We start from the raw sequence: 144,179 nt of genomic DNA on the forward strand, positions 1-144,179 counted from the left end.
ATACTTTACCAAGGTATAAATGTTATACATTTTAGGTTTTATACATTTTAACCTGATGTACATTTGTTTTTACATTGACTTAAAATATACTGTAATAAAAATTGAACAAAAAAAATACAAAAACTGGCAATATTATTATATAAAATGTGATACCAGTACAAAAGTCACTTCAGAGGAAAAAAATGAAGTCTGATTTCTAATCTTGAATTGCATGAATCTGGAGAGTTGCACAAACACGTGTGTGTGATGATCACTGTGGGTTTGTGTTGATTCTGTTGAAGGTGATGTCTGTCTGTAGCAGCTCTTTATTCACCATCAGCGATCAGAGAAGCTCAGACTAACATCTAAAACCTGAAACTAAAACAAGCAAACGTGTGTCACATTACTGCATTATCCACTTTAGAACAACTAAAACAAGCTCTCTGCATTATTAGTCAGATTTATAAACTAACCCTGTGACGTACGATTTTTAAAGCTCTTTTTAAACGTTCAGATTTTGATTTTGCATCCAAACAACCATAAATGATGACCCTTGACCCTTATCCATAATTTTGTTCTCTTTCTGTCAAAGTTTTATGACATTTAAAGTACTTACAATTATTCATAATTTTTCTATTAAAATGGAAATTCTCTCAAAAGATTTAATTTAATAATTTCAGACAAAAAAAACAATGGCTATATTTATATGTGTACCAATAATAATAATATCATGGAGTTCATTCATGTGAACAACACAGGTTATATCAGTCTATGTGTGAGCACATTCTCACTTTGTTCAGAGTGGTCATAATGTGATTAATGTGTTTGCATGTCTGCTTATTATCTGTTTTGCATATGCTGCATATTTTACTACGATTATACGAGCTTAACATCAATTTAATTTAAGTATTGTTTACATGAGGTAAAGTTTAATCACATCATGAGGGTGTATGGAAACACAGTCAATGATAAAAGCAAACCTAAAAAGGTCATTTATAACACATTTATTTCATACTAAGTATAGTTCAAATCTATTAACATTTTCTGACATATCGCTTGAGGCTTACTGTTATAAAAATTATAATTAAACTTTATTTGGAGTACTACTTGTGCACAATGTGCATTTCTTAATATTAAGCCTATATTGTGTTTTTAGCGTCACTATTTATGAGGATTGTATGATGTTTGTATAATATCAGTCTTTAAAAGCAAGATATTTAAAGCGTACCTAAAGTATACAATAGTTCCACTTTAACACAATCAGATATACTTCAGTGTATCTTTAGTTGGACTTCAGCACTATTTCCGGTCAATTAAAGTGCATCATGTTTAAAATTAGTTGTTCCAATTTAGCAAACTGTAAGTAAGTATACTTGTTTAGTATCCTAAAAGTACAATTGCAGGGTACTTTTATTAAGCGAATAAATATGTAAATGTATTTGTTGTATACTTAGCATGAAATAAATGTATTTCAAATACAAGTTTATTTATTTTTCACTAGGGAAATACTGTATTATTTTAAAATAAAAAAGAAACATCAAGAAACACTTAATTGTTACTATAAACTAGGGATGCACCGATACCACTTTTTCCAGTACTCGCCCGATACTGATACTTTAATTTTTGGTACTTACCGATACCGATATTTTTATTGTATTTTTAAATTTTTTAAATATTGGGTAAAGAAAACAAATGAGTATGTAAAATGTTAGTTGATTAACTTCATTTATCAAATACTGTCAAACCAAAATTTATTCAGACACCTTCAACATTTCTCACATTTTATTCGCTATAGTTTAGAAAACGCTAATAAAATATTACAAGAACTCCAAGTTAAACTGTGTCAGAACAAATTTAGCTTGATAATACCTTTCTATCAATCAATCAAAATTATTCAGACAGCTGTTGGTATGACAATATTTACACAACTATCAATACTTTGTCGGGCCACCCTTAGCCTTAATGGCAGCCTGTAGTCTCCTGGGCATGCTGTCAACCAGCTTCATGAAAGCCTGAATTTACATTTTTTCCATTACTTGGTCTGAATAATTTTTGGTCTCACTTTTGTATCAATTTTACTGGTAGTCCACTGTATGAAGAATTTTTGGGTATAATTTGTCACAGTTTACTTTTATTTTGCTATCCTCAGTTACTTAAATTAACTATAGTGTCCTGCACGCACTAGTAAAAAAAAAAAAATTATATCTGGTCTCTGAATAATTTTTGGTTTGACTGTATATCCTTCGGTTATTTTTCACACTTAATTATGTCCATTAAAATATCATTTACAATTTTTTGTTACTTTCACTGTTAATTTTTTATTTATTTATTTGCTCTATGGTACATCATCTTAAATAGCATTAGAGCTGCTCCATTGCAGCGGCTCAGTGCTGTAACCACGCTTTTTGCTGTAATTATGCAGGGAACCACTCGTTATAAATCAATCATTTTCAGATATAGAATTTATTTAATTTTTTTCATCTGAAACATTTAGATTTCAAAGCCATATAATTGCAGAAACACGCATGAAGCAAGGAAAACACGCACAGCGCGCGCACTTATGTGTACCGGAGCAGATGAAAGGGACAAGTACAGAACAGCCTAGCGCATTTCACACAAGCTGATAGTTTCACTTGTGTTTCACTCGTGTTCAATGCTTAAGGTTAAAAATAAATGATGTTTAAAGCGAATGAATGCCCCTATATGTTGTCATATATTTACGATTTAGTTTTAATTCAAATGATGCGTGCTGAGCGAACATCAATAAAGATCACACCACAGAAGTGCGCGCGCGCTCTCTCTATCTCTCTCTCCCTACTGTTAAGTAACTTGTGCATTGTTTTACTTACTCGTTTTTGACATTTCCGACCGAAGTACAAACTTTCCAGTGATATCTGTGAGAAAGGGATATTCACTCGACAAGCTCGCGCATCTGCGCCACCGCGCGCTGGATCCACTCAGCGTGTTTTGCTTATCAGCTTGCTCACATCAGCTATACAGGCATTAATACTGAATGTTTAACATTATATTCCTTGCATGTACATTTTTAGACATCCTTAATCTCTAATAACTACATTCTGCTGTCTGTTTTTCTGTTGTTGGTGTTTCTTTGTCTGAATATGGCACTGATCACATGCGTGGTATCGGCGTTTAGTATCGGGGCATTTTAACGAATACGAGTACATGAGCTCAGTATCGACCCGATACCAGTATCGGTATCGGTGCATCCCTACTATAAACAGAATCAAACTCTCATTAAACATGTCAGTCACAATTACCAAGAAAGTCACCTAAGAAGAAGAAACTATATTAAGTTTTATTTTAAAAATTCAAAAACTTTTAATCATCACTACTCACTCAAGATTCTTCAGTTTATAACGTGGATCATCCTTCAGATCAGAGAGCAGATTCACTCCTGAAGCTCCTAGTTTATTTCCAGTCAGATCCAGATATCTCAGGTGTGAGGGGTTTGATCTCAGAGCTGAAGCCAGAGCAGCACAACCTTCATCTGTGACGCCACAATATCTCAACCTGTAGAGAACAATAACACTCTTCAGTCTCTCAGTTCAGGATCTATAGCTCAGATAAGCAGCAACTTAAAGCCTTGGCAACTCTCATGTATTTTTTTATGTTAAAGACAAAAAATAAATTAAATTAAAGATACTATGAATGCTAAAATAATTAATCATGTATTATATAAATAACAAACTATAAAAGTATAATATATAGTACAGTTGATCATTTAACTGGTCGTGCTGTCGAGATAACCGCGCTATTGACGAGCATAACCTTTTCTTTTCACAAGATTAGGCCCTTCTTGTTTTATACTTCGTGCATATGAACTGAATATTAATAAAGATAACAATGATAACAATGTGTGCCATGCTGATTTGTACAGAGGCTCAGTATATTTGCACTTAACAATAGGGATGGGCGGATCGATCCTAAAGTATCGATACTTTCGATACTGATGTTGTATCGAAAGGAACGATCCTCACATAAAAATATTGATTCTAAAGTGCATTTTTTTAACCACTAATTTTATTAAGAAATTCTGTGCATAAATACGCTTTTAAGTGTTAGTCTAATTGTGTTAGAGTGATTTCTCCTGCTCGATCGGAACAAATGCTGAAAGACAAAACCAGTCAATCACAGACAGCGTTTGCTGCTGTTTGTGATTGCACAAACTAGCCTATTTAAAATAAATATTAACCATAAACCAAGTTTGGGGTTAGTAAGATTTTGCAATATTTTTTAAATAAATCTCATGCTCACCAAGGTTGCACTATTTGAACAAAAAATACAGTAAAAAGAGCAATATTGTGAAATATAACCTTTAAAATGACTATTTTCTATTTAATATATGTTAATGTAATTTATTTGTGTGATGCGCAGCTGAATTTTCAGCATCATTACTCCAGTGTTCAGTGTCACATGATCTTCAGAAATAATTATATAATTTGCTGCTCAAGAAACGTTTCTGATTATTGCTGCTTCATATTTGTGTGGAAACCGTGATGCATTTTTCAGAATTCATTTTATACATAGTAACAATGATATGTAATATAATGATGTGACAATGGTTTTATAAAGATCTACTTATGCTTCTGACGCTTTTGAGAAACGCAGCTCTATTTGAACAAACACTGTGACTGAGCCATGCGTCAGCAGCAAACGCTGTCTCTGATTGACTGGTTTTGTCTTTCAGCATTTGTTCCGATCGAGCAGGAGAAATCACTCTAACACAATTAGACTAACACTTAAAAGCTTATTTATGCACAGAATTTCTTAATAAAATTAGTGGTTAAAAAAATGCACTTTAGAATCAATATTTTTATGTGAGGATCGTTCCTTTCGATACAACATCAGTATCGAAAGTATCGATACTTTAGGATCGATCCGCCCATCACTAGTGAAAACAGGTTATCATGTCCAAGGAAAGCGAAATCTGTCTTAGCATCGACGCTCTGCTGGTCAGCTGAGCCTTTAAAAGTGGCGCTCAAAGTTATAATGGTTTCAGCAGCTTGTTTCATTACATCTCTCTTTGAATGAATCAGTGTTTTTGAACGTGTAGTTGAATGAATGGTTTAACTCTTTGACGCGCGAGATCACATCGTTCAGTGCGTCATGTCATCAACTTATATGTATACAATTTATCAATTCATATTAATGTTCATATTCATTCATATTAAAGATGTAATCTTGTTTAATATGCTAATAGTTTACAAACAACAAGCTAATGAAGGTTTCCAGAGTTAGACAGTATCAGGCAGTTGAGTTTTTATCAGGGTTGGAGCTAAATTCTGCAGGACAATGGCCCTCCAGTGCTGGATTTGAGGAAACATGCCTACATCCCAATGTGCACACTGTCCACCCTCTCTGCCCTAAATAGTAGGCCTATTAAAAATGACTAATATCACATATAATTTAGCATGGACAGTGTGCACACTGGGACGCAGGCATGTTCTTTGCAATCGTCATTGAAACTGTAAACTTTATTTTTGTCCATCTGTGTTTTCAATGCATTCATTTGTTGGATCTTTTGCACAGACGAGCCACCGGTGCACACTACTGTATGTCCATCTCTCCCTCTATGAACGCACACAATAAGAAGAAACAATCGAAAATGCTTTGAAACCTCATACGTCTGCATCACTCGCTGTGAAGCGGGATCGATAAGCGGAGGAGGATTACTCCTGGTCTTAAAGCTTTCCTTGAGAGGCTACGTTCACAATTCATACATTACTATGGAAAAATAATAATTCAGAAATATGAAGTCAGGACTAGTCTGTATGGGCTGAATAAAGCAAACCAGTATCTTACCAGTGAAGTTTTGATTGATGATGATTGTAATGGAGGTAAAGACGATTACAGTCAGTGACATACATGAATCATAACTTATATTATTAGACATGCGCGAGTCTGTTATTATTAGTGTGCAAATAAACAAACCTGACTCTCTGATAGCTTTATGAGCACATTTCAGTATGATCGCATGTCTGATAAGTGTTTTATAATGGATACTCGCTGAAGAAGCGTGTTTTTATAGAAGTTTGTTATGTACAGCGGTGTATTGGCATCAACATTCACTCTGACAGAGGAACTGTTCACTCAGTCGTGTTGGGCTGCCTTCAGATCACCACAACAAATTCAGGTTTTTATTGATTTTTTTAAAATATTTTTTTTTATTTGTGTTTTGCTCTGTTTAATAATTCTGAATACAGATCCCTGTATATTTTTATAACTTTAAGGTAACTGGGATAGTAGTCTCTTGGCGTCTCCGTGTGGTCCTGCTTGGTCCTGCAGCTAGTTATTTATAGAAAATGGTCTAAACAAATGTAACATTTATTGATTTTTCTCACAGGTTTTGCTGTTGCACTGTATACATAAATTTTGAATTATTATGAAAATTAAAAACAAAATGTTTTAATTTTTCTTGAAAAAAGCTTGCAGAGAATATAGTGAGAATCATCCTCAAACTTGAATTTGGTAAAACAATTAAAATGTTTCATATCTTAATCCTTTTCTTTTTGTTATACGGGGATAAATCATATCGGGATGTATGCTTAAAATTTTTGGATGTGGCGCCCCACCTAGAAAATGTGCCACCAGCCGCCACTGCAACAGAGTATAACCGTTCAATAATAGTTCATCAACATCTGAACAACATTTGAAGAATATAACCTTAATTATTAAATACAAAAATATAATATTTATTTCTGGTTAATTCACTGACCATATGTACACATTTATTATAGAAATACTACATAAAGGATCGGAAATTCATGGATTTTTCTTTTCTCTTGCAATGTTCATAGGTTAATTAATATTGCTATACAAATACTTGTTTTGTTTATTTAAAAAGGTTTTGTTTTACTCGGTAATAGACAAATACTTATGCATTAAAAGTTTTTTTTTACAGCTTATATGTACTATAATATTATGCAGTATATATAAAATATTTTCATTCATAATTTACAAAACAAAACACTTGAAATGAAAGTTAGTCTCATAAACTTTTAAAAATAGTGAAGTGAATGTACATGAAGCCATAGAGCCTACAGTATTCTCTGAGACACTTAAATACTTCCATATTTATTCTTTTAGGAAATGTACATTTTTGCATTGTTATGTTAGAGGTTCTTTCCACATCTTTGCAGTCAATGTTGCCTTTAAGTCGAACTGTTCGCTCAAATTATAAAAAGTGTGATGTACACGAGAAAAGGGGTCTAGCAATGTTAATGTTCTGCTGGCACCTCCATGACATTTTTGTTGCACGCACCAAGCTAATTTGCAGATGTATAAACCAAGTTTTAGAAGGATTTAAGATTTAAAGACTGACAGTGAACATCACCACTGAAGAACTGTGCTACACTTAGGGGTGTGCGATATTGAAAAAAAAAAAGATATCTCGATATTTTTGAGGATTTTTTCGATAACGATAATCAGACGATATTTTGCCGAGTGTGTTATTGTGCTGATATCTGACTACCGTGGACAGCTGCAGTTTGTGATATTCTTCATATTCTGTGTGGTCAGTTCACATCAGTGATAGAAATTAATCTTTTTATATAAATTTAAATTGATTTTTACCTTTTTATGGCCAATTTTACCCTTAAAAAAGCCTTTTTTTCTAAAAGTGTGCATCTTTTGAGTCAAATTGTTACATTTAATCAGTCAATTAGAATAATGAGACTTCTAGTCTGTTACCAAACAAATGAAACCAGTATCAACCAAATGAATCTTTGCAGAAGTTGCATCTGAATGGCATTTAGATGTGTTTACACACAGTTTAATGCAGCTCAGAGGGACATGGAGTGCTTTAACCTGTAGTTACAAACACATAATGCTTTGATATTTGAAACATCAAACAATGAATACTGATATTTGAAATTATTTTAAAATGAAAAGATACTTTGATGTGAAATTAAAACCGCCAGCAGGTGGCAGTAAGTCCCTGTTAACAAGTGAGTCATTACCACTGAACCGAATCATTTAAAGGTTGATTTATTCAGGAACAAAACACCATCATGATGCTCAGAGATGCAAAGCAGTGCTGGAGCTGTTTGGAATTATTTTATTAGACTGAATCATGCAGTGAAAGAACACACTGTAAATACACACACGTTGTAGTCTAGACTTCATCACGTAATGTAAGCATGCGCTCCGTAGGTGGTTTGTTTGGATTTGGCTAAATACTCGATAATGTCAAATTACATATCGTTAAAATAACAATTACGATATTATCACAGACAATATATATCGCACACCCCTAGCTACACTCCTACCTTAAATTAACCAATAAATTATTTTGCCAACAAAACTTTGGTCAAACAAAAGAAATGTAATATACTGGCGAGATACTCAATGACTGCTCAGCCAAACACAGCTAAATCTAGCAGTTCAGACCTGCTTCTACGTGTGGTTTGAGGGATTCGTTTCAATATCATAGAAAATATCAGAACTGTTTAATTCTTTTGTAAATACCCCGAATCATAAACACATCTGTATGATAAAGCAGCTGTTTTAGATCATTCACTCACCCTATAATCTCACCCTATAATATAGTAAGTATTTTAAAATTGTGTCAAAACTTTGGAAAGAATGTAATGGAAAGAATGTAAGGCCACCAGAGGACGCTTGCCACCAGAGAACGCTTCCGGCACACACCCAGACTGAGATCACACACACACACACACACACACACAGGGCCTTGCCCTTTTCGTTTTTTTTCTCCGTGATCCCGTTTGCCACTGAACCTGCTTTAACGACGACAGTGGGGCTTTGACAGCCTTAGTCAAACGGGTTGGCGTGTTTGGTCGGGTTGTTAGTTAGTGCGCTATATTGAACCGTTTGCCACTGAACCTGCTTTAACGACGACAGTGGGGCTTTGATTGCCTTATTCAAACGGCTTTTCTATAACGTGTGAATATATCCACTATAGCGTTCTATAACAAATCCGATCAGAGCGCCTGTTTATCACTAGTTTTATTCTGATTCTCGAGTCTGCTATTAGCTTATAGCCCGTTAGCATCGGCAGCGTGGCAGCCGCTAATCGCGCTTACATTGCAAATCCTCTATTCACACACATTACTATCGTTTCACTGTTACTTGCTTAAATGGCGGATTTGTGTCTACCTCTGAGTGCAGGTGAGGACACGTTCGAGCTGCATTCGGTGCAGCTGGAGCTGGAGGCCGTGGAGAAACAGATCCGCGACCTGCTGTTGAAAAAGGCCCAGCTGAAGGAACGAAGAGCTGCGCTGGAAACATCCCGGGCTGACGCTCACAAGTCCGGGGTAAGTATACAGCACGCTGCTAACACTCCCACCACCTCTACTCCGTGTGTTTCTCTGCACAGACCCTGTGCACCCAGGACTCGATCTTCCCAGATGTCCTTCACTCCGGCGCCGGGGACACCACGGACCCTGGGTGCTGCAGCAGCGGAGGACGCGAGCCAGGCCTCGGGTGACGACTTCCCCCCCCCCTGTCTTCGAGATCTCCACAAGGAACAAATTCGCCCCCCTCCGTGAGACAGAACGCGACGTTGTGATAGTTGGAGACTCCATTGTCCGGCACGTCCGTGCTACGCTAGCTGAAGGTAAAGTACACGCTTCTAACATCCCCACCACATCTACTCCGTGTGTTTCTTTGCACAGACCCTGTGCACCCAGAACGCGATCTTCCCAGATGTCCTTCATCTCCACCCGGAACCGCTTCGCCCCCCTCCGCGAGACAGAACGTGATGCTGTGGTCGTGGGAAGCTCCATCGTCCGGCACGTCCGTGCTACATCAGCTGAAGGTAAAGTGCACACTCACTGTTTCCCCGGTGCACGTGTTCTCGATGTTTCTGCGCAGATACCTGCGATCCTGAAGGGCAACGAGAACATCGGTGCTGTCGTGCTGCATGCGGGGGCCAACGACATCAAGCTGCGGCAGACGGAGACACTGAAGAGGGACTACAGGAGCCTGATCGAGACGGTACGCAGCACATCGCCCGCGGCGACGGTCATCGTGTCAGGACCGCTTCCCACGTATCGACAAGGAAACGAAAGGTTCAGTAGACTTTTTGCTTTAAACGAATGGTTATCGTCATGGTGTAAAGAACAGAAACTGCTCTTTGTTAATAATTGGAATCTTTTCTGGGAGCGTCCTAGGCTTTTCCGTGCTGGTGGCCTGCACCCCAGCAGAGTCGGAGCGGAACTCCTGTCGGACAACATCTCCAGGACGCTACGCTCCATCTGACTAGTAAGCCAATTCTCAAATAACTGCTATGACGACTTTTGTTCTACCCACTTAAAAAATAGAAGTAATTGCGTTGTCCAATCTATACAGACTGTGTCTGTTCCCTGAATAGCGAGATCAAAATATAAATTCAATGCAGGATCTAGAAAAAATCTGAAATAAATGAACAAAAACAATTTTTAAAACTTGGGCTCTTAAACATTAGATCACTCGCACCCAAAGCAGTTATTGTAAATGAAATGATCACAGATAATCATTTTGATGTACTCTGCCTGACTGAAACCTGGCTTAAACCAAATGAATATTTTGGTCTAAATGAGTCTACTCCACCAAGCTACTGTTATAAACATAAGCCCCGTCAGACTGGTCGTGGCGGCGGTGTTGCAACAATATATAGTGATATTCTCAATGTTACTCAGAAAACAGGATACAGGAGGTTTAACTCATTCGAAATACTTCTGCTTAATGTTACACTGTTAGATATGCAAAATAAATCTCTCCTATCTCTTGCTCTGGCTACTGTGTATAGACCGCCAGGGCCATATACAGATTTCCTAAAAGAATTTGCAGATTTCCTCTCAGATCTACTAGTTAATGTTGATAAACTGCTAATTGTCGGAGATTTTAACATTCACGTTGATAATACAAATGATGCGTTAGGACTTGCGTTTACTGACCTAATAAACTCTTTTGGAGTCAAGCAAAACGTCACCGGGCCCACTCATCGTTTTAATCATACGCTAGATTTAATTATATCGCATGGACTTGATCTTACGGATATAGATATCGTACCTCAAAGTGACGATGTTACTGATCATTTCCTTGTATCGTGCATGCTGCCTATTACTGATATTAGTTATATGGCTCCGCGTTATCGTCTGGGCAGAACTATTGTTCCAGCCACCAAAGACAGATTCACAAATAACCTGCCTGATTTATCTCAACTGCTCTGTGTACCCATAAATACGCATGAACTAGACGAAATGACTAGCAACATGGGCACTATCTTCTCTAATACATTAGAAGCTGTTGCCCCCCTCAAATTGAAAAAGGTTAGAGAAAAACGTACTGCGCCATGGTACAACAGTTATACCCATTCTCTCAAGAAGGAAACTCGTATTCTTGAGCGCAAATGGAGAAAAACTAAATTAGAAGTTTTTAGAATTGCGTGGAAAAACAGTATGTCCAGCTATAGACAGGCTCTAAAAGCTGCCAGGGCAGAGCATATCCGCAAACTCATAGATAATAACCAAAACAATCCAAGGTTCTTATTTAGCACAGTGGCTAGATTAACAAATAAACAGACGCCACCCGATCTAAATATTCCCTCACAGTTTAATAGTAATGACTTTATGAATTTCTTTACTGATAAAATAGATAACATCAGAAATACAATAACAAATGTAGATTCTACTGCGTCTAGTATTTCAGCTTCATTCATCGCACCCAAAGAAAAACTGCCGTGCTTTACAACTATAAGACAGGAAGAGCTAAATAAACTTATCAGTGCATCTAAACCAACAACGTGTTTATTAGATCCTGTACCTACTAAATTACTGAAAGAGTTGTTACCCGTAGCAGAAAAACCGCTTCTCAATATTATTAACTCATCGTTATATTTAGGTCACGTCCCAAAACCATTCAAGGTAGCGGTTATTAAGCCTCTTATTAAGAAACCACAACTAGATTCTAATGAACTGGCAAATTACAGACCCATTTCAAATCTTCCGTTTATGTCCAAAATTTTAGAAAAAGTTGTGTCTACTCAATTATGCTCCTTTTTGCAAAAAAATGATCTCTATGAAGAATTTCCATCAGGTTTCAGGCCCAATCATAGTACAGAAACTGCACTTGTTAAAATTATGAATGACTTACTACTTGCTTCAGATCAAGGCTGCACCTCATTGCTAGTATTACTTGATCTTAGTGCTGCGTTTGACACTATAGACCATAATATACTCATAGATCGATTACAAAAATATATTGGTATTCAAGGACAGGCTTTAAGATGGTTTAGATCCTACCTGTCCGATCGCTACCACTTTGTTCATTTAAATGGGGAGTCATCTCAATTATCACCAGTAAAGTATGGAGTACCACAAGGATCTGTCCTAGGTCCTCTGCTATTTTCAATTTACATGTTGCCCCTTGGAAATATTATTAGAAAACACGGGATAAGTTTTCATTGCTATGCTGATGATACTCAATTATATATCTCAACAAGACCAGATGAAACTTCTCAACTATCTAAGCTAATAGATTGTGTAAAAAGTGTAAAAGATTGGATGACCAATAATTTCCTAAATTCAGATAAGACAGAGATATTACTTATTGGACCAAAAAACAGTACACAGAATCTCGTGGATTATAATTTGCAACTAGACGGATGTACTGTTACGTCCTCTAAAGTCAAAAATCTGGGTGTTATTTTAGACAGCAACTTGTCCTTTGAAAATCATATTTCCCATGTTACAAAAACAGCATTCTTCCATCTTAGAAACATTGCCAAGCTTCGAAGCATGCTACCTGTTTCTGATGCAGAAAAGCTAGTTCATGCATTCATGACCTCTAGACTGGACTATTGTAATGCACTGCTAGCTGGTTGTCCTGCATCTTCAATAAACAAGCTACAGATAGTCCAAAATGCAGCGGCTAGAGTTCTTACCAGATCAAGAAAATATGATCATATTACTCCAATTTTACAGTCTCTGCATTGGCTACCTATTCAGTTCCGTATCATTTACAAATTATTATTACTTGCCTATAAGGCCCTAAATGGTTTAGCACCTGCGTATCTAACTTGTCTTCTACCACGCTATAATCCAACCCGCTCTCTAAGGTCGCAAAACTCTGGACTTTTGGTAGTACCTAGGATAGCAAAGTCCACTAAAGGAGGTAGAGCTTTTTCACATTTGGCTCCCAAACTCTGGAATAGCCTTCCTGATAACGTTCGGGGTTCAGACACACTCTCTCTGTTTAAATCTAGATTAAAGACACATCTCTTTAGCCAAGCATACACATAATGCATTTTATAATCTTGTACTGCAGTTATATCTGATCAGACGTACATTATTATTATTCTTTAGCTCGGGTTGAACAATTTATTTTTGCTTAGATGGAACAGCAGCTACGCTAATCATGTCTCTGCTTGTCTCTACGTTCCTGCCACGGGATTAATATCCCGTGGTAGCCAGGAATTACAGAACTTCAGTCTGGATCTAACCATTACATGATCTGAGATGACCGAACACCTGAGATGGAGGATCAGCGCCGGGAGATGACGTATGTGTCCCTGATCGTAGGCAGAGGCCAAACACCTGGATGAACGCCAGAGACAGATCCCCATTGAGGACCCCGCCACTTAGACAGCCATCGGAAAAGACCACTGGAACCAGCTGAGCCCATTCAATCTGACTTGCTGCAGTTTGGAACTGAACTGCTGGTTTGTTTGGCCAGAGGAGAATTGGCCCCCCGATTGAGCCTGGTTTCTCCCAAGGTTTTTTTTCTCCATTCTGTCACCGATGGAGTTTTGGTTCCTTGCCGCTGTCGCCTCTGGCTTGCTTAGTTGGGGACGCTTCATTTCCAGCGATATCGCCGGCCTTATTGCAAAGACACTATTCAAACTTATTGACACTTTATTTTCCTTTTTTTTTTATATTGTGCAGTGCTTTGACACAATTTGCATTGTAAAAAGCGCTATATAAGTAAAGGTGACTTGACTTGACTTGACTTAATGAAGATAAAAACAGCATCCTTTTCAATTAACTGCCAGGACACTTTCTTTATGAAACAGTTTTGGTTTTCATTTTGTTCAAACTCAACAAAGAACAACATTTAGGAGGATGCTGAAAGATTTATATCATCTTACCAGAGTTCCTCCAGTTTACAGTGAGGATCCTTCAGTAGATCAGAGAGCAGATTCACTCCTGAAGCTCCTAGTTTATTTCCAGTCAGATTCAGATATCTCAGGTGTGAGGGGTTTGATCTCAGAGCTGAAGCCAGAGCAGCACAACCTTCATCTGTGACGCCACAATCACTCAACCTGTAGAGAACAATAACACTCTTCAGTCTCTCAGTTCAGGATCTACAGCTCAGATAAGCAGCAACTTAAAGCCTTGGCAACTCTCATGTATTTTTTTATGTTAAAGACAAAAAATAAATTAAAATAAAGATACTATGAATGCTAAAATAATTAATCATGTATTATATAAATAACAAACTATAAAAGTATAATATATAGTACAGTTGATCATTTAACTGGTCGTGCTGTCGAGATAACCGCGCTATTGACGAGCATAACCTTTTCTTTTCACAAGATTAGGCCCTTCTTGTTTTATACTTCGTGCATATGAACTGAATATTAGTAAAGATAACAATGATAACAATGTGTACCATGCTGATTTGTACAGAGGCTCAGTATATTTGCACTTAACAAGCCTGAACAGACAGGAATGCGAGAGAGATCGACTGATCGCGTGTGATTAACTGTGTCTGTCCTTCAGGCCGAGTCAGGTATATTTGTGAAAACAGGTTATCATGTCCAAGGAAAGCGAAATCTGTCTTTGCATCGACGCTCTGCTGGTCAGCTGAGCCTTTAAAAGTGGCGCTCAAAGTTATAATGGTTTCAGCAGCTTGTTTCATTACATCTCTCTTTGAATAAATCAGTGTTTTTGAACGTGTAGTTGAATGAATGGTTTAACTCTGACGCGCGAGATCACATCGTTCAGTGCGTCACGTCATCAACTGATGAATTCAAATCTGCTTTCGTTGTAGCACAGACGAGCCACCGGTGCACACTACTGTATGTCCATCTCTCCCTCTATGAACGCACACAATAAGAAGAAACAATCGAAAATGCTTTGAAACCTCATACGTCTGCATCACTCGCTGTGAAGCGGGATCGATAAGCGGAGGAGGATTACTCCTGGTCTTAAAGCTTTCATTGAGAGGCTAAGTTCACAATTCATACATTACTTTGGAAAAATAATAATTCAGAAATATGAAGTCAGGACTAGTCTGTATGGGCTGAATAAAGCAAACCAGTATCTTACCAGTGAAGTTTTGATTGATGATGATTGTAATGGAGGTAAAGACGATTACAGTCAGTGACATACATGAATCATAACTTTATATTATTAGAAATGCGCGAGTCTGTTATTATTAGTGTGCAAATAAACAAACCTGACTCTCTGATAGCTTTATGAGCACATTTCAGTATGATCGCATGTCTGGTAAGTGTTTTATAATGGATACTCGCTGAAGAAGCGTGTTTTTATAGAAGTTTGCTATGTACAGCGGTGTATTGGCATCAACATTCACTCTGACAGAGGAACTGTTCACTCAGTCATGTTGAGCTGCCTTCAGATCACCACAACAAATTCAGGTTTTTATTGATTTTTTTAAATATTTTTTTTTTATTTGTGTTTTGCTCTGTTTAATAATTCTGAATACAGATCCCTGTATATTTTTATAACTTTAAGGTAACTGGGATAGTAGTCTCTTGGCGTCTCCGTGTGGTCCTGCTTGGTCCTGCAGCTAGTTATTTATAGAAAATGGTCTAAACAAATGTAACATTTATTGATTTTTCTCACAGATTTTGCTGTTGCACTGTATACATAAATTTTGAATTATTATGAAAATGAAAAACAAAATGTTTTAATTTTTCTTGAAAAAAGCTTGCAGAAAATATACTTTTGTGAGAATCATCCTCAATCTCGAATTTGGTAAAAACAATTTTCTTTATTTAAAATGTTTCATGTCTTAATCCTTTTCTTTTTGTTATACGGGGATAAATCATACCGAGATGTATGCTTAACATTTTTGGATGTGGCGCCCCACCTAGAAAATTTGCCACCAGCCGCCAATGCAACAGAGTATAACCGTTCAATAATATTTCATCAACATCTGGACAACATTTGAATAATATAACCTTAATTATTAAATACAAAAATATAATATTTATTTCTGGTTAATTCACTGGCCATCTGTACACATTTATTATAGAAATACTACATAAAGGATCGGAAATTCATGGATTTTTATTTTCTCTTGCAATGTTCATAGGTTAATTAATATTGCTATACAAATACTTGTTTTGTTTTGTTTATTTAAAAAGGTTTTGTTTTACTCGGTAATAGACAAATACTTATGCATTAAAAGTTTTTTTTCACAGCTTATATGTACTATAATATTATGCAGTATATATAAAATATTTTCATTCATAATTTACAAAACAAAACACTTGAAATGAAAGTTAGTCTCATAAACTTTTAAAAATAGTGAAGTGAATGTACATGAAGCCATAGAGCCTACAGTATTCTCTGAGACACTTAAATACTTCCATATTTATTCTTTTAGGAAATGTACATTTTTGCATTGTTATGTTAGAGGTTCTTTCCACATCTTTGCAGTCAATGTTGCCTTTAAGTCGAACTGTTCGCTCAAATTATAAAAAGTGTGATGTACACGAGAAAAGGGGTCTAGCAATGTTAATGTTCTGCTGGCACCTCCATGACATTTTTGTTGCACGCACCAAGCTAATTTGCAGATGTATAAACCAAGTTTTAGAAGGATTTAAGATTTAAAGACTGACAGTGAACATCACCACTGAAGAACTGTGCTACACTTAGGGGTGTGCGATATTGAAAAAAAAAAGATATCTCGATATTTTTGAGGATTTTTTCGATAACGATAATCAGACGATATTTTGCCGAGTGTGTTATTGTGCTGATATCTGACTACCGTGGACAGCTGCAGTTTGTGATATTCTTCATATTCTGTGTGGTCAGTTCACATCAGTGATAGAAATTTATCTTTTTATATAAATTTAAATTGATTTTTACCTTTTTATGGCCAATTTTACCCTTAAAAAAGCCTTTTTTTCTAAAAGTGTGCATCTTTTGAGTCAAATTGTTACATTTAATCAGTCAATTAGAATAATGAGACTTCTAGTCTGTTACCAAACAAATGAAACCAGTATCAACCAAATGAATCTTTGCAGAAGTTGCATCTGAATGGCATTTAGATGTGTTTACACACTGTTTAATGCAGCTCAGAGGGACATGGAGTGCTTTAACCTGTAGTTACAAACACATAATGCTTTGATATTTGAAACATCAAACATTGAATACTGATATTTGAAATTATTTTAAAATGAAAAGATACTTTGATGTGAAATTAAAACCGCCAGCAGGTGGCAGCGAGTCACTGTTAATAAGTGAGTCATTACCACTGAACCGAATCATTTAAAGGTTGATTTATTCAGGAACAAAACACATCATGATGCTCAGAGACACAAAACAGTGCTGGAGCTGTTTGGAATTATTTTTTTGTTGGCAAAATGGAGAAAAAACAGGCAATATGGTGTCTAAAACACAAGTCTCTTAATATTAAATATTAAATAAATTTCACATTTGTAATCATGATTACTTTTGCAGAAAAATCGTCACTCTTCGTGTGATATTAACTAGGCTATATGAAATGATATATATACACATTGTCTGCTCCATATCTTGAATTTTGTGATGATTCTTAGTGCATTTTATTAGACTGAATCATGCGGTGAAAGAACACACTGTAAATACACACACGCTGTAGTCTAGACTTCATCACGTAATGTAAGCATGCGCTCTGTAGGTGGTTTGTTTGGATTTTGCAAAATACTCTGTAATATCAAATTACATATCGTTAAAATAACAATTACGATATTATCACAGACGATATATATCGCACACCCCTAGCTACACTCCTACCTTAAATTAACCGATAAATTATTTTGCCAACAAAATTTTGGTCAAACAAAAGAAATGTAATACACTGGCGAGATACTCAATGACTGCTCAGCCAAACACAGCTAAATCTAGCAATTCAGACCTGCTTCTACGTGTGGTTTGAGGGATTCGTTTCAATATCATAGAAAATATCAGAACTGTTTAATTCTTTTGTAAATACCCCGAATCATAAACACATCTGTATGATAAAGCAGCTGTTTTAGATCATTCACTCACCCTATAATCTCACCCTATAATTTAGTAAGTATTTTAAAATTGTGTCAAAACTTTGGAAAGAATGTAATGAAGATAAAAACAGCATCCTTTTCAATTAACTGCCAGGACACTTTCTTTATGAAACAGTTTTTGTTTTCATTTTGTTCAAACTCAACAAAGAGCAACATTTAGGAGGATGCTGAATGATTTATATCATCTTACCAGAGTTTCTCCAGTTTACAGTGAGGATCCTTCAGTAGATCAGAGAGCAGATTCACTCCTGAAGCTCCTAGTTTATTTCCAGACAGATTCAGTTCTCTCAGGTGTGAGGGGTTTGATCTCAGAGCTGAAGCCAGAGCAGCACAACCTTCCTCTGTGACGCCACAATAACTCAACCTGTAGAGAACAATAACACTCTTCAGTCTCTCAGTTCAGGATCTATAGCTCAGATAAGCAGCAACTTAAAGCCTTGGCAACTCTCATGTATTTTTTATGTTAAAGACAAAAAATAAATTAAAATAAAGATACTATGAATGCTAAAATACTTAATCATGTATTATATAAATAACAAACTATAAAAGTATAATATATAGAGTTGATCATTTAACTGGTCGTGCTGTCGAGATAACCGCGCTATTGACGAGCATAACCTTTTCTTTTCACAAGATTAGGCCCTTCTTGTTTTATACTTCGTGCATATGAACTGAATATTAGTAAAGATAACAATGATAACAATGTGTACTGTAAGAATTACAGAAAATCAGACACTTTGAACTCCTGGGATGGACAACACACACACAGTGCATTAACATACAGACATCTGTCTCCACATCCCACTGAGGGAAAATGCAGGAAAATGCCTCTCTCGCATCTGCATAAGTTCCTTTCATCCCCTTCCTTCCCCTCACCCATCCTTCCCTTCACTCAGCTCACTCAGAATGGTCAATGGTAGAATGTAAAATTCTACATTAATGCAAGTGATATTTACAGTCATGTTTGGTATCATTTGAATTGTCTCAGGGCGACTGGTACAATGGTCTCATTCTTATAAGAAGTAAACTAAAAGGTAATACAGATCCTAAGAGTTTTTGGTAGAGATACAAATTAAACTTATTTTTCAGATGCAGTAGGTTTATTTAACAAGTATACATTTATTTAACATCTTTTGTTGGTCAAAATTGATGACACAGATAATTAGGAATGCTGTCCATTTAAGATGGAGGGTATGCACGACACACATTCTGTTTTCACCCACCTGTTTACGCTCACTTAAACCATAACCGACTGTATTTACGTGAGATACTCTGACTCTACACGATAGACATGTGGACTGCTGTGTGTGTATTTGAGCACCGAGCATTGAGAACTGAAGAAGTGGAGCGTGCGAGAGAGAGAGCACTTCTATCAGCGCGATTCTGCCTATCCTGCCTTCACTACCTTTAAGTTAATCGACAACTAATTGTAACTCCGGGAAAAAGGGGACGTCTGGTCACCCTATCCCTAACCCTTCGGGTGCTGAGGTCATTGTTTCAGATCGCTAACTGTGCGTTCACACCGCCGCCGGAGAGAGCGTCAAAGTGGCCGGAAGTCATTCATTTTCAATGTGAGCCGGCGGCGAGCTCCGGCGAGAGCGTCGAGGAGAGTTGAAATCAGGTCAACTTTATGGTAATGAGCTATGACGCGGTTGGGCAGCAACCAATCGGAATGTAGAAGTTCTCCGCTTGAGAGGATTCCAGAGAACGCAGCCTTGTAAACTTTGGTTCCGACCACATTAGTTCCCAAGCAAAATGGAAGAGAGATTAATTATTGCTGTGGCGGGTTTCCCGATAATATTTGACGTGTCCCTGTTTGTGTACAGGGACATAAATAAAAAAAATTATAGGGGACATTTTCCCGCTACAACGTTTGTTTTTCAGCGGGAATGCAATTAATTTGCTCAAAACAACACCGATTTGACCAATTGCGTTCAGGCTACACTTCAATCTGGACAGTTTTTAATGTAGGCTGCACACAAATTAATGTTAATTAAAGACCAAGGCTAGTTAATGTCTCCTATAATGTTGAAATTAGACTAGCACTTAACCATGAGCACAAATCCACACCACACAAATGGCTTTTAATTGGTTTATTTCTTTAGCAAACATGTAACAACAAAGTTCTTTCCATCGATCAATTTCTCACTTTCACATTTAAAATATTTCATGAGGTTAACTTATACCCTGCTTGTGGTCAGTCTGCACAAAATCAACCTGCTTGTTTCCTTTGCGGCTCCTTTAAATGCGGCTAAACGACAACATCCCGGACTCCTTTGCGGCTAAATGACAACATCCCGGACTCAGCCATTCAATTGCACGGGCTAACCAGCTTCCGAGCGGACAGAGATTCATCACTGTCTGGTAAGACACGCGGAGGTGGCTTGTGTGTGTATATCAACAAAGACTGGTGTAACAATGCTGCGGTATTATCAAAACACTGTTCATCGCTGGTGGAGTTTATGGTTGTGAAGTGTTGACCATTCTATCTGCCGCGGGAGTTCACGGTCATTGCTATCGTTGCGGTTTACATCCCCCCGTGTGCAAACGCTAAGGACGCGCTTCGTGAACTGTATAGCGCCATCAGTGAACAACAAACAAAAAACCCCGACGGCTTTTTCATCATAGCCGGTGACTTCAACCACGCAAACTTAAAGACAGTTTTGCCAAAGTTCTACCAACATGTGAACTTTGCAACAAGGGGAAACAACACACTGGACTTTGTTTACACAACAGTTAAGAACTCTTACAAGGCTGAACCCCGCCCCCACCTCGGGTACTCCGACCACATCACTGTTATGCTAATCCCAGCATATAGACCACTTCTCAAACTCACCAAACCGGTTGAAAAGCAGATCACAGTATGGCCTGACAATGCCACCTCAGCACTGCAGGACTGCTTCCAGGACACAGACTGGAACATGTTTAAAGAGGCAGCCACCTACAACAACCACACAGACCTGAATGAGTACACTGAAACTGTGACTGCTTACATCAAAAAGTGCACTGATGATGTGACAGTCACCAAGACCATCACCACACGTGCAAACCAGAAGCCATGGATGACAGCAGAGGTTCGTGGGCTGCTAAAGACCAGAGATGAAGCATTCAGATCAGGAGATAAAGCAGCCCTCAAAACAGCAAGAGCCAATCTGTCCTGTGGCATCAAAAAAGCAAAACGGTCATATGTCCAAAAAATCAACAACCACTTCACAGACAGCAGAGACACACGGAGCCTGTGGCAAGCCATTCAGACCATCCCTGACTACAAGCCCCCACCACAGGCCTGTGATGAGGACACATCCCTCCCCGATGCACTCAACCACTTTTATTCACGGTTTGAAATGCAGAATGACACACCTGCACAAAAACTGCCCACACCTCCCAACGACCGGGCGCTCTGTCTGTCTCCAGCCGACGTAAGGAAGACCCTATCTAGGATTAACCCACGCAAGGCTGCGGGTCCTGACAACATACCTGGCCGTGTTCTGAGAGACTGTGCTGCACAGCTGACAGATGTCCTAACAGATATCTTCAACACCTCGCTGAGTCAGGCAGTCGTCCCCACGTGTTTCAAATCCACAACAATCATACCGGTACCAAAGAAATCACCTGTGTCCTGTCTCAATGACTACCGTCCCATAGCACTGACTCCAATCATGATGAAGTGCTTTGAGAGGCTAGTCATGCATAACATCAAAACCAGCCTCCCCAACACACTCGACCCGCTCCAGTTTGCATACCGTCCAAACCGCTCTACGGACGATGCAATTTCCTCCACCCTCCACCTGGCTCTTACCCACCTAGAAAATAAAGACTCCTATGTTAGAATGCTGTTCATTGACTTCAGCTCGGCATTCAACACAATAATCCCACAACAGCTCATAAATAAGCTAAACCTGCTGGGCCTTAACAATTCCCTTTGTAACTGGATCCTGGACTTTCTAACTGGAAGACCTCAGTCAGTCCGTGTCGGCAACAACACCTCGAGCACTACAACACTGAGCACAGGTGCCCCACAAGGCTGTGTGCTCAGCCCACTGCTCTTCACACTGCTGACCCACGACTGCACTAGTTCAGCTCCAACCACATCATCAAGTTTGCTGATGACACAACAGTGGTAGGTCTCATCAGCAACAACGATGAAACGCACTACAGAGAGGAAGTGGCACAGCTGGCTGAATGGTGTGGCACAAACAATCTGTCCCTCAATGTGGAGAAGACAAAGGAGGTTGTGATGGACTTCAGGAGAAACTCCGTTGACCACCCCCCACTGACCATCGACAGCTCGACTGTGGAGAGAGTCAGCAGCACTAAATTCCTGGGGATGCACATCACAGAGGATCTCACCTGGACCACCAACACCATGTCACTCTCCAAACAGGCACAACACCTACACTTTCTCCGCCGGCTGAAAAGAGCAAGTCTCCCTCCACCCATCCTCACCACATTCCACAGAGGCACCATTGAGAGTGTGCTGACCAGCTGCATCACTGTCTGGTACGGGAACTGCAGTGCTGCTGACCGCAAGACCCTCCAGCGGACAGTGAACACAGCTGCAAAGATCATCGGTGCCCCTCTCCCCTCCATCCTGGACATCTTCCTTACACGATGCTCCAGCAAAACCAACAGCATCGTGAAGGACTCCACCCATCCCTCCCACAGTCTCTTCCAGCTCCTACCATCAGGAAGACGGTACCGGAGCATCAGAGCCCGCTCCGCCAGACTGCTCAACAGCTTTTTCCCCCAGGCTGTGAGAGCCCTGAACTCAAACCACCCCGCCCCCCTCTGAAACCCCATGCAAACCCCTACCTCCTGAACATGGACCACCCCCCACCCCAAACCTTACCACACCAAAGAAAAACTGTATGGAACTTAAATTTTTTTATTTATTTTATTCTTATTTTTCTTTACACTATGGACACTCTCCTCTATGTGCACTATGGACACTTTACACTATGGACACTTACACTTTACACTATGTGCACTATGGACACTTACACTTTACACTATGTGCACTATGGACACTTACACACACTGCTGCGTGTGCACAATCTCACAAAAGACTCAGCAATATATGTATGTTTACATGCTCATGCACTACAAATCATCCTGCACTGTTCCCCAACCAGCTGCTGACTCAAATGTCTCTCTTTGCACATGTACAGTATTTGTGAAGCATTCGTATAGTTTGTATTTTTTATCTTCTATTTTTTTAGTTTGTATAGGGTAATATTTATGTGAAGCATTCGTATAGTTGTATTTTTTATCCTTTATTCTTTTAGTTTGTATAGGGTAAATACTTATATATAGTATACTTATAGTTAAATCTGTTAGTAGTGTTGTATAGGTTTATAGTGTTTTTTACTTCATTGTTGTATGTCTGTATTTATGTAGCACCGTGGTCCTGCGAGACACGACATTTCGTTCCACTGTATGTCCCCACATGTAGCGGAATGACAATAAAGCTCAACTTGAACTTGAACTTGAAATACAAGACGAGCATACGATCTACGTCAGAGCATCAGCGCGTCCACGGCTGTCAGGGCGGCCAGGGCGAATTTTGACGCTCTCGCCGGCGGAGGTGTGAACGCACAGTAATTCGTATTTTGGTAGCCTATCCGTCCACTGCGGCTGCCATACTGAGACTAGATATGCAAACGCACCTTATCCAATGACAGAGAAGCACATTTTGAAAGACAAGACAGTTAACTTAGCCTATAGGATGTATTTTGAATGTCCAGTAGTCCTCAAATATCATTTTAGTCCCGTCTCGTCTTGTTAACAAAGACGCGGCATAAAATTGGACATAGTTTTTATCATCAGATATTAGTTTTAGCTCGTCAACGTCTCGTCTTAGTCACAGAAAAAAGGTTCCTTGACGAATATATTTCGTTGTCGTCTTCGTCAACGAAATTAACACTGGTTTAAACTACCAAATACATTTACTTGCACATATTTCAGAATCGGAATATCAGATATTTCATAATATAGTGAGCATGTTTGTGAATATTTTGAATAAAAAAGGAAAAACTAAATAAAAGCAAACCAAGACATTTCATTTTAGCAAAGTTGAATGTTTACAGTTTACACTTAACTCTTGTGCAAACCTCTTAATAATGAAAATAAAATAATTCTTTACAATTCAACAAAAACGTCTCGGTTACTGATGTAACCCTCGTTCCCTGAAGGAGGTAACGGGAGACGTAACGTCGACGTGACGACGTAATTGGGATCACTTCAGAGAGCCCTATCCACTTCGAGTATCTACAGAACAAGCCAATGAACGCTGGCGTGCGTGAACACGGCACGCGCTCCCGCCCCGCGGGTATAAACCAGAAGCGGGCGCACGCACACATTGTTTTTCGCTGAGGAGCCGAGATTGTGACGGCCATGCAGCGATGGTCAGCAACAGTGGCGACGGGATGTTACGTCTCCCGTTCCCTCCTTCAGGGAACGAGGGTTACATCAGTAACCAAGACGTTCCCTTTCAGTCGCTCACGTTCGACGTAACGTCGACGTGACGACGTAATTGGGATCCCATGGAAAACGCCACAGTTGCTGCCACATCCAGCGCCCTACGCAAGACTCTCAGCCCCCCAACTGCTGGGGCGGAAGACCTGCGTAGAGGGAGCTCAACTGCTGTTCCATTACCCCCACACAGTGAACTTTAATAACACTGGGAAAGCGTACCTTTCCAGGGAAAAGAACGCTGCGGAGCCACATCCTGCCCGAAGGGAGGTAACGTGGAGAATACACATATGGACTGGCCGAGGGGGCAGTGCAACATATGGAATGTCACTGGGGTGGCTCCACCCGAAGGGGGGGGAGACACACCGGACAGTGACGGCAGAGCAGACTCTGCCAAGGGAAGACACGGGCTCACCGCAGGGAGCTGGTCGTGGAGGAATACTCATATGGGATCGCCGCAGGGAACGCACATATGGAACTCGGCCTAGCCCAAGTTACACAAGCATACGAGCACTAGGCCTGGCGCCGGACGTTCCGCAACGTCCGACTGCCGAAGGGGTGCGGAGGAACTCACAGGGTTCGCCAAGTGGGGAACTCGACTGGAGTAAAAAGCGCACGTATCCGTTCCTAGGAAGGGAGTGGCGCAGCAAGCCGACACTAAGCGGGAGCTTCGGTGTTACCGGCTAGAAGAAGCGAGCACACAGGAAGAAACCGGCTCAACACGTAAGCTATAAAACTTAGCGAACGTGTTAGGTGTCGTCCAGCCCGCAGCTCTACAGATGTCTGTCAGAGAGGCGCCGTGTGCCAGCGCCCAGGAAGAAGCGACACCCCTAGTGGAGTGGGCTTTCAACCCAGGTGGGCAGGGCACGCCTTGGACTCCGTAAGCCAAGGCGATGGCATCCACTATCCAGTGGGCCCTCCTCTGCTTGGAGACAGCCTTCCCTTTCTGCTGGCCTCCGTAACAGACGGAGAGCTGATCTGAGGTCCTGAGGCTTTGCGTTCTGTCCACGTACAGACGCAGAGCGTGAACGGGACAGAGAAAAGCCAGGGCTGGGTCTGCCTCCTCCGAAGGCAGCGCTTGCAGGTTCACTACCTGGTCCCGGAAGGGAGTGGTAGGAACCTTGGGCACGTATCCGGGCCGGGGTCTCAGGATGACGTGAGAGTTACCCGGGCCGAATTCTAGGCACGATTCGTCGACCGAAAATGCATGCAGGTCCCCTACCCTCTTGATAGAGGCCAATGCAACCAGGAGTACTGTCTTACAGGACAGAATTTTTAACTCAGCTGACTGCAGAGGCTCAAAGGGTGGTCTCTGAAGTGCCGAAAGGACCAGAGACAAATCCCAAGAGGGTATAGAGAGTGGGCGAGGAGGATTCAGTCTCCTCGCTCCCCTCAGGAACCTGACGATCAGGTCATGTTTCCCAAGAGACTTACCATCAACCGCATCGTGATGTGCAGCAATGGCGGCAACATACACTTTAAGGGTGGAGGGAGACAGCCTTCGCTCCAGCCCATCTTGCAGGAAGGAAAGCACGGCTCTGATGGAGCAAGATCGGGGGTTCTCCTCGTGAGAGGAGCACCAGTCAACGAACAGGTTCCACTTCAACGCATAGAGGCGCCTCGTAGAGGGGGCTCTAGCGGAAGTGATGGTGTCAACTACCGCAGGGGGTAGGTCACCTAGAACCTCCGCGTCCCGTCCAGGGACCAGACATGGAGTTTCCAGAGGTCTGGGCGCGGGTGCCACAGGGTGCCCCGTCTCTGAGAGAGCAGGTCTTCTCTCAGAGGAATGGGCCAGGGAGGGGCTGTCGCGAGGAGCACTAGTTCCGGGAACCAGGTCCGGTTGGGCCAATACGGCGCAACTAGCAAGACCTGCTCCTCGTCCTCCCTGACTTTGCACAAGGCCTGTGCAAGAAGGCTCACTGGGGGGAACGCATTCTTGCGTAGGCCCCGGGGCCAGCTGTGTGCCAGAGCATCCGTGCCGAGGGTCCCCTCGGTCAGAGAATAGAACAACTGGCAATGAGACGTGTCCGGGGAGGCAAAGCTGTGCGGTCCCGAAGCGCCTGAACATCAGCTGGACCACCTGGGAATGGAGTCGCCATTCTCCCGGTAGCACCTGCTGCCGTGAGAGCTCGTCGGCTGCACGGTTGAGCAGGCCCGGAATAAAAACGGCACGAAGCGACCTCAGATGCTTCTGACTCCAGAGGAGGAGATGGCGGGCGAGTTGTGACATGCGGCGGGAGCGTAGACCACCTTGGCGGTTGATGTACGCAACGGTCGCAGTGCTGTCCGAACGGACTAGTACGTGCTTGCCTAGTAGCAGCGGTTTGAAGCGGCTCAGCGCAAGACGTACTGCTAACAACTCGAGGCAGTTGATGTGCCAATGCAGTTGAGGTCCCGTCCACAGACCTGAAGCTGCATGCCCGTCGAACGTGGCCCCCCAGCCGGTGGCAGAGGCATCCATGGAGACCACAGAGTGCCTGGACACTTGTTCCAGGGGAACACCTACCCGCAGGAATGAAGGGTCCGACCACAAGCTGAGAGTTTGGCGACAGTGCGGAGTCACTTGAACCCGGCACGAGCCGCTCTGCCACGCCCATCTCGGGACTCGATCGTGGAGCCAGTGTTGGAGCGGCCTCTTATGAAGCAATCCGAGCGGCGTAACCGCGGCTACAGATGCCATATGCCCCAGGAGCCTCTGAAAGAGTTTCAGCGGTGCCGCTGTTCTACGTCTGAGCATGCTCACGCAGCTCAACACTGACTGGACACGGGGCTCGGTGAGGCGCGCTGTCATGTTGACCGAGTCCAACTCCATACCGAGGAAAGAGATCCTCTGCCCGGGGGTGAGTTTGCTCTTTTCCCAGTTGACCCGAAGCCCTAGGTGGCTGAGGTGGCTGAGCACCATGTCCCTGTGTTCGCACAACCGCTCTCTCGACTGGGCTAGAATAAGCCAGTCGTCGAGGTAGTTGAGAACGCGAACACCCCGCTCGCACAAGGGAGCAATGGCCGCCTCCGCGACTTTCGTGAAGATGCGGGGCGACAGGGCAAGCCCGAAGGGTAAGACCTTGTACTGATATGCCCGTCCCTCGAACGCAAAACGAAGAAACGGTCTGTGTCGAGGGAGAATCGAGACATGAAAGTACGCGTCCTTCAGGTCGATCGCTGCAAACCAATCCTGGGGACGGATGCATTTGAAAATGCGTTTCTGCGTAAGCATCTTGAACGGTAGCCTGTGAAGGGACCGGTTCAGGACGCGCAGGTCCAAGATTGGCCGTAACCCACCACCTTTCTTGGGTACAATGAAGTACGGGCTGTAGAAGCCGGTCTTCATATCGGCTGGAGGGACCGGCTCGATCGCGTCCTTCGCCAGTAGGACTGCGATCTCTGCCCTGAGCACAGGGGCACTGTCTGCCAGAACACGGGTGAACAGAATGCCCCTGAAAGCAGGGGGGCGCCGGGCGAACTGAATCGCATAGCCGAGTCTGATGGTACAGATGAACCAGCGAGACGGGCTGGGAAGCGCTACCCACGCTCCCAGGGACCGAGCAAGCGGGACCAAGGGCACCCCAGACGTACCCGGGGTGGGGCAGCGTGGCGGAATGCAGGGACCCGACTCGGACGGCACAGCGGCCCGAAGTGGGGTCTGAGTGTGTGGTGCAGCACATACCTGCTTCCGTCGAAGGGCAGAGAGAGTGTGCGGAGGCGTCAGTGCGTCCAGGACACGGCCACTGCTGCCCGCTGGCGATGAAAGAGGGGCTCGGGAGTGACAAGGCATGGTGGCGTCGTCGACTGCCAAGCACGCCCTCTTGGGGCCCAGAGGTTTCAGAAATTGCTCTTTCTTTGAGAATGTGGCGGAACAAAAGGAAAAGGAAACGAAAGATTCTCCACCCGGCCCTCCACCGGGGGAAGGAGTGGCGCCTTCGCCATCTCCTGAAGAGCAACTTGATCCACCTCTGGGCCGCCCGTCTCAGGGACGTTTGCACCGTCGCTTGCCCCCTGGTTTGGCAGCGGCCTGGACGGGCGGGGTCGGCTTCCTACGGCTTGCTCCGCGCTGAGGCCTGGATGGTTGCTGCTGCTGGGGCTTAGCGGGAGCGGAGGACTCCGCAGAAGGCCGACCTCGGCGACGAGTAGACGGAGGATCTGCGGGGCAGGATGTGCCGGATGGCCTCCGTCTGCTTCTGTGCGGCCGAGAACTGCTGGGTAAAGCTCTCGACCGCGTCGCCGAACAACCCAACCTGGGAAAGAGGGGCATCCAGGAACCGATATTTATCGGCGTCCCTCATATCCGCCAGGTTGAGCCAAAGGTGGCGCTCCTGGACCACCAAGGTGGACATCGCCTGACCGACTGAACGTGCAGTTTCCTTCGTCGCCCGGAGGGCGAGGTCGGTTGCCACACGGAGCTCCCGAAGGAGCTCTGGGTCAGAACCACCCTCGTTCATGTCCATGAGCGCCTGGGCCTGGTGGACCTGCAAGAGCGCCATGGCATGGAGGGCGGAAGCAGCCTGTCCACAGGCCTTGTAAGCCCTCGCCGTTAGACCGGACGAGAACCTACAGGCCCTGGACGGGAGGCGCGGATTACCCCGCCAAGAGGAAGCGGACGCCGGACACAGTTGCATCGCGACGGCCCGCTCCACCGGAGGGATATCCACGTACCCCTCAGCTGCCCCGCCGTCGAGGGTGGCAAGGGGGGAGGAGCCACTAGAACGGCTTCGGGCACTATACGGTGCCTTCCACGTCCTAGAAAGCTCCTTATGCACCTCCGGAAAGAAAGGTACCGGGGCGGTGCACTGAGAACCAGCACAGCCCGCCCCGAGAAACCAATCGTCCAACCGAGAAGGTTCGGGACGTGGTGGAGGGTTCCACACAAGCCCAACCTTCTCGGCGGCCCGGGAAAGCATAGCCGCCCATTCTGGATCCGGCTCGGACGCCACACGCCCCGAGGGGGGTAACGCAGCCGAGTCATCATCTCCAGAGGACTGAAGCTCCTCCTCCGATGCTGCGATCGACATCTGGTCGTCAGGAGGAGCCCCAAAGGAAACGGCCGGTCGTTCCGGAGAAGGACCAAGACGCTCGCTAAGGGACTCCAATGGCAGCAGCGCTTGTGAGGCATGAGGGGCCCGCGGAGGTTGACTCGACGGGGAAGCCCTCACGGTAATCCTCAGATCACCCTGGTCATGCACCGAAGTAGGTCTATACTGCGGGGCAGAATAAACACTAGCGAATGACGCGTTCACGCACGCCAACGTTCATTGGCTTGTTCTGTAGATACTCGAAGTGGATAGGGCTCTCTGAAGTGATCCCAATTACGTCGTCACGTCGACGTTACGTTGAAGGTGAGCGACTGAAAGGGAACCAAAAATATGCAACTTATATGTGTACAATTTATTAATTCATATTAATGTTCATATTCATTCATATTAAAGTTCAAATCTTGTTTAATATGCCAATAGTTTACAAACAACAAGCTAATGAAGGTTTCCAGAGTTAGACAGTATCAGGCAGTTGAGTTTTTATCAGGGTTGGAGCTAAATTCTGCAGGACAATGGCCCTCCAGTGCTGGATTTGAGGAAACATGCCTACATCCCAATGTGCACACTATCCACCCTCTCTGCCCTAAATAGTAGGCCTGTTAAAAATGACTAATATCACATAGAATTTAGCATGGACAGTGTGCACACTGGGACGCAGGCATGTTCTTTGCAATCGTCATTGAAACTGTAAACTTTATTTTTGTCCATCTGTGTTTTCAATGCATTCATTTGTTGGATCTTTTTCACAGACGAGCCACCGGTGCACACTACTGTATGTCCATCTCTCCCTCTATGAACGCACACAATAAGAAGAAACAATCGAAAATGCTTTGAAACCTCATACGTCTGCATCACTCGCTGTGAAGCGGGATCGATAAGCGGAGGAGGATTACTCCTGGTCTTAAAGCTTTCCTTGAGAGGCTAAGTTCACAATTCATACATTACTTTGGAAAAATAATAATTCAGAAATATGAAGTCAGGACTAGTCTGTATGGGCTGAATAAAGCAAACCAGTATCTTACCAGTGAAGTTTTGATTGATGATGATTGTAATGGAGGTAAAGACGATTACAGTCAGTGACATACATGAATCATAACTTAGATTATTAGACATGCGCGAGTCTGTTATTATTAGTGTGCAAATAAACAAACCTGACTCTCTGATAGCTTTATGAGCACATTTCAGTATGATTGCATGTCTGATAAGTGTTTTATAATGGATACTCGCTGAAGAAGCGTGTTTTTATAGAAGTTTGCTATGTACAGCGGTGTATTGGCATCAACATTCACTCTGACAGAGGAACTGTTCACTCAGTCATGTTGAGCTGCCTTCAGATCACCACAACAAAGTCAGGTTTTTATTGATTTTTTTAAATATTTTTTTTTATTTGTGTTTTGCTCTGTTTAATAATTCTGAATACAGATCCCTGTATATTTTTATAACTTTAAGGTAACTGGGATAGTAGTCTCTTGGCGTCTCCGTGTGGTCCTGCTTGGTACTGCAGCTAGTTATTTATAGAAAATGGTCTAAACAAATGTAACATTTATTGATTTTTCTCACAGATGTTGCTGTTGCACTGTATATATAAATTTTGAATTATTATGAAAATGAAAAACAAAATGTTTTAATTTTTCTTGAAAAAAGCTTGCAGAAAATATAGTTTTGTGAGAATTATCCTCAATCTTGAATTTGGTAAAAACAATTTTCTTTATTTAAAATGTTTCATGTCTTAATACTTTTCTTTTTGTTATACTGGGATAAATCATATCAAGATGTATGCTTAACATTTTTGGATGTGGCGCCCCACCTAGAAAATTTGCCACCAGCCGCCACTGCAACAGAGTATAACCGTTCAATAATATTTCATCAACATCTTAACAACATTTGAAGAATATAACCTTAATTATTAAATACAAAAATATAATATTTATTTCTGGTTAATTCACTGACCATCTGTACACATTTATTATAGAAATACTACATAAAGGATCTGAAATTCATGGATTTTTATTTTCTCTTGCAATGTTCATAGGTTAATTAATATTGCTATATAAATACTTGTTTTGTTTTTGTTTTATTTAAAAAGGTTTCGTTTTACTCGGTAATAGACAAATACTTGTGCATTAAAAGTTTTTTCACAGCTTATATGTACTATAATATTATGCAGTATATATAAAATATTTTCATAATTTACAAAACAAAACAAAGCACTTGAAATGAAAGTTAGTTTCATATACTTTTAAAAATAGTGAAGTGAATGTATATGAAGCCATAGAGCCTACAATATTCTCGAGACACTTAAATACTTCCATATTTATTCTTTTAGGAAATGTACATTTTTGCATTGTTATGTTAGAGGTTCTTTCCACATCTTTGCAGTCAATGTTGCCTTTAAGTCGAACTGTTCGCTCAAATTATAAAAAGTGTGATGTACACGAGAAAAGGGGTCTAGCAATGTTAATGTTCTGCTGGCACCTCCATGACATTTTTGTTGCACGCACCAAGCTAATTTGCATGTATAAACCAAGCTTTAGAAGAATTTAAGATTTAAAGACTGACAGTGAACATCACCACTGAAGAACTGTGCTACACTTAGGGGTGTGCGATATTGAAAAAAAAAAGATATCTCGATATTTTTGAGGATTTTTTCGATAACGATAATCAGACAATATTTTTCCGAGTGTGTTATTGTGCTGATATCTGACTACCGTGGACAGCTGCAGTTTGTGATATTCTTCATATTCTGTGTGGTCAGTTCACATCAGTGATAGAAAGTAATCTTCAAACACATAATGCTTTGATATTTGAAACATCAAACATTGAATACTGATATTTGAAATTATTTTAAAATGAAAAGATACTTTGATGTGAAATTAAAACCGCCAGCAGGTGGCAGTAAGTCACTGTTAATAAGTGAGTCATTACCACTGAACCGAATCATTTAAAGGTTGATTTATTCAGGAACAAAACACCATCATGATGCTCAGAGACACAAAAAATTACAATATTATTGCTGACGATATATATCGCACACCCCTAGCTACACTCCTACCTTAAATTAACCAATAAATTATTTTGCCAACAAAACTTTGGTCAAACTTGTTTATTTTATGTAATGGAGAAATGTAATACACTGGCGAGATACTCAATGACTGCTCAGCCAAACACAGCTAAATCTAGCAGATCAGACCTGCTTCTACGTGTGGTTTGAGGGGTTCGTTTCAATATCATAGAAAATATCAGAACTGTGCAACAAAGAGCAACATTTAGGAGGATGCTGAAAGATTTATATCATCTTACCAGAGTTCCTCCAGTTTACAGTGAGGATCCTTCAGTAGATCAGAGAGCAGATTCACTCCTGAAGCTCCTAGTTTATTTCCAGACAGATTCAGATATCTCAGGTGTGAGGGGTTTGATCTCAGAGCTGAAGCCAGAGCAGCACAACCTTCATCTGTGACGCCACAATTCATCAACCTGTAGAGAACAATAACACTCTTCAGTCTCTCAGTTCAGTTCAACTTAAAGCCTTGGCAACTCTCATGTATTTTTTATGTTAAAGACAAAAAATTAATTAAAATAAAGATACTATGAATGCTAAAATAATTAATCATGTATTATATAAACAACAAACTATAAAAGTATAATATATAGAGTTGATCATTTAACTGGTCGTGCTGTCGAGATAACCGCGCTATTGACGAGCATAACCTTTTCTTTTCACAAGATTAGGCCCTTCTTGTTTTATACTTCGTGCATATGAACTGAATATTAGTAAAGATAACAATGATAACAATGTGTACTGTAAGAATTACAGAACCTCAGACACTTTGAACTCCTGGGATGGACAACACACACACAGTGCATTAACATACAGACGTCTGTCTCCACATCCCACTGAGGGAAAATGCAGGAAAATGCCTCTCTCGCATCTGCATAAGTTCCTTTCATCCCCTTCCTTCCCCTCACCCATCCTTCCCTTCACTCAGCTCACTCAGAATGGTCAATGGTAGAATGTAAAATTCTACATTAATGCAAGTGATATTTACAGTAACCTTTTCTTTTCGCAAGATTAGGCCCTTCTTGTTTTATACTTCATGCATATGAACTGAATATTAGTAAAGATAACAAAGATAACAATGTGTACCATGCTGATTTGTACAGAGGCTCAGTATATTTGCACTTAACAAGCCTGAACAGACAGGAATGATTCAAGATTCAAGATTTTTATTCGTCACATACACAATTATACAGAGTATAACCAGCAGTGAAATGTAGGTCAGGTCCGCTCCAAGGACAGTGCAATTATATAGTATACAAATATTAAGAAAAATAAAAGTAGAAAAAAATAAAAGAATAAAATAAAATAAAAGACAAAAAAATATAAATATAAATGTGCAGGTCAGTATGTTGTTGACATAAATAGTAATATAACAGGAATGTGCAAAAGAATGTGCAAAAAAAGTTGTACAGGGTATTTAAATAGCAGCAATATGAGGTAGAAAAAATTATGAATAGCTTATTGATATATTGATATTTACATGGAGTCAAGTGATATTATGACACAGAGTTAGAGTTTAGGAGCCTGATGGCCTGGGGGAAGAAGCTCCTCCTAAGTCTCTCAGTTTTTGCCATCAGGCTACGGAAGCGCTTACCAGATGGAAGCAAAGTGAATAGATGGTTACCAGGGTGATTTGAGTCCTTGATGATTTTGACAGCTCTATTTTTGCAGCGTTTGAGGTAGATGTCCTGCAGAGAGGGGAGAGCAGACCCTGAGATGCGCTCAGCTAAGCGCACAACTCTCTGTAGTGCTTTGCAGTCCTGATTGGAGCTGTTTCCGTACCACACTGAGATGCACTGAGTCAATACACTTTCTATGGTCCCTGAATAGAAAGTTTTCAGGATTGCTGTGAGACCCTGAATTTCCTCAGCTGTCAAAGATGGAATGAGAGAGAGATCGACTGATCGCGTGTGATTAACTGTGTCTGTCCTTCAGGCTGAGTCAGGTATATTTGTGAAAACAGGTTATCATGTCCAAGGAAAGCGAAATCTGTCTTAGCATCGACGCTCTGCTGGTCAGCTGAGCCTTTAAAAGTGGCGCTCAAAGTTATAATGGTTTCAGCAGCTTGTTTCATTACATCTCTCTTTGAATAAATCAGTGTTTTTGAACGTGTAGTTGAATGAATGGTTTAACTCTGACGCGCGAGATCACATCGTTCAGTGCGTCACGTCATCAACTGATGAATTCAAATCTGCTTTCGCGCGCTGGCTGACGGGAGACAGATCGCACGCGCTGAGCGCTTCTTATATGATCACAAATATTCAATGTTTTCAACCATATAATGCTTATTTCAGGTTTCAGACATTTAAATACACTTAAGTACAATCAAAACCATACATTTAAGGTGCTGATGTCTATGGAAGCAACAATAATGATCCTTACAAATATAATCTGACGACATGTTTTATTGATATCATATACAGATTGTGTAGATAACTTTAAAGTTTACTCTGCTCTTCTCCCAGTTTACTGGAGTCTTACTGTAATGTGTTTTGGGAGGAGAGGATGAATTTACATGTTAATCCAACAGATCAGATTCAGCGCCCATCACCCGGTACAGATCAACTAACACGGTCATTATAAAAGTGTTTAAATTACCAAATACATTTACTTGCACACATTTCAGAATCGGAATATCAGATATTTCATAATATAGTGAGCATGTTGGTGAATATTTTGAATAAAAAAGGAAAAACTAAATAAAAGCGATCCATGTGTCATACAGGCTATTGTGATTGCAGTGTGTCACAAGCATGATGCATCGCCATGGAAACAATAAACATTCTAAAATAATGGTCGCCTGAAAAAAACTCACCCTGGGGCTCAGCTAGAATATTTTAAATGCACGTGTGAAAGGGTTAAAGACTCACTCAAAGACAGTCTCTTACCGCCACCTTGTGGAGCAACAATAAACTGCACCAATTGACAGCCCGTCTACACGCAGGTGAAATATCAACAGAAAAAGTATCTTGTCAGTCAGATTCGAGGATCGTTATTATGTCATTCTCTTCTGTTTGCTTCACTTCCTGTTTCAACGTGATTTAGTTTTGGTTTCATTGGTTTCTGAATATGACTTCATTACATTGTAACATACACACAGATTATGGGCATATATATATATATATATATATATATATGCGGTCTTTGCGGGGTCCTGGGCTAACACAGCTTTGTGGCCCCCCCAACCCCCCCTTCTATTACACACCAATCAAAATCAAAAATGTGATCAAACACTGTAGGCTATAAAGACGCGCACGATATACTCGTGAAATAAAAACACACAATGCGCATGTCATAATCCTATAGGAGGCAAAAAAAATATGTACATAATATTATCGAGTAATAATCTTACAAGTCAGCGACAGCCCAGCAGAAACAATTAAATAACACTCACCACTAAAAGAGCTTCTTTCTGCTCTTCTTATAATGCGCTAGAAGTTATAGACATTTTAAAAATGTATAATTTTGTTTCTCTATTTAACAAGATTTACTTACAATAGTGAAAGACATCTTCCCTGAGGTATTTGTATTTATTACGCATCGACAAACACAACAGCAGTTGACCATGCTGTACAAATAAAATAAAACCCAGTAAAAAGAAAAACATCAGTAAACTCAAAAGTTAATTTAACATACAGTGGTGTGAAAAAGTGTTGGCCCCTTCCTGATTTTTTATTTTATTGCATGTCACACTTTAATGTTTCAGATCAATCACATTTAAATATTAATCAAAGATAACACAAGTAAACACAACATGCAGTTTTTAAATGAAGGATTTTTTTTATGAAGGGAAAACAAAATCCAAACCCACATGGGGTCACATCCAAGAGGTCACAAAAGACCCCACAACAACATCTAAAGAACTGCAGGCCTCACTTGCCTCAGTTAAGGTCAGTGTTCATGACTCCACCATAAGAAACAGACTGGGCAAAAATGGCCTGCATGGCAAGAGTTCCAAGACGAAAACCACTGCTGAGAAAAAAGAACATAAAGGCTCGTCTCAGTTTTGCCAGAAAACATCTTGATGATCCCCAAGACTTTTGGGAAAATACTCTGTGGACCGACGAGACAAAAGTTGAACATTTTGGAAGGTGTGTGTCCCATTACATCTGGCGTAAAAGTAACACAGCATTTTAGAAAAAGAACATCATACCAACAGTAAAATATGGTGGTAGTAGCGTGATGGTCTGGGGCTGTTTTGCTGCTTCAGGACCTGGAAGACTTGCTGTGATAAATGGAACCATGAATTCAGCTGTCTACCAAAAAATCCTGAAGGACAATGTCCGGCCATCTGTTCGTGACCTCAAGCTGAAGAGATCTTGGGTTCTGCAGCAGGACAATGATCCAAAACACACCAGTAAATCCACCTCTGAATGGCTGAAGAAAAACAAAATGAAGACTTTGGAGTGGTCTAGTCAAAGTCCTGACCTGAATCCTATTGAGATGCTGTGGCATGACCTTAAAAATGTGGTTCATGCTGGAAATCCCTCCAATGTGGCTGAATTACAACAATTCTGCCAAGATGAGTGGGCCAAAACTCCTCCACAGCGCTGTAACAGACTCATTGCAAGTTACCACAAACGCTTGATTGCAGTTGTTGCTGCTAAGGGTGGCCCAACCAGTTATTAGGTTTAGGGGGCAAGCACTTTTTCACACAGGGCCACGTGGGTTTGGATTTTGTTTTCCCTTCATAATAAAAACTTCATTCAAAAACTGCATGTTGTGTTTACTTGTGTTATCTTTGATTAATATTTAAATTTGTTTGATGATCTGAAACATTAAAGTGTGACAAACATCACATGATCATTGGCTGTTTCGTAGTAGGTGACATCACTACGCTACGCGTCGACGCTGACGTTCTACCAATCCGCTGACGCTCTGCCGGATTTAAAAGGCCCAATCACAAGGAGAATGGAGATCCTCGCCAGATCTCAGCCAACTCGCGTGTGTTGAGCCGTTTCTTTAGAAGCCATCCTGAGCGTGTTATCGTTAATGTCTGTGAGATGCCTAGTTGTAGCTGGTGTGTGGTGAGCGCACTGGCGCCGTTGTACTGTGGCTGCCGTCGCATCATCCAAGTGGATGCTGCACACTGGTGGTGGTCGAGGAGAGACCCCCCACATGATTGTAAAGCGCTTTGGGTGTACAGCAATACACAATAAGGCGCTATATAAATGCATCATTCATTCATTCATTCATAGTTATGTGATTTGAGAAACACTTGTAACAGATGAGGACTGAGACAGAGGAACGGTGTGAGTTATATTTATTGAATTCTGGATGGGGTTGAGTCGTGATGAACTTGTGTAATACTTCTTTGCAGAACACGCCACACACACGGAGAGGAGTGGAGAGAGAGCACACACACCGCCGACTGGGAGCTGAGCCTCGGGAACTCTGGAGCAGACGAGGGACCAGATCCTGAGGGTACAGAGAACAGGTAATTCAAGTAGCAGGTAAGTAAACTTCACAGCTATACACACAAGAGCTTGGAGTAGCTGAGGTAGTCATCCTTCGTCAAACGAGACCAGACATTGAGTGTTTGGCGGTGTGTGTCGTTATGGGGAGCAGTAACGAGGAGCGTGATGAGGAGCAGGTGAGTGTAATCAACACAGGTGACAGTGATTGCTGTGACAATGTGGTGGCAGAACCTGGCAGATCTGTAACATTAGCTCCCCATCCCGGAAGGTGCGTCCCGCACCGTAATAACTACATAGGGGATGGAACCTCCTGAAGGCCGATGCAGGGCAAGACACGGGGGAAGCCTCCAGGCTGGATCCAGGGACTCGGGAAGTCGTGGCAGATCAGGAGGTTCGGGAAGCCATGGCGGAACTGGAGACTCGGGAGGCCATGGCGGGACTGGAGACTCGGGAGGCCATGGCGGGACTGGAGACTCGGGAGGCCATGGCGGGTCAGGGCGCTTGGACGGCCATGGCGGGTCAGGGCGCTTGGACGGCCATGGCGGGTCAGGGAGCTTGGACGGCCCTGGCGGATCAGGGATCTTGGACGGCCATGGCGGATCGGGGTCCTTGGATGGCCATGGTGGATCGGGGTCCTTGGATGGCCATGGCGGATCAGAGATCTTGGATGGCCATGGCGGATCAGAGATCTTGGATGGCCATGGTGGATCAGAGATCTTGGATGGCCATGGCGGATCAGAGATCTTGGATGGCCATGGCGGATCGGGGTCCTTGGATGGCCCTGGCGGATCAGAGATCTTGGATGGCCATGGTGGATCAGGGTCCTTGGATGGCCATGGTGGATCAGAGATCTTGGATGGCCATGGTGGATCAGAGATCTTGGATGGCCATGATGGATCGGGGTCCTTTGTGGCCTTGGCATTTGGCCTGGCCACACAGGCCGAGACTATATGGCCCCCCCCCCAAAATTTCTTTGGGATTGTTCCCCTCTGGGGCCCACACTGGAGGAGCAGGCTCATGGGAAAGCTCAGGAGGATAGGGCTCTTGGGGGCGCTCAGGCGGCGCGGCCTCTGTGGGGTGCTCTGGCGGAGCGGGCTCTGTGGGGCGCTCTGGCAGCAAGGAGCTGGACGGACCCAGCGGAGATGCAGGAGGGCACGTGCGAGGGGCCGGCTCTTGGGGGCACTCAGGCAGCGCGGACACTTGGGGGCGCTCGGGCAGCACGGACACTTGGGGATCAGGAACGGCACTCCTGGCCGGGGTCTGAGAACTGGATTCTCGGGGTTCGGGATTGGCACTCCTGGCCGTGGTTCAGGAACTGGATTCTCGGGGTTCGGGATCGGCACTCCTGGCCGTGGTTCGAGAACTGGATTCTCGGGGTTCGGGATCGGTACTCCTGGCCGTGGTTCGAGAACTGGATTCCCGGGATTCAGGATCGGCACTCCTGGCCGTGGCTTGAGAACTGGATTCTCGGGATTCAGGATCGGCACTCCTGGCCGTAGTCTGGGAACTGGATTCGGGATCGGCACTCCTGGCCGTGGATTCTCGGAATTCAGGATCGGCACTCCTGGCCGTAGTCTGGGAACTGGATTCGGGATCGGCACTCCTGGCCGTGACTGGAGAACTGGATTCTCGGGGTTTGGGATCGGCACTCCTGACCGTAGTCTGGGAACTGGATTCGGGATCGGCACTCCTGGCCGTGACTGGAGGCTGGGAACTGGATTCTCGGGGTTCGGGATCGGCACTCCTGGCCGTAGTCTGGGAACTGGATTCGGGATCGGCACTCCTGGCTGTGACTGGAGAACTGGATTCTCGGGGTTCGGGATTGGCACTCCTGACCGTAGTCTGGGAACTGGATTCGGGATCGGCACTCCTGGCCGTGACTGGAGACTGGGAACTGGATTCTCGGGGTTCGGGATCGGCACTCCTGGCCGTAGTCTGGGAACTGGATTCGGGATCGGCACTCCTGGCCATGGATTCTCGGGATTCAGGATCGGCAGTCCTGGCCATGGTCTGGGAACTGGATTCGGGGTCGGCACTCCTGGCCGTGGTCGGAGAACTGGATTCTCGGGATTCGAGATCGGCACTCCTGGCCGTGACCGGAGAACTGGATTCTCGGGGTTCGGGATCGGCACTCCTAGCCGTAGTCTGGGAACTGGATTCGGGATCGGCACTCCTGGCCGTGGTGAGAGAACTGGATTCGGGATTGACACTCCTGGCCGTGGTCTGAGAACTGGATTCTCGGAAATCGGGGTCGGCACTCTTGGCCGCGGTCTGGGAACTGGATTCAGGATCGGCACTCCTGGCCGTGGCTCGAGAACTGGATTCTCGGGATTCGGGAAGCGCGGTTTTCATGTCGCGGGCGGCAGAACCTTCTTTGCCGCGGGCGGTGGTTGGACTGCAGGAACCTTCTCCACAGTAAAAGATGACCCGGCGAGGTGTAGTGCATAATCCAGGTATTGTTGCAGGGAGCCTGGGGTATTGGCAGGTAGCGCTCGGTGAAACAGGTAGTTATCTAGACCACCCCAAAAGACGGTCTTAAATGTCCCATCCGTCCACGATATGTACTGCGAGAGCCAGAGGAAATCCTCTACATAATCCTCTATGGGGCGGCCGTCCTGAGACAACTGAAGCAGTTCATCCTCGGGAGATTGGTAGCTGCAGTCCATATTTCGGTGTAGGTCTGGTCTTCTTTAACAGATGAGGACTGAGACAGAGGAACGGTGTGAGTTATATTTATTGAATTCTGGATGGGGTTGAGTCGTGATGAACTTGTGTAATACTTCTTTGCAGAAGACGCCACACACACGGAGAGGAGTGGAGAGAGAGCACACACGCCGCCGACTGGGAGCTGAGCCTCGGGAACTCTGGAGCAGACGAGGGACCATATCCTGAGGGTACAGAGAGCAGGTAATTCAAGTAGCAGGTAAGTAAACTTCGCAGCTATACACACAAGAGCTTGGAGTAGCTGAGGTAGTCCTCCTTCGTCAAACGAGACCAGACATTGAGTGTTTGGCGGTGTGTGTCTTTAAGGGGAGCAGTAACGAGGAGCGTGATGAGGAGCAGGTGAGTGTAATCAACACAGGTGAGAGTGATTGCTGTGACAATGTGGTGGCAGAACCTGGCAGATCTGTAACAACACTCCTTCGGGTTTGTTCATTTTGATGCTGCATTTGGTTGTGTGTGTGACCAATCTCTGTCAGACCGAACGTGTTAATGCAGTATTAACTCGTCTAGAGCACTTAGACCTACTTTTTGGGTTTGTTTACTGGTTATGGACCATTACATCTAAAACCAACGGTAGACAGAATATTTCTGTTAGTTAGTTGAAGAGTGATTGTCACTATTGTGTTTTTGTTTTTAGTTAGAGTAGTTTATTTGCGGCGGCGAATCCGCTGAAGATTTCGGGTTTCTTTCTACCTTTTTTTCTTTGATAGTTAGTTTTAGAGGTTTTGGGTAAATTAGCTTTGGCAGTTATGTTTTGATTATTTCCTTGATTTGGCAACACTCTACATTTTTATTTTTGCTTGTTTGTTATTTTTCTCTTTATAATGTTTCTTTGTCCTGGTAACTCTTCACCCATAATTAAACGTTTTGAACGTTGAGTCTGGTATTCCTGGTTGTTTTTGCTACCCGCACATATGACAACAGTATCCCACGTAAATGTTGCGCAATCATCCCGTTTACATCTTTAAACACGTAACATTTGGTGGTGGCAGCGGTGGGATATTCCTTTAATGGGATATCTTATTTTCTTGGGATGAGTTTTGTGAGTGCTGTTGCTTGTGTGCGGGTGGAGCAGCCATGAAAGAGGTATTGTTTGTATGAAAAGGGAGTGCATGTTCCGGAATGAAGATCATATGAGGTTACTTTAGAGCTAGTGTTTGTGGTGGTAAGTCTAATTGGAATGGCTGATTTTGATCTGGTTAGTTTTACGAGGGCACCAACTGTTGAACAACTAGATAAGTGTAGGAAGTATGATTTATTGAGCATTGCTGATCATTTCCACATTAGAGTTTCTAAACAACAGCTTAAGCGGGAAATTAAAGATGTTGTAGTGCAGGAGTTGATGAAATTAGGTGTGTTGAATCTGGCTGATAGATCGGAGGAGGATCCTCTGAGCGCTGAAGTTTGCTATTCGGGTGAGGAGGATGCGAAGGAAAATGGTAAGGTGGAGGGCACTGAAGACAAGGCAGTCTTGCCGCCATTCAAACCTTTTTCTCCGGCTCTGACTGGGTCGGGAGATCAGTAGCATCTCCGAGTACGTTTGGCAAGGGTCCAACGGGAAGAGCGCGAGAGGGCAGAGGATCGTAGAGCTCAGTTAGATCTGCAACTTCAAGTCCGCCGCTTGGAAATAGAGGCGGACACACAAATTAAGTTGCGTGAGCTGGAGCTTAGACTAGCCAGAGACACACCGATTCCCAGTATGTTTCCTGTACCACATGCTCAACCTGGACAGTCGGCTACTGTTGCGACAGGTGCGAGAGCAAGTACATTTGACGTGAGTAAACATATTTCTCTTGTTCCACAATTTAGAGAGACTGAGGTTGACTCATACTTTAATGTATTTGAACGAGTTACTTCTATGCTTAACTGGTCTAGGGATGTGTGGCCGTTGCTGCTGCAATGTAAGTTGACGGGAAAAGCTCAGGAAGTATGCGCTGCACTATCTTTGGAAGATAGTTTAGATTATGACGTTATTAAAACGGCAATTGTGAGGGCTTATGAGCTCGTACCGGAGGCATACAGGCAGCGATTTAGGAATCTCAAGAAAGGTTCAAATCAGACGTTCGTTGAGTTCGCTAGAGAAAAGAGTTTGCTGTTTGACCGCTTCTTTGCGCATCAAATAAAGTATCAGATTTTCATGCTCTCCGTGAGTTGGTTTTGTTAGAGGAATTCCAAAGTTGTATTCCTGATCGTATTGTTGTCTATCTAAACGAGCAGAAGGTGACATCATTGTCACAGGCGTCTGTTTGTGCTGATGAGTTTGCGCTGACACACAAGAGTGTTTTTACTCTTGCTCGGACTGAAAAGGTTTTGTCTGTTCCTGTTGTCTCGAAAGATCAGTGGCGTTCGAAAAATGTTCCAAAAGCTAAGGAAGGTAGAGAATGTTTTTACTGTCGTAAACCAGGACACCTTATTGCTGACTGTCTGGCTTTAAAGCTTAAAGAGCAGGGTATCAGTATTAAAAGTGTCGCGTTTGTGAAGACTGTTGATCGCACAGGCTATGAGAATTGTGATGTCTTAGATTGTAGTTATCAACCTTTCCTGATTGAAGGATTTGTGTCTGTTAGCGAACAATCTCTGGATCCGGTCAGAGTTACTATGTTACGTGATACAGGAGCAATGCAGTCGTTTATAGTAGCTGATATATTACCGTTCTCTGAACGTACTTTTTGTGGAAGTCACGTGTTAGTACGTGGTCTCAAAATAAATACTATGAAGGTTCCTTTGCATCAAATTCATCTGAAGTCAGATTTGTTTTCAGGGCTTGTGAAAGTTGGAGTGCGTGACAGTTTACCAGTTCATGGAGTGAATTTCATTCTCGGTAATGATATTGCAGGTGGTAAAATGTTGCCGCTATTAGAGGTTTGTGATAAACCTGTTTTGTCTGATGACACTGATGAAATGTCAGAGAAATTTCCTGAGGTTTTTCCTGTTTGTGCTGTGACGCGAGCACAGGCTCGTAAGTTTGCTGATGCTGATGATTTGTCCTCCACTTTCATGGTACCTATGTTTGTGGACGATGTTCTGCTGCCTAAGGCAGGTAAGCCAGATGTTTTGAAATCAGATGATTTGAAATTAGAAGTCACCAATGAGAAAATTATCGCGGCCCAAAAAGATGATTTTTCCCTACGGAAATGTTTTTCCTCTGTCATTTCTGTGGAAGAGGCACGAAAGAGGAAAAACGCTTACTATATGCAAAATGGATTGTTGATGCGTTGGTGGTGTGCTGACGTTGCGAATGACTCGGAGTGGGGTTCTGTGACCCAAATTGTCATTCCGACGTGTTACAGACACTTAGTACTTTCGCTCGCTCATGATCATGATTTGTCTGGTCACTTAGGCATTAAGAAAACGTACCATCGAATTCTGAGACATTTTTTTTGGCCCAGAATGAAGGCTGATGTGGCCAAATTTTGTAGAACCTGTGAGACATGTCAACTCTCGGGTAAGCCAAACCAGGTGATTCCGCGCGCACCGCTGGTCCCTATACCAGTGCTAGGAGAGCCTTTTGAGCACGTCATTATAGACTGTGTTGGACTTCTCCGTGTTTACTTGTGTCTAAGAGTGATGGATCCGCTAGATTTTGCACGGATTATCGAAAAGTGAACGCAGTAACTTTTCCTGATTGTTTTCCACTACCTCGTATGGAGGACTGTGTGGACAACCTGGGGTCTGCTAAATTTGTCAGTATACTAGATTTGCTGAAAGGTTACTGGCAGGTGCCTTTAACATCGCGCGCATCTGATATTTCTGCTTTTGTGACCCAAGATGATTTCTTGCAATATTGCGTTATGGCGTTCGGCATGCGCAATGCGCCAGCCACATTTCAAAGGCTTGTTAACATTGTGCTTGCAGGTATCCAAAACTGTAATGCGTATTTGGATGATCTTGTGATTTATTCACTTAGTTGGTCTGCACATGTCTCCACGTTAAGAGAGGTATTTGAACGCCTTGATAAAGCTTCACTGACGTTAAATTTGGCCAAATGTGAATTTGGTCATGCTACAGTTACATACTTGGGCAAAGAAGTGGGTCAAGGACAGGTAAGACCAATAGAGGCAAAGGTGACTGCTATTGCAGACTTTCCAGTTCCTGTTACGTGCAAGGAACTCCACAGATTCCTAGGGATGGCCGGTTATTACCGGAGTTTCTGCAATAATTTTTCTATAGTGGCCAACCCTTTGACGTCACTCCTTAGTCCTTCGCGCACTTTTCTGTGGAACGATGAGTGTCAGAATGCCTTTGATAATGTCAAAACTTTACTATGTAGCACACCTGTTTTATCAGCTCCTGATGTTGAAAGAACTTTCAAACTCGAAATTGACGCAAGTTCTGATGGTGCGGGTGCAGTGCTCGTGCAAGAAGACGCTTATGGTATTGACCATCCAGTATGTTACTTCTCACGTAAGTTCAATAAACATCAACTGAACTACTCTACGATTGAGAAGGAAACATTGGCCTTACTTTTGGCGTTACAGTATTTTGATGTGTATGTAAGTTCAACTATTTTGCCTGTAATTGTATTCACGGATCACAATCCTTTAGTATTTTTAGGCCGAATGTACAACCAAAATCAGAGGCTGATGCGCTGGTCTTTGATGGTACAAGGGTACAATTTAGTGATTAAACACAAGAAAGGTTCAGAGAATATAATCGCGGACACTTTGTCCAGAGCTTAGAATAATGTGCTCTTACACATCTTGAAGGATGAAAAGAAGAAAAAAGAAAGGCATGTTTTGTTTAGGGCTGCAACTAACGATTATTTTGATAATCGATTAGTTGGCCGATTATTCTTTCGATTAATCGATTAATCGGATTAAAAAAATATTGCCCAAAAAAAACACTATTCCACAGTCTGCCCAATGTCCTTCAAACAAACGTGACAACTGAATGCTATGAAAACATACAGTGCTTAATTTATTAGACCACTTATCATAATAAAGAGAAAACATATTTTAGAAATTTGTCAAAAATTTGTTTAAATTTAAAAATGTTATTGTCATTTATTAGACATAATAAAAAATGGCCTCATAACAGCTTGCATTCTTGCTGGTATTGTTTATGTAGTTTTTGACTGCAATTGGGTATCGCGAAAAAAAAATACTCAAATAAAAAATACAAGAAAAAATAAGTGCTCTGGTTTTCTTTCATAGATAACAGCAATAATGATATTATAGCATTAAAAATAGCCTACTACTGTTACTAAAGAGCTTACACATATTGGAGTACTAACCAGTACAGAAAGCCAAAAAATGATTTTGGTTATCACCAATACTGTTACTTTAGAGCAGCAGTGGCACAAACCTTACATAAACACATTGTTAAAAAACGTCTCAGGTTACGTATGTAACCACGGTTCCCTGAGAGGGAACGAGACACTGCGTCCTCTAGAGGTCGCTATGGGGAACTCCATCTACGTGACCCGTGTCTGAAGCATATATACAAAAACACTAAATATTGGCCGGCGACAGCCTATGACGTCACTCCCGGTGCGCCACAGTATAAAAGGGCGCCGGGAGAAAGCATCATCCACTTCTTCGTCTGAAGCTGCATCCGAAGCATGGCCTAAAGTCTAGAGGACGCAGTGTCTCGTTCCCTCTCAGGGAACCGTGGTTACATACGTAACCTGAGACGTTCCCTATCAAGGGAACTTCGAACTGCGTCCTCTAGAGGTCGCTATGGGGAACGATATACCAACGCCGCCATGCTGAGGGAAGTGCATGCCATTCCAAAGGCGAGCACTAAGCATCAACTCTTATCAATGATAAAGGAGTTGTCCCTGGGATGAATTGACGGCTGTCAGTGACATTATCCCCTTCGGCCAAAGGCCCGAGTTTCATACCCTGGACTTACCTGATAGAGGCCGGACCTCGTGGACCTAGGGTAAAACTCAAGGCTTGGAATCAGAAAGAAGGATTCCTTTAAGGGGATACGACCAAGCGCTTAGGATAGTAACTAAGCCTGGCCTGTCACCCAGGGGCTACTGCTTGCTCCTACAAGAGCTCGCTGAAGGAACTGTATCAACAGATCCTTAATAGCCCCCGTGCAAATGGTATCACTGGGGATACATAGGTAGAGTGGGGCCCAAGGAGACCGGGGCCTGACCGACTCAAAGAATGGGACGAAGCCTCAGCGCGTAACCCATACCATACAGGATTTTTAGAAAAGACCACAAGACACTCGGTGTGCGATCTTACCACAGCGTGGCTTTCATAAAGTGCACAAAGACTAGCGTGCGCACTTACCATAACATGGATTTATAAACGTCGTTCTTTTCATATGCTCTGGAGGGAGCAGCAAGCTCATAGATAACCCTCTATAGCGAGGGGAGCAGTGCCGGCTCGACCAACAAGGAGAGCTTGTGAGGGAGCAGCATGCTCAAAGTAACCCTCTATAGCGAGGGGAGCAATGCCAGCTCTACCAAGACAGAGCTCCAGAGAGCGGAGAACTTAACTCTCAGTTCATGAGAGGATACTAGCACGTACATGAGTAGAGTGGGGCCCAAGGAGACCGGGGCCTAACCAACTCAAAGAATGGGACGAAGCCTCAGCGCGTAACCCATACCATACAGGATTTTTAGAAAAGACCACAAGACACTCGGTGTGCGATCTTACCACAGCGTGGTTTTTAGAAAAGTGCACAGAGACTAGCGTGCGCACTTACCAAATATGGATTTTAGAAACCGTATTGTCAGATGACAAGGAGGCCTAAAGAAAGGCCTGACGTGCTGAAATTTCTGAATAACGGAGCTCTGAGAGCGGAGACTCGACTCTCATAAGAGGGGAAAACTCAGACGCTCAGCAGGGAGCGGCATGCTCATAGGCAACCCTCTAACGAGGGGACCAATGCCAGCTCTACCAACACAGAGCTCCAGAGAGCGGAGAACTTAACTCTCAGTTCATGAGAGGATACTAGCACGTACATGAGTAGAGTGGGGCCCAAGGAGACCGGGGCCTAACCAACCCAAAGAATGGGACGAAGCCTCAGCGCGTAACCCATACCATACAGGATTTTTAGAAAAGACCACAAGACACTCGGTGTGCGATCTTACCACAGCGTGGATTTCAGAAAGTGCCCAGAGACTAGCGTGCGCACTTACCATAATCATGGATTTTAAATTTCTATTCTCCAAATGCTCTAGCTTTAATAACGTTACTCTCTATCAGATGCTCTCTGGAGGGAGCAGCATGCTCATAGGCGACCCTCTAAAATGAGGGGAGCAATGCTAGCTCTACCAAGACAGAGAGGATACTCAGCACATATATAAGTAGAGTGGGGCCCAAGGAGACCGGGGCCAAACCAACTAAAAGAATGGGACGAAACCTCAGTGCGTAACCCATACCATACAGGATTTTTAGAAAAGACCACAAGACACTCGGTGTGCGATCTTACCACAGCGTGGATTTCAGAAAGTGCACAAAGACTAGCGTGCGCACTTACCATAATCATGGATTTGAAAATTCTCTTCTCCAAATGCTCTAGAGGGAGCAGCATGCTCATAAGTGACCCCAAAAAAGAGGGGAGCGATGCTAGCTCTACCAAGGCATAGCTCTGAAGAGCGAAAAACTCAACCCTCAACGTAAGAGGGGACTCAGACGCTCGTAAGGGAGCGGCATGCTCATAAGTAATCCACTATAGAGAGGAGAGAAACGCCAGCTCGACCCACAAGAAGAGCAACATGCTCATAGGTGACCCTCTATAATGAGGGGAAGCCATGCTAGTTCAACCAAGGCAGAGCTCTAGATAGCGAAGAACTCAACTCTCAGTATGAGAGGATAATCAGCACATACATAAGTAGAGTAGGGCATAAGGTAAAAACCGAGGCCTACCAACTCAAAGAATGGGACGAAGTCTCAGCGCGTAACCCATACCATACAGGATTTTAGAAAAGACCGCAAAACACTTGGTGTGCGATCTTACCACAGCGTGGTTCTTAGAAAAGTGCACAGAGACTAGTGTGCGCACTTACCAAATATGGGTACAGCAGGAACCAGGATCAGGTTGTTAAGTAACAAAGCTCTGGGAGCGGAGACTCTACTTACAGCAAAAGGGTTTCAAACACTCAGGAGGGAGCGGCATGCTCATAAATAACCCTCCACATTCTAGGCGAGGGGAGCAAAGCTAGCTCGACCTACAAGCAGTTTTAGGGATACCTAACAACCCGGACAGGCTGCTGGAAATAGTATCAGGGTAATAGGTAGCTGAACAGAAGGCAACAAGGGGTCAGGGAAACTGCTACTTAAAACCCTAATAAGGGTGAGCAGTTCTAACCTAGCCCTCTATGCACCTATCATGGCCTCATTTGAAGAACAAAAGGGCCAGACTAGAAAATGCTGCTCCTCAGAACCAAAGCATTGCAATAAAGTTGCTCAGCACTACACCTGATACCAGCCTGTAGTACTGGTTTAATTTAGGTTAGTTCGAATGGTATAAAACACACATACCAGCGAATCTGATAAAAATGGATCGTACTCACCAATCCATGGATCCCGCGCAGAAGAACGGTCCAGTGTAGGGACCAGTGAATAAGAGCGCAGGAGGTGCTCACCTAACCTCGGTCAGGTGGTAGAAAAAGAAAACTGAGGTTGCAGGGGAATTAGAGAGGGGAAGATGAGGGCTTTTTTTTTTTTTTTTTTACAGGCCCCCTGAGGGAAGGAGAGATGTTCAACTCTACCCTGGCCTGGGCGAGAGCATCCCAACGCCTCGTCCGGACCACCTCCCTCAGGTCTTGCTACCTCTCTTTGACCCGCGCCACCCTGAAGCCCTACCCGCAGGCGGGGAAGGGCGCGAGTCGCGACACTAGCCTTCTGTGCCCATTTCTAATCCTCAGATCGGGATGGGCCAGGACCCCAGCGCTGTTTGAACGCAGACCTGGACCTTCTCGTTTAAATGAAGGTTTAAAAAGCCGCTGAACGCGCCTTCGCCTCCCTAAACCTTTCAACCACCGACTCGACGGTAGGTACCAAAAGTACGGAAGGCAAAACCGGAGCACTTGAGAAGAAAGCCCTTTTTTTTCCTCTCTCTTCTCAATATCTGCCAGGTTCATCCACAGATGTCTCTTCGTTACCACCATGGTCGCCATAGAATTAATCTATGCTTAATGGTTCAAAGAGCTAAATCAGTGGTGCGGCACAGCTCAGCAACCTCGTCAGGTAAAAATTATATTTTTTACAAACCCTGACTTTTATCCAGGTCTTTCAACAGATCAGCCTGAAATGCCTGAAACACTGCCATAGTGTGTAATGAGGCGACAGCCTGACCTGCTGCTGCGTATGTATCACATTCCAGCGTTTTTCTTTTCCTCAGATGACGTCAGCAAAATCGCGTCATTGTCATCCGACAGCTCGCCCTCGCTCGCGGCAGACGAGCGCGAGAAGGAAAATCCCTTCTATAACTCGTTGGCGAGAACCACCTGCAAACCCCATGAGCTCATTTTCCTCCGTGCTTCAGCAGCGGAGGGTCCTGAACCGCGGGAAGCAGACGGCTGCCCCTTTCTCCTCGGAAAGAGAGACAGACGAGAGCGGAGCTTTTAGAAAAACGCTCGCAGTACATGCAGCGCGCAAACCAAAGACGCAAAGATCATGTGAGTCATCAAGCATCCGATAACGTGGACACGGATGCACACATCTCTCAAACGCCTTGCTAGTGCTCGCCATTACAAAGGTAAAGCATACTTACCTCGTAAGATGCACGCTTCAAACAAAACAGTCATTGAAGACGAAGAAGAGGATTATGCTTTCTCCCGGCGCCCTTTTATACTGTGGCGCACCGGGAGTGACGTCATAGGCTGTCGCCGGCCAATATTTGGTGTTTTTGTATATATGCTTCAGACACGGGTCACGTAGATGGAGTTCCCCATAGCGACCTCTAGAGGACGCAGTTCGAAGTTCCCTTGATAGGGAACTTACATAAATTTGTTAAGCATTGTAAAAATTGAATATAGTTTAAACCTCTATTAAAAATTAAAATAATAAAGATAATAATAAAGACGAATAAAAACACAAACTCAGTGTTAACCAACAGGTAAGAGTAATGTTCTGCAGGAACTACTTTGATCACAGTCACCTCGTCATTTCTTTATCCTGTAAAAGGACGTTATAGAGCGTCTCATGTTTATATTCAGACAGACAATTACACGCTGTTATCCCTTTAAAGTTCCTACTCTCATAAAATATTTTAATTTATTTTAAACCTTAAATTAACTTTCAACAACAGATAATTCAGTACAATGGATATGTTTGCGCTGAAAAGCCTATTAATTGTCTCCCTCTCTACTGTGTTCTGTCCGTCTGACGCGCGTGCGCGCGTGCGCGCGCCCGCCGCACCGGCGCTCATTCGGTATTTTAAACTTAACACAGACTGTCAGGACGGACCTTTATGCAAAAATGGATATGCTCGCGTGAATTTGTGGCATTTATAAATAAGGATATGACCGTAAACTGAACGTTTTTGCGCTGAGGACGCACACGCATCTGTCAAAGCGCCTGACAGGGCAAGCCATTACTCTTATGCATTACCATAAAGCTTAAAATAAAGAATTATCATGTTTTGGGCAGCTTGGATCACGTGCTTCTCCGGCAGAATCTCATTCTGTTTCCTCCACTATTTTTAGATGCATTTTGTCCATAGAAATGCATTATTCAGTGCCGTAATTTGACTAACCAGCTGAAGTTGGACGTGCACTGTGGGCAGACCCGATTAATCGATTATGAGAATCGTTGTCGATGATTTTCATAATCGATAATAATCGATTTTATCGATTAGTTGTTGCAGCCCTAGTTTTGTTCATGTTTCTTTTTTTTCAGGGGGAAAGTGTTACGTTCCACGTGGACTTGTGTATTGTTCTCTTTTGCGCTGTTGTATGTGTTTCCATTCATACCCGTAGGTTGTGATCATTGGCTGTTTCGTTGTAGGTGACATCACTACGCTACGCGTCGGCGCTGACGTTCTACCAATCCGCTGACGCTCTGTCGGATTTAAAAGGCCCATTCACAAGGAGAATGGAGATCCTCGCCAGATCTCAGCCAACTCGCGTGTGTTGAGCCGTTTCTTTAGAAGCCATCCTGAACGTGTTATCGTTAATGTCTGTGAGATGCCTAGTTATGTGATTTGAGAAACACCCCTTTGGGTTTGTTAATTTTTGTTTGTTAAGAACTACTTTTTGGGTTTGTTTACTGGTTATGGACCATTACATCTAAAACCAACGGTAGACAGAATATTTCTGTTAGTTAGTTGAAGAGTGATTGTCACTATTGTGTTTTTGTTTTTAGTTAGAGTAGTTTATTTACGGCGGCGAATCCGCTGAAGATTTCGGGTTTCTTTCTACATTTTTTTCTTTGATAGTTAGTTTTAGAGGTTTTGGGTAAATTAGCTTTGGCAGTTATGTTTTGATTATTTGCTTGATTTGGCAACACTCTTGTATTTGAATCTTTATTATTTTTGCTTGTTTGTTATTTTTCTCTTTATAATGTTTCTTTGTCCTGGTAACTCTTCACCCATAATTAAACGTTTTGAACGTTGAGTCTGGTATTCCTGGTTGTTTTTGCTACCCGCACACATGACAACAGTATCCCACGTAAATGTTGCGCAATCATCCCGTTTACATCTTTAAACACGTAACAGAGGTAAAGACGATTACAGTCAGTGACATACATGAATCATAACTTATATTGTTAGACATGCGCGAGTCTGTTATTATTAGTGTGCAAATAAACAAACCTGACTCTCTGATAGCTTTATGAGCACATTTCAGTATGATTGCATGTCTGGCAAGTGTTTTATAATGGATACTCGCTGAAGAAGCGTGTTTTTATAGAAGTTTGTTATGTACAGCGGTGTATTGGCATCAACATTCACTCTGACAGAGGAACTGTTCACTCAGTCGTGTTGGGCTGCCTTCAGATCACCACAACAAAGTCAGGTTTTTATTGATGTTTTTTAAATATTTTTTTTATTTGTGTTTTGCTCTGTTTAATAATTCTGAATACAGATCCATGTATATTTTTATAACTAAGGTAACTGGGATAGTGGTCTGTTGGCGTCTCCGTGTGGTCCTGCTTGGTACTGCAGCTTGTAGTTATTTATAGAAAATGGTCTAAACAAATGTAACATTTATTGATTTTTCTCACAGGTTTTGCTGTTGCACTGTATACATACATTTTGAATTATTATGAAAATTAAAAACAAAATGTTTTAATTTTTCTTGAAAAAAGCTTGCAGAGAATATAGTGAGAATCATCCTCAAACTTGAATTTGGTAAAACAATTAAAATGTTTCATATCTTAATCCTTTTCTTTTTGTTATACGGGGATAAATCATTTCGGGATGTATGCTTAAAATTTTTGGATGTGGCGCCCCACCTAGAAAATGTGCCACCAGCCGCCACTGCAACAGAGTATAACCGTTCAATAATAGTTCATCAACATCTGAACAACATTTGAAGAATATAACCTTAATTATTAAATACAAAAATATAATATTTATTTCTGGTTAATTCACTGACCATATGTACACATTTATTATAGAAATACTACATAAAGGATCGGAAATTCATGGATTTTTATTTTCTCTTGCAATGTTCATAGGTTAATTAATATTGCTATACAAATACTTGTTTTGTTTTTTTTTTGTTTTTTTATTTAAAAAGGTTTTGTTTTACTCGGTAATAGACAAATACTTATGCATTAAAAGTTTTTTTTTTTACAGCTTATATGTACTTGTATAATATGTATGCAGTGTATATAAAATATGTTCATTCATAATTTACAAAACAAAACACTTGAAATTAAATTTAGTCTCATAAACTTTTAAAAATAGTGAAGTGAATGTACATGAAGCCATAGAGCCTACAGTATTCTCTGAGACACTTAAATACTTCCATATTAATGTACATTTTTGCATTGTTATGTTAGAGGTTCTTTCCACATCTTTGCAGTCAATGTTGCCTTTAAGTCAAACTGTTCGCTCAAATTATAAAAAGTGTGATGTACACGAGAAAAGGGGTCTAGCAATGTTAATGTTCTGCTGGCACCTCCATGACATTTTTGTTGCACGCACCAAGCTAATTTGCAAATCAAATCAAATCAAATCAAATCACTTTTATTGTCACATCACCACAGCACGTGTGCCTTCGTGAGTGAAATTCTTGAGAGCGTGCTCCAGACACTGCAGAAACAATTTACATATAGACAATTTACATATAAACAATTTACATATAGACATTACCATACATACGTACAGACTTATACAGATGACAATGTGTAATATACACATACATATACTCAGTACACATAGTGTACTATTAGACAGACATACAGTTACCGATACACATTATACGCAGTATGTAGTACACATTCTACGTTATATACACACAGTAATATGCGAAGATGCAGCAGATTATATATAAACCGGATGTGCAAATGTCATGGATGTGCATTGGATGGTATCCAGTGCTGGCAAAAAGATTGTTGTATTAGTGCAGTAGTGTACTGGTAGTCCAGTTTGAACTGTATTGGAATTAAAGTGCAGTGCGTGGTATATTGTAAAGTGGGAGTGTGCTGTAGGGTGTATTAGTTTTTACTGTTCATTAGCCTGATAGCCTGAGGAAAAAAGCTATCCCTCAGTCGGCTAGTGCGGGATCGGATGCTGCGGAGACGTCTTCCTGAGGGCAGCAGAGAGAGCAGTCTGTGGGACGGGTGGCTGGAGTCATTGATGATCCTCCGGGCTTTCTTTATACACCGCCTGGTGTAGATGTCCTGGAGGGAGGGAAGCTCACCTCCAACAATGTGACGGGCAGTTCGCACGACCCTTTGCAGAGCTTTGCGGTTGCCAGCAGTGCTGTTTCCAAACCAGGCGGTGATGCAGCCTGTCAGGATGCTCTCCACAGTGCAGGTGTAGAATGATCTGAGGATGCTGGGGTTCATTCCAAACTTCCTCAGCCGTCTCAGGAAGAAGAGGCGTTGGTGTGTCTTCTTCAGCACTGCATCTGTATGAGCGGACCATGTGAGATCCTCAGTGATGTGAACACCGAGGAATTTGAAGCTGTTTACTCGCTCCACAGGTGTCATGTCGATGGTGATGGGTGTGTGTTCTCTGCTCTGTCTCCTGAAATCCACCACCAGCTCCTTGGTCTTGTCGATGTTGAGTGAGAGGTGGTTCTCTTGACACCACTTAGTCAGGGTTCTCACCTCCTCTCTGTAGGCCGTCTCATCGTTGTCAGTGATCAGGCCTATCACCGTTGTGTCGTCAGCAAATTTGACGATGACGTTGGAGCTGTGTGTTGCTGTACAGTCATGTGTGTACAGGGAGTACAGGAGTGGGCTGAGGACGCAGCCCTGAGGAGCACCAGTGTTGAGGGTCAGCGGGGATGAAGTGTTGTTGCCCATTCTGACCACCTGACATCTGCCTGTCAGGAAGTCCAGGATCCAGCTGCACAGAGATCCGTTTAGTCCCAGAGTCTGGAGCTTCTCAACCAGTGTGGCAGGCACTATGGTATTGAATGCTGAGCTGTAGTCCACAAACAGCATTCTCACATAGGTGTTCTTATTTTCCAGGTGGGAGAGAGCAGTGTGCAGGGTGAAGGCAATAGCGTCGTCTGTGGAACGGTTTCTGCGATATGCGAATTGTAGGGGATCCAGTGAGTCAGGCAGCACAGAGCAGATGTAGTCTCTGATGAGTTTCTCAAAGCATTTGCTGAAGATGGGTGTCAGAGCAATGGGCCTCCAGTCATTCAAGCATGTGATTTTATTTTTCTTTGGTATGGGCACAATGGTGGATTTTTTGAAGCATGCGGGAACCACAGACAGAGAGAGGGAAAGGTTAAAAATGTCTGTGAAAACCCCGGCCAGTTGGAATGCGCATGCTCGGAGCACACGGCCTGGGATGCCATCGGGACCCACAGCCTTGCGGATGTTCACCCGTCGGAAGGATCGGGTTACATCTGCGACAGAAAAGGAAAGTGCGCTCGCCTCTTCTGCTACAGCCGCGGGAGCGCGCTCTGTGTGGGCGGTGTTGTGAGCCTCGAAACGAGCATAAAAGTGATTAAGTTCGTCCGGTACAGAGGCGGCAATGTTCACAGTAGCTGGTTTATTCCCTCTGAAATCTGTGATGTTATTGATACCCTGCCACATGCTTCTTGCGTTGTTGGTTTTGAATTGTTCTTCAACTTTGTTTTTATATTGTCGTTTGGCAGCTTTGATTGATTTCCTGAGATCATAACTGGCTTGTTTGTGATTGTCAGAGTTTCCGGATTTAAAGGCAGATGTCCGCGCTGACAAGGCTGCTCGAACATCGCTGTTAATCCACGGTTTTTGGTTGGGGTAGATGCGGATTGTTTTTGTCGGTACTACATCCTCTACACACTTCCTGATGAAACACGTTACAGTATCTGAGTACGCCTCTATGTCGTCATCAGACGCTGCCCGGAACATGTCCCAGTCCACGTGATCAAAACAGTCCTGTAGTATAGCGTCTGATTGGTCCGACCAGCATTGAATTGTCCTGAGGGCGGGTGCTTCTCGTTTCAGTTTCTGCCTATAAGCAGGCAGGAGCAGAACGGAAGAGTGGTCCGATTTGCCGAAAGGTGGGCGGGGGAGCGATTTGTAGGCGTCCCGGAATGGAGAGTAGCAGTGATCAAGTACACGATCACCACGCGTGTTGATGGTGATGTGTTGGAAGTATTTTGGAGCTATTGTTCTGAAGTTGGCTTTGTTGAAGTCCCCCGTAACAATAAACGCTGCGTCTGGGTACGCGGTTTCCTGCTCACTTATATTCCCGTACAGTTCCTTGAGTGCCTGGTCTGTGTTGGCTTGAGGGGGAATGTAAACAGCTGTGATTATGATCGCTGTAAATTCCCTCGGTAGCCAGAATGGTCGACACAGAAGCATATGAAATTCCAGATCAGGGGAGCAGGAGGATTTAATAGAGTGTAGGTTCCGTTCATCACACCACGAGTTGTTGATAAATAAACAGACGCCCCCACCTCTGCTTTTCCCTGTGAGCTCTTTCATTCTGTCCGAGCGGTGCACGGAGAACCCCGTAAGCTCGATGGCTGTGTCTGGAACCACTGCAGACATCCAGGTTTCTGTGAGGCAAATAATGCAGCAGTCCCTTGTTTCCCGTTGGTATGAGATGCGTGCCCGCAGTTCACAGAGTTTGTTGTCCAGTGACTGAACGTTAGCCAGCAAAATAGTTGGGAGAGGAGGTCGGAGGGGACGGCGTCTGAGTCTGACAAGGACGCCGGCTCTCTTCCCCCTTTTCCGGCGGCGTTTCCTCGGTCGCGATCGTGCAGCCCAGACAAAGGGCTCTGATGCGGTGTCTGTAAACAAGGCGCCGGCGTTCAGGAACTCAAAGTCCGGTTTGCGTTGCGCGACGAAGGAACCAATGTTCAAAAGCGTGTGTCTATCGTAGATAGTTATACTGACAACATCTAACACGTGAAACAACAAAATAACAAATAAAACATAAGAAACATAAGAAAAACTGCAGAGTTTTCTTGGAGCTCGCAACACGGCTGCCATGCTCGGCGCCATCTTGCAGATGTATAAACCAAGTTTTAGAAGGATTTAAGATTTAAAGACTGACAGTGAACATCACCACTGAAGAACTGTGCTACACTTAGGGGTGTGCGATATTGAAAAAAAAAAAGATATCTCGATATTTTTGAGGATTTTTTCGATAACGATAATCAGATGATATTTTGCCGAGTGTGTTATTGTGCTGATATCTGACTACCGTGGACAGCTGCAGTTTGTGATATTCTTCATATTCTGTGTGGTCAGTTCACATCAGTGATAGAAATTAATCTTCTTATATACCTTTAATGGGCAATTTTACCTTTAATAAAGCCTTTTTTTTTTTAAAGTGTGCATCGTTTGAGTCAAATTGTTACATTTAATCAGTCATTTAGAATAATAAGACTTTTAGGCTGTTACCAAACAAATGAAACCAGTATCAACCAAATGAATCTTTGCAGAAGTTGCATCTGAATGGCATTTAGATGTGTTTACACACAGCTCAGAGGGACATGGAGTGCTTTAACCCTCTGAGCCCGACAAACGCGAATACGCATTTTGGGGCAGATTTTCCTGATAAGGCAGAAATGAGCTTGAATTACTCTGCCATTTTTGATCGTTCAGATAAGAGCAATACACCATTCGAATCTGTAAGGGGTCCACTTTTATTTGTATACACTCATAATAACAACTAAACTTTTGAAGAATAAAGAAAACATTCAGGGTGCGCTCTCGGTCTTCGTCTCTGCGAACTGTTTTCAGAAATGCGTCAATAAAATGAAGTGTAACTCAGCGAATACTCAACACACAGACATGAGAGTTATCTCTATAGAAAGCCAGAAGTGTCCACTTTCAAATGAAGTAAGTCATATCGAAAACAAATATTCTGTGATGAAGTAATCCGTATGAAACCAACACGATGTTCAGTCTGTCCCGTCTAACTCATTATTTTTAATGAGATCCCGCCCCCTCGCGTTCACATGTAAATAACCACGTGACCCGCGCGCGCGGAGCATGAACAAAGCATCAGTGAAGAGTTCATCGCTGCTACTGTTACTTTCTGGAAGAAGACGCGCTGAGTAAAGGCTGGATTTCCCTCAAAATCGATCTGATGAGTAAGTAATGTTTATTTTCTGCATTAGTTAACGTGTTATTGTGACATAAACTTGAACACATTACTATTTGGGTTGTTCCCAAACTACAACACGATGAATGCTACGCATCTAAGAAAGTTTAGACCATGTTTATTATTAATAATCTGTTCACAAATATATTTTTAATAACGTGCTAAAGGATAACAATTAGTTCTCAGATATAAAATATATGTTTTATAGTACGAAGTATATCCTTTTATAGTACAAAGCATGCGTGAGTCTATGACTGCAGAATCATATCTTCTATACTATAATATCATACATGATGTTCAGGATGGCTATAACTCCTGACTAAAATGTTTGAAATCCAGTAAAACATTGTGAATATGATGGGCAATTCATTGTATTTAAATTTCTTATGGCATGATGATGTTTTCATGCTCTATATAAAACAATAAAAGTAATATGAGAGTATATTGTAACATGATGAATGCTACGAGTCTAAGTATGTTTACAACATGTTTATTATTAATAGCCTACTCTGTTCAAAAATAGATTTAAATAACGTGCTAAACAATAATAATTAGTTTCTCAGATATAAAATGTCTTTTTTTTACGATAATAGAAAGCATGAATGAGTCTATTACTACAAAACCTATATAAATATATATATATATATATATATATATATATATATATATATATATATATATGCTCCTGATATAAACATGCTCACAAATGTTTTTTCTCTTTTTTTGGTTGTTTGTATTTTATTGAGTCAGACACCTGCACCACAGACGATGAATCCTGCTGACTTTCTGTCTCTTCCAACTGTTTTCCTCTGAGAGCGCTGCAGCAACATCAGAAGTTCAACAGTTTCTTCTTGAATCCATGGAAAGTAGCAGAAACACTTAAATAACACGTAAATATCAGGTATGATTTATTTGTTTCACTTGTTGAACAGAATCTGTTGCAGGAATGAGTCAAAGTCTCTTCACATCTCTGTAGTTAGATCAGTGTGCACAATAATGTGTCTTTGACCTTCATTATGTATGTTTTGATTATACTGTGTTGTAAATAAAATACAAATAATTAAAAAATAAAACATTTTTTCAGTCTCCTCACACTCGCTGTCTTACCTGCCTCAGTCACAGTCACACTGATGGCCCATTAGCAGCCTTTAGGGGAGGGCCCTTTGTCAATCAGGTGAGAATCACTTAATATTCAAGCCCATTACCACTCCCTCGCATATTGGCTTTCGATCACAAAACATGTCTTTAAAAATTTAAATCAATGTATTGTTTTCTGTGAGCAAATAAACAAGATGATTTTCACATAATCGTGAAGTAAATATTCTAGCCTACAAGATCTGGTTCTCAAAAGTCTTGTAAACAATTGTTCTGTATGTGTTTTATGGTCTTATTTCAGTGACTTCAAAATTTTAGTTTTTCACTAACCACGCATAAACGTTGATTTCTCAAAAACACAATCATGTACATAAATGCTGCTAACATATTATTGTAGCCCAGTTTGTGCTGTTTACAGTGTTATTAGACTTTAGCCATTTATATTTTTATAAGCAACTGAAAAAAGCACAAATGTCAGGGCATGTCGAAAGTTCTCCAGGTCCCCAAAACACCCTCAGGGCCCAGAGGGTTAACCTGCAGTTACAAACACATAATGTTTTGATATTTGAAACATCAAACACTGAATACTGATATTTGAAATTATTTTAAAATGAAAAGATACTTTGATGTGAAATTAAAACCGCCAGCAGGTGGCAGCGAGTCACTGTTAATAAGTGAGTCATTACCACTGAACCGAATCATTTAAAGGTTGATTTATTCAGGAACAAAACACCGTCATGATGCTCAGAGACGCAAAGCAGTGCTGGAGCTGTTTGAAATTATTTTTTTGTTGGCAAAATGGAGAAAAAACAGGCAATATGGTGTCTAAATGTTACGGGGTTGACGAGACGCGAGACGTGCGGATCCATTTGCAAGGCTTTATTAGCAAACATGGTCGTATACAGGCAGGGTCAATAGGCAGCAGACAGGTATGGCATAGGCAAGACACAAGAGCAATCCTAGAGCAAGCGTGGGTCGACGATCGGCAAACAGTATCCAAACAGGGCAAGGCATAGAGAATAATCCAGGAACACGGGCAGGAATCAAAACACAGGAAATCAAACAGGAAATACTAGGAACGCTTTGTAAGGTAGCTGGGCTAGACAATACTCGGCAGAGAGCAAGAGGAAGTCCCAGGTTAATATAGTGTGTGATTGGGTGATGGTGATTGCGAGATGGTTCTCAGGTGTGGGTGTGATCAGTGTGAACAGCTGTGTGTGTGTCGTCAGTGCAATGGATGATGGGAAATGGAGTCCAATGTGCTGTGTAGTGTGAAAGTCCATGTTGTGAGCGGGTGACCTCTGGTGGTGAGTGAGTGGAAGTGCATGGCCAGGATTCGTAACATAAAAACACAAGTCTCTTAATATTAAATATTAAATAAATTTAACATTTGTAATCATGATTATTTTTGCAGATAAATCTTCACTCTTCGTGTGATATTAACTAGGCTATATGAAATGATATATATACACATTGTCTGCTCCATATCTTGAATTTTGTGATGATTCTTAGTGCATTTTATTAGACTGAATCATGCAGTGAAAGAACACACTGTAAATACACACACGCTGTAGTCTAGACTTTATCACGTAATGTAAGCATGCGCTCTGTAGGTGGTTTGTTTGGATTTAGCTAAATACTGGATAATGTCAAATTACATATCGTTAAAATAACAATTACGATATTATCACAGACGATATATATCGCACACTCCTAGCTACACTCCTACCTTAAATTAACCGATAAATTATTTTGCTAACAAAACTTTGGTCAAACTTGTTTATTTTATGTAATGGAGAAATGTAATACACTGGCGAGATACTCAATGACTGCTCAGCCAAACACAGCTAAATCTAGCAGTTCAGACCTGCTTCTACGTGTGGTTTGAGGGATTCGTTTCAATATCATAGAAAATATCAGAACTGTTTAATTCTTTTGTAAATACCCCGAATCATAAACACATCTGTATGATAAAGCAGCTGTTTTTAGATCATTCACTCACCCTATAATCTCACCCTATAATATAGTAAGTATTTTAAAATTGTGTCAAAACTTTGGAAAGAATGTAATGAAGATAAAAACAGCATCCTTTTCAATTAACTGCCAGGACACTTTCTTTATGAAACAGTTTTGGTTTTCATTTTGTTCAAACTCAACAAAGAGCAACATTTAGGAGGATGCTGAAAGATTTATATCATCTTACCAGAGTTTCTCCAGTTTACAGTGAGGATCCTTCAGTAGATCAGAGAGCAGATTCACTCCTGAAGCTCCTAGTTTATTTCCAGTCAGATTCAGATATCTCAGGTGTGAGGGGTTTGATCTCAGAGCTGAAGCCAGAGCAGCCCAACCTTCATCTGTGACGCCACAATATCTCAACCTGTAGAGAACAATAACACTCTTCAGTCTCTCAGTTCAGGATCTATAGCTCAGATAAGCAGCAACTTAAAGCCTTGGCAACTCTCATGTATTTTTTTTATGTTAAAGACAAAAAATAAATTAAAATAAAGATACTATGAATGCTAAAATAATTAATCATGTATTATATAAATAACAAACTATAAAAGTATAATATATAGTACAGTTGATCATTTAACTGGTCGTGCTGTCGAGATAACCGCGCTATTGACGAGCATAACCTTTTCTTTTCACAAGATTAGGCCCTTCTTGTTTTATACTTCGTGCATATGAACTGAATATTAGTAAAGATAACAATGATAACAATGTGTGCCATGCTGATTTGTACAGAGGCTCAGTATATTTGCACTTAACAAGCCTGAACAGACAGGAATGACAGAGAGATCGACTGATCGCGTGTGATTAACTGTGTCTGTCCTTCAGGCCGAGTCAGGTATATTTGTGAAAACAGGTTATCATGTCCAAGGAAAGCGAAATCTGTCTTAGCATCGACGCTCTGCTGGTCAGCTGAGCCTTTAAAAGTGGCGCTCAAAGTTATAATGGTTTCAGCAGCTTGTTTCATTACATCTCTCTTTGAATAAATCAGTGTTTTTGAACGTGTAGTTGAATGAATGGTTTAACTCTGACGCGCGAGATCACATCGTTCAGTGCGTCACGTCATCAACTGATGAATTCAAATCTGCTTTCGCGCGCTGGCTGACGGGAGACAGATCGCACGCGCTGAGCGCTTCTTATATGATCACAAATATTCAGTGTTTTCAACCATATAATGCTTATTTCAGGTTTCAGACATTTAAATACACTTAAGTACAAGCAAAACCATACATTTAAAGTGCTGATGTCTATGGAAGCAACAATAATGATCCTTACAAATATAATCTGACGACATGTTTTATTGATATCATATACAGATTGTGTAGATAACTTTAAAGTTTACTCTGCTCTTCTCCCAGTTTACTGGAGTCTTACTGTAATGTGTTTTGGGAGGAGAGGATGAATTTACATGTTAATCCAACAGATCAGATTCAGCGCCCATCACCCGGTACAGATCAACTAACACAGTCATTATAAAAGTGTTTAAACTACCAAATACATTTACTTGCACATATTTCAGAATCGGAATATCAGATATTTCGTAATATAGTGAGCAAGTTTGTGAATATTTTGAATAAAAAAGGAAAAACTAAATAAAAGCGATCCATGTGTCATACAGGCTATTGTGACTGCAGTGTGTCACAAGCATGATGCGTCGCCATGGAAACAAACATTCTAAAATAATGGTCGCCTGAAAAAAACTCACCCTGGGGCTCAGCTAAAATATTTTAAATGCACGTGTGAAAGGGTTAAAGACTCACTCAAAGACAGTCTCTTACCGCCACCTTGTGGAGCAACAATAAACTGCACTGACTGACAGCCCGTCTACACGCAGGTGAAATATCAACAGATTATGATAGTTATTCTATATAAATAGTTTTATATATATATAGGCTAACAATAGATTAACGATTTTATGGTCAGGTTTATGTTTTGTTATGTGGATCGTTATTTTGTCATTCTCTTCTGTTTACTTCACTTCCTGTTTCAACACAATTTAGTTTCCGTTTCATTGGATTCTGAATATGACTTCATTACATTGTAACATACACACAGATTATGGGCATATATATATATATATATATATATATATATATATATATATATGCGGTCTTTGCGGGGTCCTGGGCTAACACAGCTTTGTGGCCCCCCCTAACCCCCCCTTCTATTACACACCAATCAAAATCAAAAATGTGATCAAACACTGTAGGCTATAAAGACGCGCACAATATACTCGTGAAATAAAAACAAACACAATGCGCATGTCATAATCCCATAGGAGGCAAAAAAAATATGTACATAAACAATATTATCGAGTAATAATCTTACAAGTCAGCGACAGACCAGCAGAAACAATTAAATATCACTCACCACTAAAAGAGCTTCTTTCTGCTCTTCTTATAATGCGCTAGAAGTTATAGACATTTTAAAAATGTATAATTTTGTTTCTCTATTTAACAACATTTACTTACAATAGTGAAAGACATCTTCCCTGAGGTATTTATATTTATTACGCATCGACAAACACAACAGCAGTTGACCGTGCTGTACAAATAAAATAAAACCCAGTAAAAAGAAAAACATCAGTAAACTCAAAAGTTAATCCGTCCTTCGGATGAGACGTTAAACTGAGGTCCTGACTCTCTGTGGTCGTTAAAAATCCCAGGATGTCCTTCGAAAAAGAGTAGGGGTGTAACCCCGGCATCCTGGCCAAATCCCTGGCCTCTGACCATCATGGCCTCCTAATCATCCCCCTACACTAATTGGCTTCATCACTCTGTCTCCTCTCCACCAGTAAGCTGGTGTGTGGTGGGTGTTCTGGCGCAATATGGCTGCCGTCGCATCATCCAGGTGGATGCTGCACATTGGTGGTGGTTGAGGAGATTCCCCCCCTTCTATGTAAAGCGCTTTGAGGACCCAGAAAAGCGCTATATAAATGTAACTAATTATTAATTATTATTATTATTAATTTAACATATACAAACTTAAAGTTTAAAAAGCCACGCTAAGAAAATAAGATTAGACAGAATTTGAAGCTTTCACAGATAAAGGAAAGTTATTCCATAGCCTCGGTCCAACTATTGTCTGTTTGGATGTAGACAACTGCTTACTTCCGGCTTTGCTACTGTTCGGACGCTCTTGCACTTGCTCTGCGCTTTGCTCCCTATTTTTGCACTTTTATCAGATCTCTCTAAGATTTTAACTTCAGCAGATCAGCACAGTGCTCAGACAACACATTTTTTGGGGAAAATTAATATTCTTTCCCAGCAGTTTACATTCCAGAGACGGAAAAACACAGCTGTCTACATCCAAACAGACGAGAGAAAATGCCTCCCGTGGAATCTACTTGCTGCAGAAACTGTCACAGACTTCTACAAAGGATTGTGGTTCTTGAAACAAAGTTACTTGCTGGACTTCCAAATCAGGTGGAACACACAGCAGATGGTCATCACGGACCCCCTCAGCATACAGCCGGTGAGTCCTGTGAATCTCAACAGTTTATACATGTAGAGGAAAAAGCCGAAACAGATCGACAGACAAATCGATGGCACAAACAGGGAGCGAGACCCAAAGGCAATCGAGACATCAGATTATCACGAGTATCTCGTATTGCTGCCGTAGCATCCTCTACCCCAGATACGGCTATGACAAGACTTGTAAACACTGGTATCCTACCACCCCCTATACATCTTGAGAACAGATTTGAAGCATTAATGAATGTGGGTGAGGAATCCGCAAATGTGCCTAAACACGGATCGAATCAGCCAACAGCTAACATCGCTACTAACAGGCGCTCAAGGTCGAGCAGACAGCGGCTTTCAGGTCAGAGCGCAGCCGAGCCCAGGACTCTGATAGTGGGTGATGCTATTATCAGAAACATCAGTTGCAGGACTACAACTACATGCTGCTTTCCTCAAGCAACCGTCTCTGACGTGAACAAAGAACTTCGGAACATTCTGATGAAGCACAAGACTGCAAATCGAGTCATCATCCATGTGGGGAAGAATGATATTTGGAAGGAGCAGTCAGAACTCCTTAAGAAGGATTTCAGTGAACTCTTTGAAACTCTTCAAAGTCTTGAAGTCCAGTCGTTCATCAGTGGACCACTCCCAGCAAGGGGAACTAACATGTTCTCACGGTTGCTTGGGCTAAATACATGGCTACAAAGAACCTGCAGTATAAAAGGAGTCAACTTCATCGACAACTTCAATCTTTTCTGGGGCCACAGACAACTGTTTAAACTGGATGGCCTCCACCTAAACAGACTCGGTGCAAGAGTGCTAAAAGACAATATCTATTTCTCCCTCCGTCATCCTTCAGCGGTATGTGCCAATCTACTCGGCCTGAATGGCACACACACCTGGACAGAATATGAGTGACCACAGGACTTCATGTCAGCTTTTGAGTCAACATGTAGTTGACAAATCCCACAAGGATACTGATAACACCACGCAGCCACAACAAGCACTGCTCATGGACATCCCAGCTGAGCCCTGCCCACAGAGCTCATCACATGCAGACTGTGACGTATTACAACAGCTCCAAGACTCAGCACCCAAGGACGACTTTCTGGAAAACAGCATCTCACAGCCACCGGAAACACCAGAGCCAGAGCCCTGCTCACCAGACACACTTTCCCTCTCTCCAGCATCCCCACTTCTAAGCTTCTCACAGAAAATGGAGGAACTGGTGTATGCTGGGACCAAACTCTCCCACTCTTTCGCTGCAAGCCCCCAGATATCAACTAAAAAATGGCGGGCCCCACAACCACCAAAAACTGCAGGCCCAGCTCACCCACCTCCTCCTGCGAGAGCTCTCCGGCCGCTGCCACAACGCCAGGGCCCAAACCCCTCTCCATCTGGTGTAGGTGAACCAAAAACAACTGATAACAGCTCTCAGTGATATGTGTCGGGTCCCCGCTATATTAGCCACAACATTCACAAATGTTTACAGAACAAGCGGGAACCCAGCATGCCTATTTCTGTTTTATCACGCGATAGAAAGTCTAAGGCCTCCTCAAGCCGTACGGCTGACCCATCTAACCTGCGGCCTATAATGCATCAATCCAAGACTGCTGTAGAGACAAAATGTAATTCCATCAAGTTAGCATTTTTAAATATTCGCTCACTTAAAAATAAATCATTTCTGATCAACAAATTAATAACCACAAACAACCTGGATTTTATGTTTCTAAATGAAACATGGTTAGAAGACAGCTGCAGTGCAACAATCCTTAATGAAACAGCTCCTCCTAACTTTAATTTTATAAGTGTCTGCAGGACTGTTAGGAGAGGTGGAGGTGTAGCTGCTCTGTTTAAAGATGTTTATCAGTGCAAGCAAATGTCATTTGGTCAGTATTTGTCTTTTGAACACCTAGGTATTGTGCTGAAAGGTGCTCCACGCACCCTGTTTATCATTATTTACAGGCCTCCAAAATATTCTCCAGCCTTTGTTGATGAGTTCACTGAACTGTTATCAATGATTTCCTTAGAGTTTGACTGTTTTGCTATTGCAGGGGATTTTAATATTCACATAGATAATGCAGAAATCAAAACTACAAAAGAAATTATAACTATTTTAAACACTTTTGACCTGAGTCAGCATGTGCACGGACCCACACACAATCGTGGACACACCCTAGATTTACTCATCAGTAGAGGTCTAAACATCTCATCCATTGATTTTTTGATCTCAGTCACCACTGAATCTAGGTCTGTCTCTATCAGTAAGGATGCATTAACGAGAACACAAGTGCGCTATTTAAGGCAATATCATTAACACCAAGCATTTCTGCAGACCCTGTTGATCTTCTCCTGGAGTCATTTAACTCAAAAATTAAATATGTTATTGATGATATTGCCCCGATAAAGGTCAGCAAGAAGACGGGGAAACAGAAATCAATTTGGAGAAAATCAACAGCACTTCAGAGCATGAAAAGACAATGCAGAAAAGCTGAGCGGATGTGGCGGAAGACGAAACTCGAAATTCACTATAGCATCTATAAAGACAGCCTTCATGCTTTCAATGTGGAACTAGCCACAGCTAGACAGACTTTCTTTTCAAACCTTATAAACAGTAACTTAAACAACACTCTTTTTGCGACTGTTGAGAGACTGACAAACCCCCCAAGTCAGATTCCCAATGAAATGCTCTCCGACAGCAAATGCAATGAGTTTGCTTCCTTCTTTTCTGAGAAGATCAATAATATCAGAAAGGAGATTGGCACATCCTCAAGTTATGCAGAGGTCACACAGATTCGACCGCAATTTCAAAAAGAAGTGACTATGTGTGTTTTTAAAAAAATTGATAACAAAATTTTGGAAGAAATAGTACAGCACCTTAAATCTTCAACCTGCTATCTTGACACACTTCCCACATCCTTTTTCAAAAATGTGCTTAACTGTTTAGAAGCTGATCTCTTAGAAGTGGTGAACGCCTCACTTCTTTCTGGGACTTTTCCAAACTCCCTCAAAACTGCAGTTGTTAAGCCCTTTCTGAAAAAGCACAATCTTGATAACACCATGTTGAGCAACTATAGACCCATATCAAATCTTCCTTTCATAGGTAAGATTATTGAAAAGGTAGTTTTTAATCAGCTGAACAACTACTTAAACTCAAATAGATACCTGGACAATTTTCAATCTGGTTTCCGAGCACATCACAGCACAGAGACAGCACTCATTAAGATAATAAATGATATTCGCCTCAATTCTGATTCTGGCAAAATATCAGTGCTGGTACTACTAGATCTTAGTGCTGCGTTTGACACTGTCGATCATAACATACTTCTAGAGAGACTGGAAAACTGGGTCGGGCTTTCTGGGATGGCACTCAAATGGTTCAGGTCATACTTAGAAGGGAGAGGTTATTATGTGAGTATAGGAGAGCATAAGTCTAAGTGGACGGCCATGACATGTGGAGTCCCACAAGGCTCAATTCTTGCACTGCTCTTGTTTAGCCTGTATATGCTCCCACTAAGTCAGATAATGATGAAGAACCAAATTGCCTATCACAGCTATGCTGATGATACCCAGATTTACCTAGCCTTATCTCCAAATGACTACAGCCCCATTGACACCCTCTGCCAATGCATTGATGAAATTAACAGTTGGATGTGCCAGAACTTTCTTCAGTTAAACAAGGAGAAAACTGAAGTCATTGCATTTGGAAACAAAGATGAAGTTCTCAAGGTGAATGCATACCTTGACTCTAGGGGTCAAACAACGAAAAATCAAGTCAGAAATCTTGGGGTGATTCTGGAGACAGACCTTAGTTTCAGTAGTCATGTCAAAGCAGTAACTAAATCAGCATACTATCATCTCAAAAACATTGCAAGAATTAGATGTTTTGTTTCCAGTCAAGACTTGGAGAAACTTGTTCATGCCTTTATCACCAGCAGGGTGGATTACTGTAATGGTCTCCTCACCGGCCTTCCCAATAAGACCATTAGACAACTGCAGCTCATCCAGAACGCTGCTGCTAGGATTCTGACTAGAACCAGAAAATCTGAGCATATCACACCAGTCCTCAGGTCCTTACACTGGCTTCCAGTTACATTTAGTATTGATTTTAAAGTACTTTTACTTGTTTATAAATCACTCAATGGCCCAGGACCTAAATATATTGCTGATATGCTCACTGAATATAAACCGAACAGACCAAATACCAAGGGTTCACACAAAACAAGGGGAGTCTGCTTTTTTCTATTATGCGGCCTGCAGTTGGAACCAGCTTCCAGAAGAGATCAGATGTGCTAAAACATTAGCCACATTTAAATCAAGACTCAAAACTCATCTGTTTAACTGTGCATTTGTTGAATGAGCACTGTGCTATTTGTCCAAACTGACTGCAATGAATTTTATGTATAATCATTTTCTTTAAATTCATTTTAAATCAATTTCTATATCATTTTAAAATTCCTTGTTTTTATTATTTTTATTTCCATGTTTTTACAGATTTTTAATGTCTATTTGACTTTCTTTTATGTAAAGCACTTTGAATTACCACTGTGTATGAAATGTGCTATATAAATAAACTTGCCTTGCCTTGCCTATTGCAAATAGTATGTTTTCTAGCTGGATGTTGTGCTTACGATCAATAATCACGTCTCTTTGCATTCGATCAAACTGATTTATTTATAATATAACCTTAAGTAACAATTGTTGTATATTAAATACAAAAATATTATATTTGTTTCTGGTTAATTCACTGAACATCTGTACACATTTATTATAGAAATACTATATAAAGGATCTCAAATTCATGGATTTTTATTTTTTTTTCTTGCAATGTTCATTAGTTATTAATTAATATTACTATAGCTCAGCAAACACTGGTATAAATGATGATATATGATTTTTTCCTTTTACTGCTTTGGTAAGAATGTACCTGCTAAAGTGTTAAATGTGGTCATGTTTTATCAGTGTAGTGATTGTTGTCAGCGTGACTTACTGAACTGATCTGGATTCTTTAATCACAGGCAGCAGCTTCTGAAGAACTTCATCTGCTGTATTTTGGGCTCCAATAAACTGTTTTAGATTAAACTCATCCATCTTCTGCTCTGATGTCAGCAACACATAAACCAGAGCTGACCACTGTGAAGAGGAGAGTTTGGTTTCTCCTATTTGTCCAGATCTCAGATAATCTTGCATCTCCTGCATCAGTGAATCATCACCCAGTTCATTCAGACAGTGGAACAGATTGATGGCTCTCTCTGAAGAATGATTCTCCCTGATCTTCTGTTTGATAAACTCAACTGTTTCCTCTTTTTTATAGGAGCTTCCTGTCTGTATCAGTAGTTCTCGTAAGAGAGTCTGATTGGACTCCAATGAAAGACCCAGAAGGAAACGCAGGAAAAGGTCCAGATGTCCATTCTTACTCAGTAAAGCTTCATCTACAGCTCTCTGATGTAGACCAGATAATGAAACATTTTTCTTCTGATTTAAAATCTTAGAGAACACACTTTGTTTTGTTTGGTCAAACACATTTATGTAGTTCTTTGTAAAGGAGAGATGTGCATATAGAGCTGCTAGATGTTCCTGTATGCTCAGATGAACAAAGCAGAAGACTTTCCCCTGATACAAGCCAGACTCCTCTCTGAAGATCTGAGTGCACAATCCTGAGTACACTGATGCTTCTGTCTCATCAATGCCACACTCTCTCAGGTCCTCCTCATAGAAGATCAGGTTGCCTTTCACAAGCTGCTGAAAAGCCAGTTTCCCCAGTTTGAGGATCATGTCTTCATCTGTCCCCTTCTTCTCATAGTCCTTCTCATTTTTGATGTTGGTCTGAAGGATCAGGAAGTGTGTGTACATTTGAGTGAGAGTCTTGGGAATCTCTCCACTCTCTGCTCGACTCAACATCTTCTCCAGAACAGCGGCTGAGATCCAGCAGAACACTGGGATGTGGCACATGATGTAGAGGCTCCTTGATGACTTCAGGTGTGAGATGACTGTATTGGCCAGACTCTGATCACTGATTCTCTTCCTGAAGTATTCCTCCTTCTGTGGCTCATTGAAGCCTCGTACCTCTGTCACTCGATGAACACACTCAGAGGGGACGAGATCAGCTGCTGCTGGTCTGGAGGTGATCCAGATGAGAGCAGAGGGAAGCAGATTGCCCACAATCAGGTTCATCAGCAGCACGTCCACTGAGGCTGATTCAGATTTATTACACAGTTTCACTTTACTCTTAAAGTCCAGAGACAGACAACACTCATCCAGACCATCAAAGATGAACAACACTTTATATTCATCACTGGATATTTCCATTTCTTTGGTTTCAGGGGAAAAGACATGAAGAAGATCTGAAAGACTGAGTGTTTTGTCCTTCATCAGATTAATTTCTCTGAAAGGAAGTGGAAATATGAGCTGGACGTCCTGATTCTCTTTCCCTTCAGCCCAGTCCAGGATGAACTTCTGCACAGAGACTGTATTTCCAATGCCAGCGACTCCCTTTGTCAGCACAGTTCTGATGCTTTTGTCTTGTCCAGATAAAGGTCTAAAGATGTCATTGCATTTGATGGCTGTGTCCTCTGTTGCTGCTCTCCTGGATTGTGTCTCAATCTGTCTCACCTCATGCTCATTATTGATCTCTCCACTCTCACTCTCTGTGATGTAGAGCTCTGTGTAGATCTCATTCAGGAGTGCTGGGTTTCCCTGCGTCGCTGTTCCCTCATACAGACGCTCAAACTTCTTCCTCAGATTTGATTTAAGCATTCTTTGAATCAGTTGAAAGTTATGACTGAAATATTAAAAAACAGGTTACAACATAAATAAAGTTTTCACAAAAATTACAGTTTTATAAAATGATAAACTTTACATTTCAGCCTTTAAACCATTTTTAAGAAAATGGATAAGTAAAAAATATTAATTATATTGATTTTAGCAATTTTTATCAATAAATTCTTATATAAATTAAATAACATGAATTACAGGTGTGCGAAATTGGCAAAAAATTATATCTTGATATTTTCTGGTATTTTATCGATAACAATAATTAGACGATATTTTGCTGAGTGTGTTATTGTGCTGGTATCTTCAAGATTACCGTGGACAGCTGACTCCTGAATTCTTTTGATATTCTTCATATTCTGTGTGGTCAGTTCACAGCAGTGAGAGAAATTAATCTTTTCCAACAAGTTTTATGGGCATTTTTACCTTTAAGCCATTTTTTCTAAAAGTTTGCATCATCTTTTGACTCAAATTCTTGCATTTGGGCTGTTACCAAGCAAATGAAATCAGTATCAATAAAATGTATAAATTATTTATAAACTTTAAGTGGCATTAATATGTATTTACACACTCTTCAATGAAGCTCAGAGGGACATAGAATGCTAACCTGCAGTTACAAATGCATAAATGATGTTTTGATATTTGAAACATATGAAATTATTTACAAAAATGAAGATACTTTGAATATGAAATTAAAACCGCCAGCAGGTGGCAGCGAGTCACTGTTAATAAGCGAGTCATTGCGATTGAACTGAATCGTTTAAAAGGTTGATTCATTCAGGAACAAAACACCATCATGTTGCTCAGAGATGCAAAAACAGAGCTGTGGCTGTGTTTGGAATTATTTTTGTTGGAGAAACAGAGCAAAAGCAGGACATATGGTGTCTAAAACGTAAGTCTCTTAATATTAACTTCTTGTTTATTGTACTGTTGCATAAAATCAAAATCACATTTGTAACCATACTGACTTTTGGAGAAAAGATGGCACTCTTCACGTGATGAAATGATATACCGTAAATATAGGCTATACATTTTCTGCCCCCGTATCTTAAATTACGTGATCATTGTAAATGTATTTTAATAGACTGAATCGTGCAGTGAAACTCATACTGCACTAGTTTAACCTGTTATCAGATTCATTCTCTGACAGCAGGTGTTGCGTTTGGCTGAAATATAAGGGTTTTCTGGTAAAAGACAGAACACAAAGCAGCGCAGCACCAGACTTTTTTAATGAAATCATAGCCTTTTGAAGTTTAATCTTCATATTCAGCCATATCGCAATTCTGGTCTTACCGTCTCCAAATTTAAGACCTCTTGAAATCATAATTAAGACTTTCTTAGGCCCTGCGGACACCCTGAAAACACATCATTATGGATCGAATGAGCATTTTTTAATTAATCTATTTAAACAAAACTGTTGTATCTCAAAGCAGCTGATGTGTGCTCATTTAAATATTTTTTTACAAAAACTCAATCATTTCGTTTTTTTTAAGAACTTTAAAATCCTTCACACATCTTTACGAACACAGTTGTAACATTTTCATCTTACCCAATAATATTTTATGTTAATATAAAATATCATAAGTGAAAATATGTAAGACACTTTGGAAAGAGTCTAATGAAGACAAAAGCAACATTCCCATTAGTAATTTCACAGTACTTTTTTAAAATCATTATTCACCATATGAGTAAAACAGAGGGGGATGTTGAGACATTTTATACAAACTTACCTCAGTATCTCCAGTCTACAGAGAGGATCCTTCAGTAGATCAGAGAGCAGATTCACTCCTGAAGCTCCTAGTTTATTTCCAGTCAGATCCAGTTCTCTCAGGTGTGAGGGGTTTGATCTCAGAGCTGAAGCCAGAGCAGCACAACCTTCATCAGTGATGCCACAATCCCTCAACCTGTAGAGAACAATAACACTCTTCAGACTCTCAGTTCAGGATCTACAGCTCAGATAAGCAAGAACTTCACAATCAGAAAGAGAAACTTAATCCACAACATGATGAACAGATCCAGTTTTAGGCTCAGACCCACTTCTACATGGTAATTCAGGGGGTCATTTCAAAACCATAAAACTCTAAAAATCAAAAATTTTTATGAAAGTACCTCAAAATCCTCAACACATGTACCAAATGAAAACAGTTGTCATATCTTCATATTATCTATATACAGTAGCAAAGAAAGTAATTATTTTACTCAAACAGTAGAGAATGGTCTATGAGCAACACCAAGATCATTGGATCAGTTCCAAGGAATGCAACGCAAGACGCCTTGGACAATAGCATCTGCTAATTGTATTCAAGTAAAGAAAATGATGTCATACACCTTGAAAATAATCTAATTAAGTTTAAGAAAACATTATTTTCAGTTATCTGAATGTACTTTTTTGCTTTACTTTTAACTTGTATATTTATTATTCACAGTGGGATGATAATGAAGGAGCATGTTGGACTTTTATACACTCTTACCTCAGTTTCTCAAGTTTACAGTGAGGATCCTTCAGTAGATCAGAGAGCAGATTCACTCCTGACGCTCCTACTTTATTTCCAGACAGATCCAGGTGTCTCAGGTGTGAGGGGTTTGATCTCAGAGCTGAAGCCAGAGCAGCACAACCTTCATCTGTGACGCCACAATCACTCAACCTGTAGAGAACAATAACACTCTTCAGTCTCTCAGTTCAGCAAACACTGGTATAAATGATGATATATGATTTTTTCCTTTTACTGCTTTGGTAAGAATGTACCTGCTAAAGTGCTAAATGTGGTCATGTTTTATCAGTGTAGTGATTGTTGTTAGCGTGACTTACTGAACTGATCTGGATTCTTTAATCACAGGCAGCAGCTTCTGAAGAACTTCATCTGCTGTATTTTGGGCTCCAATAAACTGTTTTAGATTAAACTCATCCATCTTCTGCTCTGATGTCAGCAACACATAAACCAGAGCTGACCACTGTGAAGAGGAGAGTTTGGTTTCTCCTATTTGTCCAGATCTCAGATAATCTTGGATCTCCTGCATCAGTGAACGATCACCCAGTTCATTCAGACAGTGGAACAGATTGATGGCTCTCTCTGAAGAATGATTCTCCCTGATCTTCTGTTTGATAAACTCAACTGTTTTCTCTTTGTTATAGGAGCTTCTTAACCGTGTCAGTAGTTCTCGTAAGAGAGTCTGATTGGACTTCATCGAGAGACCCAGAAGAAAACGCAGGAAAAGGTCCAAATGTCCATTTTTACTTCGTAAAGCTTCATCTACAGCTCTCTGATGCAGCTTAGATGCTGAATGATATTTAAGCCAGTTTAAAATATTAGAGAACACACTTTGTTTTGTTTGGTCAAACACATTTATGTAGTTCTTTGTAAAGGAGAGATGTGCATATAGAGCTGCTAGATGTTCCTGTATGCTCAGATGAACAAAGCAGAAGACTTTCCCCTGATACAAGCCAGACTCCTCTCTGAAGATCTGAGTGCACAATCCTGAGTACACTGATGCTTCTGTCTCATCAATGCCACACTCTCTCAGGTCCTCCTCATAGAAGATCAGGTTGCCTTTCACAAGCTGCTCAAAAGCCAGTTTCCCCAGTTTGAGGATCATGTCTTCATCTGTCACCTTCTTCTCATAGTCCTTCTCATGTTTGATGTTGGTCTGAAGGATCAGGAAGTGCGTGTACATTTGAGTGAGAGTCTTGGGAATCTCTCCTCTCTCTGCTCGACTCAACATCTTCTCCAGAACAGCGGCTGAGATCCAGCAGAACACTGGGATGTGGCACATGATGTAGAGGCTCCTTGATGACTTCAGGTGTGAGATGACTGTATTGGCCAGACTCTGATCACTGATTCTCTTCCTGAAGTATTCCTCCTTCTGTGGCTCATTGAAGCCTCGTACCTCTGTCACTCGATGAACACACTCAGAGGGGACGAGATCAGCTGCTGCTGGTCTGGAGGTGATCCAGATGAGAGCAGAGGGAAGCAGATTGCCCACAATCAGGTTCATCAGCAGCACGTCCACTGAGGCTGATTCAGATTCATTACACAGTTTCACTTTACTCTTAAAGTCCAGAGACAGACGACACTCATCCAGACCATCAAAGATGAACAACACTTTATATTCATCACTGGATATTTCCATTTCTTTGGTTTCAGGGAAAAAGACATGAAGAAGATCTGAAAGACTGAGTGTTTTGTCCTTCTTTAGATTGATTTCTCTGAAAGGCAGTGGAAATATGAGCTGGACGTCCTGATTCTCTTTCCCTTCAGCCCAGTCCAGGATGAACTTCTGCACAGAGACTGTTTTTCCAATGCCAGCGACTCCCTTTGTCAGCACAGTTCTGATGGGTTTTTCTTGTCCAGATAAAGGTCTAAAGATGTGATTGCATTTGATGGCTGTGTCCTCTGTTGCTGCTCTCCTGGATTGTGTCTCAATCTGTCTCACCTCATGCTCATTATTGATCTCTCCACTCTCACTCTCTGTGATGTAGAGCTCTGTGTAGATCTCATTCAGGAGTGCTGGGTTTCCCTGCGTCGCTGTTCCCTCATACAGACGCTCAAACTTCTTCCTCAGATTTGATTTGAATCTGCTTTGGACCAGCTGAGTGTTGTGACTGAAAGTATAAAACATTAGATTAAGAGATAATTTAGATGAGTAAAACTGATAAAATAAATAAAAAAATCTCCTGACAGCCTAGACAGAAATATTGTACCTCAGATTAGACGGCATGCGTTTTCCCCCAAATATTCCTGGAGTGTCCGTTAACTGCTCACTAATTATACACAAACATGGACAGAACAGAGACAATACAATTGAGCAGTGAAAAACAGTCGAAAAATCAAATGTGTGGAAGCGAAATTTGTACAATTTTGTTGAAATAACACAGAATTACCTTGTAAATTAACGTCTCATTCAGAATGATCAAAACCAAACTATCTAATCTATTCGCACATTCTCGTTTGATTGTGAATAGACTGTGAATATATTCACAATCTATTTAAAAAGAGATGTTGTACCTCAGATCAGGTGATGTGTGTCTTCCCTCAAATTTTAACGGTTCGAGCATAGACTGGTTACTCTTCATGGACACACAGCTGGGCTCTGGTGAGATTGATCTGTCACTTTGGCTTCAACAGAATAGAAACAATAGAGAATAGAATAGAATAGAATAGAATAGAATAGAATAGAATAGAATAGAATAGAATAGAATAGAATAGAAGGGGGAAAAAATCATACAGTTGATTTTATGTGTAGTACTGGTATATTAATATAACAATGAAAACACATGAAAGGTATATTCAGTAACTTTAAATGAACTGATAAAATAATACAAATGAAAACCTGAATAATCATTTCTTTACTGAAAAACATCCACAGATTGTGTTATCTATGTTAGTTATCTACCTGTATCTAGCTTTATCTGCTGTTTTGGATATTGATATTGCTATTGGTATTTGCCTGCTTCACTGTTATGTTATTTACTTGTATTTATGTTAACACCATATATGCTTTGATATAAAAATGTTTGCACTTGCAATACTTGCTTTGTTATGATGAATAAGCGACAGTTGTGAATGTTAGATGTCTGAGTTTAATGCTCTGTATTCAACCACAAAGTTTAACAAGAAGGTAGAAGGTACATAGTGGTGAAGAGACTACAGAATAGTAGAGTGCCAGATGCAGACAGCAACGGAAGCAACAGAGGAAGCACATCTGTCATTGATATGTAGTTGAAATTACTCAAAAACAAGCAATAATAATAATAATAATAATAATAATATGTAACATTTATATAGTGCTTTTCTGGGCACTCAAAGCACTTTACATAGAAGAGGGAATCTCATAGATATATATGTGTAGATGCCTCATTAGCAACTGTTTCTATTGGCCACGATATGTAAGACATTTGGAATGGTCTGTGAACCCTTGAGGGCAATTTGACTGTGTGCGTCCACAACAGCAAGTTATATGCATGTATATCTTTGAATATTCATTGATTATTATGGTGAATGATGTCAAGTTGACTGTTCCAAAATGGCAGACGCGTCAAAGTATCTGGAGCGGTTGAATGTGGCATCTATACATATCTATGGGGAATCTCCTCAACCACCACCAATGTGCAGCATCCACCTGGAAGATTCAACGGCAGCCATATTGCGCCAGAACCCCCACCACACACCGGCTTATTGATGGAGAGGAGGAGGAGTGAGGAAGCCATTATTGCATTTTCAAGATGGCATCTGGTGGTGTGTTGGCTGCTCTACTATTAATATTCGATAAAATACTCGGACTGGCGATATCAGACCCATCCTCTGCCATTAATCCAGTTGAAACAGATGCAATAGAACTTTGTTTTAGTCGCTTTCTGAAGTTTGTGACATTATTTTTCATTTAAAGTGTTAATTTTGCCCCAATGACACAGTTTCATTGTGCATTCTTAAGGATGGCTCTGATATCGCCAGTCTGAGTATTTTATAGAATATTAATAGTCTTAAGTAAGCTATTATTGAGCCCATTTTAAAGAAAGCTTATGACTTAACAAATTACTGTCCAATATCAAAACTTCCCATCCTATCTAAGATATTGGAAAAAGTTGTCTTGAGACAACTAACTACTTTTTTTCCAAGAATAATATCTTAGATAAATTCCAGTCTGGCTTTAGATGTAGACATAGTACTGAGACAGCGCTCTGGTTTATTTAAAAAGAGATGTTGTACCTCAGATCAGGTGATGTGTGTCTTCCCTCAAATTTTATCGGTTCAAGCATAGACTGGTTACTCTTCATGGACACACAGCTGGGCTCTGGTGAGTTTGATCTGTCACTTTGGCTTCAACAGAATAGCAACATTGGAAAAGAGATAATATAGTAGACAAGAATCCAACTGGTTGATTTTACATGAAAATAAATTCCACACAGGAAAGATGTCTATCTAAAAAAATTATATTCACAATCTATTTAAAAAGAGATGTTGTACCTCAGATCAGGTGATGTGTGTCTTCCCTCAAATTTTATCGGTTCGAGCATAGACTGGTTACTCTTCATAGACACACAGCTGGGCTCTGGTGAGATTGATCTGTCACTTTGGCTTCAACAGAATAGAAACAATAGAGAATAGAATAGAATAGAATAGAATAGAATAGAATAGAATAGAATAGAATAGAATAGAATAGAAGGGGAAAATCATACAGTTGATTTTATGTGTAGTACTGGTATATTAATATAACAAAGAAAACATGAAAACACATGAAAGGTATATTCAGTAACTTTAAATGAATGTTGACAGATCACTACACCAGCCCTGGAAAACATCATACGAAGACAATTTAACATACCTGCATCCTGGAGAAAAATCTCCATCTCTGGATGCTTGTGTGTCCTCCATGATTCATTCAGTCTTCATGAAGCTGCGCAGGTACGTCTGATGAGACAGAAACACTCAGATACAACAACATTCAAGAAGTATGTGTTTATAGGAAACAAAAGATTCTGACTTCTGATTTCTAATCAGTAATCAAGATTTTACTTCTGGCTTAATTATTTCCTTAATGTATGTAATAATGTATGAATGTTAAGTGTTGTGGGGACCCCAGGAAGACTAGCAATGCTTCAGGGCATAGTTAATGGGCATCCAAATAAATAAATAAACAAAACAAAAAAATAAATTGCTATCATGTTATTGTATGTTAAGAACTGGCATCATCTGAATCAGCAGATATTCTTTTTCAATTAACGTTAGATATTGACTTTAGTTTACACAGAAAAGGGAGACATGCAGCTAAATAATAAATAAATAACGATGTTAAAGTGAAAATGTGGTTTATAACTTTGGCTTATATGATTAGGCCTACACATAAAACAAAAGTGTATTTTAAGATAGGGTCTATATAGGCCAAGTCTAAAGATAATTAATAATAAAGACATTGTTCATAAGATCAAAAATGCATATAACGTACTTCATGTGTAAGTTACATTTCATGGTTACTTACTTATTGAGGAAGTCGATCACTTTTCTTGCCGCATCACTTTAACACTTACTCGAAATATAAGGTTACTAAACATCTTGAGTTTTCTCTACAGGGGTGTAAAATGGCGCAGGAAGTTTCGGGGTTACTTGCGCTGAAAAATTCATTGCGCGTCCACATGATTTCTGAGTATTTTTGGAGCTCAAAGTGGGCGGAGACTGCTGTCGCCCTCTTGGCAGCGCGTCACTCCCGGATAATCGAAAATGGGCAAAAAGGCGGGATGTGGGTGGAGCTGGTTGCTGAAACCATAGACATAATAAATACCTAGATGCCTCATTGGCCGCTCAACCGCACGTCAACGGCGCCGCCATGTTGGTCCGGGCAACTCTCCATAAATCTCATATCGGGACACAAGAAAATATACCTGACCCGGCGGCAGTTTGGGGATCTGCAGACCATCGCACATTAATAAAAACAGATGTCGGGGTAGCATCTGTCTTTAATTTCACTACTCATTTACAAAGAGTAAGTTTATCATCACTAGATTATACGGATTTCATAGTTTATCATAAAAATGTGGACTGATTTTATATATATATTTTTTAGCCAACTGCAAACAGGACAACGCAAGCCTCCAGGAAATCCGAAGAAAGCCTGTACTCTGCATTTCCAAGAGGCTAAACCTCCTCAGCCTAATGTTGTATTTGTACTAGTTAAAGCCCAGAACAGCCCTGAATGAATGGCCAGAATGACCCTGATCATATCCACACTCTCTCCCCGGAACAGACTTCCAGGAGCATTTATAACCTTTGTAAGGGTAATTTTTATAACAATATAATTAGCTTATTAAATGTTTCTGTCGTTTTTGTCAAATATTTAAAAATAACCAGTTTCTTCAGTCAATCACAGTACTATAGTCTGCATTTCAAATTATTTACACAGGCTGTTTAATGCTGATCATTTACTGTATGTGCATTTACACAAAAACTGCATAATGTAAATAGCCTAGTAATGAGAAACACAGGAACTCCTTAATGAGGGAAGCTGAAATATCATGACAAAATCAAAATTGTACAATGTAAACTGCACACACTCACACCCTAAGCATTCCTATGTAGTAACATATATTAAAAAAAAAATTTTTTTACCACTGTAACTGTAAGTTTTACTGGATCCATAAAGGGTTATCAGTTACATTTGTTATTGTTTGTTGTGGAGTTTATATCTGTATAGATTGCTATAGACTACCAGTGTGTCACTTTTTGATTTGTATTCGCAGTATTAATAAAAAAATAAAAGCTCAAATGTTGGGGTTGAAGACAGAGAAAGCAATGAAACAACTTAATTTCATTTAATGTACATTAAAATTACATTGCATGTATATATCACAGTTATACTACATTAATATTAGAATTATTAATTCAACACGAGTGTGGTCTTTCACAATTTCTTAAGAAAATTAATAATTTTCCGAGCCTAAGTAAATAACTGGAGGATATAGTTATTTTTAACTCCATGTAGATCACAAACCACTGAAATCGGTTGATAAATGTTAACGTTATTGTGATTTTATCCCGAAAAAGCGAGATGTACATGTTTTTTGTTTTGTTTTGTAAAAACAAAAAAGCTGTGAAAAGTGCATTTTCTTGGTGGCTTTTGTACAACGTTTTCATAATACCACACACAGCTTACACTCTGTAATGTGCCTGACTGACAATATCTTTGTTTATTTCTACATACAACATAGCTCTCCCAAGTTATGGATACCGAAGACCATAAGCAGGTAATGTAATTACATGGCATTGTAATTTTGGTAACACTTTCTATAAAGCCCGTATTTATAATACATTATAAGGGTATTGTTAAGGCATTATAATGAATGCATAATACATTATTTTAAAAAACAACAACAACAACCTTATGTTATATCATCTTGTGAATATAAGAACAGTTTTAAATTATTAGTTTAGTATTATAATATTTACTTATTAGTGGTTATAGCTTTTAAGAGTATGATGATTTATAACACACAGTGAACACGTTGCATCATCTTAAGTTACAATGGATCATATTTCTCATAGTTATAATGTATTATAAGTCTCATATCTTGCCACCTTTCTTATGCTACTTTACCTAAAGCTATCAATGACCACTTATAGGTATAGTAATAATAATACTATTTTTTTTTCTCTCAAAAAGCCATAAGATCAGATATCAGATCAGATTGCTTTTAACTATTTCTATTTTAATATGAGTTTGATTATTTTGATGGTACCTTTTAGACAGCTGTTTAGTAACTCTGCAACTACGTGTCAACTAGCAGTCATTGGAGTATAGTAGTATGTCTGATAAATATATGCTAACACTTTATTTTGATGGTTCCCCAACAGACAAACTGACTATCTAAGCAACTTTATGAGTACGTCAACATTCTACCAACCCTAACTTTAACCTAAACCTACTAATACTAGTTTACATGAGAGTTGCAAAGTTGCATAGAGTCAATAGACAAAGGGGACATCAAAATAAAATGTAACCTAACATATAAACATTGCTTTTTTTTTTTTTTTCTGTTGAAATTATTAACTAGCTCACATAAAAATTTATATTAGCCTCACAGGGAACAAATAACACTTCACACCTGACCACTTACAAGATGTACTGTAGTAAGATACTGTGCAGATCTTAAATAATGTACATTATCAGTGTAAAAGTAGATTTAATATAGTGTTCATTGTGTTATAAATAATTATAATCTTAAAAGTTATATGTACAAATGTGTAAGCATTATAATGTATTAAAATTGACAATATAACATATTATAAGGTTGTTTATAGTGCATTATGCATTCATTATAATGCCTTAAGAATACCCTTATAATGTATTATAAATATGGGCTTCGGAGAAAGTGTTACCGTAATTTTTTTTTTTGACATTTTGGACTGCACTGATTTATAAAGTGTAAATGTCTTAAACGTTTGTTAATAGATACCTGTTTTTATACAGTCTATGATAGATACACTGTAAAAAGTGAACAGTTGGATCAACTTTAAATACTTTTTTTTAAAATACTTCAATTGGTAACCTAAAAAAATGCTTGTTTTTTTCCAACTTAACTTATTACAAATAAAGGTAATTAATTAAAATTAATAAATAAAAAAAAAGTTGATCCAAGTGTTCACTTTTTACAGTGTAATTTTCTAAATAATAAGGTACATTTTCAAAAGTATTAGACCACATCTCCTAACCTCCTAATCCACAATGTAATATATTTAAAACATAGTTTAAATATCCTTTTTTTATTTAATACTAATAATAATCAATAATCAGTTTTGTATAAATTAATGGTGAATAAACTATCATTTTATCTAGTGGTTTTTAAAAGGAATACTTCATATAAAAATAGTAATAAAGACTCATTTTCTTGGCCTAATGTCGTCACTTAAAATTTCTGGACACCATTAACTTGCATAGCATAGACCTACAGAGCTGAGAAATTATTCTTGAAATGTTTGTACATGTTCAACAAGAGAATAAAGTAATGCATATCTTGGATGGCATGGGGAGAATGTTTTAAATTGGGTTTAACCCTAATGCTCATTGTGCTTCTTGTGTACCCACCAGGTTATGTTGGGAAGGACAAGCGAGGCGAGCTCCGTGGGATTTACTCAGAAGCAATGCATCCTGGTTGTGCAGTGTCCACTGCATGCAAGTCTATTGTGCTGAATGAATAATTGTACATGATTTGAGTCATCAGAAATAAAATTATTTACCCACCCTGAGATTTCAGGTTAATACATTGATTTGTGTAACATGTTCTGAAGAACGTTAGTCTGTCATGTGTTGTAATTTGATTTTAAAAAAATATGAAAAATAAAAATGTGCAGTACAGGCAAATGGTAACTACATTTTCTTAACAGTACTCAACATTTTCTTTATGTATCACACATTTACCTCCAAAGTGCAATTGCATCTCACTTTAATGTTCCTTAAAAGGCTACTGTAGAAGAATTATAGAAGTAAAATGTAATAACCAGAAATATGCTTAAATTACTACAGTTAAAGGACTTAAAATGACACCATCACGAAGCATGGTAAAAGGTGTAAAGACATGATTTCAATTTTGACAGTGAATGGTATTGAATACAAATAATAATGACAAAACCAAGAATAAGACATAATTTAATTGTTAACAGTGAAATTGGACAAACACAATGACAAAACTATGAATTTCAGTTTAAACTACTATGAAAATGTGTTATATTTATGTCATTCTAAACTACCATGAAATCCTGTCTACTTGCGGCATAAGCTCCTCCCACTTGGTGTTCTCAAACTCCTCCTACTTGCTGTTCTTGGCGTAAGCTCCTCCCACTTGCAGGTCTCCGGGCTGCAGCTATCACTACATGGAAAAGTTCACTGCTCGTCCACATGGTGTTGTGTGATCGTGATGGCTGGTTTTAAAACAGCTTCCAAACCTTTGCAAATCAGGCCCCGTTTTACGGAAGCTCTAAGCGGCCATGCGTTATTAATATTTTCTTTCTTGTTTTCTCATGATCACGACTTAATATTCTCATGATTTCGAAATTACGAAAGTGGTTCTTTTAAACAATGATTGTTTGATTTTTAAAACAATGCAACGTGAGTCTGCTGTTGCTTTTGTGTGTGTGTGTGTGCGCGCACGCATGTGTGTGTGGTTTACAAAGAAATGTAGAAAATACAAAAGATTACGCTACAACACTGTATAACATCATTTAACTAAATTTTACACATGTAAATCACATTTCTTATTAATATACATTTACTAACGATAAAGATTAAAAATAAAGATGCACATTACAAATATGTCTTTAATAACTGCATACCAAAATCATGACTAATACTATTTACCTCGCAATACAGACATATTTTAAAAATTCATAAAAAGATTCAATCAAATTGTTTTCTGCAAACTCCACCAAATTCATGTTCTACATCCCCCTAAGTGCCACTGTGGAGATTTTCATGTAGCTGTAATAATTGAATGTCAAAGTCATGACCAAAACTATAGCTATTGTAATGAACCTTGTTGAAATCTATGAACTAAAATATAACTCTACAACCAGTCGCTGTACCAGAGAAAAAACACTTCCTTTATTGTAATTGGAATAAAAAAATAAATAAACCTTATAAAGTGGCACATGTGCGAGTATGAGGGCAGCAGAAAAGGGCCCTGGACCACACACAATCTGCATGATTCTCTTTGACTTTTTCCTCTGACTGACTCCGGCCACCAGAGGACGCTTGCCACCAGAGGACGCTTCCGCTTCCGGCACACACCCAGACTGAGATCACACACACACACACACACACACACACACACACAGGGCCTTGCCCTTTTCGCCTTTATTTTTTTTCTGTGATCTCGCTCGACTTTCAATGCAATAAAATTATACCATACAGAACCGTTTGCCACTGAACCTGCTTTAACGACGACAGTGGGGCTTTGACAGCCTTAGTCAAACGGGTTGGCGCGTATGGTCGGGTTGTTAGTTAGTACGCTATAGGGAACCGTTTGCCACTGAACCTGCTTTAACGACAGTGGGGCATCGACTGCCTTATTCAAACGGCTTTTCTATAACGTGTGAATATATCCACTATAGCGTTCTATAACAAATCCAATCAGAGCGCCTGTTTATCACTAGTTTTATTCTGATTCTCGAATCTGCTATTAGCTTATAGCACTTTAGCATCGGCAGCGTGGCAGCCGCTAATCTCGCTTACATTGCAAATCGTCTCCGGTTACTGTCGTAACCTCGGTTCCCTGAGAGCTGGAACGAGACATCATGGAGAATTCTCCGTTATGGGGAACTCCTTCCCTTCAACCTTTCCTGAAGTCTTATTGGCTCACGCCAGTCAAATGACTGGCCAATTGTCGCGAATCAAGCAACCGCGTGCACATACTGACGAGCTCGAGAGGCAGTATAAAAGCGGCGCCCGCGACAATTACGTCAGAATCTGAAACTGAAACCGCTAACGTTAGCTGGTCGAGCAGCGAGCACGGCGACCTCCGTGATGTCTCGTTCCAGCTCTCAGGGAACCGAGGTTACGACAGTAACCGGAGACGTTCCCTCTCGAGCTTTCACGAGACATCACGGAGAATTCTCCGTTATGGGAACGATATTCAATCCCGCCGTGAGAAGGCTACGAGCAGCCTGTACAAGTTACACCCTCAGCAAAGATAGAACACACGCAAAATTCCCACCAATAGCGACCCTCGTTAGGCGGGCTCACGGCTGATAGGTGGAGATAAGCCAATGAGCGTCTAAACCCCAGGTATACGAAATTTGCATATCTGGTCAGGAATAACGTGGCCTGCACTGAGAACAGGGCAGAACAGGAGCGACAACAGTACTGTAAGGAGCTGCACAGAGATAACTGTGTTTAAGCAGCATAACATAACACGACAATGGTTGCACAAAGTGAGTCAGACATGAATAACAGGGAGCTGCACTGAGTACAGGGCAGACAAACACCAATAGCATAGAGGGCTGCACGGAGTAACTACTGTGCGAGGCAGCCACACACATGAACAGAGGTAGCAAACATGAATCAGTCACTCACCGACAGCACTTGGGAGGCTAAGGACTGGACGTCCAGCTTGTAAAACCTGGCGAAGGTATTCTGAGAAGACCAGCCGGCTGCCAGGCATAAATCCTGAATAGACGTACCTCTCGACCACGCCCAGGAGGAGGCGATAGCCCTTGTTGAGTGAGCCCTAATATGCAGAGGGCATTCCAAACCTTGGCTCGTATAAGCAGCCGTGATAGCGTCCACAATCCAGTGGGAAAGTCTCTGTTTTGACACGGCCCGGCCCTTCGCACAACCACCGTAGCACACGAAAAGCTGGTCAGATTGCCGAAAGCTTGCCGAACGGTCAATGTAAATACTCAAAGCCCTGACGGGGCACACCGAAGTCTGAGCGTCCGCGGCACGCGAGGACGATGACTCAGAAGACAGGGCAGACAAAGACACAGTCTGCGTTCTGAAGGGGGTAGATAGTGATTTAGGCACGTAGCCCGGTCTCGGCCGGAGAGTGACGCTGCAGTCGCCGGGCCCGAAACGAATACAGTTGCTGTCCACAGAAAACGCGTGTAAATCCCCTATGCGCTTAGCCGAAGCGAGAGCAAGAAGAAGTGCAGTTTTGAGAGATAGCTCCTTCAAATCAATGGATGCTAAGGGCTCGAATGGTGGCTGTGAAAGAGCTCTTAACACCAGCTCTAGGTCCCAGGGCGGGACTGAAGGCGGACGCGGGGGATGCAATCTCCTCGCAGCCTTAAGAAAACTCACCACCAGCGCGTGCCTACCGATCGATTGCCCGCCCAGCGGGGAACGAAACGAGGCAATAGCCGCCACATAGACTTTCAGTGTTGATGGTAGAGATCCACCATCCAGTCTGTGCTGTAGAAAACGTAGAACATCCGACACGGTGCAAGTAGTCGGGTCAATATTAACATGACAGCACCATTTCACAAACACTCTCCATTTAAAGGCATACAAACGCCTCGTAGAGGGTGCCCGCGCCTCCGAGAGCGTGTCCCGCAAACGAGAATCTAAGGCGCTCAGCTCCTCCGATATCCCCGAAGCATCCACACATGAAGGCTCCACAACTCCGGGCTCGGGTGCCACACTGAGCCGTCCACCTGAGATAGCAGATCCTTCCTGATGGGGAACTGCCAGGGCGGTGCTACCAGCAGTTCCGTCAGGTCCGGGAACCAAGGCTGGTTCGGCCAGTTCGGGGCGATGAGTATCACCAAAGCTCGCTCCTCCCTTATCTTGCATAACACCAGTGGCAATATCTTGATCGGGGGAAACGCATACAGCTGGGCTGCTGGCCAGCACGATGTCAGCGCGTCCCCTTCCAGCGGGGAGTGAGACAGGGAGAAGAAAAGCGGGCAGTGCGCATTCTCGCTCGTGGCGAACAGATCCACCTCCGCTCTCCCGAAGCGGGTCCAAATCATCTGAACCGACTCGGGGTGCAACCTCCACTCTCCTTGAGGAATCCCCTTTCTCGAAAGCATGTCCGCCCCGCGGTTTAGGAGACTGGGGATGTGCGCTGCTCTGATGGAGAGAAAGTGACAGTCCGCCCATAGCAGAAGATTCGCTGCCTGCTTGCATAGAGCCCTGGAGCGTACGCCGCCTTGGTGATTTATGTACGAGACCACAGACGTGTTGTCGGTGCGAATCAGTATATGCTGCTGTTCTAGCTGCTGCCGAAAATCCTTTAGAGCCAAGAACACTGCTTCCAGCTCCAAGCGGTTTATGTGCCAACGGCTCTGACGTTCGGACCACAGCCCCGAAGCCAACATGCCCTCGCACACTGCTCCCCAGCCGCGAGTCGATGCGTCCGTTGTGACCACAACGCGCGATGTTACTAAGCCCAGGGGAACTCCCCGGCTGAAGAGATCTGGGTTGTGCCACGGCCTCAGAGCTTCGACGCAGTCGCGGGAGACCGTGATGCTCAGACGGCCCGAAGTCCACGCCGTCCACGGGACTCGAGATTTCAGCCATAGCTGCAGCGGGCGCATGTGTAGTAAGCCCAGATGACATACCGCCGAAGCCGAGGCCATGAGTCCCAGCAGCCTCTGAAATTCCTTCAAGTGAACAGAGCTGCCTAGTCTGAAATGGCGCAGGGAAGACAAAATGGCCGCCGAGCGCTCCGGAGAGAGGCAAGCTCGCATCTCCACTGAGTTGAAGCACACTCCCAGATATGTTATAGACTGACTCGGGACGAGAATGCTCTTCTGCATGTTGACACATAGCCCTAGAGACTGTAAGTGACGAAGCAGCGCGTCTATATGGCTGATTAGCGTGTCCCGGGACTGAGCCAAAATCAGCCAATCGTCCAGGTAGTTGAGAACGCGCATCCCGCTCACTCTGAGGGGGGAAAGCGCTGCATCCATGCACTTCGAAAAGGTGCGTGGGGCCAAAGCCAGCCCGAACGGGAGAACAGAGTATTGGTACGCCGTGCCCTCGAAAGCAAACCTCAGAAAGCGTCTGTGATGCGGTGCTATCTGAATGTGAAAGTACGCGTCCTTTAAATCCACGGACGCAAACCAGTCCCCGGGGCGAATTTGCGCCAGGATCTGTTTCAGCGTTAACATCCTGAACGGACGCTTGCAAAGCGCTCTGTTGATGGGTCTGAGATCTAGAATCGGGCGGAGCCCCCCGTCTCTCTTGGGTACCACGAAATAGCGGCTGTAAAACCCGCACTCCAGCTCGCTCGGAGGGACTTTCTCTATCGCTCCTTTTACGAGCAGACTGCTTACCTCTTGTCTCAGAACTAGCGCGTTTCGAGGCAATGTTAGAGACTGCACCACGCCATTGAAACGGGGTGGTCTGCGTCTGAATTGAAGGGTATATCCGCACTTTATCACGCCGAGTAGCCAGCGCGAGATCCCCGGAATAACTTCCCACGCGTCTAGAAACTGACATAGCGGTTTTAACAGCTTGGTCGACGGATGCGTCGGCGAGTGGTCCGCGACTATAACCTGTGTGGGTGGCGGCTCCGCACTGCTCTGAGGCGGGGCGAGCCGTATTGCTCTGACTGAGTGAGGAGGAAAGAGCTCTGTTTGTGAGAATGTATGCATTTTTATTGAATGAACAACCAACCCACAAACATTTGGACACATGAACTTTTGGCGCTTGGGAGCTGGGCCGCTCGCGCACTCTCCTCCTCTCTTCAGACCGTCAGGACGACGGCTTAGCTGCCGGCGGCGGGCGCGAGTCACGTCGCGGGCTCCTCCGCTGGCCATAGCGCTTTCTCCCAGGACCCCACGCCTTCCTCCGGACATCCGGCTCCTGGCGAGGGACAGTAGCAGTCACCGCCGCTGCCGCTGGTCTGGGGTTCTGAGACTGCAGAGTCGGGAACTCCTGTCGGACAACATCTCCAGGACGCTACGCTCCATCTGACTAGTAAGCCAATTCTCAAATAACTGCTATGATGACTTTTGTTCTACCCACTTAAAAGATAGAAGTACTTGCGTTGTCCAATCTATACAGACTGTGTCTGTTCCCCGAATAGCGAGGTCAAAATATAAATTTAATGCAGGATCTAGAAAAAATCTGACCGTGATTAAACCAGAAAAACGCAAAATAAATGAACAAAAACAATTTTTAAAACTTGGGCTCCTAAATATTAGATCACTAATCTGATCACTAAATAGATAATATTTTTATCACTAATAAAGCAGTTATTGTAAATGAAATGATCACAGATAATCATTTTGATGTACTCTGCCTGACTGAAACCTGGCTTAAACCAAATGAATATTTTAGTCTAAATGAGTCTACTCCACCAAGCTACTGTTATAAACATGAGCCCAGTCAGACTGGTCGTGGCGGCGGTGTGGCAACAATATATAGTGATATTCTCAATGTTACTCAGAAAACAGGATACAGGAGGTTTAACTCCTTCGAACTACTTATGCTTAATGTTACACTGTTAGATATGCAAAATAAATCTCTCCTATCTCTTTCTCTGGCTACTGTGTATAGACCGCCAGGGCCATATACAGATTTCCTAAAAGAATTTGCAGATTTCCTCTCAGATCTACTAGTTAATGTCGATAAACTGCTAATTGTCGGAGATTTTAACATTCACGTTGATAATACAAATGATGCGTTAGGACTTGCGTTTACTGACCTAATAAACTCTCTTGGAGTCAAGGAAAACGTCACCGGGCTCACTCATCGTTTTAATCATACGCTAGATTTAATTATATCGCATGGACTTGATCTTACCAATATAGATATTGTACCTCAAAGTGACGATGTTACTGATCATTTCCTTGTATCGTGCATGCTGCCTATTACTGATATTAGTTATATGGCTCCGCGTTATTGTCTGGGCAGAACTATTGTTCCAACCACCAAAGACAGATTCACAAATAACCTGCCTGATTTATCTCAACTGCTCTGTGTACCCATAAATACGCATGAACTAGACGAAATGACTAGCAACATGGGCACTATCTTCTCTAATACATTAGAAGCTGTTGCCCCCCTCAAATTGAGAAAGGTTAGAGAAAAACGTACTGCGCCATGGTACAACAGTTATACCCATTCTCTCAAGAAAGAAACTCGTATTCTTGAGCGCAAATGGAGAAAAACTAAATTAGAAGTTTTTAGAACTGCGTGGAAAAACAGTATGTCCAGCTCTAGACAGGCTCTAAAAGCTGCCAGGGTAGAGCATATCCGCAAACTCATAGATAATAACCAAAACAATCCAAGGTTCTTATTTAGCACAGTGGCTAGACTAACAAATAAACAGACACCACCCGATCTAAATATTCCCCCACAGTTTAATAGTAATGATTTTATGAATTTCTTTACTGATAAAATAGATAACATCAGAAATACAATATCAAATGTAGATTCTACTGAGTCTAGTATTTCAGCTTCACTCATCGCACCCAAAGAAAAACTGCAGTGCTTTATAACTATAGGACAGGAAGAGCTAAATAAACTTATCAGTGCATCTAAACCAACAACGTGTTTATTAGATCCTGTACCTACTAAATTACTGAAAGAGTTGTTACCCGTAGCAGAAAAACCGCTTCTCAATATTATTAACTCATCGTTATATTTAGGTCACGTCCCAAAACCATTCAAGGTGGCGGTTATTAAGCCTCTTATTAAGAAACCACAACTAGATTCAAATGAACTGGCAAATTACAGACCCATTTCAAATCTTCCGTTTATGTCAAAAATTTTAGAAAAAGTTGTGTCTACTCAATTATGCTCCTTTTTGCAAAAAAATGAACTCTATGAAGAATTTCAATCAGGTTTCAGGCCCAATCATAGTACAGAAACTGCACTTGTTATAATTACGAATGACTTACTACTTGCTTCAGATCAAGGCTGCACCTCATTGCTAGTATTACTTGATCTTAGTGCTGCGTTTGACACTATAGACCATAATATACCCATAGATCGATTACAAAACTATACTGGTATTCAAGGACAGGCTTTAAGATGGTTTAGATCCTACCTGTCCGATCGCTACCACTTTGTTCATTTAAATGGGGAGTCATCTCAATTATCACCAGTAAAGTATGGAGTACCACAAGGATCTGTCCTAGGTCCTCTGCTATTTTCAATTTACATGTTGCCCCTTGGAAATATTATTAGAAAACACGGGATAAGTTTTCATTGCTATGCTGATGATACTCAATTATATATCTCAACAAGACCAGATGAAACTTCTCAACTATCTAAGCTAATAGATTGTGTAAAAAGTGTAAAAGATTGGATGACCAATAATTTCCTCCTACTAAATTCAGATAAGACAGAGATATTACTTATTGGACCAAAAAACAGTACACAGAATCTCGTGGATTATAATTTGCAACTAGACGGATGCACTGTTACGTCCTCTAAAGTCAAAAATCTGGGTGTTATATTAGACAGCAACTTGTCCTTTGAAAATCATATCTCCCATGTTACAAAAACAGCATTCTTCCATCTCAGGAACATTGCTAAGCTTCGAAGCATGCTACCTGTTTCTGATGCAGAAAAGCTAGTTCATGCATTCATGACCTCTAGACTGGACTATTGTAATGCACTGCTAGGTGGTTGTCCTGCATCTTCAATAAACAAGCTACAGATAGTCCAAAATACAGCGGCTAGAGTTCTTACCAGATCAAGAAAATATGATCATATTACCCCAATTTTACAGTCTCTGCACTGGCTACCTATTAAGTTCCGTATCATTTACAAATTATTATTACTTGCCTATAAGGCCCTAAATGGTTTAGCTCCTGCGTACCTAACTTGTCTTCTACCACGCTATAATCCAACCCGCTCTCTAAGGTCGCAAAACTCTGGACTTTTGGTAGTACCTAGGATAGTAAAGTCCACTAAAGGAGATAGAGCCTTTTCACATTTGGCTCCCAAACTCTGGAATAGCCTTCCTGATAACATTCGGGGTTCAGATACACTCTCTCTGTTTAAATCTAGATTAAAGACACATCTCTTTAGCCAAGCATTCACATAATGCATTTTATAATCTTGTACTGCAGTTATATCTGATCAGACGTACATTATTATTATTCTTTAGCTTGGGTTGAACAATTTATTTTTGCTTAGATGGAACAGCAGCTACGCTAATCATGTCTCTGCTTGTCTCTCCGTTTCTGGAATTACAGAACTTCAGTCTGGATCCAACCATTACATGATCTGAGATGACCGAACATCTGAGATGGAGGATCAGCGCCGGGAGATGACGTATGTGTCCCTGATCATAGGCAGAGGCCAGACACCTGGATGAACGCCAGAGACAGATCCCCATTGAGGACCCCGCCACTTAGACAGCCATCGCTCCTGTGACTTAGAAGCCTTCGATCCTGTGACCAGGCTTTGTTGGTAGTCCCTCACGTTAGGCTTAAGCGCAGAGGTGAGCGTGCATTTGCAGTGGCAGGGCCTCGACTTTGGAATGCCCTGCCTCTAGAGATTAGAATGGCCCCTTCACTGTCTGTTTTTAAGTCCCTGCTAAAAAACATATTTGTTTTCCTTAGTGTATTGACTACTGTGATATGGCTTATTATTATTATTATTTTTTTTTTTTTTTTTTTTTTTTTTTTTTTAAATCGGGTTATATAAAATTTTGTCTGGTCTGTTTTTCTATGTATGTGGTATCTTCTGTAAAGCACTTTGGTCAGCCTGTTTGGCTGTTGTATATGTGCTATACAAATAAAATGAACTTGAACTTGAACATCAGAAAAGACCACTGGAACCAGCTGAGCCCATTCAATCTGACTTGCTGCAGTTTGGAACTGAACTGCTGGTTTGTTTGGCCAGAGGAGAATTGGCCCCCCGACTGAGCCTGGTTTCTCCCAAGGTTTTTTTCTCCATTCTGTCACCGATGGAGTTTTGGTTCCTTGCCGCTGTCGCCTCTGGCTTGCTTAGTTGGGGACGATTCATTTCCAGCGATATCGTCGACCTGATTGCAAAGACACTATTTAAACTTCACACATTATTTTCCTTTTTTTTTTTTATATATTGTGCAGTGCTTTGACACGATTTGCTTTGTAAAAAGCGCTATATAAGTAAAGGTGACTTGACAATCCCCTACAATTCATCTACACACAGAGAGTCTTCAAATTCAGTAAACATGGATCGTAACAACAAACAAACTGTGCGATGATCAAGCTGTATCATAAGCTATCTTTAAACCTCTCTCATGACACAGGACCACCGATTAGGAGCCACGATCACAGAAATCACCTTGTGCTAAAATGGAAGTGTATGCATTCAAATGAGTTGTTAGTGGAACAGAGCCTAACAGCTGCTAACGTTAGCCTAACATTGACATTAGCCTAAGCTAACTTCTATTATATATAGACCTGCTGTCGTTTGAAATAAATAAATAAACACGTTTTAAATCATGTTGTGACATGTGTCTTCAGTTTTTAGACGTGGCTGATGACTGCACTACAAATCAACCCAGTATCGCATTATGACCATGCAAAAACTCCACACATTTACCATATTTTTATAGACCATGCTTCTCCCACCATAACTGCAGTTTTACTATTGTATTTGTAGGTCTGGTAACCACAACAATTTTGGTTGGCGGAGCTGTAGCTCTGGTCAAACGCTTCAGGAGGCGCAGGCGGGGAAAGAGAGCCGGAGCGCTCATGAAGCTCAGACAGAGTGGATTTAGAACGCCGTTGCCTAGCATCCATCTGGCAAATCTCCGCTCTCTACCCAACAAAACGGACGAACTCCTTCTGCTCTCCCGGACAAACAAAGATTTTTTTTTAACTCTGCTGCTCTGTGTTTCACGGAAACCTGGCTGAATGGCGACATACCAGACAGCGCGATTCATCTGCATAATTACCAGCTGATCAGAGCAGATCGCGACGCGGAATCAACGGGGAAATCGCGCGGCAGCGGGACGTGCTTTTACATCAATGAGAGGTGGTGTACAGATGTAACTGTTAAAGAAGATGTGCTGTTCAGATCTAGAAACTCTCTTTATTAACTGCAATCCATTCTATTCGCCGCAGAAGTTCTGCTCGTTCATTCTCATGAGTGTCTACATTCCACCGCAAGTGCACGTGAGCACAGCTTTACAGAAACTCGCTGATCTGATCACAGAGAGTGAGCAACAACACCCGGACTCTGTTTTAATCATTCTCGGGGACTTAAATAAAGAAAATCTCTCACATGAACTGCCAAAATACAGACAGAACATCACATGTCCCACCAGAGACAGTAATATATTGGATCACTGTTAAAGGATGCATATCACTCTGTCCCACGAGCAGCTTTAGGACTCTCTGATTTATTTTATTTTTATTTAATTCTTTACAGTCCGAAAACTGCCCCAGAATTAGCTACAGAGCTAAATTTCATCTGCTGTTCCTGGGCAGGAGAATACAAAACAAATTATGTGACAAAAAAACATCAGTTTAATACCATTTACAGTAAAATTTAACATAAACAATATGATTTCTCACATAGAAACTACAAACCAAATTTCTACAAAATATCCCCTATAAATAATGCAAAGCATCATCCTACAAACAAATCTAAAAATTTTACAACTCAATTTCATTAAAAACACGGAAATACTCAATGGTCACACACCTGATCACTGTTTGGTTCATCTTATACCATCCTACAAGCAGAAACTTAAATCTGCAAAGCCTGTATTAAGATCTGTTAAAAGATGGACTAATGAAACAGAGCGGGTTTTACAAGCCTGTTTCTCTGTTACTGATTGGACTGTTTTTGAAGCTGCTGCAAACGATCTGGACGAGCTCACAGAGACTGCAACATCTTATATCAGTTTCTGTGAGGATATGTGCATTCCTACCAGGACTCATCTAACCTACAACAATGACAAACCATGGTTCACTGCAAAACTCAGACAGCTCCATCAGGCCAAAGAAGATGCTCACAGAAAGGGGGATAAAGTCTTGTACAAACAGGCCAAATACACACTGCAAAAGGAGATCAGAGTGGAAAAGAGGAATTATTCTGACAAGCTCAGGAAACAATTATCTTCCAGTGATCCTGCTTCAGTGTGGAAAGGTATGAAAGATATCACCAGTTACAAGACACAATCCCTCAGCACTTTGGAGAATCAACAACTGGCAGACGATCTGAATGAGTTCTACTGTAGGTTAGAAAGATCACCCCACACCCGCCCTGAACACCTCTCCACACAACCATTAACACCTCCAGCAACCCTCCTCTCCCCCACACCTACAATTCAAATCAGCGAAGAAGATGTGTGCCAGGTTTTCAGAAAGAACAAAAGAAGGAAAGCGCCAGGCCCATACGGTGTTTGACCAGCCAGCCTAAAAACCTGTGCTGATCAGCTGCCCCCCATCTTCACACAGATCTTCAACAGTTTACTGGAGCTGTGCGAAGTCCCCTCATGCTTCAAATGCTCCACCATCATCCCCGTCCCAAAGAAACCCAAAATTACTGGACTTAATGACTACAGACCTGTGGCCCTAACGTCTGTAGCCATGAAATCATTTGAAAGACTGGTTTTGGCTTATCTAAAGGACATCACTGAACCCTTACTGGACCCCCTGCAGTTTGCCTACAGAGCAAACAGGTCTGTGGATGATGCCGTGAACATGGGACTGCACTTCATCCTGCAGCATCTCGACAGACCAGGGACTTATGTGAGGATCCTGTTTGTGGACTTCAGCTCCGCTTTTAACACCATCATCACGGAAACCCTTCAGAATAAACTAACCCAGCTCTCCGTCCCCACCTCCGTCTGTCAGTGGATCAACAGCTTCCTAACACACAGACAGCAGTTAGTAAAGCTTGATAAATTCACATCCGGCACTCGTACCATCAGCACTGGAGCTCCTCAGGGCTGCGTTCTCTCCCCACTGCTCTTCTCCCTCTACACCAACGACTGCACATCTAAAGACCCCTCTGTCAAGCTCCTGAAGTTCGCAGACGACACCACACTGATCGGCCTCATCCAGGACGGTGACGAGTCTGCTTACAGACAGGAGGTTAAGGAGATAGCTGTATGGTGCAGTCTTAACAACCTGGAGCTGAACACGCTCAAAACTGTGTAGATGATCGTGGACTTCAGGAGAAACCCCCCTGCACTCCCCCCACTCACCATCATGAACAGCACTGTGACTCCAGTGGAGTCATTCAGATTCCTGGGCATCACCATCTCTCAGGACCTGAAGTGGGATATTCACATAGACTCCATTTTCAGGAAGGCCCAGCAGAGGTTGTACTTTCTTCTCCAGCTGAGGAAGTTCAACCTGCCACAGGACTTACTGAAACAGTTCTACTCTGCCATCATTGAATCCATCCTCTGCACTTCAATAACTGTCTGGTTCAGCTCAGCTACCAAATCTGACCTCAGAAGACTACAGTGAGTAGTCCGGACTGCTGAGCGAATCATTGGTACAACCCTCCCCACTCTCCAAGAACTGTACTTATCCAGAGTGAACAAAAGGGCTGGTAAAATCACTCTGGACCCCTCACAACCTCTTTGAACTGTTACCGTCTGGTTGACCAGACATAGGAACAGTTTCTTCCCTCAGGCAATCCATCTCATGAACACTTGACAATAAAACGCGGAACACACAACTCTATTATTTATTCACCACACGTGCTTACTTTTTTATTTATCTAATTTTTTCATTTCAAATTTGCACATATCAGACCTGTACACACATAATTGTCTATATTATATATTGTGTTTTTGCCGTTTTGTACATTGCCTATTTGAATATTTGTATTATTCTTTATTATCTGTGTCCTGTCCTGTTGCTGTCTTTCTGTTGCACTGTGGAGCTTCTGTCACTACAACAAATTCCTTGTATGTGTAAACATACTTGGCCAATAAAGCTCATTTTGATTCTGATTCTGATTCTAAAGTAGCACCACATCCAATATACAACATACACACATTTGTAGGCATATAGTCTTTTAAACACACATGCACTTTTACTTTTTCTTATATTCATAGGAGCCATATTTCAAGCAGCAGAACCTTGATAAAGCACAATCTCATCAATTTCATCAAATCTGTGGACATGCTAAAAAGAGTTGAGCTTTACTCACATGAAGTGTTTTATAGTCATGGCTTAAATACACATATACAAACTTTTGAAAGAGGAAACAGGGTGTATGATACTTGAAAACCTTGGAGTATGATGTAAGAATGCATGATGAATCAAACATTAAATATTACAAAAATGACAGGGAACAAAAAATAGTGGCAGTCTCCAAAGGTCAAGTTTGTTATAGCAGCATCTCTGAGAAATTCACATGCATATGTCAGGGTACTCTCCATAATGGAGGCAAAGGATGACTCGGGGAGAAGAACAGGGTTTCTGCAGGATTTTTTAAGACCTGCACAAATAAAATTAATACCATATGAGCGGGGCAGGGCAATGTCTATAGTACCATATTAAACTGTAAAATGACTGTCAAAAGCATAATTTACAATTCAGATACAAGTTTTCACAAAAGCTAAAAGTTTTATAAAATATTAAACTTTACATTTCAGCCTTTAAACCATTTTTAAGAAAATGGATAAGTCAAAAGTATTCATTATATTGATTTTAGCAATTATTATCAATAAATTATTATATAAATTAAATAACATGAATTAGGGGTGTGCGAAACTGACCAAAAATTATATCTTGATATTTTCTAGGATTTTATCGATAACAATAATTAGACAATATTTTGCTGAGTGTGTTATTGTGCTGGTATCTTAAAGATTACCGTGGACAGCTGACTCCTGGATTTTATTCATATTCTTCATATTCTGTGTGGTCGGTTCACAGCAGTGAGAGAAATTAATCTTTTCCAACAAGTTTTATGGGCATTTTTACCTTTAAGCCATTTTTTCTAAAAGTGTGCATCATCTTTTGAGTCAAATTCTTGCATTTGGGCTGTTACCAATTAAATTAAATCAGTATCAACAAAATGTATCTTTGCAATGCATCTGAATGGCATTTATATGTATTTACACACTGTTCAATGAAGCTCAGAGGGACATAGAATGCTAACCTGCAGTTACAAATGCATAAATAATGTTTAGATATTTGAAACATAAAACGTTGAAAACTGATGTTTGAAATTATAAAAAAAAATGAAGATACTGTGAATATGAAATTAAAACCGCCAGCAGGTGGCAGCGAGTCACTTTTAATAAGTGAGTCATTGCGATTCAACTGAATCTTTTAAAAGGTTGATTCGTTCAGGAACAAAACACAATCATGTTGCTCAGAGATGCAAAAACAGAGCTGTGGCTGTGTTTGGAATTATTTTTGTTGGAGAAATAGAGCAAAAGCAGGACATATGGTGTCTAAAACATAAGTCTCTTAATATTAACTTCTTGTTTATTGAACTGTTGCATAAAATCAAAATCACATTTGTAATCATACTGACTTTTGGAGAAAAGAATGGCACTCTTCGTGTGATTATTAACTATATGAAATGATACAAATATAGGCTATACATTTTCTGCACCCATATCTTAAATTATGTGATTATTCTAAATGCATTTGAATTAACTGAATCGTACAGTGAAAGAAGGCACTCATACTGCACTAGTTTAACCTGTTAACTGATTCATTCTCTGCCAGCAGGTGTTGCGTTTGGTAGAAATATAACGGTTTTCCAGGTAAAGACAGAACAAAACACAGTGCAACACCAGACTTTGAACTTGCAGCGCTCATGTTTCTTTAATGAAATCATAGCCTTTTGAAGTTTAATCATCAAATTCAGCCATATTGCAATTCTGGTCTTTCAATCTCCTCATTCAGACCTCTTGAAATCATAATCAAGACTTTCTTGTACAATTTAAGACTTTTTAAGACCCTGCGGACACCCTGGAAGAATTGTTGAATGAAGTCATTATTTTTATTTTCTTTGCACACAAAAAAGTATTCTTGTAGCTTCGTAAAATTACAGTTGAACCACTGATGTCACATGGACTGTTTTACTGATGTTCTTACTGCCTTTCTGGGCCTTGAACATTTCAGTTGCTTTGCAGTCTATGGAGGGTCAGAGAGCTCTCGGATTTCATCAAAAATATCTCAATTTGTGTTCAGAAGATGAACAAAGGTTTGGAATGACATGAGGGAGAGTAATTAGTGACAGAATTTTCATTGAACTATCCCTTTAACTGTATCCCTTAAACAGTGAGTAATGTCATTGTATGGGAAATACACTCGGTCACAGTTAACAAACAACGTCCTGGTGTAGGGGTGCAGCCCAAATGCTCACATGTACTGAAAATTAAAAATATATTGCAGAAATATGTTGATAGAATCCTCTGAAGATCTGTTGGCTGTGAAGGCAGTTTACAAAAAACCTGCAGATATCGGTTCAATCGAAGCAACCCAAAACACTATCAGAATTGTCAGAACCACTATAATCCCCCAAATAACAAAAAACACAGTTAGTTTCTTTAATAAACTCCAGTGTCCTGGAGCAGGAAGGCGGGGAGCTGAGGAGAGAGCACAAATCCCAATTTGCATTGTTAAACTCGTTGTTGAAATGTTTTTAAAGCTCTCAATGCCTCTCGCTTTACTGTTCTTCTGTGTTACCTTTGTGTTTTCTCGCTGAGCCAGATGCTGTAGAAGATAATAAAAGGTAATAATACAGTTCAGTTTGCAGTTTGAATGAGGAAAAACTCATAATAAACAAGAATATTGTTTCCACATATTCTCTGAGCTTCTCTCACCTTTAACAGTCACTGTGATCAAGAGTTGTCGTTCAGAGTCCAGAACTATGTATGTTCCCTCGTCACTGGCTGCAAACTCATTAATGACCAAATTCCCATCTCTGTTGGTCAGTCGATCACTCCAGACCCCATCACTTCTGCCCCAAACCTCCTTCCACTCTGTGCTGGTTTTATTCTGATGGTGCACTTTATCAGCATTTAACAACAAAACATTCAACTTCAGCTCCTCACCTGTTTTCACAGAAATCTCATCTGAGGAGAAACAGAAAAACACTTTTTCCAAACATTTTATTATAATGGTGTCAATCAATCAAAGCCAAAATCATTTTATTCAGCATTGGAAGACCAAATGTAATCATTTTTAAAAATCCGCTATTGAAAAGCCTGACCACTAATCTAAATATTAAGCTTGTCTAATTTAGAGTCTTTGCTGGTTACATGTAATATCAACACAATTACTAAAGGAAAACCAGAAATCACATTCTGATGGTTTGATCAGTTTTGACTTTACCATGAATATGAAGTTGGTATGTCCTGATCTGTCGCTCCAGCTCTGTCTGATCATTATGGTAATAGACATGCAAAATATACATCCCAGCATCACTGAAGCTCAGATCCTTGATGATGATGTCACAGCTTCCTTGTTTAAATACTCGTCCACTACATTTTTTCTTCTGACAAACAGGGATGTTTTTTGACAGACTGTTTAAACTAATATCAGAAATCTTTTTGGCCTTAAATTGACATGGCAGTGTGACGCTTCCTCCTTTTTTTCCTCTCACAGATATAAGGGGGTTTCCTGCAAATACAGATTTATTCCATACAAAGAATCAAGAAGATAAGTGGTGTTTCTGTTTATTCTCTGTAATCAAGATAATCATAAAATATTAGTCAGCTTTTCTTTTGCTCAAGACATTTCTCCACACATTCAAGTGGATTCAACAACTATGATGGTGTAGTTTCTCCAATATTTAGCATAATTAGAAATGACTGTAAGGATCATTCTACAGAAACATCCACTTTTGGTAAAATTTATTTTTCTTACATTTAAACTTAGACCACATTATTAGATTACCTTTTGACTTTATGAATACATCTAAATGACAGCTTAAATTTATTTAGCTTTTTTGTGCAATTATTTCAATACTATTTTTTTTTGTCACTGGTGTTACCTTCTTTAGCAATATTAAACATTTTTATTAAATATTATTTCTCTTTTTTTCAGTACATGTAGTCAGAGTTAAAGAAAAATAATGAAAATGCATGAAATAAGGAGATATGTTTTATTTATTTTATGTGAAAAATGCATTTTACAAAATGTCTGCTCCAAGGTACATGTTGTCAATCATGGTATACTCACTAAATTAAGTAGTTTAATCCATTTGTATTATAGTTTTTTTTTTTTTTATTATTCCCTAACAATAAAGTAGGAGACTAGTAGTGAATTCAACTAAAAGCTTCATATGAAATCATGAGATAAATGAGAAAATTTATAATAACTGAAAAGAAACAGCGGACATAACATGGCCTTTTTTCATAGATGTTTAGAAAATAGGAAGGAGGAAGTCAAGTGATGTCATCAGTGTGATTTTTATGACAAAATACGTGATTTTTTGTTAAACGTTAACACCAGTGACACAACTCCAGTGGACCACTGTTTTCATTATATATTTTATAATATTTATTCAGCATTGTGTTTTATTATGCCATTTATATCATATTTTGATAGTTATGAATACATTATTGTACTTTAAATGGTAGAAAATCCTGTTTTTGACCTCAAAATAAAGCACTTTCCCTCTGTACATGGCTGTGGGGACGAGCAGTTTTGTGGAGCTTGGAAGTCTTTATAATTAATTAAAAACAAATATTGACGCATTGATGGCTCAAGAAGGTGTAATTGTTCAAATAACATATTGTTTCATTTTAAAATATAAAGAAATTGTAACCCTAAAGTGTTTTTCAAGTGTAATATTTCTGTAAAGGCTAGGGACAGATAAATGGACATTTCCATTGAAAGACCCTTTTGTTGAATGTCGTAGGTTTCACGATAACGGAGATGAAATGTAAACGCACAATTTTTGCGATTATAAGAGCATGAAAATCTGACAAAATATCCTATAACAACTTGCAGTGTTTTATCATCGAGGCTGAGAAAAGAACGCATCGCTGCAGACTACAGCTAAATGCCTAATTATGGCTTTTTTCCATGTTCGTGGAGTAAATATTTTTACTCGGTGAGCATTTTATGCATTTGACTGTTGACACTGAAAATAATGCATGTGTTTTTCAGAGGGTATCAGGGTGCCCTATCTGGACATTTATGTAACATTTTTGGTAATTCTCTTTAATGCATTTGCCCTGATTTGATTTGTTTTATTGTATCTATTTTTATATCATTTGTCATCAATATTTTGTTTTAAGGACTTAAAAATAGTCCTTAACAACCTTCATTGACATGACAATAGCATTTTGTCACATTGATGTGGTAAATTTTAAAAATGTCAAATTACAACTAATAGTATTTGGGGTGAAAGTAATTCGTCTTTTAATATGTCATACATTGATTTTTGTTGTAAATATGCCTTACAAGATTGTTAGACTCACTAAATGACATTTTAGTGGGTGTCTTCTGTAAATCAGGGAACAATATTTATTTTTTGCTCAGAAAAACAAAATTGTAATTAAATTAAACACAACTGTTTTTTTTTTTTTTTTTTAGGGAAAAACAACAACAATTTAAAGTAGTATTTCACTTATTGTTTTTAATGCTTGATTTGTTACAGTGGTGCATTTTCTTTTTGTTTCGGTTCGCTTTCACAAGGTAACATTTCCTACTAGAATGTGTTTATGCAGGTCACATGCGATGCGAGTAAACCTGTCCTCTTATTGGTCAGAGTTGGACCGTTATCAAGATTGAGTGTTCGCTCTGCGGGTTTATTGAGGCTTTATCTGTAGATGCTGTGACACACTCAAAAACAATGTGTCTACATCATCAGACGCGAGCGACGCAATGCGACAAAAGACAGTAGATGCCATCAATCAGCTGTGTCTGAGCTGTCTGTGCTGTCTATAATCTCGCGTCTGGTGTAGACACGGTGCAAACGTCAATTATATTACCATTATATAGGCTATATAAGCAAACTGAGTCGAAGACGAAAAAGGGTTTAAGTGTCTATTTCAGAACAAAGCAATCGATAGAATGCTTTAAGTGATAGTTTCTGTGATCATCTACTCTGCCTCAAGTTCCAAACCTGTATGAGTTTCTCTCCTCTGTTGAACATTAAAGAAGATATTGTGAACAATATTAGTGTAATCAAACAGTTCAACGGGGACCAACTGTTTGGTTAAAAAGTCTTCAAAACATCTTTTATCTCATACAGGTTTGAAACAACTTGAGGGTGAGTAAATGATGACAAATGTTTCATGATGAACTATCTTTTTAATGAGTTTAAATAGTGAGTTCAGGGCAGGAAAACAAAGCTTGCAATGTCTGTCCTTTGAACAGTTAACCATTTAAGACTGATTCAATGTGTATAGCGTTCTTGGATAAATACGTTGTTGGGTCAATGCCACACTTGACCATAGAGACGAGACACTTGGCTGCGGTGCAACAGATAAACATTTAACTAGATTTGATAACTTTACCTGAAGAGTTTCAGTTTGTTAACAAAAATGTCACTGACCGCTTTGATAGACAAAACAAAACAGCAGCAGAAGAAGATCCAAGCATTTGAACCTGATGAGAATACAGAAGAGATGTTATGAGACACAGACACGCGTCACAAAGAGTTTATTAATACAGTGGGGGAAAAAAACTCTTTCCGGAGTAAACTAGGCCTATTATCTGAATCTTTATTAATGATTCCAATGTATTCCTCAAGGCTCAAAATGAAACCCAAATGTCCAATGGACACGAAAGTTTATGAACTTCCTTTCCTCTCTACCAGACAACAGTCTTTATCATCATAACTGCAGTAAGAGACATTCAGCATAAATATGTTGACAAATTTCCTCATCAGTAGGTTTAGTTTTACCAAACAGAAGCAAAACTATTGGTATAATAACACAAAAATACAGAAGCTTTATATTTAAAAGCATAAAAACTTACATGGTAAAACGCTGTATGAGTGTTTTGATCTGAGTGTCAGAATGTGGTAAATCTCTTAGTTTAGGGAGTGGTGACAGGTAAAGAACACATCTCACAGGTGAGCACTTCCTCTTCTTTAGGTGACTGCTTGCATGCTCAGGGTTGGACTGTTGCCATCTTCTGGATTTATTAACTCATATACAAAAGAGCATGTCATGTTCTCGACATTATCCTGTTTTAATTATGAAACACTTCAGGTGTCTTCTACCTGTCCACTCTTCACATTACAATGTTCTCTGACTACATGTACAACGAATTTAAAGAATACTTTTTAAAAGAAAGTGCTACATTGCATCAATGTAATATCAGCGCATGAATGAGTTTGTACTGATTTAGCCATGTAGCTCCTAATTTTATAATAATATTTGCTAGGCTGTTATTGAAAATAAGAACTTGTTCTTAATTAACTTGCCTGGTTAAATAAAGGTTGAATACATTTAAATGTACACAAAAGCTGGATTAATATTCAGAAGCATGAAAACATAGATAGTGAACATTTTGCATGATTCTTATCTTCAGATGTCAAAAGTTTGTAAACCACTGAATGTTTAGCAAGGTTTCAGTTAAAATAACAGAGGTGAACATAGAATATTTGGCACCTTCTAAAGGGCAGTGTGATGGATCATTATTGTCCTGTAGCACATTGAGCTGTGGGAAAATGATTCTGATTTGACATGATTATTTGTTGAATCATTTGCATATGATAATAATTAACTTGAACACTCTGACTTTTAATTTTGAGCAAGGCCTGTTTCCTGTTTCCTCGAGATGATGATGAAGCAGACAGTAAATTCTGATCTCAGATAAGCTGTTAGAGCTGAATATTTTGCATGACTTACAGTATCTGAAGAAAGGTGGTTTCTAAATTCCGAGTTTGAAACATGCAATCATTTAAATCGTATCATTAGATCATAATACAGAAACTAAAACACAAAGTCTTTCCACATTCTTTCAAGAGCATTATGCCATTTCAAGTTTTGCATCCCTGTCTAGATTTATTGCATTAAAAATCCTCATGATTTCCTCATGTAGTTGTTAATAGCCTGTTGCATGTAGTCTACATTAGTTTAGACACTTGGCTTACAATGCAGTGATTTGAGTCTATGATCATAAATATTCCATGTTTTATACAAGTTAAGCTCTATGCACATGCTTTTGATTAATTAATAGTATTTACCCTATAAATGTTCTTTACAAAGGCTTGCAAATTCAAATGGTGTCTGATTTCTGTTATAATGTGAGTTAAAAGAGTGATGTAACTTTACTCAGAATTAGTCTCATGTGGACTCATATAATGTTTAAGCATTCAAGAAAAGCATTTGCTAAAATTAAGCTGCAAAAACAATCACTGACATCATAAACCAGGATACATTAACACATGACAACCCAGATTTGCATATATTTAATAATCAGAAACTTTACATTTACAGCGAGGTAATATAGAAGAAATATACAAATATATCAAATATACAACATACACCTACATTTTTGTAAGCATATCTTTACATAGTCTTTTGAACAAATATGCACTTTTACTTGATCTTATGTTTATGGGAACCATATTTCAAGCAGCAGAACCTTGATAAAGCACAGTCTCATCAAATTTGTTTGTGGATATGTTAAAATGAGTTGAGCTTTATTGACTTGACGTGTTTTATAGTCATGTCTGGTGGTGGTTGAGGAGACCCCCCCTCACATTGTAAAGCGCTTTGAGTGTCTAGAAAAGCACTATATAAATGCAACAAATTATTATACATTTTTATTATTTATGTCTAAAATGCACATATACAAACTTTTCAAAGAAGAAACGGGGTGTATGATACTTGATAACCTTAAAATATACCATCAGTTGTAGATGTAATTTAGTCTTCACCAACAATTATGATCAATTTCTATTCATGTCACAAAATAACCCTCCTGCTCTGTTTGGAACAATCTGAAGTTTCTGGGTTTTTTTTAGATGTTTCTCTCTTGATTGTTGGGCAATACTCAATGTTTGCACCACATCTTTTAAAACCTTAAAAAATATTTCCTGGCCACAGCTACATATTTTCCCATAATGCTTACTATATGATCTATAGGTTCAGGCAAAGACAGCAAATGGTCAAGTTTCACATTTAACATTTGCTACCATCTATAAATCTTGTTATTACAAATAATACATTTATTATATATATATATATATATATGGAATTAATGTATTAATTCTAGCTCATATAGTTATTGTTTCCAGCTCATCTTTTAAGTTTTCTCAGCCAGTGTATGTGATCTTCTCTGCAGTTTTGTTGTTTTATCTCATCTTGAGTCCTGTCTTAGCAGGAAAGCCATTCTTACAAGACTCTGTGATGCAGTTCAAATGTATTGTAAATTTAAATAAATATTGCAAACATTTTCAAAGAATTCTCTGCAGGTCTTTTGGCTCTGAAAGCAAATTTTAACTAACCAGTGACGTTGTTAGATGTTCTGTTAACACTTCATTTCTAGTGATTATCGTCAATTTGATTTCACAGATACTATTTAAACTAAGCTGAGCTAGACAATGACATCACTGAACTCAATAATGAAATGCCTTTAACTGAAAATTGAGTGTTTAATACATTACTGACACTCTATCCTCTAATCTGATACTGTTAAGTGCTTTGACACAATCTGTATTGTTAAAAGCGCTGTATAAATAAAGGTGACTTGACTGTTTATTGCATCGGGACCTCTTGGTATGAATCATGTTCCGCTTTCAGAAGCAGACATTTCTTGATGTCAGGAACCGAAAACAGTTCAAGAACCACCAGAACCAAAAACATATACATGCAGGCAATACAACAGTTGAAGTCCAAAACCAAACAACTAGAAAGGGAAGATAGGAAAAGAATACAATTTTTAAAAAAGTAATTTCCTTTTTAAACTCAAGGATTAACTTTCTTTGTAAGGCAGTTAATTGCCTCCTTATTTTACTTACCATTAGGTTTGTCATCATCTACATAGTTCAGTTTTCCCTTTGATTCTGTACTAGATTCTGGAGAGGATATTGAAATTGATATTGAGTCACACAGTTTAGCATCAATTTGCAAATCATGATGAATAAACCTCAGCTGTCTGCTATTAAAAATAATATATTTTTGCATAAGCACTGAGATTCACCTGTGACTGTTACTGTGATCAAGATGTTTCTTTCAAAGTCCAGAACTCTGTATGATCCTGCATCACTGGCTGTAAACTCTTTAATGATGAGGTTTCCATCAGTGTTAGACATTAGATTACTATGAACCCCGCTGCTTCTCTTCCAAACATTTGTCCATGCTGTGCTGCTTTTGGGTTGATGCTGCACTTTATCAGCATTGGGTAAGAGAACATCTAACTTCAGCTCCTCACCGATTTTCACAGAAATCTCATCTGAGGAGAAACACAAAGCATTATAATCATCATTATCAATCAAGGCCATAAAGGCGTATATTTAGCATTGGGCACCAAATGTGATGTTTTTAAGAAAAAAATCAGCCACTGAAAAGCCTTTATAGGAATCCAGTAACCTGATTATTGCCTCTGTTTACAGCCTTGCATGAAATGCCAACATTATTATATTGTTAACATTATTAGAAAATCCAGAAAGCACATGCTGATGGTTTGATCAGTTTTGATTTTACCATGAATTTGAAGTTGGTGCGTCCTGATTTGTCGCTTGGACTGAGCAGTTTTGTAATAGATTCTTAAAATGTATTTCACTCAGTTTCAAATCCATTAGAATAATGTCACAGTTTCTTGTTTTAAATACTCTGCCATTCTCTGTCTTCGTTCTCACAAATAGGGATGTTTCTTGATAGGCTGCTTAAAACAATATCAGAAATCTGTGTGGTCAAATTTACATGATAGGATGGTGTTTCCTCCCTTTTTCCCTATCACAGGTATAAGGGTGGTTCCTGCAAATGTAGATACAAAATATCAATACTGCAAAACAAAAATGCTTTTTCTATTCTCTGTGACAAAGTATACGTATAAATCAAGGCAATAAGGAGCCAAAAATAACAGCTGTTCCACGTTTTCCAATTTGTTACAATTTATAAAAAATAAAAATAAAAAGATACTGACCGCTGTAACTGATAAAGCATAACAGCAGAAGCAGAAGATTGGAAAACCTGACAAGAATGTAGAAGAGCTGATTTATGTGACAGACACGCATCACAAACACATATGCAGAGATAAAATGCTTTCCTGGTTGATAAACAATTCTGTCTGAAAATTTGAAAAATGTGGATCTTGCATGATAAAAATGTCCAATAAGAAAACATGAAACTATAATCTGAATGTTTTCTGTAATAAATCATGATTAAAATCTGATAAATCATCACTTTAATTTGAACTAATGCACCTTATAAATATTCAACAACATCCGTTTATGTGCTTAATGTTAGTGATTACTGCTGTTGCAATAGTTAGAAATCACTTCTTTTTTTTGGGATATCCAAGACCAAAGCTCGGTTAATTATAAGGCTCAGTTTAGTGAACAAGGTTTTGTTCAGGACCTTGCTCAACTTGATTGGGAGAAGAACTTGTTTGCCTGAAATTATTTTTATGAAGGGCTCTTTATCATTAATAAACATTTTAAAATGTATTGTGTAAAGGTTCAAGATAGCCCTTGGTTCTTTCCTGCATGATCAGATTTGAGTCATGAGTGATGTTGCTTGGGCTAGAGCAATGCATTCCGATCTTCTATCTGATTGGCTTTGTTTTAGACAATTACGTAATAGATGTACTGTGTGTCACATATGTGTTCCTGTTGAGTTTCCTGTTTTGCCCTTATTTGGACTTATTTCATGTATTTGTATATGAAATAAAAAAACATTCAGTGTGGAAAAACATTTTTCAAGGCACGTCAGTGTCTATAACTTTTTATCTTTTTGAACATTATCAACTCTGGATGATGGATAGTAAAGCCTAGAGTGTCTTCTTTCCAAAGATACCTAATTTGTTTGTGTAGCACACTTTGTCACGAACTGTTATCATTTTAATTTAGGTTATTTTCACCTGTGAGGCCCACAATGGGGGCGAAGGTTAACAGGTTAAATTAATTTCCAAAGATATGTAAATCTGCCTTTGTTATCTCATTGTTAAAAGGAGGAGATATTTCTGAATAACTAGGCCGATTTCTGAACTTTGTATTTTGTCTAAGATTATTGAATCTATCAATAGTGAGCAGATTTATTGTAGTGCAACAATATTACACCAAGCTGTGTCCTCACTACAGAGTGCTTTTGATGTGCAACAAAGGCCTAAACCTGACTTTGAACGTGACCAAAACTAAAGCTGTGTTATTTTCAAGATCGAAGATGCAAGTCGCAAATCACTCAAAACCTCACAGGGTACTATAATTGAAGTAGTGACAGGATATAAATATCTCGGTTTTATGCTTGATGGCTCATCTTTTAAATCCCATGTTTATCAATCAAGGACAAAACTATTTATGGCAGTCCTAGATTATGGAGACGCTGTCTAAATCAGTGTCTACCAAACTTCTATGTTCTTTGGACACTTTGTATCATGGTGCGCTTAGGTTTATATTAAAATGTGATGTTAGAACCATCATTGTGCTTTGTATAATTGAGTTGGTTAGTCATCATTATCAACACGCAGATGTAAGCATTACATGTTTATCTATAAATCCATTTTGAGTCTACTGTCTTCATATCTCTGTTCTCTCACCCAACTCAAAGCTCCTGGAGCTTATTCTCTGTGCACACAGGACTTTTACACTCTTTCGGTTCCTGCACGAACTGAACTTGGAACTCATGAATGGAACTCTTTAAAACATATCTTCAAGTTGCAGACCTTGGTGTCAACAAACACTTTTAAAAAATGTATCAATATGCGGTAAAAGGAAGAATCAATTTGTAAATGTTTTTAATTGTATATATGTTTTAGTTTTTTCTGAAAATTTATTGCTGCATCTTAGCCAGACCACTTCTTTAAAAGAGATTTTTTGCATGTTTAAATAAATGACAATAAAATAAAGGATTCATGTGTAATACTGAATATGAATATGGTATGATTGAACTCAAGCATTTCGAAATTCAGTTAAAAAATATAATTATATGAGATTATATATATTTAATTATTATCTATCAATGACTTTGTTAATAAAAACCATAATCATAATCACAAAACTAGCAGGTTTAGTTTTCCATAAACAGCAACACAACTACTTGATAACACAAAAACACACAAGCTGAATTTAAAAGCATGAAAACTTACATTGTGAAAGTTCTGCTTGAGTCTTGTGTTCTGGGCGTCAAAACTTTGCAAATCACAGCACATTTAGCTTTTTTTGGATTTGAATGAAAATAAAAGTGAAAGTAACACACAGGTGAGCAAGAGTTTCCAACATGGAATATTTGGTGCCTCCTACGAAGGAGGAGTGTGATTTGTGTGTGGATAAATTCACATATCACCAACACACACATGCATGTTTGTTTTCCTTTAAGAAGTGAGGGTGAATAGATGGGAGAGATAGTGTTTGTTGATGGTTTTTGTTTCGACAAAAATAATTTGTGCAAGTTGTGTTTTTTTAATGAGAGGCTTAATAACAGCCAATTTGAAGGTTTTGGGGACATATCCTAATGACAGTGATGAGTTAATAATATCCAAAAGAGGATCTATGACTTCTGGAAGCATCTCTTTTAGTAGTTTAGATGGAATAGGGTCTAACATACATGTTGTTGGTTTAGATGATTTAACAGATTTATACAATTCTTCCTCTCCTATAGTAGAGAATGAGTGGAATTGTTCCTCAGGGGATCTATAGTACATCTGATGTGATACTGTAGCTGACGGTTGCATGGTTACAATTTTATCTCTGATAGTATCGATCTTGGAAGTAAAGTAGTTCATAAAGTCTTTACTGCTGTGCTCTTGGGGAATGCCAACACCTGAAAATAGCTATTTTTCGTTAATTTAGTGACTGTATTGAATAAATACCGGGGGTTATGTTTGTTTTCTTCTAAAAGAGATGAAAAGTAATCAGATCTAGCAGTTTTTAATGCTTTTCTGTAGGATAGGGTAGAGGAGAATCCCTCCTTTCCCAGGACACTCACAAGGCAATCAAATCTTTTCGGGTTGTCTGGGAGATTCTGTCGAATGTCTCACTTGTTTTCCATCATCAGACAGGATGAGGTTTGGATGAGCTGTATCAGCATCCAGAGTCACATCCACTGAGAAAAAACAAAAAAACTTAAAATATGAATCATAACTGAACAATGTAGATATTTTGTGATATTGATATTTATAATATTTAATCCAGATTTCAAGATTTTCAAGATTCAAGATTTTTATTTGTCACATACACAATTATACAGAGTATAACCAGCAGTGAAATGTAGTTTCAAAATGATTTCACGAGTTTGTGTGCCCTAATCTTAGCATTAGTGGTAAACAGATGTGGCTTGATGTCTGCAATGGAGGGCTCAGAGAAACTATTCTACTCCATCTCTGATAGCCCCCTATAGACAGAAAGATAAATAAATAAGTAATTAAATATGCATAAAAGGAGGAGATGGAGAGGAGGAGGGATGCTGAAGAACTAACGACGGAAGTGGTAAGAGGCTGTCTTTTATACTTGGATATTAATTGAAAGATTAGATGGGTGTACTCCTCACGAAATTATGTTAATAACTTCACTTAATCAGATTGTGATGAATAATGAAGCTGTATATAAATGTAATCTAGTGCTGTACCTGCACACTGCTGCATCCACTTCAGCTCTGCAGAGACACATGACAATAAAACATCAGCAGATCTTTGAGATATTTCATGAGTGGAATTACAGACAAGCATTAAAGCTATATTAAAATAATTGTGTACAATTCTTATGTATGTGTACAACATGTTTATATTTGATCAGTGTACTGTATGAATAGATGTACTTGTTTGATGAAGTTTCTCATCTAGAGTTTGCTGCAGTTGATTCAGAGCTGTCTTCAGACTCTCCAGATTCTCACAAGTCTTCAAACTGATCTCAGGCCAGTTCCTGGTGTTTGTAGAGCTGCACAGGGATGAGTAAATCTACAGCAGGAGAGAGGAGAAATACTTCAGCATGGGGAGTGTTATATACTGCATTATCATTGATCAGAGAGATGTTCACTGACCTGTAAGACATCTTCAGTCCGTGAAAGCTGCTCCAGCTCAGAGTTTCTCATCTTTAGCTCAGAGATCTCCTGCTCCAGCTCTTCAATCAGGTATTGCTCCTGTTTCTCTGCTGCTTTCTGCTGTTCCTCCAGCAGTTCAGTCTGACATCTCTCAATGGAGCGGATGAGATCAGTGAACAGCTCAATAAGGGCTGCTTTCTCCTTCTGTGTTTTTCTGCTCAATCAGGTCAATCAACAAAATATTAGTGGTGTTGTTTACATCCTGCACAGTTCAGGTTATGGACATTATATCTAAATGAATGTGCCAGTAAGCAACCACTAACAAGCACTCACTTTTCTGACTTCTGCTGAATGTTTGATGTCTTGAATCTTCTTGATTCTGTCCTGGATCATCTGCTGCGTGTCTTGGATCATCAACTCAGTCTATAAACAGAGAAAATGTAATTTATAGAATGACATGAGTGTGAGTAAATAATGACAGTTTTAATTCATAAGTGAAATGTTTTATTATGGACAGTCTTTAGTTCTCACCTCTTCTAGAGACACAGTGTTGTGGTTCTTGTGATCTCCATCAGTGCAGGACACACAGACGATGGTCTGATCATCTCTACAGAACAGCTCCAGAGGTCTCTCATGTTTCTGACATATATAGTCCTCCAGATTACTCACAGGATCCATCAGTTTGTGTTTCTTCAAACGTGCCACTCTCAAATGAGGCTCCAGGTGAGTTTTACAGTAAGAGCTCTGACAGACCAGACACAATTTCAGGGCTTTCAGCTTTCTTTCCTCACAGATGTCACCCAGAACTTCAGTTGTTTTCGCAGGAGTTTTCTTTTTATAGTGATCTACGAGCTCTCTGTGTGTGGTGTTAATCTTGAGGTCAGGTCTTTGCTTGAATCTTTCTTTACAGTATGGACAGCTGCAGGTCTGGCTGTTGTCCCAGCACTTATTCAGACACGTCTTGCAGAAGTTGTGTCCACATGGAGTCGAGACTGGACCAGTGAACACATCTAGACATAAAGAGCACTGAAGCCCCTCAGTCAGTGGACCACTGGAGGATGTCATTATTGGGAAGAAAGTAAATGACAATGATAAATCACACAGATTACTACTTCAGACACACAATTCAAGTTTGTAATCATCTTAAAGTCTTTTTGATTGAAAGGTATTTGTATGAATTATTGAAATAATCATGATTACTATTTTCAATCGAGACAGAGAAGGAAAATTATCAGCAAGTGTTTATAAAGAATCCCATAATGCACATACTGAAGCTGGTATTTTCAATATTACTATATAAGAAGAGTGTAAGTCATTCATCCAGTAAGTTATTATTTGTGTTATTGACGTACATGGAGGGTCTTCTTCTATACTCTGCCTCCTGGTTTTTCTTCGTTTTTTGGATGTTGGTGCAGATTCCGCCATTATTTTCCCCTCTTTAAAAAACAAAAACAAACATTGTATTTCACAATATAAGATAATGACCAATGGACTGATAAGAAACAACCCATTTGCTATATGTTTGAATGTATATCTGATCACTGTGGTTTGACTGAAATCCTCACAGGTCTGAGTTTGGGTTACTTATTCTTAATATGATTATTATTTTCCATTAGATATTTTCAAAGAGCATACGGTCCTTTCATTCTTGTAAACAACTATTCACTCTTCTCACCCTCTGAAAGAAAGTGACATTCAAGTTATTAAATAAGTTATTTTCTGTTTTTCAAAATTAAAACTGATTTGGATCATAATCATTTAATTATTTAAATTGTTTAAATCTCATGTAAAGTTTTATAGCTATCTGCTATCTTCCAACAAATAGATATCTTTCCACATATTAGATGTATTATATGGTCAAGAGTCATTTTCATATTGTTTATTATAAACATGATTTTAAACTGCGGTGTAGCAGGTTTGTGTTCATTCTGCCTGCAGCTCATTAACTTCCTGTTTCTTGAATCTTAATGTCACGTGACAAAATGATAGTAACACCAAACTTTGCTGTAATACTAATCAAATGACATACTTTAAATACAATTCTGATACCATTTCAATGCAGTAAACAACTAAAGTAGTGCAGTGTTTGACTTGATTAAGCCTGGTTCTGTTCAAATTATTCCAGTTTGACATAAACTAGATACAATCTAGTTTCCATTAAAAACCTCTTCAGGACAATCTCTCTTATATTTCTGTAACTTACCTGTGAGTATAAGAAGTGACCACACGGATCTCTGAACAGCTCAATAAAAATTCTGTTGTTTAAAGAGGTTGATCATTACAGGCATCCATGCTGTTGTTCAAGTTAGATTCACTTTCTCTGAATTTTCAGGCACTTCATGATCTGATTCCAAGTCAAGTCACCTTTATTTAAGTGAGTGAAGTGAAGTGACTGTGCTCTGCTTTTAACCAGTGGCACAAAAACAGAATATGTAGTAGGCTATATGCAGTGCATGGGGCGCCATTTGCCAAAATCATTCTGTGAAAATCTTCTTTAATAAACTTTATGAATAATCACAAATAATATGAATAACATTTTTAATGAGTTCAAACATTAATTTATTATACACTTTTTTCCACTTATGGTATTGAAAAGGCTTATGGGATCAAACCAATGTCACATTTTTCACCCCTGATGAGTTTGTAAACCTTCCATGCACAAGCTAGTTAACTGACTTTTGGTCATTGACTTGCAGTAGTTTCTGCAGGAGTTGGGGCTAGAATAAATGGGGGCGCCAACAATGATCTTGCATACCCTTCAGAAAATGTGCAGTTGCACCCCTGCTTTTAACCCATCCGAGTGCACACACCTTGAACACACACCTGGAGCAGTGGGCAGTCATTTTTGTTGCGGTGCCCGGGGAGCAGTTGGGGGTTCGGTTCTTGCTCAAGGGTCTCACCTCAGTCATGGTATTGAAGGTGGAGAGATACCCCTACATGCAGAGAAGTGCATCTTCACGGATAACGATTGTATTAAATCGTTTTTGTTTTTATTTATTTCGTTAAGTAGTAATTTAAAGCTGTCCATAGCTGTATTTATCATGTCTGTGAGGCATATATTCGCTGTCTTTCGGTTAATTTTTGTGAAGCGCTCCTGTTCAAGATAAAAGCACTGTACAAATAAAAGTAGACCCTTTACGAATGATGTATTACTCTTACCTTTATGAGCAAAAATTACGGCGTAAGTTGTATCCATTGAAAAAAAATTGCAATTGATTGCGCTGGTGCCTCCATGTCCTGCACTTTAGCTTCCACTTTCCACACAAACTACTGATGCAGCGCACATTTATCTTTAACGTTTAAACATTGTTATATGCTTGAACTGTTTTAGTATATCTATAGATTTTATTTTAGGCAAGTCATGATGATTTGAGAAGGCTAAATTGATCAAACATGACTATGATCATCCTGCCGGTCTGCCGCTGGCCGCTTGTTCGTTGCTTTAAGAAAGAAAAAACGTATTTAATGAACAAAAAATGCTCCAAACGTTTTTTCTAAATGAACTTGATAAAAAGCCGGAATGAAATATAAACACTTTGTCATTAGGGCAGGGCTCTAGTACATTTTGTCATTTTAGAATCTTAAGTTCTACTTCTGTAGATATTTTGGTGAAAGTAACTCAAAAGTAAAACAGGAGTTATGTAACGCATTACAATTCTGAGACAGTAATATTGTACGGTAAGGCATTACTTTTAAATAACAGTAACAAGTAATCTGTAATGTATTACAGTTTGGAAGTAACTTGCACTACACTGTATATATATTGTATATGTATAGAGAGAGAGAGAGAGCGCTTTTAACAAAACAAATTGTGTCAAAACAGCTTTACCCTGTACAGTTTTCAATAGGAAAATAGCTTGTTAATAATGCAGAAGGACAATAGTAATCACTCAATGTAAAGTAATTCAAATCAAATTCAAAATAAAGGCAGTTCATCATTGAATTCAGTGGTCATCATCCAGCTCAGTTCAGTTTAACCCTCAGGTTGTGTTCGGGTCATTATGAATTTTCAAAAGTCAATTTTCTTTCTCCCAAAAATGTTACTTTATGTTATCGCATTGGACTAAGATTTACTGACTTCACACAGGGCATAAATACTTCCACCACAAAAAATTATAATTATTGTTAAACATTTTTTTTGATGTTGTTCAACCTTGTTACACTTGTGATGTTCAGGGTCAAAAATGGGAAGTGTTAAAGGGATTTGAACAACCTGAGGGTTAAACATACATATTTAAAACTAAATATATAAAAGTGTACACATATATGCTTATTTGCATGAGTATACATATAAAATACACATATTTGCATACAGTAATTTCACAGTTTGGCACAGTTGTGCATGCTCGCGTTTCATACTATGAATACTTTCCTAACTGTTTAGTAAAAATAGTAAAAATAATACCTTCCAGTCCAGGCCCCGTTAACTGAATGCCGATACTGATAACAAATTGAATCTTGATGTGAGGAGCAGCCCAAATGTTCATACTGTTTGTTTTCTAAATTACATATGTGTAGAAGAAATATGTTGATAGAATCTCTGTAGATATGTTGGCCCGGCAAGCAGCATCCTTAGGTGTTCTGGACCCTTGTACAGTTTGTGTCCCTTAGTACAAAACTCTTCTATTCAGACATTTGTGTATAATCAGAGCCAGAACCACAAACACAGTCAGTCCAACGATCAAAATCCAAACCCAAACAGCTGGGGAGGGTGGGAAGAACACATTTTAATGCTTTTTTTTTTAACTCACTGATTAAAGATCTTGTTAAGTTCTCAATGCTTTTAGTTTTACTTACTACGTTGTTCAGTGTCATCAGTTTTGTGTTTATCTTTGTCGTCCAGTTCATCTTTTGATTCTGTACTACATTCTGTAGAGGATATTGAAAGATCAGTCTCACAGTTTAGCATCAAATATCTGTTCAACTCAGGATGAATAAACCTCAGCTGTACACTTTATAAACAATATTTCTAAACATCCACTGATCTTCTCTCACCTGTGACTGTCACTGTAATCAAGATTTCTCCTTCAGAGTCCAGAGCTCTGTATGTTCCTGCATCATTGACTGTAAACTCTTTAATGGTCAGAGTCCCATCAGTGTCGGTCAGTTGATCACTCTGAGCTCCGTTGCTTCTGCTCCAAACCTCCCTGCACTTTGTTTTGGTTTTGGTCCAGTGCACTACTTGATTAGCATTGGAAAGAACATCTAACTTTCGCTTCTCACCTGTTTTCACAGAGATCTCATCTGAGGAGAAACAGAAAGACATTGATCATTATTATTACAGTGTCAATCAATCAAAGACATAAGCACATATTTAGGATTGGGAAAAAATGTAATCATTTTAAATCAGCCATTGGAAAACCCATATTGGGGATGACTAATCTGAATATTAAGCTTGTCCCATTCAGAGTTTCTGCTGGTTGCATGCAATATCAACACAATTACTAAAGGAAAACCCAAAATGATGTTGATGTTTCAATCAGTTTTGAGTTTACCATGAATATGAAGTTGGTATGTCCTGATCTGTCGCTCCAGCTCTGTCTGATCATTATGGTAATAGACATGCAAAAAGTACGTCCCAGCATCAGTGAAGCTCAGATCCTTGAAGACGACGTCACACACTCCTTTCTTACAGACTCGGCAACTACAGTTTTTCTTCTGACAAACAGGGATGTTTTCTGACAGACTGTTTAAACTAATGTCAGAAATCTTTTTAGACTCAAATTCACATGGCAGTCTCCCTTTTTTCCTGACAAAGATATAAGGGGAGTTCCTACAGGGGGGGTTCCTGCAAATACAGATGCATTTAATACAACCTATCAATACTGAAAAATAAATGTGGCATCTCTGTTTATTTTCTGTAATCAATGGCATAATAAAATAGAGATTTGTCTTATTATATGTCATGTTGGTCTTTCTGAGCTCACAAACAAGCCTCATTCGTGACAGTAATACAAAGCTAGAGCAGATGTAGTGAGTTTCTAGTGAAAGTGAAAGTGACGTGACATACAGCCAAATATGGTGACCCATACTCGGAATTCATGCTCTGCATTTATCCCATCCAAAGTGCACACACACAGCAGTGAACACACACACACACACCGTGAACACACACACACACACCGTGAACACACACACAGCAGTGAACACACACACACACACAGCAGTGAACACACATACACACCCGGAGTGGGCAGCCATTTATGCCGGGGAGCAGTTGGGGGTTCGGTGTCTTGCTCAAGGGCACCTCAGTCGTGGTATTGAGGGTGGAGAGAGCGCTGGACATTCACTCCCCCCACCTACAATCCCTGCCGGCCCGAGACTCGAACCCACAACCTTTGGATTACAAGCCTGACTCTCTAACCATTAGGCCACGACTTCCCCAATGTTGAATAATAATAGACAATGTTTAATAATAAATTAACTAGAATGAACTATAAAGATAAGTCAGTGATGTTATTGTGTGATGATGCTAAGAAATGTTCACCAAAAACTACATACATGTCAACAAAATAACTTACCTTAGTGGTGCAATAGAAAAACACGTAATTAGACAACTCTAGCTGTAACTGAAAATCAAAAAATAGTTAACAAAAATAATAATAATAATACTGACCGCTTTGATTGATGAGGCAAAACAGCAGCAGATTTAAGCATTTGAACCTGATGAGAAAACAGACAGCTGTTATGTGACAGATACAGACACACATCACACAGATATTAATGCAACGATAAAATACTTTCCTGAGTGATAAAATACTATATAACTGACCACAAACGACTCTAAACATCCAGTCTCAATTTTATTTAAAGATTTAACATATGTGGACATTACATGGTAAAAATGTTCAATAAGAAAGATCAAACTATAATCTGAGTCTTTGATTTTATAAATTTCATTGTAATAATCTGACACATGATGCTTAAAATGGCACAAATGCCCAGCTGACACAAACACAAAGTTATAGAAATCCAGTAACCTGCTACAAAACAATCCTCTCATCAATGAAGAAATCATTTCATTGCAATGAATAATTAATGCAAGACGATTTAATAATAATTAATAACATTAATAACGTCACTAATAAAAACCATCCTCATGATGATAAACATGTTGGCTTGTTTCATTAGCATCATTAGCAGGTTAGCAGGCAACCCTTATCACAAACAAAACTATTGCTATAATAACACAAAAACATAGGCTACAAGCTTTATATTTAAAAAGTTAAAAACTCACATTGTAAAAGTTCTGCATGAATCTTACATTCTGTCTAAACTTCATAAACCACTGCACTTTCAGCGAGATCTACATAAAAACCAAACCGAAAGTAAAAACTCCTGAACCAGAGAGTTTCCAGAGTCTGAGTCATTATTGCCCTCTAATGGTTATTCTGTCAAATGAGCTGAAAGATCAGAAGATGTCGGTCTGTTAGCTGTCATAGACACTACTGTCCAGATACAGTCTATTAATAAGAGCTGAAAGTCCACCAAACATTGTGCAGCTTCTGTCTGTTTGTTCCAGATACAGCTGTATATGATGTGTAGAGCAGCTGAAGTTTATTGTAAAAGATCTCTGATGATTTCAGGCTGAAATTAACAATATATGAGAAAAAATACTGCAGTTCTGATTGTGTCTGAATCTGATGAAGCTTACTGTAGAAATGCAGCAGATGTAACAGCCTCTTCATAATATATCAATATCAATAAAGCATTATTAAAGCATTCCTGAACATTTACACTTACTTGTAGCCTATTCATTTGATGGACTTTTTCATCCAGAGCGACTATTGAAGTGTTCTGGTGTTAAACAAGGTTTGTCATCGTTAAAAATAGTAAAAGCAGGGTCATTCAAAATCGGTGCCCTTTGCATCCCTATATAATCTAACATGGATTTAATATCACTATGATTTTTCTTTTTCAGCAGGAATTTTAATTTGCAAAATGAAGGCAAAATGATATAACAATCACATTTGCATATGGTTTTAAATATAGTCTCATTGATAAGCAATGTTTTTGGCATAAGTATGCATTTTTTCTATCAAATTTAAATCATTTTATTGATGTCCCCTGATTTCTTGTCACCCTGAACCCTTGTAAAATAATCTCTCAACCAGAATTCCTACACTGAACACACAATCATGTTTCTCTCTCACTCCTCTCTATTTTTGATGATTTATGAGGCTTGGCTGAGGGGGGGGGGGGGGGGGGGGGGGGGGGGGGCATCATGCAGGGTCAATACTGTTACCATTTTTTTATTTATTACATTTAATATAATCAATATCTACAAGTAAAATACTTTCAAAGTGTACAACATATGATTTTGTGAACTTGACTATTAGCTAGAAATTAGCAAATTAGTTTGAAATCGTCAAACCTGTCACTGTCCTCCCTGTTACTTTTCAGAGTAACAGGTTTTGACATGTGGGTAACAGATTGTCTGTGTAAAATGCAAACAAGTTTAATGGTCACCCTGGGTGTAATTTTGAGCTAATGCCTATATAATTCAGTGGCACATGAGCATTAGTTAGTATTGTTACTGTTACTGACAGGGATAGGATAATCAGTCTCAATGAAACTTATTGTTTTTCCATAACTCATAACTGCAGACCTTCACCCCAGTCTTGCAATGTTCAAGAAAGTCAATATCTCTCAGAATTAATCAAAACTCTCTTAATTCGTGTTCCAAAGATGAATGAGGTCTTACGGGTTTGGAACGACATGAGGGTGAGTAATTAACAACAGAATTTTCATTTTTGGGTGATTTATCCCTTTAAAGTCCATGTGAATCAGAAGTTTACGACCGTTTTTACTTCCGTATTGTGACGTACTTCCGAGAGAAACAGAATATTGAATGAGGAAAACAGAGGACATTGTTTTTTCTACTGCAAATTGATTGGATGTTGTAAAGTAGGCGTTTCATTCAGAAATGAACACTGACCGTTGGAGGGGCGTGGTTAAGGATGTCAAGCTCATGCCCAAACCTTCAAACTGATGTCATCAGAGAAGGCCCATCATTTTAGAGGGGAGGAGCATTTTTAGATTTGCATTAAAGATTATGAAGGCAAACAATTATTTTGTTTTTTTTGTGAATTGACTTGCATGGATGAATTGTTCACCACAAAAATAGCAGTGTGCACTAACAAAATAATAGTCAATTTTGATTTCACGCGGACTTTAATGTCAATTTTAAATGTTAGACCCCAGTAACCCCAGTCCACTTCGGGGTCAAAACAGTGTCGTTAAATATATAATAAAAACAAGATCACTGCAACTGAACTGAAGACCATGAGGAAAAAATTACAAATTATTAGAATTTTTTTTATTCATATTTCATTTATTAAGATTTTTTATTTTATTTTGGAGTGTAACATTTATAAAGGTTATTCACTGGAAAAAAGATAAATAAATATAAACATTTGCTAGCTGTCATCATAGCACAAAAAGGCCCCTTTGACCCCACTACTGGGTTTATTCCGAATTATATAGTTCTATAAAAATATACAGTTGTGATCAAAAGTTTACATACCCCTTGCAGAATTTACAAGATGTTAATTATTTTACCAAAATAAGAGGGATCAAAAAAAATAAATTGTATTTTTTTATTTATTTTTTTGGTACTGCCCTGGGTAAGATATTTTGCATGAAAGATGTTTACATTTGTGCTTTCCTTTATGTCTATTTGTTATTTACATGGCTGTTACATACATTTGCCAGATGTACTCATGTGTATTTTATTCTATTTCCGAAAAACCACTTTTAACGCCTCATAACCATACAGCTGTACAATATCCAATCAAATTGGACTGATGTTGTGCCAACATTTGCTGTGAACATTCAAAGACTTCAGATAAAGAGTTGTCACTTCTTACTGGAGAGCCCTGTAGTGGATGAGCATTCACATAAATCCAAACCAGTCCATAACAAAAAAATAAGAAAAAGGAATGAAAATCCAAATCTCTGGCCCATACTCCAGTACAGAAGGTGGTGTAAATGCACCTTAAATGTTAGTTCCCTGCCTTTAAGAAGAAGAAGAAGAAGAAAAGAAAAAGGAAAACAACAAAAAAGAAAAGTTCTTCCATGTTTGTGTTCAGAGGCTAAACCATGTGCTGGTTTACAGGAAAAATTATAACCACTGTGGTTTGGTGTGTGATTGGTTGTATAATTTATATTCTGACACGTGGAGATATGTTTCAACGGAAGGTAAGAATAATACAGCAATAAATACTTCATACCAGAGTAACAACTAATAACCTTTGAAAAGCTGCAAATACGTAAAGAATAGACTCAGTTTAGAAAATGCCTTTTCTATTTACACTGAGAAAAATAACTCAGTGGAGTTGTAATTATAAAAAAAAAAAATCAACAAAAATCTGTTTGATATTTTGAGTAACTTAATATCAGTTTGTTGCAAACATGTTCGAGTAATCTTGACGAGGCTTTCTAGATGTGTGCCTTTTCGAGAAAATATTTAGATAAAATTTACTTCCAAGACTAAACAGTTCAGCTGTTGTATACAATTGTTCTGACGCCATACTGACTTTTGGGTTCATTCGAGGACGACTGATTGTTTTTCTGCATCACTGACAGCCCAAAGACACTGAAAAGGTAAGAATCAAATTACATTTGAGCAGATTAATGACTGAATGCTTTAAACGTCGCCAATTATGCAATGATAAAGCAACATGTTTGTTTTATTAGCTGGTTCATATGTTTAGCCTGAAGCTTTTACATAAATGAGTTGGGTTTAGAGACACCCTTTTGAGGAACAGGTCATGCAGTAAAAGCTGCTGTTTTTGCTTTAAGGATGTGAGAATTGAGCTCTCATTTATGAGTGGAGCACTACACTGATGTCCTTTGAAAAAGAGACAGGACTAAAATCTTCAAAGGCACTATTGTAATGAGCAATACATTAAATATAATTATTATGTTTACTACCTTTTACCTGTAGTCTTTGTTTTTTGTTTGTTTATTCTTTATTTCAGTGGACAAGCAGTTGTTTTAGAATATAATGATTATAATTGAACCTTTTTTGCACATAATGTATAGCATAGCGGTGATTCTCAAACTTTTTACAATGGCGTAGCCCTTGAGGCATTTTTGCTTTTACTGCAGTCACACCTTTTCCATTAAGGGACAATATATTTTACACATTTTCAGATGCAGCTTTCAACTTTATAAAGGCAAAGGTTTTCTAATCCTATTAAATGTCATGTTCACAAAAAATAAAGCAATAATTGCAATGAAATGAAATCAATGAACTGACAATCTTTTTTCTTCACAGGATCTGGATGATAAAGATGCCTTTCAGATTTAAGAAGACCAACTCATGGGTATTCATATGTATTTTTATGTAAAGTGTAGTTACCAAAGGTACATTTCCTTGTTTGCATAGCCATTGTTTACAATGCAACCGGAGCACATTCTTAGCTGGGGTGCGTGACGTTTCTGAACTGTACAAGCAGTTTAGTGAACATCAGGCTTGTTTGAGATGCACATCACCTGAAATGTAGGCGAGAGCATGTAGCTGCAGTGAGGTGAAGAGTGAAATAAGCGCAGTCAAGACGGACAGTTCTGACCTCTCCAAGTGAACAGATACCTACGAGATCAAAGGAGGATATCGCATTATTCTCACTCATATGCTGTGCTGCTGATAAACATGATATAATTTCAGTTCTGTTGCTTTATATGAAAATAAATATAATGAACAAGACATCCAAAGTGCTTGCTATTTAATTCCATACGAAAGGCGTATTTATCATCTATTTTTATTTTAATACAGACATGTATTTTAAATTTTTATAGAAATATGACAACAGTCACATATCTCACACAGAAATCACACTGTCCTAGTGTTTGGGAATATTCATGCATAATTTAGATACATAAATACCTGAAATCAGATTTTTTAAAATAATACATTTTAGAAGAGAACGCGACATTACAGTTGTCTGAACCAATTTGAGCTCAGTCACAGGATCAGTTGTGCGGGCACAGGGACACAGGGTCATCTCAGCCAGTTGGGACTTCAGGTCAACTGGGAAAAGAGAAGTGAAAGGCTGTCTCCAACCAGAGGTTGGCCCATTGGATAGCGTATCAAACCCAAGGCGTGCCGTGCCCCCTTGTACACTCGACGAGGAGTGTTGCTGCTTCTTGGGCGTTGGCACATGGCGCCTCGCTGACAGATATCTGTAGAGCTGCGGGCTGGGTGACATCAAACACATTTGCTAGGTTTTATAGCCTTCGTGTAGAGCCAGTATGCTCTTGTGTACTCGTCTCGATTAGCCAGTAAACACAGAGAGACTGCTCGGTGTCTCGCTTGCTGCGCCTTCCCCTCTATAGACCGGACATGTGTGCTTATTCTTCTCTACACTTCAGTTCCCCACAAGGCAAATCCTGTTGAGTTCCTCCATCACCCCGGGCAGCCGCATGTGGTGGAACGTCCGGCACCAGGCCTAACACCCATAAGTACACCTGTTGGTTGACCCCTTGTGCTATAGGTGCCCATATGTTGTGATCCCCACAGTGATCCCATGTGTGTATTCTTCCATGGTATGCTTCCTTTGTTGGTGAGCCTGTGTCTTTCCCTTGGCAGACTCCGCTCTGCTGTCCCTGCCGGTGTTGACTCCCTCCTAACTGGGCCGGAGCCACCTTAGAGACATTGTATATGTTGTTCTGACTTAACGCCCAGTGTAATCTCTACGATACCTCGCTACGTGCAGGATATGGATTCCGCAGCGTCCCTGGAAACGGCACGCTTTCCCAGTGTTATCCAATAGTCTTACTGTGTGGATTAAGAGGAACAACAGTAATAGACTCTCCATGCAAGCCCTGTCCTATATCTCGCACGCCAATATGCATTGGCTCATTTAGTTTACATTCGAAGATGATAGGGCTCTCAGGCAAGATCCCAGTTCGTCGGTACATTCCAATGTGACGTCTCCGTTCCCTTATTCAGGGAACGTGGGTTATATACGTAACAGAGACGTTCTCTTTCCCATTTCCAGCTTGCAGTGTTGTCCATCATAACCTGGTAAAGAGAGATTATTCTGGGAATATTCCTTATATGTGAATTAATTATCAGCTCTATCAGTTTCTTCAATTCCATAGCATTTTTTTTTAAACTCCCTTTCAAAATAGTCCTGTATTTGTAAATACCAATAAAAGTCCTTAGTTTCCAAATTATATTTTATTTTTGCAAAACCTTTCCATTTTCCTTGCAACTGCAGTCATTTTTAGCTCAACTTGAAGACATTGTTTAGGTAAACCCTGGCTTGTGAGCTCTATATATTTCCATGTAGATGTGTATCCAGGGGTTACACCAGCATACGCAAGATCTTATTTGTGCAGCGTAAAATAATCCTCTGGATTTGGTAGGGCTAATCCTCCTTTGTTCTTTGCCAGCTGTAATGTTGTATATCTTATTTGACGTTTTTTTCTCCTCCCAAATAAATCTAAAAATCATCCCATCCCAAGCCCTAAATTGAATTTTAGGAATAATTTCTAGCAAACCTTGAAAAAGATCAATAATCTCGGGACAGCATTTATTTGTATGCCCTCTATTCTAGAGCTGAATTGCATTGGTAGAGTTCACCATCTTGGGTTTTCAACACATTTAACTTTTATCCAGTTTCCCATATTCTTCCAATGGATTCATAAGTAGTGAGAAAGCGATTTAGGTCCCTTAAGATAAATAATGACATCATCAGCAAACAACCCAATTATATTCTCTTGTCCAATACTTTTCCTGCTCAGGTCTTTATTTTGTGCTTGGGCCAAAGATGCAATATAAAGAACCAAAAGAAAAGTACGGTGGCCGAGAGAGCTCAACGCACTGCAACTTCAGAAAACACATGCAAATAGAAAAAGCAACAGCAAATCAAGAAACCATCTTCATCAGTTTGACAGCAGGTGGTGCAAATGCTCACAACACAAACAAATAAAGAAACACACTGCAAATGCTCACAATACAACCAAATCAATTTTATTTGCAGTGCGTTTCTTTGTTTGGTTGTGTTGTGAGCATTTGCAGCGTGTGTTGTCAAATTGACGAAAGTTGTTTTCTTAATTTGCAGGTGTTTTTCTATTTGCAGTGCGTTTCTTTTTTGGTTGTGTTGTGACCATTTGCAGTGTGTGCGTTGTAAAATTGAGGAAGTTGTTTTCTTAATTTGCAGATGTTTTTTCTATTTGCAGCGCGTTGAGCTCTCTCGGCCACCGTAGAAAAGGGCTCAAACAGCAGCCCAGTTTGCTCCTAATCAGTTAGATCAGATAAAAATGTTACAAACCTTTTATAAATAATTCAGGTGAATAATTTATAGTCCCCCGTCAAAATAGAGATTGGTCTATACAAATTGCTAAATTCTTGGTAATGATAGCCTCGCTCCATGATGGGGGAGTCTACCTTCTTTGAGTGTCCAAATAAAAGATCATAATAGGATTGGTTTCAATTCTTCCTTAAACATCTTGTACGTTTAATAGGGTAAGCTGTCACTGCCTTTTCTTTGTTGTTTTGTACATAAGCCTCGACAATGTGTTTCGGGGAGGCGTATTCATTGGCCAATGTGGCCATTTTATTTTCAAATTTGCACTTTAATATATCTTCCTCCTTTGTCATTTATTTCATAACAGTATTCAAAACAGGCAGAGTTTAGGATAATGTTGGGAACTGCCACTCCTCTCCAATTACCCTTTTTCAATGAACTATAAAATCGGTTCCTAAAACCAAATCTCTTTAACTTTTCATGTTCTTGCTGTAATAGATGCATCATCTGTGAAAATATCATCCATGACTTTTCCCATTGTGATTGATTGATTGATTGATTGATTGATTGATACTTTATTAATCCAGAATGAATTTCAAGATATCCAGTAGCTTATACACAAAAACAACACAACACATCTACTATATTATAACACCCAACTATAACAAATATTTAAAAAACAAAAACACAAAATCACATTCAGAAATACCAAAAAAAATAAAAATCATTAAATAATCATTTAAGCAATATAAATATGTATATATACAAAGTACTAAGAATTGTTAGTAAAAAATTACAATGTGTCCAAGGCGTTCCGTAAGAACTTTTTTCATCTTCAGAACACTAATTAAGATATTTTTGTATGCAGGAGCACAAAAATATTCTCGTAGCTTCATAAAATTACGGTATTATGTTATGGTTGAACTACTGATGTCACAAGAAATATTTTAATACTGCCCTTACTACCTTTCAAATATCTACAATTCAGATTATTTTATAAAGGTTAATTTGTGATTAATCTAACATAACATCTCTTAATTTCTCTTGATTTGTCAGGTGTCTGTGGAGCTGAATCCCGGTCTGACTCCTCCGTCGGTTCTTCCTCCTGGAGTGGGTCTGGTTCATGTGCGAGGGCTGGGGCACAGTGGCACACTTCACTTATTGCTGTGTAACTCTGGAGCTCCAGCGCTGCTGATGGTCCACACTTACAGCACTCAGTCTACAGTACATGTGGACTGGCCTGCGTTTATCAACCACAGTTTATCCGGCAGCCTGAGGGTGGATCCGGAGACCAGTGTGCGGTACAGCAGCGCTCTAGTGTTCACCAGAGTAAATACACTCAATATTACATGAATAAATAAGTAGTTGAGATTTGATGTACACATATGCAGTCTTATAAGAACTATTAATATTATTACTTATACTTATTATTGTTGTTGTTATTTATTTATTTCTAGAAAGGCACTAAATTGCCTAATCTAACCTTGCCATTGAGTCTTTGGGATACTGATGCCTTCAAATGCGGATGGATATATGGATAAATAGATGAATGGATAAATGAATGGATGGATGGAGAGAATAAAAGAGCATAAATAAAATGAGAAATGAAGGTTAGAAATTAAAACATGAAAACTGATGTGATTGTTTGTCAGGTGTGGGAGTACGATGATGTCAATAACGCAGCTGACCCTCAGCAGACAGCAAAGTCCAGCTTTTACCCTCCATACGAGCTGCAGAACTTCAACTGGTCCGAACCGAAGATCACTGTTAACCAGTCGGATCACATAGTAACACTGTGTGGCAGAGAAAAAACAGAGAGTTTCCTCAACGGCTCCATCTGTCTGCAGGTGAGCAGAACTACAGCAACAAACAGCAGGTTCTGTGTAGATGTACAGTAACTCATGTGTGTCTGATTTCTCTCTCATGTGTGTCTGATTCCATCTCCAGTTCTCAGTGTTTGAGTCGGTGGGTCGTGATCAAGTTATGCCAAATCTCCGTCATAACGCAAACTCCTCGCAGCTGCGTGTGTGGCTAGATGGTGTGACGCCACGAGGAGACAACTCCAGATTTGCTCTGGAGTTTCAGTCCGTTGTAGACTCTGGATTCAGGGAAAGAGTCTATGTCGACAGCTTTATAGACGATGAGTACAAACCCTTTTTCTTTCAGGTAAACACTTCAGCAAACCTGGACACTGTCTCAGATTGTTGGCTGAATCATATTTGATACACACAAGTCTCTAAATGATCAACGTGATCAAAACTCTGCAGTTAAACCAAGTAAAAGGCTTTTTTGAATAATTGTACAAATGTCCAGCTTAAGCTGCTGCTTCAGTGTCTTTCTGCTGTCAAATCTTGACTGATTTTTATCAGAATAACTGCAGTCATATTTCCAGATGAACACTTATTGGACTGAAGCAGCTCAGCTTTACTTGATTCTCCATCAATTGTTTTTCTAGAAAAATCAGTGCGTCTCAAATCTGATCATCAGGATCTCTCAATCAGCATTGCATTATATGTTTGGATCATTTCAATCTCATCTTACTAAGACATATTATTGGAGATATAGAGCGACCACTGATATTTATATAATTTTATGTCAGTATCTGCTATATTGTTATAAAGATCTCACTGATTTACATTACAGGCATCAGAATTAATTCATCAAATATAAGCAGTTGCACCAAATTGCATATTTTTTGCTGTCTCTGAGAAAATGGAGCTGTTTTTTCTCCATGTTCTAAACTGATCACAATATATTAGCTATAAAATCCAGATTTTTTTCTAGTGTTTTTTTATTTTATTTTATCCAGAAAATCTGATTTTCCTTACTGTTAATTCATATGCCAAGCTGTACAGTGTTAATATGAATGTGTGTTGATGTTTTCCTGTTTAAAGTGAGCATTTGTCCTGTCTCTTCTCTTAGATGTCTCAATGGGTGTCGTTTCCGGTGAACGGTGACAATGTGTGGGGTTACAATCAGTGGAAACCCGTGGCGTATCGTAAAGCCCAGCCGGCACCTGAGGATGCCACACCCTGTAAACACTCAGAGCTTGTGTTCATGGACCAGATCCCTCAGTCCGATCTGGTTAAGGCGTATTTCATAAAGGATCCTCAGACATATGGCCTGAACATCAGCTTCGGTACGGCTGGAGACCCAATTTTTTACAAAGCCACCGAATACATCAGCTGGTAAGTTTGATATTCATTGAAACAAAATGCGCTGCTGCATATTGAATCATTTGCAGACGTCTGATTGCAGTCCAGCCAGAAGAGCATTGCAGTAGTCCAGCCTAGAAATGACAAGGGCCTGGACAAGAAGTTGTGCAGCATGCTCTGTTAGTAAGAGTCTGATCTTCCTGATTTTGAGCCTGCTTGAATGCAGTGGGGAAAATGCCTGTGAGAAGAGATGTATTGATGTGTGTAAGTGAAGGCAGAAGTGCAGGGGAAATAGCTTGCAGGAGATGTGAGGGGACTGGTCTAGAGGGGAGGTAGCGTGGCTGGAGAGGATAAGTTTAGACACTTCTGTAAGAAGAGAGGAGGAGAGAAGATGGTCAGCTGTGAGAGTGTTTGCTGTGAGTTCCTGGGTGAGTGGAGATGAGAACTGACTGCTGATGGATGTGGTTTTGTTAGTGAAGTAATTAGCAGAATTGTCAGCAGTTAAAGAGGTGGTGGGAGGTGGCAGAGGGGGACAAAGGGGAGTGTTGAATGTTTTGAAGAGTTTGGTTTCCTGGTGATCTTGTTATGGAAGAAGGCCGTTTTGCCTCAGTGGAAAATGAGGATAGAAGTGACTGATACCTGCTGAGATCAGCTAAATCTTTTGGTGTGCACCTTTTTCTCTCTGCTGCCCTGAGTTTAGTCTGGTGCTCACGGAGAACATTGGATAAACAGGGGTTGGAGGGAGTCCCTGTTGAAAAATCCAGCATATGCTGGTTTGAGCCGGTTTAAGCTAGTTCTTAACTGGTCATGTTCTGGTCCTAAGCAACTAGCTCCAGCACGTGACCAGCTCAAACCAGCAGCCATGCTTCAAAACATACCTAACCAGCATATGCTGGATTTTTCGAAAGGAGTAGCATGTGCTGGTCTGAAGAAAAGAGTACTGATAGTGTCTAGGCAGTTAGTTAGTGTCACGGTTTCTATTATGGTTTCCACTATAGTGTCAAATCTGCGCTCAGTGCGGTCGGCAATGCTTTGGGGCGTGTCAAATTTAGGGCAGAGGACGCCTTTTGAAAACAATGTTTACACCCTGTTTGAGTTTCATCTTCTTTTTACGGCAGTTAAAATGAAAGCATCCAAAGAGCATTTACTTTTACACATAATTTTTTTAACGACAAGTGATTTCAGCTCAATAATCCAACAGTTCAGCAAACACTCGGAAACATATGTCAATATCTTGCCTTGCCTAATTTTCACAGCGATTGGTTGTCGCCCGGGAAACTGCCCTGGTATTGGCCATTAATTTTTAGTAACAGGATCGGATCAGTTCTAAAAATAAAATGTTGTCTGAACTCTGAACTGTTGTTTACTCCACAGGACTGTTTTAATGGGCTTGAGCGAACCTCTGGGCAATTCATTCTACATGTTACGCATTGCCTTCATACCCACTGGAATTCTTATACTGGTGTTCTTTTTCATCGTTCAAGAGTGTGTTTGTAGGAGATCATCGGGCTACCAGCGAATCAACTGAGACGTTACAGTACAAGCCTCGCCCTCATGCACACATACACCAATCAGTGTTGAGGTTACTGACCCCTGAGCGGACCATTAGAAATACACTACTGGTGATTGGGTGAGGGAGTTAAAATTTAGAATTTACACAGTTTCTCTGGATGGTTCAGTTCTCTCTTTTTGATTTAAACGTGTCACATATTGAATTTTTCTACACCTTTACACATAGGCCAGTCAATCATAAATCAAACCTACAAGAGCAAACAAACCTTGTTTGTTTTTCATACATTGTTTATTTGTCCCACAATTCTGCTTGTAAAATCGATTAAATTGGCAAGAATGATGACAAATGCACACATTTTGAAGACTTAAAAACATTTTCTCTGCAATCCTGAAATATATGCAGATATTTTCATAATTATTAAGAACTGCACTGCTGTAGGTTCTCAGTAGGGATGCCCAAAGCCTAATTCTGAATTCAGAAAGACATGGATACTGGATAATGCATATGAAGCCTCTAAATCGACATGGTTCGTCTTGCTGTGGTAGTCACATTATAGTACATCAGATTTCATATACCACGACTGAGGTGAGACCCTTGAGCAAGGCACTGAACCCCCAACTGCTCCCCAGGCGCCACATCATTGGCTGCCCACTGCTCCGGGTGTATGTTCACTACTATGTGTACACTTGGATGGGTTACATGCAGAGCACAAATTCTGAGTATGGGTCACCATCCTTGGCCACACACCGCTTTCCTTTCCTTAAGCGATTGAGGTGTTTTGTTGTTGGATGTAATAATGAACATAGCAGTTGTCATTTACTCCTGACATCTGAGCCGCTGAAGACACAGTGGATTACTTTTGGTTTTGAAGGAAATGCACCCCCTGATCTTCCTAAATTGCGTCTATGTTCGCGCAAATAATTTGTGATCCAGCTTCACCTCCAGAAGAAGGGAGTATAAGGGTTTTTTTATGAATCTTTGCAAATCACCTTTCCTAATAATGTGCTAGTTAGCAAGTTCAATAATGAATTTGGCTAAAGTTTACAGTCTCATGAGAACGGCTCGCCACCCCACAGAAGAAGGGGCGGGGTCAGCAGAGCTCATTAGCATATAAAGGGACATGCACTGAAACGGCTTGCTGTGAACAGAGCTGTTTTTGACAGGGTAAAAAGGGTGTTGTTTTACACTACATTGAGAATTTTTAACCAAAGTATGTTACTTGAATCATCAACTTTTTGAGTTTTTTGTCCACTGTGGATCGCTAATATTTTATACTAATGTTGCATGTCAGTCAAACACGCATCTTGTGCATCATTTATTCATAAACACATTCAAACATATCCAGATGGAAACATCAGATTCTAGATACAATCTGCATGACTGCATTATGATACAAATATTTATTGTTTGACATGAATGCTGTTTGATAAAAAAAAACAGCATTCATGTCTGAAACAATAAATTATATTTATTTTTCCTTTATCATATACTTTTTCCTGATATTTGCCAAAATGATTTTTTAAAAATATTTTTAAATATAGAAATATGTATTTAAAATGAAAAGATGTAAAAATACTACATTTTGAATAAATATTAAATTTTGCTGCTTAATTGATTGCAAATTTGCACCAGCAACACTGCCACTGTTTTTCATTGGTGATATTGTAAAACCTTTTTTTTGTTTTGAAGGATTCTTCATAGCAACCTGTGTATTATTTCAAGAGAGCAACTATACATTTGTGTTGTTTACTTTCTTTTATATTCATTTATTCTTCATTTCTTCATTTATAATCATTTATCATGTAATCATCTCATTATTCCAATAATCATTTAAACCACTTGTACACTTATTTCATTGATTTGTCCTGTATATTATATTATTTTTCCATTGTTGTTTAGTTTTATGACTGTGGTTTCGAGAGCGGTTTGTCTTCACGAGAGATCAGAGAATGTCTCCATTTCAGAGGTTGTTGTGAAGCAGTAATTTTCCATTGCTGTTGTTTTGTGGTATAATAATACATGTTGCATTTGTGTTCATCAGATGAAGTCTGAGCATTGAAACCGATTATTCAATAAAGTCCACTTCTTTTTTTATCATCACTTCGTCTCCTGCTTCTGTTCTTCTCTGGCTTCGCTCAGTCAGCTTCTTGGCTGATCAGCCTGGTCTCACTGTCTATATGTAGTATTATTAATAAGTAACATTTACAAGCACAAAACGAACATTTTTGTAAATTTTAATTTATGCTGAAACGTACAATTTTGATGTACTTCAACGTAAAATGGATTTGTTTATATATATCATATTTAAGGTAACAATGCAATACATTATCATATTATTGATATTAATAATATGACAATATCTGTGGTCAATATTGATCAAATGGGAGGGGGAAATCCTGCCCATACCCAGCTTTGAAGGTTAAAAGCACTTATGTTCATCTTCTGAAGTGATATTACTGTGAATACATTTTTAAATGTTTAAAATGTTTTGAAAGAAATGTCTTATGCTCATCAAGCCTGCATCCATTTGATCAAAAATATAGAACACAACAGTAATATTCAGCAAGAATATGTTAAATAGATTTAAAAAGTGATAGCAAAGACTTATATTGCTATAAAATATTTATATTTTTTATTTTTAAGCAACTTTTTAATAATCAAATAATCCTGAAAAAAGTATCACAGGTTATAAAATAAACATTAAGCACTGTTTTTGACATTGATAATAAATCAGCATATTAGACTGATTCCTGTAGGATATGTGACACTGAACACTGGAGAAATGGCTGATGAAAATTCAGTTTTGCATCAGAAATATATAGAAAACAATTATTTTAAATTGTAATAATATTTCACAATATTATTTATTATATAATTCTTTTGTCTTTTCTTTTCTCATCAAATAAATCCAGGCTTGATGAGACTTTTTTCAAAAACATTAAAAATAGTAATGTCCCCAAACTTTTGTACTGTACAAGTAAAAATATGCTAAATTAAAGGTTGTATAAATAAAAAGGTGCAAGGAGTGAAATTATTTCCTCAAGAATCCAAAACGTCAGGAACTCACACAAAACAGATGCCATGCAGCAAAACCATAAAACTAATCTGGAGAAGAGATCTCCAAAGAGAGCAAACCCCACCACTCCCGTTTGCTTATTTATGTCCCCCTTCCTCCCTCTCCTCTCCCCCTCACTCTTCTCCCTCAAAAGCAAGAATAGCCATATGCTCCATGTGTTATATCTTGTGAATATATTGTTGTTCCCCTTCATGTTTAGAATTGTTCTAAAGGTCTCTGTGCAATTGGTAAATTGGTCTCAATTTCACAGTAGTCACTTATATTATGAGAATTGTGTTCTGCTGAGGAGGAGGAGGGGGGGGGTCCGCCTTTGGGGAGAATATCCATCTCCAGCCAGGTGCGACCCTGGAGCACGACAACCTAACAAACCAAAAGGTATTTTATGTTTTTATAACTGATTTGAAGATTTCTTTGTTTTCTGGTCTGGGTATATAAGTGAAGTGGCATTATTGTCATTTGTGATTCTGTAGCCAGAAAGCTGTACAGACTGCAGAGACAGAAATGGTCAAATGTATGAATAGATTAATTCATCAAATTGAACGCCTCAATAGACACAAATTTTAGGTTTTAGAAATTAACTAATGTTCTCACAGCAGTAATAATTCATGCTAAACTAATGATAGAAAGTCATAAAGACAGCTAAGAAGATAACCATTTCCATTAAGTTTATGGGCATTTCCTTTAACCCTGAACACAATGCAATGTGTAATTAAAAATACAGTTAGGGAGTAATGGAATACATTGTAACAAAACAAGAGGATCATAAAAATGCATGTTTTTTATTATTTATTTAGTACTATCCTGAATAAGCTACAGGGTTGCCAGGTCTGCACAACAAATCCAGCCCAACTGCAATTCAAAACTAGCCTAATTGCAATTATTTCCCCTCCATCGAAACAACATTGCAGGAGGGGTCACCCTCGATCAACCCATGGCAAGAGTGTAAAACAGCCCAATTCCACTGAGCACGGCACAGACAGTGATTTCTGGAAGTGTTTCTGAGCCCAGGCAGTGAATCCATTACAGAATCACACCAATGCTGATTTTTGCCCTTGTCCCTCACGCATGGAGACTCTGTGAATCTTTTGATAATATTATGTACTTAGATGATGATATATTCAAAGTCTTAGCAATTTTATGTTAAGAACATTGTTCTCATTGTACACTCGGTCACATTTCCCTGCAAATATTTCAGCAGTTATTATATCCAGTATTTCTGTCTCGACTGAAACAGCGATGCCAATCATTTGTGATTTAATCATTCAGTAACAAAAAAAATGTGTTGTAGCCATCAAATTCAAAATTATGTTAATGTTTTCTTAAAATTGTACATTTTTGATAGGTTTCATGTGTGAATAAAATATGGGTTTATGATATTTACAAATCATTGCATTCTGTTTTTTGTTTTTTTTTACATTTTACACAGCATCCCAACTTTTTTAGGAATTAGGGTAGTAAATGCTTTAAATAAAACATATTCATATCAGAAATACAGTGACAGAATCATCTGCAGATCGTTTGGCTCTGAAGACAGATGATCAGGAACCTCTGTCCAGATGTTTCAGGCATCACTGCATCTTTTTGATGATAGCAGCGATCAGAATCAGAACCAGCAGAGCAAACACAGCCGACACAAACAGTCCCACCGGCCCAAACAAACCCCAGCGATCTACAGCAGGAAGGACGGACGAAAGAACATTTATGTATTTTATTATTATTATTATTTTTTTATGCTTAAAATTTTGTAAGATCTCAATGCTACCTGTTTTATTTACTACGTTTTTTCTCATCATCCTTGTAGTTTAGTTTTCACTTTGGGTCTGTAGAGGATATTGAGCGGTTAGTCACTTCAAATCATGATGAATAAAACTAAGTATAGTATTTCTAAGCATCTACTGAACTTTTCTCATCTGTGACTGTCACTGTGTTCAATATTTCTCCTTCATAGTCCAGAACTCTGTATGTTCCTGCGTCATCAGCAGTAAACTCTTTAATAATCAGGGTCCCGTCACAGTCCTTCAGTCGATCGTGTGCTACATAAACCCTTCTCTTGCTGTCTCTCTTCCAGACCTTCTTCCATTCTGTGCTGCTTTTGTTTTGATGCATAACTTGATGAGCATCTGGCAACAGAATATCCAACTTTAACCTTTCGCCTGTTTTCACAGAAATATCATCTGAGGAGAAACAGAAAGATATTAATCGTTGTTATAATCATTTTGAAAAGTCACTGGAAAATTCATATTTAAAGATCTGAATATTAAGCTTGTCCCATTCAGAGTCTCTGCTGGTTGAATGCAATATCACACAATTACTAAAGGAAAACCAGAAACACATGCAGATAATTTGATCAGTTTTGACTTTACCGTAAATATGAAGTTGGTACGTCCTGATTTGTGGCTCCAACACTGACTTTGCATTAATGTAATAGATTTCCAAAAAGTATTTCCCAGCATCTCTCAGTCTCAGATCCTTGATGATGACATCACATGCTCCTTTTCTACATACTCGTTTACTGCAGTATTTATTTTCATAAACAAGGATGTGTTTTGACTGTCTATTTAAACGAATATGAAAAATCTCTATGGCCTTAAATTCACAGGGCAGGATGATGCTGCCTCCCTTTTTCCCCATCACATGCGTAGAGATGGTTTCTGCAAATAAAGACAGTTTTTTTAATTGTGTATTTGACCATTTAAGCACATTAAGGTGCCAAAAATAACTCATTTCAGTGCTCACGCTCTGTGTGAGAAGCAGCTTTTGTTATTTTATAGGAGTAAGCAGATTTTTGACTAGGATGTTCTTCTTCTCTCTTTTAAAGCAAGGACCACAAAGGAAATAAGTTACTGCAACTTATCCTTGACAAGAAAGTTGTAACAGTGTATTGTTACTTTTTGTGTCAAATAAACTCACTCAGCTATGCACTTATACACTATCAAGCACGTAATGTATGAAATTCATAAGGTTCTTTTGTCATAATTACCGTAATTCTGAGATGACAACACGTGACATTTTACTCATGGCTTTCCGTGTTGTCCTAAGTCATAGCCACTGCTCGAATTGAAGAGGGGCTGGGGGGATCCGGGATCCCCCATAAGGCATTAGGGACCCCCCATAAGAAGTAAAAAATAGACTTAGGGGGGTCCCTCAGACATTTTTACTTGGAGTAAGCCATTTAAAAGAAGAATAGTAGCTTATCTCTCTTTGTTATGCAACATTAAATAGTATATAGTTATGCATATTATGATCAAATATATTGTTTATTTTGTATAAATTGTATATTGCGAGACTAACCCCCACCCCCACCAAAAAAAAAAAAAAAGTCTGATGGTGGGGACCCCCCATAAGACTTGATTCAATTCGAGCACTGGTCATAGCCTAAAGGTGCGGTCACGCCATATCGTAATTACCAATATGTATTAGGAGATACTAACTTATAAAAAGCGTTCACATCCTCATAGAGCTCATAATTTCAATTTGTGAACTGGAAGCTTTCTGAAAGCTACGGCAGTTACATATGGCCTGAAGGCAGCAAAACTCTCACAACATTCCAAGTTTACAAGCTGTAATACCAGTTCAGGAGCACGTGAGGGCTTTGGTGTCATAGAAACACATCATTTTGATAGAGTAAAATGTCACGTGTTGTCATCTTGGAATTACAACATGGCGTGAATGCAGCCTACACTATGGAAGCCCGTTTCCACCACTGAATAAAAAAAAATAAAATAAAAGGTTATTTGCACATTTTATCTCACAATTCTGACTTTTTTCTCAGAATTGCATGATATAAACTCGCAATTGTGAGTTATAAAGTCAGAATTACGATTTATAAAGTCACAATTGCAAGATAAAAACAGCAATTCTGAGTTTTTATCTCGCAATTCTGACTTTTCTCAGAATTGCATGATATAAATTCGCAATTGCACGTTATAAAGACACAATTGCATGATATAAACTCATGATATAAAAAAAGTTAAAGTCCAGTTTTGAGGGGGCAAAAAAGACTGATATGTTGTCAGAATTGCGAGTTTATATCGCACAATTCTGAGGGAAAAAAGTCAGATATCTCGCAGTTCTGACTTTATTTCTCAGAATTTGCGTGTTTATATCTCACAATTATGACTATTTAACTCGCAATTGCAAGTTTATATCACGCAATTGAATTCAGAATTGCGAGTTTGTATCATGCAATTATGAGAACAATTTCAGAATTGTGAGATAAAAGTTGCAATTACCTTTTTAATGTATTATTCAGTGGCGGAAACGGGCTTCCATACTACACCCTCCCCTAAGAATGTCAACTAAATCCACCTGTCTGTGGTTCAACATAACAATCAACTAGATTAGAATAACCATACCTGCAAATGAAAATCAAAATTTGTTACAAATTATAAACAAAAATGACTGTATACTCACCACTGTAATTGAAAACCCATAACAGCAGCAGAAGTTTCAACCTGATGACGAGAACAGAAAATCTGTAAGCCCTATTCGGACTGGACTAGTTTTCTAAACTGCTTTGAGTTTCGATTCTTATCACTTGATGGCTGCGATTTTCATGTAGCCTACCAATTCGGACGGGACAAACATCTCTGTGTTTATTACAGAGGTGCGAGGGTCTGTTTTGTACATCTCGGCGCTCATGTGTGCATTGCGAAAAGTCATTCGGATTGATTACCATTAGTATAAGCACTTTAATAACACCAATGATGCACTTAAATAACCGAAGTGTGGAATGTTGAACACTTCATGCACTCAACTGTCACAGCTTTAATTGCGTCGTGAAGGGGAAGGGGCAATCAGATTCTGATTATTCATGACAAAATAAACTTACAAAATTGATGCACTACATGGTTGAGTGCACAGTGCATAAGTACATAGTGAGAGTTTTACTATTGATACTTTTCACGTAACGTCACACCCTTTTAGAGGCAGAGCACATTTAGACCACGCCCACACCGGGGGAGGGGGGGGCAATGCAACGCTCTCCATTGACTTTGAAATACCCTAAAAAGTTGCGATTTTCTAGGCCGATATGGCTAGGAACTATACTCTCATTCCGGCGTAATAATCAAGGAACTTTGCTGCCGTACCATGAATGCAGCAGGCGCAATGATATTACGCAGCGCCTGAAAGTAGTCCCCAGCTACAGTAGGTAACTAGTTATGATATATCTGGGCAATGCTTTCAGGTAGGGCTGTAGTACTGGAGTCCAGTCTCGGACTCGAGACGTTTTTCTGTCGTCTCGGACTTGTCTTGGACTCGTTGGTATTTGGACTCTGACTCGTCTCGGACTTGGTCCGAGTTACAATACCAAATATTCTAGTTGGTCTCGACCGAGTCCGGCTATATATGCTTTTTTTTTTTTCTCTTTCAAAACAAAACCATTAAAAAAGCTTCATATCACCACATCGCCTCTGCACTATAAACGAGTTGCACACTGCACGATTGACACAGGAATTGTCACAGTTTACATGCATCATCACTAAAGTGTATCACTATAATTTGCATTTCTTTTTTAAGTTTGCCAGTATTTCAACTATTCAGCACTCGTGCGCTCTCCAGTGTGCACTCTCAACAATTACCCCATTGTAAAAACAAAAATACATAGCATGATCAAACATTTAATTACATATTTTTTGGGGGAAAAAAAGTCTAAAAATTCCCCCCTCCACCACTAAAAAAAAATAAAAAATTCTCCCTCCCACAAGAGTCATCTAAGAGGGGAATTCACCCCATTTTCAAAAATGAAACTCAGGACCTGAATGAATGTCCTGATTGGAGAATCACTATAACTAAGTCTACATGTTAAAAAGAAGCCTTTTTTATCATGTAGATAAAAACAGAGATAAAAAAGTCCCTCTAAAACATAGGAACACTCTCTGTTAGGAGAAATCACGCCCGCTCCCTGAGAAAGTCAATATTTTCATTTTCTTTAGCTATGACGCCAGAATTCTCTCTTACATTCTGTTGTGCTCCTATGTACATGATGTTCAAATATGTTGTGCTATGGTATGCTGAGGAAATCTCTCTCTCTCTCTCTCTCTTTGAAGGGCCTTTTTATTTAAAAAATGTGCTTTATGTGCCTTTTTCTGTTTGCTTGGAGGCATTTGTAAACTGCAGTAATAAAATAACTTGAAATTTTCAACATCTTTTTGCATCATTTATTTTTGCAACAAGTAGTATGGAGAACTGTATTGATAAGTATCGACTCAGTATCGATAAAATGTAAACAATACCCATACCTACCCCAGAATCAATCACAAAATCCACCGAGGGGGGCCCCTCCGGGAACACTTGCTGAGGGCCCCCAAAACACTAAACATGCCCATGTGTGTACTAACAATTGCAAATACTTCAATAGTAACGACTGATAATCAGGACTTGTCAGCCAGTACCACTGTAGCCTTGCAGGGACTTTGCTTTGAAGACCTTTTAATTAACTAACTTCCACATTTCAATATGCCCCTGACTTGTAAGGGTTGTTTTTATTTGTGACTACTCCCAACAGCCTAGAATACTATCAGTACAACATCACATTTTTCTTTTCTGTTTGCAGGAAGAAGATTCGGTGTTGATAGAGGAGGCAACATCTTCAAGGCAAAACCTTAGACCTCATTCAACATCATCCAATGTTGCCATCACCCTCAGGAGGTACACAAGCAAAAGCTAAACTGAACATTGTCAATTATCAATTCCTATTTTACAAAATTTGCCCTGCATACATTTTTGTCTGTAATGTGTAGGCACTTGAACATTTCCAGCGTCAGATGTGGAACTGCCATGCCAGCTTTTGTGGAGAAAGGTAATGGTAATAGTGTCTCACATTAAAAAACACCTAAAAAAACTAAAAAAAAAAACTTACAAAACACCTAAAAGGGGCCGTGCCCTGATTTGGATCATATCTAATGGTAACCTACCTGACTATGTTCATTACATTGGTTCAAATCAATACATTGCAAACGCTGAATGTTCAACGTAAGTCTTTTAAAAATCAGGACGTTTAATGCCTACAAAAACGACTCAAATGGGACTACAACGAGATACTTCCCGGGTTTCATATGTAACAAACCCATAAATTTACATCAACCCTCCCTCCGGAACATGCAAAAAAGGGGGCAAGGCCATGTTCTGCGGCTTTGTGGAAGAGGAAGAGTTATAGTGGAGAGCTGTAGCCATGCCGTCGAAAGTGTGTTATTTTCACCCAGCTGTCAGGTCTTCTGTGTTCGGGCTTCCTACGGATGCTGTAGTTCGTCAGCAATGGTTAAAATTTATGTTTGATTATGTTCCTGACAATTACAATCGTAACTTAGCTCTCTGTGCTGCGCATTTTACGGAAGACAGCTTCCAGAATCGGCACGAGTTCAATGATTCAACCAGAAACTATCACTAAAACATGGAGCATTTCCAACTTTAAAACCAGAGGCAGCATTTGTTTGCCACAACCTGTCAGTAAGATTTAATCATTTTAAATGTATTTGCATGTATAATTTCAGACTATATATTTTAGTTTTATCAAGGACGTAACCAAATGCTTTAGTAGCCAGTTAGTTATGCTATTTCGTGTGTCTATGACAAACGCGTTCAAACATTTTGGACCCGAATTTGCAATTATGTACTAATTTTGTAAATGTATTTTCCATGTATACTTTATGACGTAATTTTTCATGTAATTACTCAGTCATGTATTCAGTTATATTAAATGTTTAATCAGGAGAAAACCGTGTCTCAAAAGCTAACAAAGAGCAGTAGCATTTTCAAGTAACAGCGTATCGAAATTCTTTGAGAGAATAATAATTTTTACAAAATGTACCATTCAGAAACGTTTTGTAAGAGCCGTGTTTGCGGAGGTTCTGCTTGCCTCTCTTCATTACCGCTTTCTGGGTCTGATTCTGGCTCAAACTGATACGGCAATATTGACACCATTATTTACATTTGACCGGAGCACATGCAACTGTCGCCCGTAATGGTAATGGGCGTGAAGTTTTCGGACAATGTGCAGAACACAGTTTAGCCAATCACAACACACCGGCCCAACTAACCAATCAGAGCCCATTGCCTGTTTCTGAGGGAGTGGTTTCATAGAATCAGGAAGTCAACCGGTCGTTCAAATGACAGAGGAGAAAGCGGCTTACAATAAAGGTGAAATTTATGAAAAATGAGGCGTTTTTTAACAAACGAAACATGAAGACGTTATATTGCACCCCATAAACACAATCAAGCAAAGAAAAAAGGCAGTAAACCACCCCTTTAATACTATGTAATTGAAGGTAATTTTGGCCTTGTAACTGTAGGGTAGTGACCAGATAAACTGCATTGACTACATTTGTCACACACACTGGCCTATGGAGACATAAAAGACTCATGTTTGGCATCTCTTCCGCTCCTGAAATGTACCAACATGTAATTCGCCAAGTTTTGCAGGGCATTGATGGAGTCCACAACATCTCGGATGACATTGTGGTATTTGCAAGAGCATGACACACGCTTGCATCAAGTGCTGAAATGCTTGCAAGAGAAACAGCTGACACTAAAGGTCTCACTAGGTCAACGTGCACATGGTCATGGGGGAAGGAACAAGAGGCTGCATTCAAGGCATTGAAGATGGCACTGGCAAGTTCACAAACGATGGCTTATTATAGCCAGGAGGCCGACACACAGGTGATCGTAGATGCCAGTCCAGTGGGGCTCGGAGCGATCTTGACGCAAGCACAAGCTGATGGTGCGTACAAGCCAGTCTACTATGCCAGCCGTGCTCTGACGGATGTGGAAAGAATGGCCAGCGCTTCTCTTACGATTTGAGAATACCGCCTCAAATCGAAAGAGAAGCGCTGGCCATAGTGTGGGCCTGTGAGAAGTTCCATGTGTTCTTGTACGGTAGAGAATTTTCAATGATAACTGACCACAAACCCTTGGAGGTGATTTATTCACCAAAATCAAAACCGCCTGCCAGGATTGAGCGTTGGGCTTTAAGGCTGCAGCCTTACAAATTCAAAGTGATTTACAAACCTGACCCACAGAATGCGGCCGACTCACTTTCTCGTCTCACTGTGAACCCACCACCAGATGCAGCAAGTGACGACGAGCACATTTACTTTGTTGCAAAGCATGCTGTCCCGAAAGTTTTTACACCTCGTGAATTAGAGGAAATAGCAGCAGCGGATGAAACTCAATGCGGTTTGAGGAAGTGTATCCAGCAGAGTTGTTGGAGCGTGTGTTCCCCTGATTACACTCGCATCAAAGATGAACTGTCATGTATTGGCCACTTGATTCTGAGGGGCAGCCGCCTTGTTATTGCT

At 39.9% G+C, this 144,179-nt stretch overlaps 2 protein-coding genes and 1 pseudogene across 3 annotated transcripts; 1 reads left to right on the forward strand and 2 right to left on the reverse strand.

Moving 5' to 3' along the window:
* Positions 1–3,332: 3,332 nt before the first annotated feature.
* LOC306847488 (NACHT, LRR and PYD domains-containing protein 12-like) lies at positions 3,333–79,279 on the reverse strand (the record flags this gene model as incomplete). Its single annotated transcript, XM_079381430.1, has 13 exons — positions 3,333–3,510; positions 14,090–14,263; positions 18,429–18,602; positions 33,037–33,210; positions 61,871–62,044; positions 73,640–73,813; positions 74,381–74,554; positions 74,719–76,509; positions 76,609–76,668; positions 76,913–77,023; positions 78,614–78,724; positions 78,872–78,982; positions 79,230–79,279. 13 exons carry the CDS (start codon positions 79,277–79,279, stop codon positions 3,333–3,335), a joined length of 3,456 nt encoding a protein of 1,151 aa, XP_079237556.1.
* A 21,163-nt stretch (positions 79,280–100,442) lies between these two features.
* On the reverse strand, positions 100,443–114,306 carry LOC306847489 (zinc finger protein RFP-like; annotated as a pseudogene). The gene is made up of 12 exons: positions 114,234–114,306; positions 113,413–113,948; positions 113,201–113,304; positions 112,882–113,095; positions 112,660–112,798; positions 112,471–112,497; positions 111,781–111,948; positions 108,833–108,899; positions 107,888–108,139; positions 107,706–107,762; positions 100,600–100,851; positions 100,443–100,489 (listed from the first exon to the last, which is right to left on the reverse strand). The product of its transcript is annotated as a zinc finger protein RFP-like (transcript).
* An 8,596-nt stretch (positions 114,307–122,902) lies between these two features.
* On the forward strand, positions 122,903–132,351 carry LOC306847545 (glycosylated lysosomal membrane protein-like). The gene is made up of 6 exons (XM_079381535.1): positions 122,903–123,081; positions 128,196–128,468; positions 128,792–128,986; positions 129,087–129,305; positions 130,062–130,327; positions 131,669–132,351. Exons 1-6 carry the CDS (start codon positions 122,983–122,985, stop codon positions 131,820–131,822), a joined length of 1,206 nt encoding a protein of 401 aa, XP_079237661.1. The 5' UTR covers positions 122,903–122,982; the 3' UTR covers positions 131,823–132,351.
* Positions 132,352–144,179: the final 11,828 nt, after the last annotated feature.

Source organism: Barbus barbus, assembly GCF_936440315.1.
Source record: "Barbus barbus genome assembly, chromosome: 27".
NCBI classification, from domain to species: domain Eukaryota; kingdom Metazoa; phylum Chordata; class Actinopteri; order Cypriniformes; family Cyprinidae; genus Barbus; species Barbus barbus.

Excerpts from the sequence above, each read along its gene's own strand:
- LOC306847545 (XM_079381535.1), top strand. The coding sequence starts at position 122,983 with ATGTGCTGGTTTACAGGAAAAATTATAACCACTGTGGTTTGGTGTGTG. Across the intron at positions 128,987-129,086 it reads ACGGCTCCATCTGTCTGCAG|TTCTCAGTGTTTGAGTCGGT; the intron begins GTGAGCAGAACT and ends TTCCATCTCCAG. Across the intron at positions 130,328-131,668 it reads GCCACCGAATACATCAGCTG|GACTGTTTTAATGGGCTTGA; the intron begins GTAAGTTTGATA and ends TTTACTCCACAG.